Here is a 137,600-nt window from a genome sequence, read left to right as displayed (position 1 = left end):
GAGGCGTTGGATGAGGGATGTGCGATGTTGGATGTGGGACTTGAGGGACCTAGAGAGCGTGCGGGAGGGAAGGGGAAACTGCGGAGACTGTCCCGAGCAGGGGAGGGCCCTGCCAGGACACCCTGGAAGGATGCCGTGGGGCTGCAGGGGCTGGAGGAGGGTTTTGGGACAAGAAGGGACCCAAGCACGTGGCCGTCACCAGGGCGGGGGGCCTTCGGAGGCCGGGGGCATCGGCAGGGTGCGCTGGAAGTGAAGTCGCACCTGTGCGCTCACAAATGCAAACACTTCCAGGGGACAGGTGAGCGGACACCCACTTCCGGGGCCGCGCAGCCCGGCACAGGCCTGCCCTCGTGGCGGGGTGAGGTCAGGCCCCCGGGGGCTGCCACCATCTACCCTGGGCCAGCAGGGGGCCCAGGCGGCCGCAGTGTCCATCCCAGCAGCTCCTGCAGCCGTGATCCCCAGGGCCGGAGGGGACACTTGCCCTGGCTGGACTGAGTGCATTAGCAGTGCCCCCGTCTGCCCCAGCCAAGCTGGGGACCCCTCACCGGGCCTGGGAGGTGCGGAATGAACGCTAGCCTCGTGCCAGGCCCCAGCCAGGGGGAGAGCACCAGACAGAGGAATCAGTGGGCACACAGGCCCCCGGCTGACCAGCCCGCAGGGAGAATTTTGCAAGCAGAAAGGGATGGGCATTCAAGCTGAGAGCTGGAAATCCCGGGGGTCAGGAGGGAAGTGGGGGTGCAGGCACAGGCTAAGCTGGGGCCTCAGTCTCCAGGGGCAGGGCCAGGCTGCTGCCCAGCCTCCAGCCCCCTGCCCAGGGCCTGTGCCTGCACCCCACCCCGTGCTCTGCGGGACCTCAGAGGGAGGTCTCCTCAAACCCACAGGTGCCCCTGGGTGGCCCTGGGTGGGGACACAGCACCGGCCAGCTCGGGGCACAGTGGGATTGGCGGTGGGTGCTTCCGGCGTGCCCCTCTCCGAGACCCCGGCCTGTGGGGTGGTCACAGACTCAGGGAGTGCTGGGTCTGAGACACACAGAGGGGGTCCCAACTGTGAGCCCAGGCCCCACACTCTTGGGGAGCAGGGGTGACACTGGAGTGGCCGGCTGCGGTCCTCTCGGGGCTCGCCACCCTGAGGTGTGTGCACGTGGGGTCACGCGGGGGCCGGGGAATGAGGTGCCTTTCCTCCCACACTCCCTTCCACAAGCATGTCCTGGGCCCCTCCGCCCCTCCTTTTGTCCACCTTGGCGCCAGGCCTTGGGGGACAGAAAGAGAAGACGCGGGCGTCCCCACGCTCTGCCCGGGAGATCACGACCCCACCTGGAGGGTACCGCATAGTGCCAGCCCGGGGTGCCCACGAGGGAGGCCTGTGAGCAGGAGCCTGCGGGGGGAACAGAGCTGTGTGCAGCCCGGACGCCTGGCCGCGGAGGAGCAAGGCCAAAGTGGGCAGCCCAGCTCTTCAGGGCACCGGGGGCAGCCGGGCTCACTCCGTCACCAGGTACCGAGGATCCTGAACCTTGGGCTGCAGCTCTGCTGTGGGGCCTGGAAGTTGCTAATGGGAACTGGATCGAAATCGACGGGCTGCCCTGGCAGGGAGATTTGTCATCCGAGTCGGTGCTCCAGCAGGGCCGGGGGCCCGCTGCACCAGGCAGGGGCGAGCGGCCGGGTGACCGGGGGATGCCGAGGCCCCTCCAGCCCTGGAGGTTACTGTGCTCGTCCCTCTGGGGTCAGGACCCCGGCCGCCCGGCTGACTCGGTGGCTCTGGGCCTCGGCTGTCCCACAGCTGCGGTGTGCTCCTGCGAACTGCCTTTCTTGGCGAGACGGCTCAGACATGCCATGTTGAAAGCAAGTGAGTCTGGGGCACGGGAAAACATTAAAACCTCTTGTGAGATAAGTTTATTTCATTTATCAACAACATGGGGTCAGAAAAACCCAGCTGCAGGGGCACGTATTTCCACTAGGACCCGTCCCAGACTACCTTATGCAACTGCTCGCCCTCACTGCCTGGGGGCTCCGACCGCCAAAGCCCATGGCCGCTGGGCAGCTTGCCCACCCAGCCAAGGAGCGGCCCACCTGCCTTCCCGCCCCCCTCTGCCCAGGAAAGGGGGCCCAACGTGCCTCGGCCTCCACCACCTGGGGCCACCTGTTCCCAAATCTTTCTGGGCCGAGGCAGCTGGTGGCAGCGAGCCTTGTCCATGCTGAGGACGGAGCCTGCAGAGCCCTCCAAGGACCTGAGCCCCTCTAGAACATTCCCCGCCCTAAGGTGACCACAGCAATGAGCTCTGCTTCACCTGGCACCTGTGGGGCTGGCTCGAGGACGGGCGGCAGGAGCAGGCGAGCGGTGGGAGCCAGGAGGAGGGCTGTGCGTGCCCGGCATCGGGCACTCCGGCTCCGTGGCCCCTGCCCCTGGAGCCTAGTCCTCGCTGGAGTTGTCGAACTCCTCCCAGTCAGATACACTCATCACCTCGGAGGCGAAGTCCGGGTCAGCCTGGTTGCGGTCGGGGTTCCAGTCGGGCGTGCCGCGGGGCGGCGCGAGGAGCAGGGAGCGGGGCAGGGTGAGCACGCAGGCGGCCAGGCCCGAGATGGAGTTGTCCAGCTGCGGCCCTTCCTCCCAGCCGTCCTTCTCCGCGTCATAGATGTGCACGTAGCTGGTGCGGCTGCCGAGGTTGTGCGAGCGGCCGCCCAGCACATAGATCCGGCTCTCCAGCACGGCGATGCCAGGCTCACCGTGCCCGGCCGGGAGCGGGCAGACGGACGACCACTGCATGGACAGGCAGCTGTAGCAGGCCACCTGCAAACGAGGCCAGGGTGAGGCCGACCCCGCGGGGCCAGCCGCCCAGGGCTGGTGGGGCAGGACCGACGGGACGCGACAGGCCGGGCCTCACCCGGGGGAACTGGCAACGTCCCGCCCTGGGGCACCCCCGTCTGCCCCCACTGGGCACAGCCCTTCCTCAGCCATCCGGGCCCCTCGGCTGCCTGTGGGGCCTGAGGCCTGCACGGGGTGTCAGCATGCTGTCGTCTCACGTTAAAAGGGTATCGGTTCTCTCCCCACCACAAGACTCAAATGACCCAAAACGGAATCAGGAAAAAAAGTAATAAGTGGGAACAATGTTCAACCTACAAGAAATCCAAGAAACACAAAATAAAATGCCAGGGATGAACTTTCAACAGTTAATTAGCAACGAAGGGGGAAAAAATCTCTAGAAAACCCAATGCTGGTGAAAGAACGCAAAGACAAACTACTGCACAGTTGTCTGACACTCAGGAAAGCAATCTGGGGATGTGTATCGAGTCACAAAAATCCTATCTTTTTGCCTGATTAATTGTTAGGTTTTCCGTAGCAGGTTGGATTATGGACCCCAAGTTAGGTGTGTCCTTCACCTCACCCCGTGTTCCTGGGGGTGTGAACCAGCGTAAACAGGACCCCCTGAAGGTGTTGTTTCAGGTAAGCTGTGGCCATCTGCATGATGGGATCCTAATCCGGACGACTGAGGCCTTATACAGAGAAGGAACCGGAACCACAAGCTGGAGAAGGCCACGCAGGAAGAAGCCGGAAGCCAGGGGGAGCCAGAAGAGACAACGAAAGGAGGGGACATTGTCGTATGACGGGAGGCAGTGATGCAAGCAAGGAGCCCTGAGGACGGCCAGCGGCCAGCACCCGAGCATGTCGGCCTCCAGGAGAAAGCCGGCCTGCTGGTGTCCTGATTTTGTACTTATTCTGGCCTCAACACCGTGAGCTGATAAACGCTTGTTGTTTACGCCAGTCCACTGTGGGGTATCTGTCGTGGCGACCTGGCAAACTAAGACAGCAGGACAAAGGCCCCCGAGGGTGTCCGTGCTTTAACCCATGAAACCTGTGAGGGATGTGGGCAGGTGCGATTGCGGACACGGACTTGGAGGGGGGGAGACTCTCCTGGACTATCCGGGGGCCCATCTAATTCCAGAGCCCTTAAAAGTGAGAGAGAGACAGAGAGAGGCAGCAGACACGGCGGGAAACGAGGCGTGAGGGGACTCAGGCCGTGGCTGGCTCTGCAGATGGGACGGGCACGATCCAGGGACAGGAGTGGCTGTTAGGAGCTGAGAGCGGCCCTCACTGACAGCAAGGAAACGGGGTCTCGCTCCCACAACCTGCATGGGTGAGGAAACGGACTCTGCCTGAGAGGCTCCAGGAAGGGCCCTGCCGACACCCCGATTTCAGCCAGTGAGAGCCGTGTCTGACCCCCGGCCCGCTGAACCCTGAGACTGAATGTGCATTGCTTTAAGCTGCTAGTTGTTTCCACAGCATCAGACACCCTCATCGGATGCTAGGCCGGTGCCTGTCCCCACTGGGGGGCTGGGGGCCTGTTAAACCCCGAGTGCTGGCCCAGCCCAGGGTCTGCTGAGCGGGTCTGGGGTCGGGCCCAGGAACTAACACCTGTCACAAGTTACATGTGAGGCTGAAGCTGGTCACGGGAGAACCACTGTCACCTAAGGAGACAGGGGACCCAGAGAGCTCTACGAGCCAAGCGTTCCTTGTGATGTTATTTGGAGAAATAAAGTGCTAAGGTGAGAAAGGCAGGATGGGAAGATCTCCGTCCACAGTCAGACAGAACGTCCCCAAAACGTCTCCCAGGGGCTGGACTGTGGGTGCTTTCCCTCGCCCCTCTCCAGTTTTAGGGTTCTGCCACCTGGTAGTGTTAACTTTAGAATTAGTGTTCTTAATTTTAAACAAAAGCACCCACTGCTAAACAAGCAGCAAGTAACTTCTCCATCGGTGACAGCAGGAAGGGACGGGAGGCCTGCTGGGTCCCGGGGGAAGGCTGTTCTGGAAAACTCCATTTCCGAGGCTCCTGGGAGACAGAACAAGGGGGACCCGTGCTCACCTGGTGCACGTCCCTCCGGTAGCCGGCGTCGTTGTTGCTGCCGCCGATCACGTAGAGCTTGTCGAGCAGCGTGGCCATGCCGTGCCAGGCTCGTCGCACGGGCCCGTCGGCCAGGCTGTGCCACGTGTCGCTGCCTGGCTCGTAGCAGTGCGTCTCCTTCAGGTAGTCGTCCCCCCTGCGGCCGCAGGTGATGTACATCTTCCCCTGCAGCGTGGCGCCCGCGTGGGCATACACCTGGGGGCGAGAGGGCGAGAGGTGGGGCAGCCCGGGCCCGCGCCGAGGCTGGGCACAGCCGACACCTGCCTGGCACGTCGTGGATTCGGCGACTCCCCCGGGGGACCCAGGCCCCCCTTCTCTCTGGACACACTGTCCCGGCCTCTGACGCCTGACGTCGTCCCTACAGGGTTCAACTCCGAGCTTCCGCAAGGCGGAGAACCCAGGCTTTGCCTTCCCCCGTCCCTAAAGGAGACATCACATGGGGGGACTCAAAGAAAATCTGTGTCCTTTCCAGAGCCTGCCACTGGACAGGCGGCGGCCCTCGGGGAACCCGGCCCCCCACTGCTGCCGTCTCCCCCCGACACCCCGTGGCCGAACGCTCGTCCCCTGCCCAGGAAGTGGGTCTCTGCAAATAACATAATTTATTTCAAAAGTACTTTATAGTTTTCAGTATACAAGTCTTTCACCTCCTTGGTTAAATTTATTCCTAATTATTTTATTCTTTTAGATGCTATATAAATGAAATTGAACCTCGATTTTCTTTTCAGATTGTTCCTTGCTGGTGCTTGGGAATGACACTGATTTTCTGTATTGATCTTGGACCCCACCACTTTGCTGAGTCTGCGTATTAGTCTAGTAGCTTTCTCATAGATTCTCCGGGATTTTCTCCATATAGGATCCTGTCATCTGTGAATAGGGATAGTTTTACTTCTTCCTTTCCAATTGCGATGCCTTTTCTTTTTCTTGCCTGACTGCTATAGCTAGAACTTTCAGTAAGATGTCGAGTAACAGTGGGCACCCTTGCCTTATTCCCGATCTCAGGAGGGAAACTTTTACTCTTTCACCATTTGGTATGATGTTTGCCGTGGGGTTTCATGAATGTCCTTATCATGTTGATAAAGTTCCTTTCTACTCCTATTTTTCAGAGTGTTTTTATCATGAATGCATGCTGGCTTTTGTCAAATACACTTTCTGCATCAATTGAGATGATCACGTCGGTTTTTTTTCCTTCATTCGATTAATGAGGAATAATACGTTGGTTGATTTTATGTTGAACCATCTTTGCACTCCTGGAATAAATCCCACTTGGTCATGGTGTATAATGGTTTGGTTTGCCAGTCTTTGGCTGAGGATTTTGCATCTGTATCTGTAAGGGATATTGGTCTGTAATTTTCTTTTCTTGTGTCTTTATCTGGTCATGGTGTCAGTGTAATGCTGACCTCACAGAATGAGGTAGGAAGTGTCCCTCCTTTTCTCTTTTCTGGAAAATATTGAGAAGGACTGGTGTTAATTCTTATTTAAATGTTTGGTAGAATTCAGCAGTGAAGTCACCTGCTCCTGAACTTTTCTTTTGGGGAAGTTCTTGATTACTGACTAAATCTCTTTACATGTTACAGGTCTGTTAAGATTTTCTATACAGCGTGTTCTTGAGTCAGATTAGGTAATTTGTACATTTCTAGGAATTAGCCCATTTCATCAGGGTTTTTCATTTGTGGGCGTACAATTATTCATAGTACTGTCTTATAATCCTTTTTATTTCTGTAAGGTCAGTAGTAATGTCCCCACTTTCATTCCTGATTTTAGTTATTTGTGTCCTCTCTTTTTCAACTCTGCTGTTGAATCCCACTACTGAGTTTTTCATTTCGATTACTGGACTTTGCAGTGTTAAAATTTCTGCTTGGTTCCTTTTATAATTTCTCTACTTTGTTCAAGGTTTTCAATTTTCATTAGGGCTTTATATATGGATTCCTTTCAGTCACTGAACGTATTTAAACAGTGGACTTGAAGTCTTTGACTAATAGTTTCAATATACGAGCTCCTTCAGAGACGGTTTCTGACACATTCCTCTTTTCCTGTGAATGGGCCATACTTTCCCACTTCCTTGTGTGTTTTGTAATTTTTTGTTGAGAACTATACATTCTCAGTATTATGTTGTCATAACTCAGAATAGCTATTTCTCCCACTCCTTGGGATCATAGGGTTTTTTTCTTTCAATGGCTAGAGCCATCAACTCGTGCCTTTTCCAAAGTATTCTTGCTCCCATATAGGGCATGGAAAAAGAAAAAAGAGGGAATAAAAGAGGTCCTTCCTCTTTAAAGATTCTTCTGCCACTTCTGCCCGAAGGGGCTTGAAACAGTGGCTACCCTCGGCACAGGGCCCCCCAGTGATCTCAAGTAGCTCATCAAAGGCACTGGCGAGACTGCATCCACCCTTTTAGATCTTATACAAGTGAAATTGTCTAATGAATGGTATCTTTATCCCCCACCCGGGCACCAGCGAGCTGCATCGGGAATCCAGCAGCAGCCCCAGCTCCTGCTCGCCACGTGGTTGCAGGATGCAGGCCAGGACCCTATCCGGAAGGTGCAGTTCGCCAATACTCACTGCAAGTTACCAGCCTCTTCCTTCATCTCTTCCTGGATGCTGCAAATGTTCCACTAGACTCCGAGTTCCTGCCAGTTTGGTCATTCAGTTCCGGTGGAGGGGATGATCCCTGGAGTTTCCTTCACCACTGTCTTCCCACAATAGTCTCTCTCTCTCTTTTGTTTTTGGCTTCTTCCTGGTTCTCGATATGACAGGTAAATTTCAGCTGAAACTAGGACATTTACGCTATAGGATTTTCGGTGTTTGTTGGCCCTTCTGTTTGGCTTCTTGTGATCCTGCTGCAGCAGGGAGGGTGCGTGCTGCCTGTTAGTGAGGGTGGGGTAGAAGCTCAGGGCCCTCGCTCGGGTTCTGTTTTTTCTAGGGCTGCTGTAACAAAGCACCACACACGAGGTGGCTGAAGACGACAGAAATGTACTGTCTCGCAGCTCTGCAGGCCGGGCTCCCCCATGCAAGCTGTCATCAGGCCCTGCTCCGTCTGAGGCCTGCAGCAGAGGATCCTTCCTCGCCTCTTCCGGAAATCTCGGGCGGGCATTCCCGGCTGAGGTGCCAGTCCGGTCTCTGCCTCCTCCCTGATCTCTCTGTGTCTGCGTCTACGTTTCCTCTTCTCATAAGGAAACCAGTTATCCTGGATTAGGGCCCACCCTGTTAGTTTGGCCTCATCTTAACCAATCACAACCTCAAAGTCCCTATTTCCAAACGAGGTCACCGTCACAGGAGCAGGGATTAGAAACTGAACGTATTTTGGGGAACACGGTTCGCCCCTGGCAGCCTTCCTGACATCTGAGGCAGGGACTCGTCACTGCTCCGGGGTGGGGCTGGGGTCTCTCTCCCCACCAGGCTTCCACGGATCCTTCCAGGACTGGCGGGAAGTGGGGCCCCGTGTTCCTGCTCCCACGTGCCCTCTGCTAGATCCACGTGGGGGGTGGTCTCATTTCCACCAGGCAATGCTGGTAACGACCCAGCAGCCTCCTCTGACCCCACCCCAGCGAGGAGGGCGAGAGGCGCTTGGGGACTGCCATGCGGAGGCGGGAGCCCAGGCCCCCCATGTGTGGTCCCCACTATCTGGCAGAGACAGAGTCCCGCCTCCCCACCCAGCCTTCTCTGAAACTGTCCGGGAAGCGGGGAGAGGGAGCCCAGGAGGGTGGAAGTTGGGGCTCCCCATGCGGCCTTCGCTGGCGTGGGTGGTGCCCAGCGGGAGGAGAGCAGCGATCACCTAAAAGTCCTCTGTCTCGCCACGCTGCCCCTCTCTTGGTGCTCTGGCCGGAGAGAGAGGCTTTCGTGGGGCTTTTTTTTTGTCTGCACCCACGGGCGTTTCTAGCTTGCTGGCTCTTGCTCCAAGCTTGAGATACACAGAGCAAAAAAGAAACCCACAGAACACACTACCGCTTTGTTCCTTGTGTCCAGAGGTCCCTCCCCAGTCGGCCTTCTTTTGCCAACCTTTCGGCATCGGATGTTTGTTTTGCATACAACGACTGGAGTTTTCAGTTGTGCCCAGCAGAAGGAACAGGGAAAAGCACATCTACTCCATCTTCCCGGAAGCAGAGGTTGTCTGGGATTTTGCGTGAGAAGAGAAGCAGCTCCCGGGAGAGGTCTGGCTGTCTTCTGGAAGCACATGGGGCAGTGCTTGGCTTGGGGCCTAGCAGAGGCAAAGCCTGTGACGCTGGGGTCAGGGAGGTCACCTGTCAGTGACCGGTGATTGAAGACACCACGCTGGTGGGAGCCTGCAATATGGGGGTCCCTGAGAACACAGGCATGAGAATGAGACACGTGGAGGAGGCCACACGACAGGCTCTTCCCTTGATCGTTTACTCCGCTGGAGCCTGGGCTCAGAGCTGGCCATGCAGCCCTGTCCCTCCACGTCCCTGCAGATCCGCTAAGGACTTTCCGTGGTGGCCACACACCCACCTTCTCCAGGACCTGTGGAGCGCCTCTGCTTCTGGATTCTGGCAGGCTTCCCAGCCACCTCCCTGGATGTTCTCCATCAACCTCCCGCCGTCCCTGCTCCTCCGAGCTGATCACATCCACCTCCCGGATGGGACAGCAGCACACGCTGACAGTTCCCGACACCTCCGTCTCCAGCCTGGCCACTGCCCTAGGCTTCAAGCTTCTCCTGACAAACTGACATTCACCAAGTTCCAGGTGGAGCCTTTCCTTCTGCCCACGCCCGTCTGTCCTCGGCGAGTGGCCTCACCTTCCACCCAGGAGCTCACACGGGAGCCTTCCGTGAGCCATCCGTCTTTCATTCCCCAGCATCGGATCCGTCAGCACCTGCCGTCAGTCCACCTCCAAGAAGTATCCTGAGTCCACCCGGTCCCCCCGTCTTCAGAGAGCCCAGCGCCTTCTACCTAAGCCACCCAGCCACCACCTGGCTTCCGCTCTCCCTCCCCGGAACTTTCTCCTCTGCCTGTGCTCCCTTGGCTTCTCCTTTCTCTCATGGTGAACGGCAAAGCTCCTTTTCCAGCCTGCAGGTTCCTTCCTTCCTCTCTCCAGATGGCTGCTGTGCCAGTTTGGATATATTATGTCCCCCAAGAAACAGTCAGGATCTTTTAATCCAGTCCCATGGGATACTGGGATTAGGTTGTTTCCGTGGAGATGTGACCCACCCAACTGTGAGTGACACCTTCGGCTGGGGTGTGACGTCTGACTGAATGTTTCCATGAAGGTGTGGCCCTGCCCGTTTAGCTGGGTCTTGATTAGTTCACTGGAGTCTTATAAAGGCTCACAAACAGAAGGACCAGAGAAGCTGCAACTTACAGACATTTTGAAGATGCTCTTGGAAGCTGACGCTGATATTCTGGAGAAGGCCATTGTGAAGTGCAACCTGGGAGCAAGCAGACGCCAGCCCTGTGCCTTCCCAGCTAACAGAGGTTTTCCGGACGCCACTGGCCATCCTCCAGTGAAGGGACCCGATTGTTGATGCCTTACCTTGGACACTTTATGGCCTTAAGACTGCAACTGTGTAACCAAATAAACCCCCTTTATAAAAGCCCATCCATCTCTGGTGTTTTGCATTCTGGCAGCATTAGCAAACCGGAACAGCTGCCTTGCTGTCTTCCTTTGTGCCTCAGTCTACCTGACGTCTCCTCAGACAACTCACGTATCTAGATGAGTCCTGCCCAAGCCCCTCCCACGGAATTCTTTTGTTCCAGCCCCTCTTCACTTCCTGAATCACGCTTACCACAACCGCGGATTACTGACTGATTTGTCCGTGTTTCAGGATGGTCAGCGGTGCAGCAGTGCGGAGCTGCCGCATGGAGGAAGGAGGGCTGGCTGCCGGCTGCGGCGGCTGAAGGGCGAGGCTGCCCCTCCGTGGCCAAGCTGGGGAACTGCGGCTCCCCCGGGCGACGGGACAGCCACTGAAGCCCCTTCTCCGGCTCCCACCCCCACCCCGGGAGGCACCCGCCTTCACACCCTCCCCCACGACTCCCGGGATAGAACCCAGGAGCCCGTCCTTGTCCCCGTGTCTCAAGGACCCCCGATCTTTTCTATGCAGAATGCACCATTACGGGTCCCTCGCGGAAGCCGGGGGCCCAGGCACAAGGCCAGCCTCTCCTGCTGTCGGGAAGGACGGGAACCCTTGGCCTTGGGGGCAGAGATGCCAGGAGGGTGGGTGTGCTGTGCGAGTGAGGCCACCCTCGGGGAGCAAGGAGCTGGACCCATCCGCAAGACCCCAGCCCCCTAGGGTCTAAGTCTAGGTCCCTGGGGGGCTCGGAAGACAGTGAGAGACCAAGTGGAAAGGGGTTCAGAAAGGCCAAGAATCTTGGCAAGGTCCCGGAGCTGGGGTGGGCAGAGCCTGGCTCAGAGCCTGCACCCGCGCCCTGCAAGCACCAGGGGTCTCGGGGAGGCCCAGAGGAGAACCGGGGCCGCAGCAGGTGCTCCTCCGACGGCCGTGCCACTCCCAGCAGGGCCGGGACGCTGGGCGGAGAGGCTGGGGCCCGGGACGGGTGGGGCCAGCTCAGCCTCTTCTCCCCTGCTTCTTGTACCCCAAACTGTAGGCTGAGAGAGAGGCACCTCCCCAGGGCATTGCTTTCGCACGATAAGTATGATTTAAACGTCTTCAAGTTGGAATAAATCAAATAACTGTGCAAAAGGTACTTTTTTTTTTAATGCACACAAACTTCGAAAGCAACTCTGGCTTCTAGAAGGCTCCTAGGGCCATGGCCCCAGCTCTCCGGGGGCCTCTGGAGACGTCTGAGGCCACAGTGCTCAGGGGCCGTGTCCCCTGTCTAACATCTTCGGGAACAGCCCGGCTTGTCTCCTCCGTGCTAAGGGGCAGACAACGGGAGGGGTCCCGGCCACGTCTAAGCCACGGGGTTGAGCATGACGAGGCAGAAGGAGCTTTCCGAGCAGCAGGGCCCCCATCGACACGCTGCCAGTACAGGGTGTCCACGGGGAGACGCGGCTCGCTGGCTTGGCCCTGGCACCGGGGCCCCCTCAGCCTCCCCGCACCCAGGAGAGAAGGTGGCACGGGAGGGCCTCTTCCGGGGAGCCCCTTACCTCCCGCTTGAGCGGGGCCACGTAGGCCCAGGAGTTGGTGGCGGGGTCGTAGCGCTCCACAGTGCTGAGGTCGCTGTGGTAGTCGCGGCCCGCGACGGCGTAGATGCGCTCGCCCACGACGCACACACACAGGTCTGCGTGCTCCTGCTGCAGGGACCGGATCTGGAACCAGCGGTTGTGCCGTGGGTCGTACCTGGCGCAGAGACCGGGGAACCGCACGTCACCGGCCAGGCAAGGGCCCCCTGCCCCGGCCCCTTCCCCTGTGCCCCAGCCCGGACCAAATCCCAGCCCCGCTGCCCCCAGAGTCCCGACTGGATGCCCGGCCCCAGAGGGCACGGCTGGGAGCCTGGCTCCTGGGCTCCGCCCGTGACGCCTGTCCCTTCTGATGCTTTCCAGCCCACCCTCCCGTCCACCCCGGGCTGCCTGCAGCCACCTCAGTCCAAATCGTCCCGCCTCGTGGTCCCCACGGCCCTGTTCCCTTTCAGGAAGGCCCCCTACTACGGCCCCTCTTGACTGGCCCAGCGTGACAGCCTCCCCCTCGCTGGCCACCCGGCCTCGAGCTGCCCCCAACCTTCCGTCACCCGGGGTCTGATCAGGACGGGCCCTGCAGCACCGGTCAGTCCCCGCAGGACAGGCACCGGGCTGCCAGCACAGTCACCCCTCGTCACCTCCCGTGGGAGGCAAACTGCTGACCATCCTCTGTGCGCGCGGCCACCTGCCAGCCCCGCTGCTCCTCCTCACACTCCCAGCCCCCCGGTCCCCCACAAGGCCTGGCTCAAACACCACCGGCTCTCAGGACTTCCAGCAGCTCTCCCTCTCCTGTGGGCAACCCAGGGGCAGGGTCCTGGGGGATTTCGGGGACTCCCTGCTGCGGCAGGCCCGGGAGGCTGCAAGTGCCTGGCCTGGGCTGAGGGCTGAGGGGCTGCCCGGGAGAACTGGCCTCCATGTTGGCAGCACGGCCCCGGGCATGTGGAGGAGGGAGGGAGGGAGCAGGCAGGGGCTGGCCTCTGCTGGGCACGGTCTAAGTACAGGTGCCAGGCGAGCGGTCAGCTCAGCTCACTCTGCGGACATCTGTGTGACCCCCACGCCCCTCTCCACAGCCCTGCCTTGTCCTCCCGCTGAGCCACCCGCTCCCTCACTGCCCACCCCACGGTTCCCCAGCAGCCCCCTCTTCTCCCTCCCGACCCTGGGTGACCTCATCGGCCCCAGGACACTAACCATCACCACTGCTTTGTCCTGTACTTCTGACCCACGCTCCAGACGCTTCTCGGCCACCTCCACCTGGTGCTCACCGGCCCTCAACAGAGCCCTGACATCCCCCCTCGAGCCGCCTCCTCTTTCTACAAGTCACGCCACCACCCCCAGTCCCCAAAGCAGAGACCTCCCGACATCGCTCCCCAATCCGCAGGTCACCAGATCTCTCTGTACCCCTGCTGTGCCCAGGCCAGGCCTCCCCATCTCCCCCGCAGCCAGAGCCTCCTCCCCAGCCCCAAGCCCCCCGTCTTGCTCACCTGGGCCATCCCGTCACAGCCTTAGAAACCCAGATGCCTGAGGCTGGCACCCAAAACCCTTCACAGCCCAAGTGCACTCCTGCCCCCAGCCCAGTCCTGTCCTTCCTCCTGCCACAAGTCCTGGGGGCCCCTCACCCCCTCTTCCCACTCTCTCTGCCCCCCAGGCAGGTTTGAGGCCTGGACAGACAGAGACCACAGAGCTGGGTGGGGCCAGGACCACACGAGCCTGAAGCCCACCCACTCCCTGACCTACGTTGGCCATTACCCCTGGGCAAGCACCCAGGCACCAGCACGCGACACACTCCTGCTTCTGAAGCCCCCCTGCTCCACGGCCCATGGATAAGGGTGTCGGTCTCTCACAGTTAAGTGTTTTTTATTTTTCCAGAGTAGGAGCAACCACGGAGAGAACGAGTGTAACAGTTTCAACTGGCTCAGGAGGGTGAACAGTTTTCTCTGGTTTGAGACCACTGCTGTTAGTGAAGAGCTCAGTTTCATCCTCGTTCCCAAAGCAGAGGCCAGATCCCAGCCCTTCTGTTCCAGTTTGCTAATGCTGCCAGGATGCAAAACACCAGAAATGAATCGGCTTTTATAAAGAGGGTTTATTTGGTTACACAGTCACAGTCTTAAGGCCATAAGGTGTCCAAGGTAACACATCAACAATCAGGTACCTTCACTGGAGGATGGCCAATGGCGTCCAGAAAACCTGTTAGCTGGGAAGGCACGCAGCTGGTGTCTGCTCCAAGTTCTGGTTTCAAAATGGCTTTCTCCCAGGACGTTCCTCTCTAGGTGTCTGCTTGCTCCTGGGTTGCGTTCTCCAAAATGTCTCTGTAAGCTGCAGCTCCTCCAAAATGCCACTCACAGATGCACTGAGTTCCTTCTGTTTGTCGGCTTGTTTATATGGCTCCAGTGATCCAATTGATACCCACCCTGAATGAGTGGGGTAACACCTCCATGGAAATGATCCAGTCAAAGTCATCACCCACATTTGGGTGGGTCATATCTCCATGGAAACATCCAATCTAATGGTTCCAACTTAATTAACACTAATCCATCTGCCTCCACAAGACTGCATCAAAGATAATGGCATTTTGGGGGCCATAATATATCCAAACTGGCACACCTTCCGACGGGCACCGCTCGGTTTGTCTGGCCAATGGGCCAACACTGCCTGCTGACAGAGCCACCGAGGGACCACGAGGAGACGACCCACGTGCAAAGGGTCCTTGTTCACCTGTGGGAGCTCACAGAGGATGGCTTCATCGCTGTCTTCCTAGACCTCGGCACGGCGTCCGGCTCAGGGTCGATCACGCTCGGCTGCCGACAGATCCATAAACCAGCGAGTGGATTACCAGCCGGAAACCATTCATTCACTCGACACCTATTCCGACACCCAACACGGGACCCCAGAGGCAACCCCGAGAGAGAGGTCTCCGCCTTCCACTGTCAGATGGCAACAGGCTAAAAAGCACAGAGTCACAAGCGACTGCACAATATAATGACACAAAGCAGGAAGTGAAAAGACGGGTAAGGAGAGAGCGAGGCCGGCAGGGCAGTGGGGCCGCAGCGGGCAGAGCCCTCTCGAGGCGACCAGGAAAGGCCTCCTGGAAGATGGTGTTTGAGGTCCGAGGGGCAAGGGCACAGCCAAGGAGGCCCTGGCGGGGGACTGGGCAGCCCAGGCTCGGTCGGCTGGCCGGGCGGCTCCTGCCACTGCCGTCCCCACACTCATGCTCGTTTGTGCACAGCTCTCTCCTCCCCAGTGTAAGTCTGGTGCAAGGCACCATCGGCACCTTCTGCCCGAGGGAGGCGAGACCCGTGGGTGCTTGTGCTTGCTTTATTCTGGTCTCCAGCCGCCACCTTCCCAGGCTGAGTCCATCTGGGTTTTTGCTTTCAGGTGAAGAATATGAACGTGCACACAAACACACTCACATTTACCCACATATCTATTTACGCTATATGTCAGTAATTTAGAGTTGACCAAAGTTTCACTGATTTCTTATCTCCCCACTGTGTCCTGCATATCCCACATCTTTCTCTTTATTGGATTATTTTTCCACCATCAGGATGAATCCTCAAGTAAGATGTACTCTGCTAGTAAAAATAAGCTTTATTGTCATATATATACAAATATAAACAGTTTTAGTTACTTTAATCCAGATTTTGGATCATCCTATTGCAAACTCAGTGCTGAAATCTAGAGCTGGTATAGAAATTTTCTGGGGTCCTTGTTAAATTTAGTAGACGGATTTTCTTCTGTTTCCATGACATGTCCATTTAAAAATAATAGTCATGGAAATGCCTATTTTCAGGACAAAAACAAGATATTTCCACTGGGGTCAGGACACATGGTTACTCCTAGGTGAGCTGCTGACAGATTTCAGTAAAACGAGAACCGCGGGGCTGTAGCTACGGAGAAGTTTCTAAGTATAATGTGGGTGACATGGAGGGAATCAAACAAGGAAATCACGGCGAGGCAGTGGCATCTTGGAGCCTAATGCAATTTGCTCCAAGACTGAATAACTTTTCATACGCAGTCCCCATACCAGTGTTTTAAGACATAATTTGGCAAATTCCTCAAAATGGAAATCCTAATTTAACACAGTCTTGTTTTCTTACATTCTGAGGATCTGTAGGTGAAGGCTGGCAAACTACAGAAGGGAAAAGCAGAGAGAGACCCAGACTGTTAAAACATTCAAATTAGGAGTGTCATCTGGCAGTTCTGAGAGCCCACGGGCGGTCCAGGAGCCTTTCCTTCTGCAGTGACGACGGAGCCCGGGGTCAGCAGCAGGGAGGCCGGGCCCCACCCACCTGTCATGGTAGACCCTGCGGACTCACCCCTCTGCCCAGCACCCCCTCACCCCGGCAGGCCTCCCCACTGTCGGATGGCGTCTAAAGCTGTGGTTCCCGATTACACAGGCTGATAGGCACGTGCTCCGCAGCTCAGTTCCCTGCACAGCTGGGGACGTTCACAAGAGGGAGGTTTAGGCCCCCATCTCCAGGGGACCTGAGAGCAGGCGGAGGTCCCAGCTGTCACCCACGGGGAGGGCCCTGTGCAGAAGCCCCCAGAGGAGGCTGGGACACCCGGTGAGAGCTGGGTGCAGGCTCGTGGATCACTCTCCGTGGGGACGGCTGCCTGGGCCCTGCCACGGGGAAGCTGAGCACCCTAAAAGAGCAGTGTCGGGATGTGGCCGGAGGGAAGGCTGGAGCTGGTGCCGCCACACCTGCTGGGCGGCCCTCAGCCTCCTGCCCCTGGACTCTGCCCTCCTCGCGGTGAGCTGCCAAGATGTCCCCATTAAACGAAGGCAGCCAGGAAGGCAGCCACACCCTGGGCCCGGAGAGCAGAGGTGGCAGGGAGTGGCCGTCCCCACCTCGGCTGTGGTCTCCGCCCTGACCCACCCACCCCTCACCCCAGAAGACAGAATCGTGAATATGGGTTCAGTCAGCACCCAGCTCAAAGCCGAAGAAAAGCAGATGGTGGGATCGATCTCTCTTTCTCTCTCTGTCTCTGAAGCGCCACCTTTCAGCTTCCCAAATGGATAAAATCCCAAGAAGTCAACCCAGAACAGAGCGGAGGAGCCCCTGGGCATCTAATGGCAGCTGAGGCTGTGGGGCTCTGACCTCCCTTCCTTGTTCTGCCCAAAGAGAAGGGTTGTGGGGACCACAGCCTCAGGCTAAGAGCTAGAGGTGCCCATGGACCCCAGCAGTCCACGACACCCCCTCTCGAACCTCGTGCCCGACACACGCCTGACCCAGGCCCAGGGGGGGATCTGGCATGAGGCCCAGCGATGCAAGTCAGCCTCGACTGCCCCCCAGGCTGACGACTGCCCGCTCAGAGGCAGCGGCAGGATGCCACCTTCCAGCAAGGCCGGTGGGTACGAGAGATCTTGGAGGAGCCGAGACAAGACATGCAAAGCTGGAGAGAGAGCCAGACAGAAGGTGCAGCGCTCTCCAGCGCCAAGGCCCACTCCTTCCGAGGCCTGGCTGCCCCTCTTGCCAAGGACCCCCTTCTCCTTGTGCTCAGCCACTCTGAATGCTTCCTGCTTACTTACCATCCGGCCCCGCTCCCCAAGACTGGGCAGGGTGTGGTCACGGGGGAGTGGGTTTCTGAGAAGGAGAAGAGAAGGCACCACAAGCTCTCTTCTACTCCTCTCACTGCTATCCTCAGCCTGTGAATTAACCTAGACTTTATTCTGTAAAACAGGGGCACCCCTGACAAGCTGTAACAACACAAAAGGCTGATGGGGAACCACACCTTGCTGCCCGGGCTGCCTCGCCCCTGTGGGACGTGTTTCCCACCTGAACCCCGGACACCCCCAGCCTTTCGATCCATGACTCCTGCAGCCCCGTATTGGCGGCAAGTGAACGCAGTCAGGGCCTCTGCTCACCTCCAGCATCGGGACTCTGCGCGGAATCCTTGCACATTGTTGTCCCCGCCAATCAAGTACACAAAGTTGTTGAGGACCGCGATGCCCTGGTTGGACATCCGAGGCGCCAGGGAGGCGGTGAAGTGCTTCCACTCGCCCAGCACGGGGTTCAGGTACTTGGCCTGGTCGCTGAGCACGGTGGACGGCGTGGAGTGGATGCCCCCGAAGCCCACGACGCACCGGAAGTCCGAGCGCAGCTCCGTCTGGGGGCCCTGCAGGCTGGGCTGCAGGCTCTCGTTCCGGTGGTACCTGAGGGCGCCGGCCACCGTGTCCCTCAGCGGGCTGGGGCCCAGCTTGTCGTGCAGCCGCTGCAGGGCCTCGGCTTCCATCAGGGGGAAGCGCACCGTCTCGAGAAGCTTGGGGGACTCGTGCAGCGAGACCTGGTCGGCCTGCACCTGCTCCGGGGTGTAGTGGTAGAGCAGAGCGCCCTCGTACACCTCCGTCTCGCAGGAGACCTCCAGGCGGTTGCTGCTGAGGAGGGAGTAGACCTTCTCCAGGGGAAGCTGGCGGTACTTGTCAGTCCGCGAGAAGGCCACAAAGTTTTTGAGGATGTAGGTGTCCAGCTGCTCCGTCAGACGGCTCAGGTCAAACAGCTCCGCTAGTCGGTAGACGTCGAGGATGTTCTCCTCATCCACCCAGGACATGAGGAAATCACAGCAGAAATGGATGATTTCTGGGATCTGCAAGAAAGAATGACACTCACTCAGATCCAGGCTGAGGATCTGCATCTGGGGACGGGCACAGAGCTCGCCCAGCTGCTACCGGGGCCAGCCCCCAGGAGGACAGCAAAGCCCAAGCCCCCCTCAGCTGTACAGCCCTTTCTGGATCTTTCCTGTCCCCCGCTTGGTGCCAAACTTTCCCCTCTGACCTACCTGAGACAACGGGTTCAGGTCAGATGGCCTGGGCTTAAATCCTGCCTCAGAAACGACTTAGCCTGAGCCTCGGTTTCCTCATCTGAACAGGGCAGTTAAAGCAGAGAGGAACAACTCAAAAGTGCCAGCACAGGAAATACTGGGCACGTAGGAGACCTTTAACATGTGTCATCACCTTTTAGATTAAAAGTCCTGGAACTCCAGGGATGCGGAAGCAGCGGAAATGGGCACCTGTCGGATATCAGCAGGGACCTGCGACCCCCACCCTCACCCCCGGCTCTCTAGAACAGTCTGCCTCTCCAAAAAGTGCTGGAGCCAAAACCATGCCCAGCTCTTTTCTTCTGCCAGAAATCCTGCAGCTCTAGGCTCAGCCAGAGCTGCAGGCCCGGTGAGGGGGCCCTCCCTTCCTGCGGAGGGGCCTGGGACGCCCACGTGTGCAGAAGCCCCCGCAGTGCTCACAGACAGCTGCCCCCGGCACCCGACGCGGAGCAGGGCCTCCCGAGGCTCCTGGGTGGAGACACGCTGGGCTGTGGGAGGCCCAGAGGCCCCGAGGGCAGAGCGTCACTCGGAAAGAGGGGAGAAAGGGAAAACGGGGTGAACTAGGCCCCAGGGCCCCGGGGACGGTTAAAGAGCACCCCAGGAGCACATAACCCAAACACGGCGGAACGAAACGAGAGGAGGTAAAGGCTTCCACGGAAACGGCCCAGGAACACAAGCCAGATCTGCACAAGTTCTTTAGGAAAACAGGATTTTAGACTTTCTCTTAAAATGGGAGAAGCTCATTAATCAAAATTAGTTATTATACAGAGTAATGTTTGGGTGTCTGAAGCTTATTAATAAACATTAAAAATATCCTTGTTCCTAACTTAAAAGATATTTACTTCTTACCAGGTGATCTGCTAAGGGCTGAATGGAAATCTGCCAGTTATCAGGCCACCATCTGCCCTAAACCAAATGTCCCCACAGCACTTCGCCAGGTCCTAACGGTTTTTCCTTTATTATCTCCGTTCTCCCGCAGCCTCTTTGTCCTAAGATGCTACTTCTGATTTGCCTGGACCAGGGTGCTGCAGAGCAGCTTCTGGGTAGACTGTAAGAGTCAGCAGCACCCGAGGAGGCCTGGGAAGGAGCCCCCTGAAAAAGGAGCCCCAGCACGAGCCCAGGACGGCCCCCTCCTCTATGCCTTTTCCAGAGCCGAGGAGAAAGCAGCCTGGGCACGCGTGGGCAGGAGCCCCCCACGAGGCTCAAAGGAGGGTGCTCACCTCCCAGGGTCACCTGACTGGGACGGTCTTGTTGGGGTTCAGACCCAGGGCTCTGGGGACACTGTCAAGAGTGTGGACGGACCACAGGCCCTGGACAGGGGACACACAGGGGCAAGCCACAGGCAGTCACCGCGCACAGGAACAAATACAACCTGGCAAGCCGGGATACAGTCAGCCCAGTAGTCAGAAATAAATCAAAACAAAGCGGAGCTACTCAGGCGAGGCACTGGGCCCCAGGGAGCACTGGCCGAAGGCTCGGCGGCAAGTAGTGGGGTGCGAGAGAGGGAAAACCGTCTCTGGGAGGATAATCTGGGGTCAGCAGGCATGATTAGTGCCGGGGAAGAGAAGTAGGAGGCAAAGAGAGCGGCTGGGAGGTGGAATGGAGGCCTGCAGAAAGGAGATGGACATGGAGGAGAGAGCGCTGCACTTAACCTTCACGAGGATACCCTGTCACCACCGGGGTGGAGGGAATGAAGATGGGGGTGCAGGAGACATGGAGGTTTCCGCTGCACCACAACCAGAGCAGGGGCGCGGGGAGGGGCGCTCGAGCAGGGCAGCAGGGGTGAGGTGAGGTGCAGACGGACAGCCTGACTGACGTGCGCCCTCTTGGTCAGGATGTGCCGGAGGCCGCTGAACCCAGAGGTCAAGTGTTGTAAGGGCAGGGGCCATGGGGACAGACGAGGGCTCTGAACAAAGGAATGAAGGGAAGTTCTTTCCTCGTAAGGGCTCCCTCCTCAACACACGAACGTGGCAAGGCGAGCAGGGGCCAAGTCGATCCAGCAGGCACGTATCGAGGACCTCCCTCCTGCCAACCTGTGGGTCGTGGGGCCTGGGAGGCTGCTGTGGCCTCCGAGGGACCCCTGGCAGGCTGGTTTTTCTGTGACTTGAGTTTTTTCAATTGACCCAATTGCACTCTGACCTGGAAGAGGGTGAGACTAATGAACTCGATGTAGCATTTCATTTCACTTCCAAGAAATGTAGGAAGAGCTGTCTCAAGCCGTCTGACAGCTCTTATGAGCAAAGGCATCTGCAGGCCCAGCCCTGTGTGAAGGGCTAACACTCAACAGAAGCTTCTAAAATATAACTTGAACTGTCGAACCCTCAGGAAACACTCTGAGTTCTGTAGGAAAACAAACATTTAAGGTGTGGCAATGCCAGGAAACGCAGTATTGCCAGAGAGCAGGGCGCCGGGATGCTACTCGCCGGCCCTCAGACCCAGCCCTCGGTTTACGGGCAGCATCTTCTCAGTGGCAGGGGGGCCCAGACCCAGAGGAAAAGAAACCAGCAAAGATGTGACAAGAGAACGCAAAAGAGGAGCCCAAGCCCAGAGGCAGCGGGAGCAGCTCTGCTTTAGCCACGGTCCCTTGGCTGCCGGCACCCGTGCCCCCCGGCCCCCCTGCAGGCCAACGCACTGCCCGGCGGGCATCGTGGGGAGACCTCGCCTCACCTGGAGCTGGCAGGCGGCCACCAGCGTCTCCTGCACGTTGCTCAGGCTGAGCTCCAGCTCGGAGGTGTATATGAAATGCAGGATCTGGCTCATGGCGTTGTAGGACACGCCGTGAATCAGGACTTCTTCCTGCTCCATCTCCTTCAGTCCCCCAGCAAACATTCCTCTGCAAAGAGAAGCAACAGGACAGTGGAGTTCATCTGATCGGGAAGAGCCCAGGCCTCGCGAGAAGGCCCTGGCTGCAGAGCTCGGGCAGGAGGGAGCTGGCTGGGCCTAAAGGTGCAGGACGGAACAACGGCTTGCTCCACGTGCTGGGGAAGCAGCTTGCACGCCGTGACTCATCCCACACAAGGAACCCATGATTCCCGGTGGAGTGTGGGTGGCCCTGCCGGACGTCGCCCCGTCTCTTCTCTAGGTGTGCCCCAGGGAGTCACACGAGAGCCTCCCGCGGGTGGGAACCAGGCCAGCTTGCTTTCTGTGGCAGCCATCGGTCCCTGACCTGGACCACGCAGGAGCTCCAGAAATAATAAAACTCATTCCATTCAACACACATTCACTGAGCTCCTGCCCAATGCCAGGGGCCACTCCAAGTGCTGCAAGAGTGACAGTGAACTGAACAGATAAGATTCCTGCTTGTAAGGAGTTCAGTGCAAGGAGAAGAAGACAAACAGTAAAGAAAGGAGAGAAAAAACAAGATAGAGCAGATTGTGAAAATGCTAAGAAAGCCCTGGAAGGGGGCAGTCTGCTGTAGGAGGAACTGGCTGGGAGGCGGGGAGTAGAGAGCTACTGGGGGCCAGGGACCAAGCCTCAGGGTGACACCGAGAGGGGCACAAGGCCAGCCAGAGGGAGGGCACCCAGGGGAGGCGGCCAGTCCCCAAGTCCCGAGGCAAGGAAGATCTCAGCGGCAGGGAGGAAGCAAGCAGGAGGGTAAGCAGGGCTAGGAGGCAGCAGCCAGGGCCTCGGGGGCAGGACAGCGTCTGGACGGAAACCTCAGGATAACGAGGCTGTGGACGAGGTGACTGCTCAGGCCCCCGAGGCTTGTTGGCTGAGAAACGTACCGAGGCAGGAAGCTCCTAAGGGTGCCCTGGAGCCCCTGGAACCCTGGGCCCGGGATGCTGGGGCTCTAGGGAAGAGGGAAAGACGGAGAGCCCAGGAATGCGCAGGGCCACCAGGCGGTGGGAGCCCCTGGGGGACAGGGGAAGTTGGGGAGCAGCAGGCTCAGAGAGGGCAGGGGGAGCCCCGTCCTGGCCGGGCCAGTGAGCGATGCCAATCCAATCCCCAAGGGGAGACGTTCAGGGAGCGTCTGGAGTGAGAGTCCGGTGGTCAGGGGAGACCAGGGGCGGAAGCGTTAAATCTGATAGTCACCAGCATGTCAACGGCAGGGGACTTCTTTATACATTTCATTTATGTTTTCACCAGGTAATTCATACACATGGTACAAAATCTGAAACATCTGACAGTCTGTGGTGGAAGTCGCTCTCCCACCTCTGACCCCCCACTGGAATCTGCTGGTCTAATTTCCTCCAAGAAACACTCTTGGTAAACTTATTGGGGACACGTACACAGGGACTGATTTAGGGGACTGACACCTGCGTAATGTTGGATTTCCCCACCTGTGCTGGTTTGGATGTACTATGTCCCCCAAAACGCCATGTTCTTTAATGCGATCTTGTGGGGGCAGATGTCTTAGTGTTGATTAGGCTGGAATCTTCTGATTGAATGTTTCCATGGAGATGGGACTCAATCAACTGTGGGTGAAACATTTGCGTAAATTCTTTCCATGGAGGTGTGGACCCCGCCCATTCAGGGTGGGTCTTGATTTATCACTGGAGTCCTATAAAAGAGCTCACAGACAGAAGGAGCTCAGAGCAGCTGAGAGGGACATTTTGGAGACAGCCACTGAAAGCAGAGTTTTGCTGACACTTTGGAGATGTTAGCCCAGAGTTTGCTCCAGACAAGCTAAGAGAACAAAACACCCCAAGAGCAAGATTTTCAAGAAAGCACAGGGGCTGAGAGAGGAACTAGAACACAACCTGGGATCAACAGATGCCAGCCACGTGCCTTCCCAGCTAACAGAGGTTTCCCGGACGCCATTGGCCTTCCTTTTGTGAAGGTATACTCATGTTGATGCCTTAATTTTGACATTTTCATGGCCTTCAGACAGTAAATTTGTAACCAAATAAAATCCCTTTATATAAGCCAATCCATTTCTGGCATTTTGCATAACGGCAGCATTAGCAAACCGGACACCACCCAAGCACAGAGCCCCTGCTCCCCACATCCAGCCACACCAAGGCTCTCTTGAACGTCTTGCAAGACGTCTTCCCGTTGACCTGGCACACGTATGTTAAGTCAATTCCAGACGTTTTACGTTTCTGTTGCTGCTGCACATTGGGTCTTTCTTCCATTAAGTCTCCTAGCTGACGGCTGTCCTATCTCTGTAGATGACGGATTCTGCCCCCTCACGGCAGCCCCTCAGGGCACTTTCCCATGCTCTCTAGCACTTTTTTTTTTTTTAATTATGGTAACATACATAACATAAAACTTGCCATTTAACCATTTTTAAGTGTACAACTCAGTGACATCAAGTACAATGACAATGTTGTGCCACCATAAATATCCATTACCAAACTTCTTTATCACCCCAACTGAAACCCCATACCTACTAAGCAATACCGCCCCATTCTGCCCCTTCCCAGCCCACGGTAACCTCTCATCTGCCTCCATGAATTGGCCTACTCTACATACTTCACGTAAGTGAAATCATTATTTGTCCTTTTGTATCTGGCTTACTTCACTCAGCACGATGTTTTCGAGGTTCAGATACAGCATGTCTCAGAACGTCATTCCTTTGTACAGCTGAATAATATTCTGTTGTATGTATAGACCACATACATTTTGTTTATCCCGTCATCTGTGGATGGACACAGACCTGTTTCCAGTTTTTGGCAACTGGAACTAATGCTGCTATGAACTAATGCTGGTGTGCAAGCAGCTGTTCACCAATGCTTCAGTTCTTTTGGGATATGTCTGGGAATGGAATTGCTGGGACATCTGGTAATTCTATATTTAAATTTAGGAGGAACTGCCAGTTTCCCACAGTGGCTGCACCATTTTACATTCCCACCAACAGAGCACAATGGTAAGTATTTCCCCATCTATCACCAATACTTATTTTTTTTTGGTTTTTTGATAGTAGCCATCCTAGAGGGTATGAAGTGGTACCTCACTGTGGTTTTGATTTGCATTTTCCTAATGACTAATGGTGGTGAGCATCTTCTCATGTGCTCATTGGCCGTTTGTTTATCTTCTTTGGAGAAATATCTATTCAAGTCCTTTGCCCATTTTGAAATTGGGTCCTTGTCTTTTTGTTGTCAAGTTATAGGGGTTCTTTATGTATTTTGGATATTTAACCCTTACCAGATATCTTATTTCCAAATAGTTTATCCCATTCCTTAGGTCACTCTCTTGATAACGTCCTTGGATGCACAAAAGTTTTTAATTTTGATGAAGTCCCAATTTATTTATTTTTTTCTCCTGTAGCTCAGACTTTTTGTGTCCTAGCTAAGAATCCATTGCCAAATACAAGGTTCTGAATACTTCCCCCAACGTTCTCTTCCAAGAGTTTTATAGTTTTAGTGCTTATATTTAAGTTGATGATCTATTTTGAGCTAATTTTTGCATATGGTGTGAGGTGGGGCTCCACTTTCATCTTTTTGCATGTGGATGTCCAGTCATCCCAGCACCATTTGTTGAAGGGACTAATTTTTGCCTGTTGAGCGGACTTGGTGGCCTTGTCAAAAATCAATTGGCCATGATGTGGGAGTTTCTTTCTGAACTCTCAATTCTATTCCATTGGTCTCTGTGTCTGGACCACACTGTCTAAACCAGTACCACACCTTTTTGATAATTTAGCTTTGTAGTAAGTTTTGAAATTGGGGCGTGTGAGTCCTCCAACTTTGTCCTTCTTTTTCAAGAAGGCTTTGGCTACTCAGAGTTCCTTGCAATGCTATATGAATTGAAAGGTTGGCTTTTCCGTTTCTGCAAAAAAGGCTGCTGGAATTTTGAACAGGATTGCACTGACTCTGTAGATTGTTTTGTTTCGGGTAGTAATGACATTTTAACAACAGCGAGTCTTCTCATCCATGAACACAGGATGTCTTACCATTTATTTGGGCCCACTTTAATTTCTTTCCGTTTTCAGTGTATGTATCTTCTACATCCCTGGTTAAATTTTTTCCTAGCTATTTTATTTTTAGATGCTACTGTAAATGGAATTGTTCTCTTGATCTCCTTTTCAAACTGTTCAAGGTGGTGTTTAGAAATACAAACGATTTTTGTGTGTTATCTTGTTCCCTGCAACTTTGCTGAATTCATTTTATTAGCTCTCATAGCTTCCCTGTGGATTTGCTGGGATTTTCTATTTTTGGATCAGGTCATCAGCAGGTAGAGATAGTTTTGTTTTGTTTTGTTTTTTATTGTAGAGTTTAACGTATATACATAGAAGTGATAACTTTCCAACTGCTATTTAATAAGTAGTTAACAAATTTCAAAGAATGTTATGGGTTACAGTTCCTCAGTTTCAGTTACTTCCTTATTGTGAAATATATATGCAAAAAAGTAATAAATTTCAAAGTACAATTTAACAAGTAGCTATAGAGCAGATTTCAAAGAATGTTATGAGTTAGTTCCACCATTTCAGTTCTTTCCTTCTAACTATTCTAATACCCTAGCAACTAAGATAAAGACAATTATATAGAGATTCAGCATTCATAATCCTTTGTCAAATTCCGTGTTGTCTGTTCTACCCCTTCCTCCAGTTCAATCACTTTCCCGATCTTCAGGGATGTCCAGGCAGTGACCACCCTAACCTGTTCATATTGAAAAGGGGTGTCGACATTATGGGAAAAGGGGACACATCTAGTTGATGTTCTTGAAGAGACTATTGTCTCTGGGGTTTGGGACTTAGCTGGCACAGTTCTCTGGAGGATTTAAGTTTCTGAAGAATAAACTTAGTGAGTGAAACTTTATAAAAGTCTCAGATAGGGACCCGGGTATTCTCTAGGGTTTGTGGGACTACTGTTGACTTGGGCTCTTCATACTGTGGTCATTTGGCATATCTAGGTGAAGCTTGCATAGAAATAACCCCCAGGACAGACTCTCAACTCTATTTGAATTCTCTTAGCCACTGAAACCTTGTTTTGTTGCCTTTCTTTTCCCCCTTTTGGTCAAAAAGGCATTGGTAGAGATAGTTTTACTTCTTCCTTTCCAATTTGGAGGCCTTTATTTCTTTTTCTTGTCTAACTGCTCTGGCTAGAACTTCCAGGACAATGTTGAGAAACAGAGGGGAAAGCGGACACCCTTGTCTTGCTCCTGACCTTAGCGGGAAAGCTTTCAGTCCTCCACCATTGAGAAGATGTTAGCTGTGTGTGTTTCATAAATGGACTTTATCATGTGAGAAAGTTTCCTTGTACTCCTAGTTTTGGAGTGTTTTTTAAAGAAAGGGTGCTGGATTTTGTCAAATGTCTTTTATGCATCCACTGAGATGATGACACGGTTTTTTCCTTCCTTCCGTTAACGTGGTCTGTCACCTTGACTGATTTTACACTGAGGCTCCGTGGGACCCGAGCTCACTTTTTTAGCTGCTGGCTGGCTTGCCCTTCGACTCTCCAGGAGTGTGCTAGTACATGCACTGTGTGTTCCTCCCGATGCCCTAGCTGATTCCAGCCGGCTCCTCCAGAGTTTTACTGCAAGATACAGAACACCCGTGTGCTGCCTTTCACGCAAGGAGGGGAGGAAGGGCGTTTCCGTGGCTGTGGATTCAGGTCCATAATCCCTGATCCAACCACGGAGGCCAGGGGCATTTCAGAACTCAGAAGGTTTCCACTAGAAAAGCTTTCTACCTAGCCATGTATCATGCTACACCCCCATGGGGTCTGAGTTGGTACCTCACATTCAAATACCTTAATATTGACAAAGCAAGATGAATAAAAGCTTGTACTAAAGATAAAAAACAGAATTAGCCTTTTATCAGTTCAGAGTGGGTTTTGTGGTTCAATGAATGTGTCCCAAGTTTATTTTTTAAAACTTTCCATTTCAGGGCTTTTGAGGTTTCAGAGTTACAGATCAGGGACTGTGGATGAGGATTTGCAAGAAAGAAACACTGTGTGGATGAACAAGAATGTTCAAGAAACAGCTACCATGGGGCGGATGGGGTGGAAGGGTACGGGCAGACAAGGATAATACCTTTTCACCTCTTCAAAGAAAAGTTTCTTCAACTGCAGGAATGGACGATGACTTTTGTCACCTGCTATTTGCCTCCTCATCTGTTACCGGGAGCTGTAATGAAGATTCCCTCACAGGGAACTGCCCTGTCATTCCGGGAATAAACCCCACCAGGGCCCAGGTGTATTACTCTGAAGTTCTGTCCCATGCACGGCCCGACATCGTGTGCACTGTGCCAAGGTCCCACGGGGGTTTTCACACTGTCATTTACAACAGAAAGTACCTTTCTTTCTGTGAGTGGACTGTCTGTCCAGTTTTGGTATCAGTTTTTTTGTGTGTTTTTTTGGTATTTTTTAACTTTCATTAAAAAATCTGGCAACGTCCCTTCTTTTTTTGTGCTCTGGAAGAGTTTAAATGGCATTGGGTCTGTTAAGAAAAGGCAGAACTCCCCCGGGAAACACCTGGGCCTCGTGCTTTTGAAGGAATATCGTTCTCTCTCCAGGGAGTGGAGTTCTGGCAATTTATTTTCTACAAGACCATTAATTTTCTCCAAATTTTCACAATTACAGGCATCAAACTGAGCAAAGTAGATGGCATTTAAAACTAAGGGAGGAGAAACTGGCCAAGGAGAAGTTTACACAGAAAAGCAGGAGAGGACAGGCTCACGGAAGCCACGAGCAGTCCAACGGAAACCGATCACAAAAGCCGTGGACAGGGAGACTTCTGCAGGGGCGGGCCGAGTGCGGGGGCCCGAGAGCCAGAGGCCCACCGCGCTCTGCCTGGGAGCGGGGAGGGAGGACTGCGGAGGGCTCCTGGGAGGAGGCGGCCTCGGGGGCCTGGAGAGACGGTAACACTCCCCCCAGTAGGAAAGGTGGAGAAGGGCAGCACGGCCGAGAGGATACCAGAAGAGTCCAGAGCAGGGTGGGTAACAGCCATTCGGCTGCAGGACTGTGATAGAGAACACACGTGGGCACACGTGGCAGACGAGATGGGGAGAAGCAGGGAGGGAGCTCCCGGAGGGCCCTGGGGCCAGGGGACCCATGAAAGTGCAAGGCCTTGGGGCAGCAATTCCCAACCCTGGGTCACACCCTGGGGCAGCTCCACGAGGAGTCGATCGACAGATGAATGGATAAACAAAATGTGGTAAATCCACACAGTGGGCTGTTACGCAGCCGCAAAGAGGAATGCTGTTAGACACCTGCTACAACACGGATGAGCCAGAATTGAGTAACAGATCACAGGGCTGGGGAGGGGTTTGTTTCTCACGTGCATCTGGGGTTCCCTGGACAACGCTGCCACCCTCCCCGCCCTTCCCAGGGGAAGAGAAGGCAGTGGGGGTGAGGGGGTGTCAGCCATGCACAGCGACCATGCCCGAGGAGAGCACCCACCCAGAGCCCTGTGGAAAGGGGCTGGGAACTGCTTCTGGAGGCGGAAAGCCACAGATTTTTAATCAATTAGGGAAAAGAGGCATCCATGATCGTCCTTTAGCGAGAGTGGCGTGATGACAATCAGCCGGCTGAGGAGCGGCAGGAGGGGGAAAGGAGAAGGGGAGCCGTGGATGCCCGGCCGTCCTCCCAGCCCGCTGCCTGCTCTCCCGCCAGGCCCCGCACACACCATCTGGCACGCATCTCACAGCTCATTCATTAAAGGCCCGCTGAACCCCGCAGTGAACTGAGGGGACACCACTGCCGCCCCTGGAGACGCCTGTGCCAAGCCACCACCGGGGCACTTGCTCCACAAACCCCTTCTGGAGACAGATGCACTTAAACTAGGAAGAAATATGTTGCTTAATAGTTCCTAACATGAAGAAAAGGAGAACTACAAGCTGGCCCTGGAGACAAAACGAAAGAACGGAACGGGAGCAGGAATGGAGAGACCCGGGCCTGAGACCACAGGTCGCCCCTGCTGCCCAGAGGCCTGGGAGGGTGCTCACTCCTTCCGAACTCATTCCCGCCTGTGGAAACCAGGGGAGCAGCACCACCTCCTCCGGGGCCGAGCAGCACAGACCTCGGGTGTTCTGATTTGCTCTTCATGCTCATCTGACCACAGGTATCTGTGGTGACGACACGCTAAGCTGGGACGCAAGGCAGCGTCCAGGACGGACACTCCACCAGTCTTCCCAGTGGGCCAAGTGCCAGGCTGGGGTCACGCGGGTGCTCATGAGGAACCCCAGAGTGGCCGCTGACCCCGCTGGGAGGGTCAGAGGCTGGGACCCGAGGGACGAGAAGGCGTGAGCCAGAGGTGGATGGCCAGGGCAGGGGAACAAAGTGGCCTCTGCACAGCCGATGGCCAGGGGGTTTCTGAAAATCACACGTCTGTGCCTACAGGTGGATAGGGTAGCGATCACCCCACCTTGGGCTGCAGCACCCACAGGGGACCGGAGGCCCTGAGAAGTGACCAGGGCTCCTGTGGCCCTTCCAGCCAGCATTCCCAGATCACAGGGGAGCGCGACACTTGGAGGTGGAAGTGTCCTGATGTCTTTAAAAACAAGTGTGCGTCTAACGATAGGGAAAGCAAAGGGAGCAAGCAGTGAATGAGTGGTCTAGGGTGCTCACTGTGCTTTCCTTTCATCTTTCCCATAGGTGTGAAATTTTTCAAAATAAAAACATGGAGGGTGGGGAGGGTGGGGAATGGAAGGCAGAATAAAGCAGGAAAAAAAAAATCTGTTTTATACCAAGATATGGTTCTTAGAGTAGAAAACTCGCTTTATGATACAAATAAAGCCACAGATGATATCTTACGAAATGAAAAAGAAAAACAGAAGGCGCCTGAGAGACAGGGTGGCTGCACGAAAACAAAACAACCCCAAACGCCTTCTGTCACCCAGGCTTGTCAGCAGGTAGGGGGAGGAGCTCCGGGGTGAGCTGGGGTTCCGGCAGCTTCCGCCTGGCCTCCCTGCCCAGCCCAGAGCCAGCCTCAGTGGGCGCAGGTGCAGCCCAGGCACGTCATCTCCCCATGGCGGCTGGGATTATCTGTCACTTTACATACAAAAACAGGCTGGGCTCTAAAAATAAAGTTTATTATGTATTTTAAAAATCATCTCAATAGATCCAGAAAAAGCATTAAAAAAAATCAGTATTTACATTCCAGATACAAACCCTCAGCCAACTCGGAACAGAAGGGAACGCTCCTCGGAGAGAAGACAGAGTGAAGCAGGCCCGGCTGCGCGGCGCTCTCACCTGAAGTAGTCGCAGGAGGCGGCCAGCAGGATGCGGTGGGCCTCGATGTGCCTGCCCTCCACCACCAGCACCACGTCGAAGAGGATGCCACTGTCCCGCAGCGCCAGCAGCCCCCGCAGCAGGGCCTGGGAGTGCTGGGCGCTGCGGTAGGTGTTGCTGACGCAGTGTGGGGGCGTGGGCTGCAGGGGCGCCTTGCCCAGCTGGGTGAGCTCCCGGTCCTCCGCCATCCTCAGACGCCAGGGCTCGCCACGCGGCCGTCAGCTGGCAAAACAGAGGGCACCAGGCTGAGCGGGCAGCAGCACCCGCCCCCGCTCTGCTCCCAGCGCACCTGCCGCTCACCTGGGCTCTCTCCAGGGTCCCCCAGCCCCCCGAGTCCCGCCCCACTCTCCAATGGGGTCTTCTTTCTGGTGACCGCGTCCCTTCACCCCAAGATTCCATATCCCGTTTTGGGTTCTTGGGCATCCCTGTGTGACAGAAGGGGAGCTTGGGAGACCGACAGGCCTGGGTCTGGTTCCTCAGCTGCAGAAAGGGAGAAAAAATTCCCCGCACGCTGGGGTGTCGTAAAATTAGTAAAGCAATGAACACACACAGCGCCAGTGCTCCAAGTTCTCAAAAGCTCTTCCTCCCTCCCACGGAGAAGGAACAAAACTGGGTTCCCCCACACTGTGGGAATGGACACCTACAAAAGACCACAAGGCCTGTGCGGTGGTCTGGAGACCTGAAAAGCTGGGGGGGTGGGGGTTCCCAGGATCTGAGAGCCAAGCACAGGAACTTCGACTACACCTGGTGTACCTGACATCGTCTTTATTAGGTTGGAAATGCTAGGTTACCTTCTCATCACAGAGTCTGTATGTTCCAAGAATGCAAACCAATTTGAACAGGAGCCTAGGAAACCCAACCAGTAACACAAAGCAACTGCAAACACAATTTTGTGGCGGGCTGTGAAGCCACGCAGGCCTGACTGTAGAAGGCAGGCTGCTCCGGGGCCCCCGAGCGGCGGGCAGGCCCACACCACCTCCTACGAGGCCGTGAACATCTGCCTTCTCCACCTCACCCTCCAATTCTCTACTATATCTTTACCCCAAAAAAAGAAAGAAAGAAAAATGATTCTAATGTAAAACTTGCCCAAAGAAGAGGCCTCGGTCCTTACTGCCAGGCCCAGGGGCTGTCCTCCCACCCCCATCTGCGCCCGGCTTCCCCACTCCAAGACCTTCCCAAGAGCGGGTCCACATTTCCAACCGCACCTCCTCCTCTCAGTGCCCAATCCAGCCAGAAGCTCAGGCTGCACGGCTGTCCCACACCGTCCCTCTGGTTTCTGACTTCTCAAGCACAGTCTCCTCCTACCGCCACTTGGGCTCTCCACGATCTGGCTCAACCCTCCGTCAGCCCACATCCCTTCTGCCCACATCCTGCCACTAGTATTTAGACCAAAATGGACACCCATCGTCCTCTGAACGCCTCCATCTGCCCGCAGATTCTGTCTCTACAGCCCAATATCGGCCAAGGTCTAGTTCAACCACCGTCTCTCCCCATCACCAAGAACGTGAGCAGCAGGCCCCACCAATCGCAGCAGGCTTACCTGCCCAGGAGATTCCGGCTCCTGGAGGGCTGGAGTTTTATCTCACACGCATCTCTCTCTCATTCCAGGGTGAGTTGCACCACCCGCTAACCACATGACTATGGGAACTTAGCCCACGTCCCCAACCTTCAGCTTCCTCTTCTGCAGAGAAGACTGGCTGCAATCCTGGGCACCAAGTCCCCCATGTAGGGGACCCACCCTACTGGGAGCACAGCAGCCCCCGACCCTTTGAGACAGAAGGGGTGGAAGGCAGCTACCCATCGACGGGTACTGCAAGCACAAGTACACAAAACGGGGAGACTGTTTCCGTGAGCAGCAAAGTCCATTTACCGAGCACAATTTAAGGAACTAAGCCAGGCTCTGAGCGGTGTGTGAAGAAAAACGAAACCACTCCCTGCTCTAAAGGAACACGACACAGGGTGCAACAAGTTCAAGACCCCGTGTTACAGCCCCGTTTGCAAAGCATACATAGGCCACCCCAGAAATGTCTGCTTTGAAGAGAGTGATTCAAAAGAACGGTGGGCACCAGCCAAAATGAGCAAACTGGAACTCCAACTACAGTGGGCAACACAGAAAAATTTTCAGCCATGCAGAGAGAAACAGTGAGAGCCATTCTACAGCCAATTGTAGAATTAGTACGATTTTGTTCACAAAAAGTTCAAAAACACGCAAAACAATGCTCTATATTGCTTATAGATGGACGTTGTGGTATAAAATAGTATAAAAACATTTACGGGAATGATAGATGACAGATTCAGGATCATGATTACCTCCAGGAAGGATAATGGGAGTGTTTTATTTCTTAAAAAAGAAAAACAAAGGCAACTCAAAGCATTAGGATTTGATGGGGAGAGGTGGTACATTATTCTCTGTATGTTTCTGTCAGCTTGAAATATTTAATAAAATTCTCACTTATTTTTGAGTATGTGATACATTCATGTGATTCAAGTTCAAAAAGCACAGAAAAGTACACCATGAAACTTAAGTTTCTCTTTCACCTACGTCCTAACCAATCTTCTCCCAGAGACAACTACTACTCCACCTTCCTACATACCCATCCAAAAGGGGATTCACAGGCAAATCCCGTTTCACCTGGCTTTGGCACAACTTCCTATCCCTCCACAGTCCATTATAGGGATAGCGCGTTTTATTTAACCTGTCCTCTTTGGACAGACATTGGGGTTTCCTCCAGGTGTCTGCTACTGCAACCAGTTTGGCCTGGCAACTCCTGTATGCATGCTGTAACATACATGCAGATCTGAGGGAAATTACCCAGCCACAGAACTGCTGGGTCATTTCAATTTTAATGCATATTTTTTATTTTAATGGATATTGCCAAACTGCCCAGCATACAGCCTGTGCCAACTTATTCTCCAAGCAGTGCATGCAAACCTGAGTCCCCGCTGCACAACTCACCAATAGAGTTTCGATTTGATCTTTGCTCTGACTTACACGAAAAAAACGCATTTCGAGTGAAACTACATTTACGTAATTGACAGTATCTCACAAAACAGAAAACTAAGCCAAACGCAGCTCATCCCTTTGTGATTCCTTTCCAATGTTGAATTTTCTGGAATAAAGAATGCTCTTTGGAGTGGAATCAGTGGCAGGCTCCTCTCCGTATTTACTTTACAAAGAGGTGAGCTCTCCTGAGGACCTTCCCAAGGTTAAGTTCCCTCCAGCCAGACCCCAGATCTGGCCCCTTCTACACTCACTGCTGTTGAGAGCTTTAGGGGGACAATGAGTAAGCTTTAGGGTGCAAGGAGGTACGCAGTGAACAAAAAGGAACTTTCAGGGATTTATGTCTGAGAAAATCAAAAAGCGTTTAAAAAGAAAATATGCCAACTCCACAACCATATTCTGAGTTCTAAAGCGCAGCCCCAAGTCCTGGGGGGGGGACCCCAAAACGGACAGCGGTGGCTGGCAGCCTGAATGCAGGGCTACCTCGACGTGCAAGGCGGGGAGAGGGTAGTGGGGAGACGGGACCCATTTCCAGGGGGAGGCGCCGACCCGGGGGCGCTGGGCGGGGGTCTCCCCGGGGAGAGGGGTCCTGGGGGTGCGCCAGGGGGAGCGGCGGTGGCGCCCCCTGCTCGGCTCCCCCAGGATTTCAAGTCGTCAGAAGTGGCGGCCCGGGGATGTGCCCCCGACGGCGCGATCTCCGGGGACCCAGCCGGGGAAACTGAGGCTCGGCAGCCCCCAACCCCCCAATACCTCCCGCCTCGGCCTCCCGCCAGCCCCCGGCGCGCCCCGGGTGAGTGGGGGGTGTCCCGCCGGCCGCGCCCCCGCCACGTCAGGCCGCGGGCTCGCCTCAGGCCGCCGCCCCCGCGCGCCTCAGGCCCGCCGCCCGGCCCCGCGGCCCCGCGCCGCTCGCCCCCGGGCCCTCCCCCGGCGCCCCCCGCGCGCCCCCCGGGCCCGTGCCCGCGCGCCCCCGCGCCGCCGCCCCCTCCCGGCCGCTCCTCCGCCGCTCACCTGGCGCCGCGCGCAGGCCGAGTCCGCACTCGCGGGTGTTCTGTGGCGCGCCGTCACGTGGCCGCGCGCGCAGGTGCCGTGGCGGGCGGGGCGGGGCGCGCCGTCACGTGGTCGCGCGCGCAGGCGCTGTGGCGGGCGTGGGCGGGGCTGCCCGGAAGGCCCTGAGCCGCCAGCCCCCGCGCCTCCGCGAGGTCCCGCGCCGCCTCCCGCTCCGGCTCATTCATTCCTCGCTCGCTCGTTCCTGCGCCGACACTCTGCTGTTTTTCTCTCGGCCTCACGGGCCAGAGGGGCTGGATCCGCCCACACGGCATCTGTAATGGCCCCGGCCGGACGTTCCAGCGCAGGGGCTCGGGGTGGATGGGGTCGGGGTGTCCTACCCGTGGGGGGCGGGGGCTAAAGAGAAAGGGGAACGTAGAAGGGGAGGAAAATAAAGAGGAACGATGTCCCAGGGCGCCGCGGAGGGCCAGGGAGGACCCGGCAGGGAGCAGAGGGGGCTTCTGGGAAGGCTTCCTGGAGGAGGTGACCCCGGAGCTGCGTAACGGAGGAAGACTTCTGGGGAGTGGGAAAAGCGTTCCAGGACAGGGGATGGTGTGAGCGAGGCACGGAGGTGAGATCCAGCCAAGAAGAGTGGTTGGGAGGTCACCAAGATTTTCTGAGCCTGGAGGGAGGGCTGGAGGCCAGACACTAGTCCTCCGGAGGCTGGATTTGACCCTGAGACAGCAGAGGGACTAATTTGCATTTTACTTGGACCGTGGGCTGCAGAAGCTGTTCTGGAGAGCAGGGGAGAGGAGCCTGGTGGGCAGGTGGGAAGTGAGGACAGAGGTTGGGGCTGGCTGGAAACCTGCAAAGGAGGCAGGTCCCAGGGTATGGGCAAGTGATGGGTAAGGGGGGAGCCCAAGAGGGGTGGTGGGGGACAGGGAGGCCAGAGCAGGAGCTCGTTGCGGGTAGACAAGAGGGCTGCCTTGGCCCCAAGCAGGGTGAGGGGCCTCCAATGCCCAGCGGGATGAGGACATCAGCATATGTCCCACCACAGTCCAAGACGATGCACTGAGCCAGGGCAAGTATATGGGGAGGAGAAGTGGATGAAGGCAAAAGGGCACACACATCAGTGTTCCAGGGACACCCAGAGAGGGGAACAAGGGACGAATGATGAGAACCAGGTATCCAGGGAGAACCAGAAGGGAGATTCAGCAGGATCCCTGGATCTGCAACAGTGGCAGAGCTGGCCTGCAAGGACTGAGGTGTGGAAGGAGGTGAGGACGGGAAGCCAAGGAGGACAGGTGGATGCCCAGTCCGAGAGATGGGAGGAGAGCACCTTCACGGGTGGGCGGTTGGTGGGTGATGAGGGTGGGGAGGAGGGAGAAGTAGGCAGCCAGGACCAAGGCTGGGGAAAGGTTTGGACACTTCTCTGAGCTTGAGGGACCATCTCAAAATACACCCAGATCAGGTCAGTGGTTTACCACTGGAAAGTTCTAGAGGAGGGAAGTGGCCTAATGGGAGGAGGCCTCGGTAGCCGTGGTGTACAGATGTTCTGATACCCTCCCATGGATGTGTGTCTTTCCTAGGAACTCCTCCCCAAGAACCTCATCTGATCCTCCACAGCTATATCCCAGCACCTAGAACAGGGTCTGGTACTCAATAGGTGCTAAGTAAACACAAATTGAAAGCACTGGAGTAGAGAGAAATGGGAAGCAGGGAGACTTCCTAAAGGGTTGTTAGAGATGATGGAAAACTTTCTAATTCTCAACCCAGTGGAAAATATCACAGTGGAAAAGAGCAACAGACTTGCCCACAAAACAATTTGATGGCCACCAACCTAAACAAAAAGAAGACAATTGGAATTTTTGCATCAAAAATGATAGCAAATGGCCGTTTTAATATATAGAAAATTCACACAAAACATTAAGAAAAAATATTAAGATCCCAATGGTTAAATGGAAAAGGACATGAAAAATTGACATTCGAAAGAGGAAGAATAGCTTCGTAATTACTTGGAAGAATCATCACCTTCAGTGCAGTAAAAGAAAACGCAAACTACTAATTCAGTGACTATATTTGCAATGTATACAACAGACAAAAGATTGGTATCCAGGATATATAACCTCTAAAAATCGATAACAATTAGAAAGACAACCAGCAGGGAAAATGGCAAAGACTATTACTGGAAATTCACAGAAGAGGAAGTGCCCATAGATGTAAACAAAGGAAGTAGAAGTCAATCTCATTAATAATCAGGAAGTGCAAATGAGTCCCCACTTTTTGACATATCCACGTGGCAGAATGTAAAACGGGATGACGTCATGCTTTGGTTAGTGAGAACGGGGAATGTACATGCGTTGCTGATGGGAATGCAAATTGGAAGAGCCAATTTGGACAGTGTAGCGGTTTAAAAATATATCTGAAAATTTGACTCACCTCCTGTGCCAGTTTGGCTGTATTATGTCCAGCAAAATGCCAAGTTCTTTGATGCAGTCTTGGGGGCAGGCAATTGAGTGTTTCCATAGAGATGTGACTCAATGAACTGTGGGCAAGACCTTTGATTGGATAATTTCCATGGTCTTGATTGAATCACTGGAGTCCTAATAAAGTGTTCACAGACAGGAGGTGCCGCAGCCAAGAGAGACACTTTGGAGAATGCACAGGATCTGAGAGAGGAGCTGGGACACAACCTGGGATCAGCAGATGCCAGCCATGTGCCTCCCCAGCCAACAGAGGGTTTTTTTAGCTGCCACTGGCCTTCATTTGGTGAGGACATACTTGTGCTGATGCCTTAATTTGGACATTTTCATGGCCTTCAGACTATAACTTTGAAACCAAATAAATCCCCTTTATAAAAGCCAAATCCATTTCTGTTGTTTCGCATAATGGCAGCATTAGCAAACTCGGAGCACTACCCTCCAGAAGGTGAGGCTCGCTTTCCCTCCTCTTGAGTGTGGACCGGACTTAATGGCTCTCTTCTAGATGACAGGATGCGGCAGAAGTAATGGCATGTTACTTTCAAGGCCAGGTGATCACAGGTTTTGCACCTTCCCTCTTGTTCTCGGTTGTGTTGCTCATTCCGCAGAACTGGGCGGCCATGCCATGAGGACACCCAAGCAGCCCTGGGGAGAGGCAGCACATGGAGCTGAGGTCTCCCGTCAAAATCAGCGCCAGCTTGCCAGCCAAGCAGTTGAGCCATCTGCTTGGAAGCAGATCCTCTGACTCCAGAAAAATCTTCAGATGACATCATCCCTGGCCACCATCTCCCTGGAGTGTCATCGTGAGAGAGAAACTGATCCAGAGCCACCCAGCTAAATCTCTCCTGAGTTCTTGACAGAAACTGTGAAAGATAAGCATTTGTTATTGTCAATTCAAGCTACTTAGTTGTGGTATAATTTGTTATGCAGCAGCATTAGATAATTAATAGAGAGAACAATCGGCAATGGCTATTCACATTTAAATAAAATGTAAAGTACCTCTGCAAACCAGCATTTCCACTTCTGGGTATCCATATTGGAGATACATACCCAGAGGGAAGCAACGCAGCATAACAGGATATTTATTGGGGCAGATTTTTAATCGTGCAAAAGTGAACGTCCATAAACAAACTATGATGCATTAGTGCCATGGAATGACCTGCAGCTGGCGGATCTATGGACTCTGATGTAGAAATAACTCTATGAAATATAAAGTTTATATTTAAAACAAAACAAAACAAGAGCTTAGGGGAGTGAAGTCATCACAGCTTTTAGCTCACCAGAATCTCCATGGAGATGATGTTGTTATTCCAAACTGCGTGAACATGACTTGACTATTCTGGAAGATGAAGTTGCAAATTATTGCATTGTGCTTGTTATTTTTTTTTCCAGGAACTTCCTGAGAATCCATTTATCTAAACAATATCCCTTACCAAGGGGAATAATCCCATTCTCAGAACAACAGTTGGTCCAACTGGGATCCTCCAAAGACTATTTACTCTTCTGGGTTGTTTAAAAACCCTCCTCCAGCTGCGTCCATCACCCCTGAAGCTTTGCCCAAGACTCTCCTTAAAATAGGCTCCCAAACCTTATAAATATCTTGCCTTTGACCTCCCCCTTCTTTCCATTTAGTTCCATCATCCTCATCTAAAATTCCTTTTTCTTTTAAAAATACTTGTTATTTTGAAATACTTTCACACTTGCAAGGCAATTTCAAAATAATACAAACCCCATACAGAGAACTCCAATTTAACCCTATCCTCTAACCCTCCCCTAGATACCCAGACCCACAAATTTTAACATTTTGCCACATTTGCTATATGATTCTATTTATCCATCAGTCTATCAATCCATCTATCTGTCATGTCTGTCTGTCTATATATCAATCCATTTTCTGAACACTTGAGTGTAAAATAATTTCTTAATATTTCCAAATACTCAGTGATCATATTCTCAAATGTACCATACGCATCCTTCTTTATTGTTGTTTTCCCTAACGTTATTTTTAGAGCAGTTTAAGTTCTGTTGACTCTAGATGAAAACGAAGTTCTCACACTGGGGCCATTGGGATGCCCCTTAAGTCCCTTTTAATCTTTAGCTTCCCCTCTGATAAAAGAAAAACTTCTCACACCATTCAGAATCTCGCTGCTTTACTGAGCGATTCATGAACTGGACAGCGTCCATTCAGAAAGTAGAAGGGAGCTCGTGGAGAACGAATGTGGGAGCAAGTAAGGATGTGTTCTGCTTGGCTGACATTACATTTCCATTGGGGGGGTCTTACAAAGTAGGGAGCACATAGACATTGATTAGTATAGCATGCTTGTCCATTCTGATAAAGCTCTCTCTACTGGACAGAAACTAGCATCACTAGCTATTGCTTATTGGCATCCCTGTAGGATGTGTTCCCTTTCCTCAAAAAACTGCAGGTTCATTGTTTGTGTCCTCTGAAAAAGCCTTCTCAGAAAGGCGTCTTCTCCCACAAAGCCCAGTGCAGGTGGCTATTTTATTTTAGTTAGACCTCCATCCTGTACTTCTCTTCTTATTGAAGAAACTGGCTCATCTGTCTGGTAACCTGACCCTGGCCACCCTGTGAGCAGTGGTGACCACGGTCTTGTGAGGCCACCGTGTTCCCTACTGCTGGTGGGTGTGCAAAGTGCTACCTTCTTGGAAAATAAAGTAAAAACCTGTAAAAATTACATCATATATACTGTACACTTAGGGAAAAGTCTGTGCTTCATTGGAGAACTATGCATTGTCTAGAACATACTTTTCTGAGTTATCAGATTCTAAACTTTCATAGCCCTTGAGCTGTTTAACAATTCTCTAAACCGTTGTAAGAAATAGCAATGCAAAATGATTCTTGTCTATAGAGAAGGGAACCATCTCACGTGGAGAGTCTACTGACTTCCTTTCCTCACTGTGGAAGAGGCCAGTTTGTCTCCATGTGTATATTTGTTATAATATTCCTAAATACTGAAAACCTGGTGTTCCAGTTTGCTAAAGCTGCTGTTACGCAAAATACCAGAAATGGATTTGCTTTTATAAAAAGGATTTATTAGGTTACAAGTTTACAGTTCTAAGGCCATAAAAGTGTTCTAACTAAGGCATCAACAAGAGGATACCTTCACTGAAGAAAGGCTGATGGTGTCTGGAACACCTGTCAGCTGGGAAGGCACGTGGCTGGCGTCTGCTGGTCCTTTGCTCCTGGGTTCTGGTTTCAAAACGGCTTTCTCCAAAATGTCTCTGGGCTTCTGTCTCTCTTAGCTTCTGTCTCTCATCTCCTGTGCATTCTTGCTTGTTCTCCCAGGGCGTTTCTCTCTAAGCATCTGGGAGTCCTCTCTTAGCTTCTCCAGGGCAAACTCTTGGCTTCATCTCTTAGTTCAGCATCTTCAAATGTGCTTCTGTCTGTATCTCCAAGCATCTGGGTCTGTGTCAACCTGAGCTCTCTTAAGGACTGCAGTAAACTAATCAAGACCCACTTTTAATGGGCAGGGTCACACGTCCATGGAAATAATCAAATCAAAAGATCTCACCCACAGTTGGGCGGGTCACATTTCCATGGAAACAACCTAATCAAAAGATCCCACCCATAATAAATCTGACTTACAAGACTGGATTGAAAGAGCATGGCTTTTGTGGGGACATAACAGGTTCAAACCAGCACACCTGGCAAGATGTTTCCAGTTTCCTCATCAATGAGTTATCTGTAGGAGTTTTACACCTGTGTGAGACTTACTATTTTACCGGTTTTTGAGAATTATCCTTTAATATATATGATGCATGAAATTATGTAAAATGTAAGCATCGGAAAGTGTTTGTCCCTGAAACCCTGGAGGACAGGGTTCTTTTTCTGGAATCTGGGCTGAGGAAATTTCTGAACGCCAGCAGAGATCAGTGTACAAAGGTGTTAATCACCTGTTTTTTCAAACAGGAAAAAACCAGTGACCACTTAAACTTTCAAGAGGAGGGGTAGGCATGAGACATTACAATAGATCCAGAAAATGCAATCGGGTATTACTATTCAAATCATATTTTACAAGGACTGTTTGGTGACACAGGGTCAATCAATCCCTCCACCAAAACAACTATTGAACTGGCAGAAATAGTCTGAGTCAACTGTTTTGGAACTGTGGCATCACCAGCAGCATCCAGGGAAGAGCTGGGTGAAGAGGTGGCTAAACTGTGGGAAATACCAGTGAGTTCCACCCTCCCTGCAGCCGTGGGGACTGCAGGATGTGTTCCTGGCACAGCTCGCCGGTGAAAGGGTGGTCTATAAGGGACCCAGTCCTCCAGTATCGGGGCGTGTATGTGGTTGGATGGCTGATCAGATCGCCAAGGGGCCAGCACCGAGGGCAGCTGTTATTTCAATACCAGTCTGGCAAAAGCAGTGGAAGAGTCTTAAAGAGGCTTTTTTTACTTCTCATTTCTCCTTCCCTTTATGGGAGCAAAAATGGCTTGGGAGAAGTCACAAATAGATGTCTCCAGCCAGAAACAAGGGGAAAAAAAATAACTAGCAATCTCAAGAAGAGAGAGGATGACATTTCCAGAGTTATAACAAGATAATACTCAGAATGAGTTATAAAGTAAAAAATCACAGATCACCCAAGAGAAAGGAAAGTATGACCCATTCACTGAAAAAAAGAATTTTCTGGAAACATCCTGTGGCATTGCATACATTGCAACTATCAGAGACCTTCTCCTGACAAATATATTGTCTTGAATATATCCAATGACCTAAAGGAATCCATATTTTAAAAAGTAAAGAAAATTGGGAAAACATTGTCTGAACAAAATAAAGAGAAATTATAAAAAAGGAATCAAACAAATTTGATACTGCAAAATATAGTCATGGAAATGAAACAAACTAGAGAGATTCAAAAGCAGATTTGAAGAGGCAGAAGAAAGGATCGGCAAACATGAAAATAAGACAATTAAAATTATCCAATGTGAGGAAAGGAAAAAAAAAGGAATGAAGAAAAATGAACAGAGCCTAAGGGACCTGTGGGACACCATAAAATGTACCATCATACACATAATTGGAGAATATAATGGCTGAAAACTTCCCAAATCTTATGGAAGACATGAATATGCACATTCAGGAAGCTCAATGAACTCCAAGCGGGAAAGACTCAAAGGGAGCTACACCCAGACACATTCTAGCAAAGTTGTCAAAATCCGAAGACAAAGAGAGAATTTTGAAAGCAGTGAGAGAAACAACTTATCACATACAAGGGAGTCCCCAATAAGATTCATTAAAAATTACTAAAATTTTTGTCTGTTTCACAGAGTTTATTTAACAGTGGGTTTTAAGAAATCAAATTTAACAGTCTATACAGTGATCCAAAGTTCATATTTATAAGTAATCAACTTTGCATGATTTACAAGAGTTGAGGGTTTCTACTTTCTATTTTCAAGTTTTACATAAAGTGTGTGTGTGTGTGTGTGTGTGTGTGTGTGTGTGTGTGTGTGTGTGTGTGTGTAGGGGCAGGGTAAGGAGGAAGACAGCAAACAGAAGAAACCCCAGGCACATTTTGCATGTTAAAGTCATCTCACTGGAATCATTTCTTACCCTCTTCTTAAGTTTTTTCCATTGTTAATATAAAAACACTGTAAAAACTACAATTTTTAATACATCCATGTGGCAGCTGCCCCTTATAAATTGAAAAAGTCATTTTTCTCTTTACATGTACAAATTACTTTAATACTTGGAGTTTTGTGCTCAGACTTACAGAATACAAAGTTCCCTGAAGCACTAAAGTTGACTTGAAGGATGAAAAGTTGTGGTGGTTTGAAGCTGTATGTGCCCTAGAAAATCAGTTCTTAAAGCTGATCCATTCTGGTGGACATGGACCCAGTGTAAGAAGGACCTGTTGATGAGGCCACTTCAGTTAAAGTGTGGCACACTGCATTCAGGGTGTGTCTTAATCCTCTTACTGGAGTCCTTTATAAATGGAATGGAGAGAGAGTGAGAGAGAGAGAGAGAAGAAGAAGGAGGAGGAGGAGGAGGAAGGGGAGAGGGAGGGAGGGGAGAGAAAGCCACGGAAGCAAGTAGCTGAAAGCAACGAAACCTAAAAGAGAAGGGAGAGACAGCAGACGCCGCCATGTGCTGCGCCATGTGGCAAAGGAGCCCAGGATTGCCGGCAGCTGGTCTTTGGGAAGAAAGCATCATCTTGGTGATGCTTCAATTTGGACATTTTTCTCAGCCTCAAAACTGTAAGCTAATAACTTCCCATTGTTAAGCCAAACCATTTCATGAAATCTGCTTTCAGCAGCCTAGGAAACTAAAACAAAGGGGAAAGTTGTTTTTCTTTTTTGTTTTTACATTTTTAAAAGAATGAACTCCTTGCACCCAGAGGAAAAACGGTGTTTTAATGTATATTTATATACAGTTTATATATATATATATATATATATATATATATATATAAAATGTAATTTTAAAAGTATCATTAACCCCCTTTGTCCTCTTGTTTTAGAAGTATTCTTTTTTTTAAAACTCTAACATAAAGTGAGGAAAATTGGGAAAAATGTCAACCATCTGCACCAGAAACCGTGGAGACCAGGTAATAGTAGGACAGCATATTTAAAGTCCTTAAAGAAAATAACTGTCAATCAAGAATTCTATCTCCAGCAAAATTATCTTTCAAAAATGAATAAGAAATTAAGACATTTACAGATAAACAAAAGTTGAAAGGGTTCATTGCCAGAAGAACCCTTAAGCCCGATAAGAAACACTAAAGGGAGTCCTACAGGCTGAAATAAAGACTATGAGAAGCCATAAGAAGAAATAAAGAACATTAGCAAAGGTAATGACATAGCTAAAACATAAAACTCTGTGTTATTGGACTTAAAAGTTTGTAGTTCTTCTATTCACACCCCTCCCAGTGACTTAACAGGCAAATGTGTGAAAGAATATTTAAAAGTCTATGTTATTTCATTTCCTTTCACATCCCCCTTTTGGTCAAGAAGTGTAAGTGGGAGGACTTACACTCCCTGACTTTGAAGCTTATTATAAAGCCACAGTTGCCAAAACAGCATGGTACTGGCACAAAGATAGACATATAGATCAATGGAATCGAATTGAGAATTCGGAGATAGACCCTCAGATCTATGGCCGACTGATCTTTGATAAGGCCCCCAAAGTCACTGAACTGAGTCATAATGGTCTTTTCAACAAATGGGTCTGGGAGAGTTGGATATCCATATCCAAAAGAATGAAAGAGGACCCCTACCTCACCCCCTACACAAAAATTAACTCAAAACGGACAAAAGATCTCAATATAAAAGAAAGTACCATAAAACTCCTAGAAGATAATGTAGGAAAACATCTTCAAGACCTTGTATTAGGCGGCCACTTCCTAGACTTTACACCCAAAGCACAAGCAACAAAAGAAAAAATAGATAAATGGGAACTCCTCAAGCTTAGAAGTTTCTGCACCTCAAAGGAATTTCTCAAAAAGGTAAAGAGGCAGCCAACTCAATGGGAAAAAATTTTTGGAAACCATGTATCTGACAAAAGACTGATATCTTGCATATATAAAGAAATCCTACAACTCAATGACAATAGTACAGACAGCCCAATTATAAAATGGGCAAAAGATATGAAAAGACAGTTCTCTGAAGAGGAAATACAAATGGCCAAGAAACACATGAAAAAATGTTCAGCTTCACTAGCTATTAGAGAGATGCAAATTAAGACCACAATGAGATACCATCTAACACCAATTAGAGTGGCTGCCATTAAACAAACAGGAAACTACAAATGCTGGAGGGGATGTGGAGAAATTGGAGCTCTTATTCATTGTTGGTGGGACTGTATAATGGTTCAGCCACTCTGGAAGTCAGTCTGGCAGTTCCTTAGAAAACTAGATATAGAGTTACCATTCAATCCAGCGATTGCATTTCTCGGTATACACCCGGAAGGTCGGAAAGCAGTGACATGAACAGATATCTGCACACCAATGTTCATAGCAGCATTATTCACAATCGCCAAGAGATGGAAACAACCCAAATGTCCTTCAACAGATGAGTGGATAAATAAAATGTGGTATATACACACGATGGAATACTACACAGCAGTAAGAAGGAACGATCTCATGAAACATACGACAACATGGATGAACCTTGAAGACATAATGCTGAGCGAAATAAGCCAGGCACAAAAAGAGAAATATTATATGCTACCACTAATGTGAACTTTGAAAAATGTAAAACAAATGGTTTATAATGTAGAATGTAGGGGAACTAGCAATAGAGAGCAATTAAGGAAGGGGGAACAATAATCCAAGAAGAACAGATAAGCTATTTAACGTTCTGGGGATGCCCAGGAATGACTATGGTCTGTTAATTTCTGATGGATATAGTAGGAACAAGTTCACAGAAATGTTGCTGTATTAGGTAACTTTCTTGGGGTAAAGTAGGAACATGTTGGAAGTTAAGCAGTTATCTTAGGTTAGTTGTCTTTTTCTTACTCCCTTGTTATGGTCTCTTTGAAATGTTCTTTTATTGTATGTTTGTTTTCTTTTAACTTTTTTTTCATACAGTTGATTTAAAAAAGAAGGGAAAGTTAAAAAAAAAAAAAGAAAAACAAGGAAAAAAAAAGATGTAGTGCCCCCTTGAGGAGCCTGTGGAGAATGCAGGGGTATTCGCCTACCCCACCTCCATGGTTGCTAACATGACCACAGACATAGGGGACTGGTGGTTTGATGGGTTGAGCCCTCTACCATAGGTTTTACCCTTGGGAAGACGGTTGCTGCAAAGGAGAGGCTAGGCCTCCCTATAATTATGCCTAAGAGCCTCCTCCCGAATGCCTCTTTGTTGCTCAGATGTGGCCCTCTCTCTCTGGCTAAGCCAACTTGAAAGGTGAAATCACTGCCCTCCCCCCTACGTGGGATCAGAAACCCAGGGGAGTGAACCTCCCTGGCAACGTGGAATATGACTCCCGGGGAGGAATGTAGACCTGGCATCGTGGGACGGAGAACATCTTCTTGGCCAAAAGGGGGATGTGAAAGTAAATGAAATAAGCTTCAGTAGCAGAGAGATTCCAAAAGGAGCCGAGAGGTCACTCAGATGGGCACTCTTACGCACACTTTAGACAACCCTTTTTAGGTTCTAAAGAATTGGGGTAGCTGGTGGTGGATACCTGAAACTATCAAACTACAACCCAGAACCCATGAATCTTGAAGACAGTTGTATAAAAATGTAGCTTATGAGGGGTGACAATGGGATTGGGAAAGCCATAAGGACCACACTCCACTTTGTCTAGTTTATGGATGGATGAGTAGAAAAATAGTGGAAGGAAACAAACAGACAAAGGTACCCAGTGTTCTTTTTTACTTCAATTGCTCTTTTTCACTCTAATTATTATTCTTGTTATTTTTGTGTGTGTGCTAATGAAGGTGTCAGGGATTGATTTAGGTGATGAATGTACAACTATGTAATGGTACTGTGAACAATCGAAAGTGCGATTTGTTTTGTATGACTGCGTGGTATGTGAATATATCTCAATAAAATGAAGATTTAAAAAAAAAAAACACTTACGGGATGCACAAAGCCAGTGCTCAGAGGGAAATTTATTGCTTGAAATGCCTCCATTAGAAAAAGAACAAAGATCTCAAATTAATAACCTCACTTCACACCTAAGGAAACTAGAATAAGAAGAGCAAACTAAACCCAAAGTTCTTATAGGAAGGCAAAGTATAGATTAGAGCAGAGATAAATGAAATAGAGATTAGAAAAATAATAGAGAATCAACACAACCAAAAGTTGTTTTTTTTTGAAAGATCAATAAAATGACAAACCTTTAGCCAGACAAAGAAAAAGAGAGAGGATGCAAATAACCAAAATCAGGAACAAAACTGGGGACATTACTACTGACCGTACAGAAAAAGGAGGAAAAAAAAGGATTTTAAGAGGGAACTATGAACAATTATATGCTAACAAATTAGAAAACCTGGGTAAAATTGACAAATTCCTAGAAACATACAAATTACCTAATCTGACACAAGAAATAGAAAATCTCGAGACGAATAAAGAGATTGAATCAGTAATGATAAACCTCCCAACAAAGAAGTCTAGGCCCACAAGCTTCAATGCTATTCAAACATTTAAAGAATTAAAGCCAATCTTTTTCATATTCTTCCAAGCAACAGAAGAGGAGAGAACACTTCCTAAGCTCATTCTAAGGGACCAGTATTGACCTGATACCAAAGTCAAAATACCAGGATACCACAAGAAAAATACAGCCCAATATCCCTTATGAACATAGATGCAAAATCCTCAGCAAAATACTTGGAAGCCAAATCCACAGCACATTAAAAGAATTTTACAGCATAAATGAGAGGAATTTATCCCAGGAATGCAAGGGTGGTTCAACATAAGGAAATCAGTTAACCCAAAGGTTAACAAGTTAACCCTTGAATGTGATAAGTTGTTTCTCTCACTGCTTTCAAAATTCTCTCTTTGTCTTCGGATTTTGACAACTTTGCTAGAATGTGTCTGGGTGTAGCTCTCTTTGAACAAAGGGAAAAAAAAAACACATAATCATCGCAATTGATGCAGAGGGCATTTGACAAAATCCAGTTCCCCTTCTTGAGAAAAACACTCAGGAAACCAGGAAACAGAAGGAAATTTTCTCAACATAATAAGGGGCATATATGGAAAAAAACAGTTAACATTATGCTCACTAGTGAAAGACTGAAAACTTTACCCCTAAGATCAGGAACAAGATAAAGATGCCCGCTGTTACCAGTTTTCAAAACTGTACTAGAAGTGCTAGTTGGAGCAAATAGAAAAGAAAAAGAAATAACAGGTATCCAAACTGGAAAGGAAGAAGTAAGACTCACCCTATTTGCAGATGACATGATCTTATGTAAAGAAAATCCTGAAAATCCCACAACAAAGCTCCTAGAGCTAATAAGTGAATTCAGCAAAGTGGTGGGATACCAGATCAACACACAAGAATTCTTGGTGTTTCTATATACTAGTAATGAACATCTGAAGAGGAAATCAACAAAAAAATTACATTTACAATAGGAACCAAGGGAATCTAATATATAGGAATAAGATTAACCAAGGATGTAAAGGACTTGTCCTTGGAACACAACATGTTGCCGAAAGAAACGAAAGAAGACCTAAATAAATTGAAGGACATGCATGTTCATGGATTGGAAGACTAAATATTGTCAAGATGTCAGTTCTACTCAAAGTGAATTACAGATTCATCGCAATCTCTCAATCAAAATTCCAATAACTTCCTTTGCAGAAATGGAAAAGCCAGTCATCAAATTCATTTGGAAGAGTGAGAGATCCCAAATAGCCAAAATCATTTTGAATAAGAAGAACAAAATTGGAGGACTCACAGTTCCTGATTTTAAAATTTATTACAAAACTACAGTGATCAAAAACAGTATGGTACTGGCACAAGGACAGACATATAGACCAATGGAATAGAATCGAGAGTTCAGAAATAAACACTCACACCCACGGCCAGCTGATTTTTGTCGTGGGTGCTCTTTGAGTTTGCTAAAGCTGACGAAATGGGTTGGGTTTTACAGTGGGGATTTATTAACTGACATGTTTACAGTTCTGAGGCTGTGAAAATGTCCAAATCAAAGCTTCATCAGATGATATCCGGACTCCTCTATCACATGTCGAGGCACATGGCAACATCTGCTGGTCCTTCTCTCCCGGGTTTCATTGCTTTCAGCTTCTGGCTGCTCCATCTTTTCTTTCTGAGCTTCTGGGTCTTTTTCTCGGTGTCTTCTCTGGCTTTTCTCTCCCACCTTCTCTGCATCTGTCTGAATTTCATCCCTTATAAGGGACTCCAATAAGAGTTGATTAAGACCCACCCTGATGAGGTGGGTGACAATTTAAGATCCTACTCACTATGAGATCCTACTTACAATGGGTCCACATCCACAGGAAGGGATTAAGTTGAAGAACATGATCTTTTCTGGGGGTACGTACAGCTTCAAAAAGCACAGGTGCCAAGTCCACCTGTGGGGGAAAGAATAATCTCTTCAACAATCGGTACTGGAAGAACTGGATAGACATATTCAAAAGAATGACGGTGGACCCCTACCTCACGACGTATACAAAATTAATTAAAAATGGATCAAATACAAGTCTTCACCTTTCTGTATATACCCTATATTTCATAATAAGGAAAGAACTGAAACTGTGGAACTATAACCCATAACAATTTTTGAAATTACCTATTTGTGTTTGTTGAGCTTTACATCTAAAGTTAACACCTTTCTGTATATATGTTATATTTTACAATAATGGAAATAGCTGAAGTTGTGGAACTATGACCCATGATATTCTTTGAAATCTTCTAACTACTTGTTAAATCATACCTTGAAAATTATCACTGTAATGTGTATATTTTAAAGTTCACTATAAAATGCATTAAAAAGGATCAATTATAAGACTCTAAACTATTAAAATCCTAGAAGAAAACAAAGGGAAACATCTTCAGGACCCTGTGTTAGGCAATGGTTTATTAGATGTCGCACCCAAAGCACAAGCAACAAAAGAAAAAGGAGATAAATGGAACTTAATCAAAAGTAAAGCCTTTTGTGCATCAAAGGACTTTATCAGGAAAGTAAAAAGACAATCTACAGCATGGGAGTAAATATTTGGAAACCATATATTTGATAAGGGTATAATATTCAGAATATATAAAGAACTCCTACAACTCAACAACAAAAAGAGAAACAATCCAATTAAAAAGTGGGGAAAAAACTGGAATAGACAGTTCTTCAAAAACAATATACAAATAGCCAATGAACACATGAAAAGGCGTTCAAAGTCATCAGCCATCGGGGAAATGCAAATCAAAAGCACAATGAAGCGCTCGCTTCAACCGCACATATGCTAAAATTGAAACGATACAGAGATTAGTGTGGCCCCTGTGCAAGGATGACATGCAAATTCGTGAAGCGGTCCACACTTTTGTACAACATGGGTGACTGGGTTTAGTGTTAAAAAACAAAACAAAACAGAAGACTCTGAAAACGTCAGTGTTGACCTCACCTACGCTATTCAGTCTTTCACAGATACAGTTTATAGGTAAGCAACAAGCAGCAAGATGTTTGGTGGTGGATATGAAAATTGCTGCAATGTGTGCAAAAAGAAAACGACTCCATCAACTACTCCCTAACCACGTGTTTCAGAAAAAGGAAAAACATTCAGTAGAAGGTGTCAGATTGACAGATGAATGGATAAACAAAACATGATCTACCCCTACAGTGGAATATTATGCAGTCACAAAAAGAAATGAAGTGCTGGTACACATCACAACATGCAAGAACAAAATGGGGTTTTGTTCTTCTGAAAGCTGTTGGTTTCATCAGCTTTCAGACTGGGGATCTTCTGATGGGGATCTTCTGAAGATCTTCTGATGGGGATCTTCTGAAACCATCAGCTTTCAGACTGGGGACCCCAGGAGGGTCTACAGGTGTCTGCAAGTGCAGGGACATTTCCGGATCTACCTTCCCATGTCCTGCCTCTCTTCCTGGGGCCAGGGGTCGCTGTGCCTGTCACCACCTCTCTTTCCCTGGTCACCTGTCCAGACTCCAACCAGGGCCACCACCCTCATCACACCTCTGGGCTCCAAACACAGGAACAACTAGAAATAGAGCCCCAGAACAAACACAGAAGGGCGTAGCACTTAATGTTACCTCGATGACGAACTGCTGACAAGTCTCCTGAGCAAGCTCTGGGTGTCTGTCTGTCTGCCTGTCTGTGAGTCTATTTTTCTCTGGCCCCTTTGGCCTTCTCTAGAATCAGAGAGCAGGAGGGTTACTCTTTGGACCCTGTGAACCTGCTCACCTGAGTTGAAGGTGAAATCCACCTTCTTCTTCCGAAAGCCCCAGGGAGGAGTCTAATTTGCACGTGGGTTTGACAGTGAGGACTGGCTTTGCCAAGGAGGGTCTGAAGCCAATCTCCCCCCCATAAATCAATGAACAGGTCCGCAGGGCCCAAGGATCTAATAAAACACACCCGAAACCTATATACAATATACAGTATGCCAGCAAGCACACACCTTCTGTAAATACAGAAAAAGATTTTAGATGTCACCTTAAAAAAGGTGCAAGAGAGGGATAATGGCTGCACAATCTTATGAACTCAGAATATACTAAAAAACACTGAATTGGACACTTTAAAAGGGTGAATTATATGGTATGTAAATTATCTCAAATATATATATATGGTGGGGGTTGGGGATAGCACAGAGTGGACTTTCCATGCTAAACCTGGGAAAGTACTGGGCCAATCCAGACAAGTAGGTTTCTCCAGGTAAAGAGCTGTAAAAAATTGTTTTCAGGACAATGAGAACAAAAAGTTTGACGGGAGCTGTTCTGAATAGCCCTCACATCAACACAGGACCTGAAACTCTGTCCATAGGAAGGACCCCTTTGGGGAACCCACCCAGTCCCTTGGCTCCCAGCCCCCCAGCCCCACCCCAAGCTTCTGCCTGGGGCACAGAAACAAGGGGTGTACAAGGGCCTGCACCTCGGTGGGCATCAGAAGACGCGAGGCCACTCTCTCTGAGCCCCAAGTCAGCAGTTACTCACCTTGTGCTTGAGGACCACTTGAGCTAAGGGTTTTTGTCACCCGCCTGCCCTCCATCCCCAGGGGCACGGTAAAGTGTCACATAGATCCAACCAGCGAATCTTTCACCCTCCTCGAAGTATCCTCAGGGAACTTCTCTGGCCTAGTTTGTCTTCATCCAGCAAGTGTATCAGGCTTCAAGCCTCCTGGATACTCCGGGTTTTGTCCTCCTAGAAGGAGCTATGGCTGTGGACCAAAAAAGAAAGCCCATGTTTAAAAATTAATAAACATGGTTTAGTTTCCACACATCCCAATACCTACAAAATACAGCCATTGGTGAGATATGAGATACCAAGAGTCTATTGGAGAGAGGCAGTGGTGAAAGCGAAACTTTTCCATGACATTAAATATAGGATCTCACAGCTTTATCCAGCCATTTGCAAATCCCGTAGCATCCCATTCAGGAGGTAGAAGGGAGCTCCACCGAGGAGCTGGGAAAGGGATGCTCATAGAGGGCCAATGTGGAAGCAAGTGAAGCAATGGTTTGGTTGGCTGACATAAGTTTCCATTTTACATGGTGGAGGGGATCTCTTACAAAGTGGGGAGCACACACATACACACATTTAGTATGGCATGCCTGTGCATTCTGATAAGCTACTGCTTCTTGACAGAGACCAGGTGCTGCTTATCCGCAGTTCTGCAGCGTGTGTTTTCCTTTCTCCAAAAGCCCCCACACAGCTGAATTGTTTTTGTCTTCTGGAAAAGTCCTTCTGGAGAAGGGGGTCCCTCCCAGCACCGCCCGATGCAGGCAACCATTTTATTTTACTTAATGAAAGTCTACCCGGCCAGTCTTGGGCTGCAGCGTTGGAAGACAGTAGCCGTAAGGTGGGACCCACATAGTGCACTAGCACACAGTGGGCGCTCATAAATAATTGACAATCAATGTCTCCATCGCATCCGCTGTCGACAGTTTGCAGCTTCTCCCTGCGACCCGGAGGTATGCAAATCTCCGCATTGGCGAGGTCAGCACACAGTAGGGTGGCACAAAAGGCAGTCGGCCAGGAGCGAGGCACCGGGGCGCGCGGAGAAGTTCTCGCGCGGGGGCCGAGCTCGGGAACTCCATTTCCCACAGGCCCGCGCGCGCGCCTCCATTTCCCACAGGCCCCCGCGCGCGCCTCCATTCCCCACAATTCCCGCTCCACTTCCGGCGCGGCTGCGGCGCCGCTGAGGGCTGAGGGCTTGCTCGGGCCTGGCGCTGCGGTTGAGGCGGCGGCGGCCGAGCGGGGCGCGGGCGGCGGGAGCGGGGCCGCCGGCATGGACGTCTCGGGGCAGGAGACCGACTGGCGGAGCACCGCCTTCCGGCAGAAGCTGGTCAGTCAAATGTGAGTCGGGGCCGGGAGCCGGGGCGGGAGGGCGCGGCGGGCGAGGCCCGGGCCGGAGCCGCGGGAGAGCCGGGGCGCGGGGTTCCGGAGGCCCGAAGGTCCGAAGGCGGCGAGGGCCCGCCCCGGGTTCTCGGCCGGCGGCCCCCGACGTGGAGAGCTCGTGAGCGTTCCCGGGGCCGGGCGCTGCAAGCCGACGGGCCCTGGCGCATGAGTCACCGGGCTGCGCCTGCTCGGTCGTCGTCTGTGGGCTTCGGCTGCGGACGGGTCCCCCCGCTTTGAGTCACGCTGCCTGCGGAACGCGAAGGGGGCAGCCCGCGGGGGGCTCGGCGGGGTCCTGGGTGCCCTTCCGGGAAGGCGCGTTCAGGGGGAGCGGGAGGGCTCGGTGGGCACGGAGAAGCGAAGGGCGAGCCCCCGACGCGGGGCGGCAGGAAGCGGCCGTGGGTGCTGGAGGAGGGAGCGAGACTCCCGAGCCCCTGGCCGCCGACTGCTTGTTTGCGTTCAGCCGACTGTGATTGAGCTCCACCGGGGTGCGGTGCTGTCGGCAGATCTCCGGGAACGCACAGCCCGTAAGGGGACAATTGCCGCGCTGTCTTCCCGGTGCAGCAGAAGGCTCGGAGGCTGCGGGCGCTTCCCGGGAAGACGTGGCAGTGAGCTCGGGCCGGCCAAGAGCGGCCTGGTGGAGGAGGTGGTGAATACAGCGGGTCTGAGTCCCCGGGAAGCGTGCGTTCTCACTGCATGCAGAGCTTGCCTGCAGACTGAGTTCTGGGGTTTGAGGAGCCGGGAAAACAGGAAATGATGAATCAGGGAACAAGGGCAAGTCAGTTGTGGGCGTGCGTGGTATGGAGTGGGGCCTGGTTTGAGGTAGTGAAACACCAGGAGTTGGGAACACTCCCCCCCTCCCCAAGTCCCTGGATATAGATGCAGGACACAGGAAAAGCTGTGCTTCCCAGAGGCCAATCAGGAAACTGTCGTGCGAGGTTTGAGCTCTTTTGGGGCTGGGGTTGTCTTTTTTCTTCCCAGGAGTCCCAGTGCTGGATCAGAAACTGTTACATTGCTTGGTAAAATGATTGTGGAATGATCTAGTCAGGTGAGAGATGAGAAAGGCCTGCATTAGGCAGTGGGAGAAGCTGAAAGGGGAAGATTCCAGAGAGGGGAGCGCATCCACGTCCTGGATGACTAACTGGCTGGGGGAGGTGCGCATGGGGAAGGAAGGAAGCGGGGCTGAATGCCGGGAGGCCGCTCCGCGGTGGCCCTGGGCCCTGCCGTGGAGCAGCCTTGGGGTGCTGCTGCGTGTCTTGCAGAATCAGCAAGCAGAGCCTTGTTGCTGCACTCGGGAGGATGTGTAGGTTGGGAAGTTGCCTGTAGGTGAGATCAGGAAGGATGGCTCACTTCATGGTGTCACCAAGAGAAGCCCCCCAGGGCAAGGTTTCCTCTTTGGAAAAGCCGAGAATCCAGGAACGGGAAGAGTAGGTCTTTATCAAAGGAGGCAGGAGGGGATCAAAGGGCGAATGAAGAGTGTCTGGGTGTCGAGGCTGACTGGAAAATTCAAAATTCCTAATCCAGCTTCCTTTTGCTTCCAGAAGAACTGCTTTTTTTCTTGCCAGATCACTGCTTGTGTATTGGTGTCTCATTGTGGCTGTAACAAATTGCCACAGATTTGACACTTAGCAAACATGGCTTTATCGTCTGACTGTCGATGTAGGTCAGGCCCAGGTGGGCTCAGCTGGCCCTTGGCTGGAGGTCCCACGAGGCCAGAATCAATGTGCTGGCACAGGGCGTCGGCACCTTTGGGTGGCCGTGCTGCCCGCCGCAGCTGGGGCGAACGGGTGGCCTGAGGCTGCCTTCCTGACACTGGGGTATGCTCAGACCTGTCTGTTCTCCCTGGAGCTCACCTGAAAAGAACATCGCAATCCTTGGTGACTTGTTCTGTGGTGTCCACGGGGTTAAAAGAGGATTTGCATGAGGTACCTGTCGTGTCTTTAGTTCTAACTTCCTGTGGTGTTTATGCTGTTTCTAGCGTTGGCCATCTTGGGAGATGTCTGGAACCCAAGTACTTTATAGTTGAGTGAGGCAGTAAGGGAAGCACAAGAAAGAAGAACTGGGAGACTGAGATGGAGGGAAAGCATCCGGGGTCTGGTGAATCCTCCCGGAGCCCACACCCTGCCTCGGAGCACAGGCACACGGGGAGAAAGTGAGTTGGAGATGGGGCTGGTTAGCCACCATGTGGGGACGCCCTGGGCCAGCCTCCCCTAGCCCTCCACTGCTCCAGCTCGCCCTGCCCGTCCTGGACCCCGTCCCCTCCCCTCCCTCTCCGTCCTCCACCCCCAGCAGCCCAGCGTGAGAGGCTCCCACCACTGCCTGGCCGAAAGCCCATCTGAAAGCCCTTCCGTGAGTTCCCTTAGCCCTGGGAATGAAACTCTGGCTGTCCCGCCCTCCCAGCTCCTGCCCACAGCCTGGCCGCCCATCCCTGCTGCACTCCGACCCGTTGCTGCCCCTTCTCTCCTGGCTTCTTGTGCCTTTTAAGCTCCGATGCGCTTCACTCTGCCAGGGTTGCCCTTCTTTTGCTGTCTATCTTTAAACAGTCACCCACAGTGTCCTTCCCTGCCCTCCGATGTGCTGTCCTTGCAGCCCATTTTGGCTCCCTTTTTAGGACTCCAGACCTCGTGGCTCCCTGGGTGTCAGCCCTCTCGAGGCTTGCAGCCCCTCTCGCAGTGCAGTGGCCTTCTTCGCCTGAGCTTGTGGGCTCCACTTCCTCCACCTGTTGGCTGAGTGTGCTGTCTGAACTGGATCCCTCATACATATACGACAGTCCCGTCTGTGTCTCAGGGATGGTGGGAGGGCACTGGAGGGGCCTCTGTACAGTTCCTTGATGCCTCCCTGTGCCCCTGCAGGAGTGGGAGCTCAGGAGCCTGGGGTAGTGAAGACGAGACCCCATGCTGTGTTAGGGGAGTTGTTGCACTTGGGGCAGGCTGCGGGGGAGGGTAGTTAGACTTGGGGGTTCAGATGGCTCTTCATCGGGCCCCCACTCTGCCTGCAGAGACCCCAGGAGAAGCTGCCCTCAGAGCCCCCTGTGCTGGGCTTTGGGGCCCTGGGCCTTCCTCGGGGGGTTCTGATTAGTGTTGAGCATCTACAGGCTCCTGGGCACAGCATGTCTTTGTAGTGACCGGCCCCGTGCCTGACATGCGTAGGAGCACAGGAAATATGAATCAGTGAATGAATAAGAGGCCTTCAGCAACCATTTTTTTCTGGTTCTTTTTAATTTTTCTACCACCTTATCCTTGAGACGTTTATCCCTCCCGCCCCTCGGTACAGCAGATTGCTCACCTGGGTGTGCCGTGAGGTATCTATTGGGCCAAACAGAACACAGAGGGGAAGGGCAGCTCTGAGTCGGGGTTCTGGTGAAGTGCCAAGAGTAAGTTGGGGGGTGCGTAGAGGAGAGTTAGCAGCAGACAGGGCCAGCACCTCTGTAGGTGAAGCCCCAGAGGGAGACATGGTGAGATCAGCTTGGACTGGAAGGAGAGAGCAGAGTGCTTATTTAACAGAAAACAAATAAAAAAAATGAAAGAAATCAAAGAACAGACCAAAAAAAAAAAAAAAAAAAAAAACCTACAAAAAACCAGAACAGCTTCCCGGGGTGTGGGGTCTGGAGAGGCCTCCAGTGTCCCCTCCCCCTTCCCTGTGTACCCCGGTCCTCCCTTGGGTTCTGCTCTCTCCCACGGGCTCAGGTCAGCCTCTCTCCCCTTTCCTTTATCAGGACCCGCCTTACATTGCCTCGAGGATAACAGATGAGAGAGCGTTTCCCTGGGCCCGGCCGTGGTCAGTCTGGCTCCATGGTTCGTCCTGTTCAGGCCCCCTCCGGCTTTGCTCCTGGGGTGCCCTTCTGGCCCTTGTTCTCCAGCGGGAGCTGTCGGGCCCTGCTGCCCTCGTCCCAGCCAGCCTGTCCCAGGCCACCGCACCACCTGCTGATGGGTGTCTGGGTGTAGCCCGTGCCAAGAACGTCCGCTCCCTGAGGCCTGGTCCCCCTGCTTAGTGCCGCGTCCCAGGGCGTGCTCCCGATGGGCAGCTGGGGCGTGTTTGTGAGCCCCTGGCTTCAGGGTCCTGCCCAGCGTCCCTGCGCCTGCAGACCGAGGGGAGCTGCTCAGGAGCCCGGGCGTTAGCAGCAGCAGCAGCTGCCAGACAGTGAGCTTGTGCTTGTGCCAGGCCCTTGGCAGGAGCTGGCTTCACCTCTGCCCTGTCAGTAGGTGTGCTTGTTAACGCCCTTTTTTTTTCCCAAACAGTTTTACTGATATATATTCACATACCATACAGCCCATCTGAAGTGTACAATCAGTGGTCCACAGATTCATCACATAGTTGTGTATTCGTCACCACAATCAGGTTTAGGACATTTTCATTACTACACACACATACACACACATACATTTTCATTACTACACACACACACACATACACACTCACACTCAAAACATCCCCTACCCCTTATCCCCCACTATTACTGACCCTTAGCATTGGTGCGATAACATTTGTTACTGCTGATGAAAGAATATTAAACTGTTACTGCCCATAGTTTGCAGTAGGTGTATTTTTTTCCACATACCATTCTATTACCAACTCCCTGTAATAGTGACGTGCATTTGTTCTAGTTCATGAAAGAACATTTTTATATTTGTGCTATGAATCACAGTCATCACCCACCACAGGACTCAATGTTTATACAGTCTCCTGTTTTATCCTCTGGCTTTCCTTCTAGTGACATACACAACTAAACTTCCCCTTTCAACCACAGTCACACCCGTAATCCAGTGCTGTTAATTACAGTCACCATAATGTGCCACCATTGCCTCTATCCATTTCTAAACATTTGCATTCAACTTAATTAAAAATTCTGCACACATTGGGCATCAGCTCCCCGTTCTCTACCCTCATTCTATCTCCTGGTAACCTATTTTCTAGATTTTAACCTGTGAGTTTTATGTATTATAATTAGCTCACATTAGTGAGATCATACAATGTTTGTCCTTTTGCATCTGACTCTTTTCAGTCAACATAATGTCTTCAAGGTTCATCCATGTTGTTGCATGCTTCAGGACTTCCCTTACTGCCGAGTAATGATCCATTGATGTATACACCACATCTTGTTTATCCGTTCATAAACTGATGGACACTTGGGGTTTTCCATCTTTTGGCAATTGTGAGTAATGCAGCTGTGACACTGGTGTGCAAATGTCTATTTGCATCCCTGCTTTCGGTTCTTTTGAGTATATACCTAGTAGTGGGATTGCAGGTCATATGGCAGTTCTATTCTTAGCTTCCGAGGAACTGCCAAACTGTCCTCCACAGCGGCTGTACCATTTTACATTCCCACCAACAGTGTATAAGTGTTTCTATTTCCCACATCCTTTCCAACGCTTGTAGTTTTCTATTTGTTTAATAGTGGTCATTCTAGTAAATGTGAAATTACATCATATTGTGATTTTGATTTGCATTTCCCTGATAGCTAGTGATGTTGAGCATCTTTTCATATGTTTTTTAGCCATTTGTATCTCCTCATTGGAGAAATGTCTATTCGTGTCTTTTGCCCATTTTTTAATTGGGTTTTGTGCCAGTTTGAATGTATTATGTCCCCCAGAAAAAGCCATATTCTTTGATGCAATCTTGTGGGGCAGACATAATAGTGGGGATTAAGTTGGAACGTTTGGATTAGGTTGTTTGCATGGAGATGTGCCCCACCCAACTGTAGACGATAACTGATGGGATATTTCCATGGAGGCGTGGCCCCACCCATTCAGGGTGGGCCTTGATCAGTGGAGCCATATAAATGAGCTGACTCAAAGAGAAGGAACTCAGTGCAGCTGTGAGTGACGTTTTGAAGAGGAGCAAGCTTGCTAGAGAGGAACGTCCTGGGAGAACGCCATTTTGAAACCAGAACTTTGGAGCAGATGCCAGCCATGTGCCTTCCCAGCTAACAGAGGTTTTCTGGACGCCATTGGCCATCCTCCAGTGGGGGTACCCGATTACTGATGTGTTACCTTGGATACTTTATGGCCCTAAGACTGTAACTGTATAACCAAATAAACCCCCTTTATAAAAGCCAGTCCATCTCTGGTGTTTTGCATTCTGCAGCATTAGCAAACTAGAACAGGTTGTTAGTCTTTTTATGGTTGAGTTGTAGGATTTCTTTATATATTCTGTATATTCTGGATATTAAACCCTTATCAGATGTGTGGTTTCCAGATATTTTCTCCCATTGAGTAGGCTGCTTTTCACCTTTTTGATAAAGTCCTTTGATGTACAAAAGTATTCAGTTTTGAGGAGGTCCCATTTAGCTGTTTTGTTTGTTTGTTTGCTTGTTTGTTTTCCATTGCTTGTGCTTTGGGAGTCAAGTCTAAGAAACCTCTGCCTACCACAAGATCTTGAAGATGTTTCCTTACGTTTTTTCCGAGGAGTTTTATGGTCCTGTTTCTTATATTTAGGTCTTTGAGCCATTGTGAGTTAATTTTGGTATAAGGTTTGAGATAGGGCTCCTCTTTCATTCTTTTGGGTATGGATTTCCAGGTCTCCCAGCACCGTTTGTTGAAGAGACTGTTCTGTCCCAGGTGAGTGCACTTGGCTGCCTTGTCGAAAATCAGTTGACCATAAATGCATGTTTCTGTTTTTGAACTCTCAGTTTACTTCAGTTGATCAGTGTCTGTCTTTATGCCAGTACCATGCTGTTTTGACCACTGTAGCTTTGTAATGTGCTTCAAAGTCAGGAGGTGTGAGTCCTCCAACTTCGTTCTTATTTCAACATGTTTTTGGCCATTCAGAGCCCCTTGCCCTTCCAAATAAATTTGATAATTGGCTTTTCCTTTTCTTCAAAGTAGGCTGTTGGGATTTTGATTGGGATTGTGTTGAATCTGTAAATCAGTTTGGGTAGAATTGACCTCTTAACAATATTTAGTCTTCCAATCCATGAACACATAATGTCCTTTCATTTATTTAGTCTTCTTTGATTTCTTTTAGCAATGTTTTGTAGTTTTCTGAATACAGGTCCTTTACATCCTTGGTTAAATTTATTTCTAGAAATTTGATTCTTTTGATTGCCATTATAAATGGGATTTTTTTCTTGATTTCCTCCTCAGATTGCTCATTACCAGTGTATAGAAACACTACTGATCTTTGTGTGTGAATCTCGTATCGTGCTACTTTGCTGAATTCGTTTATTAGCTCTGGTAGCTCTGTGTTAGATTTTCGGGACTTTCTAAATATAGGATCATGTCATCTGCAAATAGTAGAAGTTTTACTTCTTCGTTTCCTATTTGGATGCGTTTTATTTATTTATTTATTTTCCTTAATTGCCCTGCTTAGAACTTCCAGTGCAGAGTTGAGTAAGAGCGGTGCCAGCGGGCGCCCTTGTCTTGCTCCCGGCCTTAGAGGGAAAGCTTTCAGTCTGTCGTCATTGAGTATGGATGTTAGTTGTGGGTTTTTCATATATGCCCTTTATCGTGTTGAGGAAGTTTCCTTCAATTCTGATCTTTCCAAGTGTTTTTATCAAGAAAGGATGCTGGATTTCATCAGATGCTTTTTCTGCATTTATCAATATGATCGTGTGGTTTTTCCCTTTTGACTTGTTTAAGTGGTGTATTACATCGATTGATTGCCTTGTGTTGGACAGCCCTTGCATACCTATGATAAAACCCACTTGGTCATGATGTATAATTCTTGGATTCAATTTGCAAGAACTTTATTGAGGATTTTTGCATCTATATTCATTAGAGAGATTGCACTGTAATTTTCTTTTCCTTTTTTTTTTGTAGTTATCTTTATCAGGCTTTGGTATTATTGTAACACTGACTTCATAGAATGAATTGGGTAGTGTTCCCTCCTCTTCAGTTTTTTTTTGTTTGTTTGTTTAATTGTAAGAGTGTGATCAGGATTGTTATTGATTATTCCTGGAATGATTGGTAGAATTCACTTGTGAAGCCATCTGTCCAGGGCTTTTCTTTTTGGGGAGGTTTTTGATGATTTATTCCATCTCTTTACTTGTGATTGGCTTGTTGAGGTCTTCTGTTTCTTCTGCAGACGGTGTGGATTGTTGTGTGTTCCTAGGAAGTGGTCCGTTTCATCTTTAAGTTGTCCAGTTTGTTGGCATACAGTTGTTTATAGTATCCTCTTATGATCTTTTTTATTGCTATGGGGTCGGTGGTAATGTCCTCCCCTCATTTCTGATTTTGTTTATGTGCATCTTTTCCCCCTTTTTCTTTGTCAGTCCAGCTAAGGGTTTGTCAATTTTGTTGATCCTCTCAAGAATCAACTCTTGGCTTTGTTGATTCTCGCTATTGTTTTTTTGTTCTCGATTTCATTTATTTCTGCTCTAATCTTATGTCTTTCTTTCTGTTTGCTTTGGGATTAGTTTACTGTTCTTTTTCTAGTTCCTCCAGACATGCAGTTAGGTCTGATTTTCGCTCTTTCTTCCTTGTTACTCCTCTATTTAAGGTGAGGACACCGAGGCACAGAAATCTTGCATGTTACCAGTGAATGCTTGCTGAGCCACAGCAGGGCCAGGGAAGCAGACCGCCTTTTAATGTTTGAAATAGCACCTTTGTTTTGGGGGGTGGTAGCTCAAAGTTGCTCCAAGCTGTGTGCCCTGGGAGACCCAGTCAGAGGAGCCTCCTGCTAGTGGGCATCTTTGTTTGCAATTTTAGCAGCTCTCCCTGGGTTGGTGTCTCCCAAACAGTGGCAGAAGAGCCAACCAGCAGATCCCAGATTGCTGTCGGGCCTCCTGCCAGTGCACAGCAGAGAGCCCCCAAGCCCCTCGAGCCTTCCTTTTGTGTTAGACCCCACCCACCTATCACAATGCTGCCGCACTCCGATTCCTGATCAGAAATCTTGGAGCTGTTCTTGTCATTTGCGATGATCTGGCTGTGGCTAGTCGAGGGCCTGTGTCCGGCATTCCCCAGTTGATCTTTCCTGCCACCTGTCGCAGCAGGGCCAGGGAGTACCTGGGTTTACAGCATTCCTTGGGTCAGTCGTTTCAGCTAAATACCCACGGGGTAAATTTCCTGAGGAATGCTGGTGAATTTGTAAAAACTCAAACGGAGAGTGTAAATCACAAAGCCAAGTGGGCCATGTCCCCAGCACCCAAGTTCATCAGCTCTCAGCTCTCGGTTCGCCTAGCCCCGTCCCCAACAGGGGTCTCGATTGCTCAGAATGTCCTGGTGTGGTTTCAGCCCTGGGCCTGGACCCCCGCTCCGGGGGCTGCCCGCCTCCTGCCCGGGCCCCAGCCCCTCTGAACTGCCCCTTGTCCCTTTCCTGCTGCCTCTGCCTGAAGGGTGGCCAAGCAGCCGTCCTCCTAGGGGCTAGGGCCTCCCACCCACGCCTCTGCCCCGTGCACACGCACTCCCGGTGTGCCGGGACCCGTGAACAGGCCACGCTTAGCTTGTGTGGATGCACCATGAGCATTTGGACGTCCCTTAAAGTTTTTAGAGCAGTCGAAGTTTACAGAAGAAGCAGGCAGGAAGTGCACAGTTCCCATATACTGCCCCCACTCATGGTTTTCCCTTTTATTAAACGATGAATAATATTATTACAGTTTTGTAATCAGCTGTAGTCCATAGATTACATTAGGGTTCATGCTCTTTTTTATTTTTTTATTTTTATAGAGTTATAGAGAAGTTGTAGGTTTACAGAAAAATCATGCATATGCCACCCTACTAACACCTTGCATTAGTGTGGTACATTTGTTACACTTCATAAAAGAACATTTTAATAATTGTACTATAAACTATAGTCCATCATTTACAGTAGGGTTCACTGTGTTGAACAATCCTATGTTTTTAAAATTTTTATTCTAGTTACGTACATACATCCAAAATTGCCTCTTTTAACCACATTCAAATATGTTACTAGTTGCTGTTAATTACAGTCACAACGTTGTGCTACCATCAAAAACCAACCATGACCAAAACTTTTCCATCACCCCAAACAGAAACTCTGTATTCATTGAGCAGTAATTTCCCATTCCCCCTCCCCACCCCCAGATTCTAATTTCTGGCCCTGAGATTGCATATTCTAATTATTTCATGTAAGTGGCAGCATACAATATCTGTCCTTTTGTGTCTGGCTCTTTCACTCAACATGATGTCTTCAAGGTTCATCCGTGTTGGTCCAGGCATCAGAACATCATTCCTTTTTATGACTGAATAATGTTCCACTGTGGGTTCATGCCATGTTTGTTTATCCTTTCTTTCCCTGTTGATGCACACTTGGGTTCCTTCCACATTCTGGCTTTTGTGAATAATGCTGCCTTGAACTTTGGTGTGCAAGTATCTCTTCAAGTCCCTGCTTTTCATTCTTTGGATAAATGCCCAGAAGTACGATGCCAGGTCATACGGTGATTTCATACATAACTTTCAGAAACTACCAAACTGTTTCCACAATGGCTGCACCATTTGACATTCCCACCAATAGTGTCTGGGGTTTATTATTTCTTCACATCCTCTCCAATACTTGCTATTTTCTGTATTTTTAATAGTAGGCGTTCTACTGGGTGTGAAGGATGTGTGAAGTGGTTGTTGTTGGGTTTTCAAGCAGTTTTGTTGAGAGACATGCACATACCATATGGTTCACCCGCAGTGTACAATCAGTGGCTTTTAGTACAGTCATCACCAGTCAATTTTAGAACATTGTCGTTGCTCCAGAAAGAAAAACCCCACACCCCTCAGCAGTCACCTCTCAGTCCCTCTCTCTTTCCCCAGCCGTACATAACTACTCATCTAATTCTGTCTCTGTAGATTTATTCATATTTGCATTTTGTACTAATGGAACCATACCATATATAGTACCTTGTGTTGGGTTTCTCCCACTTAGCATACTTTTTAAAAAATTATTGTAATTTTTTTAGATAAGTTGTAGGTTTACATAAAAGTCACGTAAAAAATGCAGCGTTCCCATATACCCCCTCTTGATGCTTTGTGCTGGTGTGGGACATTTGTTGCAATTGATGAAAGAGTACTAAAATTTTGCTGATAACTGTAGTCCATTGTTTGTATTAGGTGTATTTTTCCCCCATATGCCACCCTATCATTGATACCTTGTAATAGTGATGTTCATTTGTTGTAATTCATGAAAGAACATTCTTATATTTGTACTATTAGCCACAGTCATTGTCCACAACAGGATTCGCTGGGTCATAGTCCTGTGTTTTATCCTCTAGCTTTCCTTCTAGTGACACGCATGACCCTTAACTTCCCCCTTTCAACCAATTATATTGAAAGGGGAAACATCATTCAGGGCTGTTAAGAACACTTATAATGATTTGCTACCATCACCACTGTCCATTTCCAAACATTCACAGTCAGCCTATTGTGGTTTTGATTTGCATTTCCCTAATGGCTAACGATGAGTGTATTTCATGTGTTTTTTGGCCATTCGTATATCTTCATTGGAGAAATAGCTATTCAAGTTCTTTTCCTGGGCTGTTTGTATTTTGTTATTGACTTGTAGTAGTTCTGTGTGTATATTGGATATTAAACCCTTATCAGATACATGGTTTCCAAATATTTTCTCCCATTCTGTAGGTTGTCTTTTCACTTTCTTGGTAACCACAAGCCTTTTTTTTGTTAGTTAGAGCTGTTGTAGGTTTACAGAAAACCCATGCAGGAAGTACAGTTCCCACGTACGCCCCCACGTTTTCACTGTTACTGGCATGTTGCGTTAGTGTGGCACCTTGTTACGGTTGATGGGACAGTGTTATTGTAATTGAGCTGTTAACTATAGCCCACATTACATTAGGGTTCACTCTTCGTGTTGTGCAGTTCTGTCTCTTGTTCGTTTGCTTTTAACTTCTGGTGACACCATGAGTGCCTTTGGATCCGAGTCCAGCCTTGCCTGGAGGGGTGGGCTGTGGGTGCAGGTTCCTAGGCCCTGCTGTGCGCCCCACCAGGTGCCGTGGTGATGGTGGGGTCGAGCTGAAAGGGCGTTCACCCGAGTTAGGAGAGGCAGTAGCACCCACGATGATGACGCAGGGAACCCGGCACCTTCACGAGCCACTGCGACTTCTTACGGAAGGCCACTTAACATAGCCTTAAATGGCCACTTCTTTTGGCTCTTAATTCCACTTCTAGAGTTTACTGCAAGGATATAGTCAAAGCGTGTGGAAAGGCCTCTGGGGATGAGACTGCTCGTTGCCACATCATCTCAGTGGTGGGACATTTGAGACAAGCCAGCTGTAGGGACTTGGTTAGGTTTATTAAGCGGCTGCAGGTCATGGGGTCTGTTTGCTGTTGAAAAGGATGCTGCGTAGCACGTTGTGGATGCTGAGAAGAGCAGGCTGCCGAGCAGGGTGTATGGTCGGGGCCCAGTTCTGTTATGTAGATGTCTTTGGTGATCTGAGTGATGGTAATTTTCTTTGTACTTTTTTTTTTTTTAATAAAGGCAGAGTTAGCTTTTCTGTTTCCCACAGCCCCTCATCCGCCACCCAGTATCTTTTATCCCATGGATGTCCTTCTTCTCCCAGGCTGATAACGTATCCCGAGACACAGGGATTTTTGCATTTTTTTTAAATTAAATTCTTTTTTAAAAAATATATTCACATACCTTATCATTCCATGGTGTACAATCAACTTTTCTCAGTACCATCATATAGTTATGCCTTCATCACCCTGATCAATTTTTGAACATTTTCCTTACATCAGAAAGAATCAGAATAAGCATAAAAAATAAAAGTAAAAAAGAACACCCAAATCATCCCCACCCCATCCCGCCCTATTTTTCATTTAGTTTTTGTCCCCATTTTTCTACTCATCCATCCATACACTGGATAAAGGGAGTGTGGTCCACAAGCTTTTCACAATCACACTGTCACCTCTTGTAAGCTACATTGTTATACAGTCATCTTCAGGAGTCCAGACTACTGGGTTGGAGTTTGGTAGTTTCAGGTATTTACTTCTAGCTATTCCAATACATTAAAACCTAAGAGGTGTTATCTATATAGTGCATAAGAATGTCCACCAGAGTGACCTCTCGACTCCATTTGAAATCTCTCAGCCACTGAAACTTTATTTCCTTTCACATCCCCCTTTTGGTCAAGATGTTCTCAATCCCACGCTGCCGGGTCCAGATTCATCCCTGGGAGTCATATCCTACGTTGCCAGGGAGATTTACACCCCTGGGAATCAGGGGGGAAGGCAGTGAGTTCACCTGCCGAGGTGGCTCAGTTAGAGGGGGGGGGGGCACATCTGAGCAACAAAGAGGCACTCAGGGGGAGACTCTTAGGCAAAATTATAAGCCGGTTTAGCCTCTCCTTTACAGTAATGAGCTTCATAAGGACAAGTCCCATGATAGAGGGCTCAGCACCTCAAACTGCCAGTCCCCAATGTTTGTGACAACATCAGCATCAGTCCAGGTGAGGAAGCCCAACACATCTGCACCTTCCGCCAGCTCCTCAGGGGTCTCTGCAAATATGTTTTTATTCTCTGCCCACATTACTTTGGGATGTGTCACTATTTTACTCTAACCTATACTAACCTACCATATCTCACTTCCTATTCGAAGTTCCCTGTAATTGTGGTGTTTGAACAACTGGCTGTAGAGTTATACTGTTTAGAAAATATAGATCCTACACCAAATAGACATCTCTTCCCTTGGTCTCACATGGAAGTTGAAGTTTTAACACACAGTCAGTTTTGACCTTTACCCTTTGGCCCGGTTTGCCCTAGTCTTAACCAGACCTGCTTCATTCATATCACTAATTGAAGTCTGGGCTCTTTTTCAGTTTTTTGTTTTTTTTTTAAACAGTTGCTGTATGCGCTAATACTGACATTCATATCTGCCAAGCTGTAGTTCTGAGTTTCAGGTGTCACACAGATACGCAGTGTTCCAGACACCAATCAGGTTATACACCAAGGGATCAGCATTGCAGAGTTTAGAAATAGCCATTACAATTCAGAAATAGATGTGACTGCTGTAAGAGCTCACAATCTAGGGACCATTACAATAATCGTTTCCCTCTTAGGCTGTGCTCTAAGATTCAATTCTGAGTTTACACGTTGTAGTTAGTCCATATTGGTGAGACATTATGGTGTTTGCCTTGGTTTCTGGTGCACTTCACTCAACGTGCTGTCCACAGGATCCATTCACCTCGTTGCGTGTCTTACATCTTCACTCCTTCTCTTAGTTGCTCAGTATTCCATTGCATGCACACACCACAGTTCACCATTCTGTTCCTCAGTCTTGTACCCTTAGGCCACCTCCACCCACTGCAAATCATGACTACTGACTCCATAAACACCAGTGTGCAAATGTCCATTCAAGTCTCTGCTCTCAGATCTTCCAGTGACATACCCCATAAGGAGGCTGCAGGACCTTATTGCCCCACATACTTAGCTTCTTGTGGAACCACCACAGTGACCTCCAGAAAGGCTACTCCATTCTGCCTGTTCATCAACAGTAGATAGGTACATCCCTCTCTCCATGTTTTCTCCAGCACTTTTACTCCTATTTATATTTTTTCCTACAGTTTTATAGAGTTATATTCACATACCATACATTTATCCACAGTGAACAATTAGTTGTTGACGGAATCATCATAAAGTTGTACATTTATCACCACAATCAGCAGTTGAACATATTGATTACTACAAAAAAAGTGTTGTTTTTTTTTTAGCAAATAATGAAAAAGATGATAAAAAGAAAAATAACATGTCATACAATACAATATAGTAGTATAATAGTAAGGACAGAAAACACCACCACTACCAAGAATCCCATATCCTTCCCTTTTGCCCCCTCTCATACACACTTAGCTTTGGTATATTGCCTTTGTTACATTTAGTGGAAGCATATTACAATGTTACTGTTGACCATAGACTCCAGTTTGCTTAGGTTATGTTTTTTCCCAAATACCATCCCTTTTTCAACACTGCATAGTTGACATTCATTTGCTCTCCCACATGTAAAAACATTTTTATATTTGTACATTTAGTAATAGTCATTGGCCACTCCACTTTTGCCAAGTTACACAGTCCCAATCTTCATCATCTATCTTTACCTCGGGTGTAATACATTCCCCTATCCCACCTCTTTCACCTTTGCTCACAGACATCTTTGTTCAGTGTGCATACAATACTGTGCTACCTTACACAGTATTATGCTATCTGTTTCTGGATCTATACAATCAATCCTGCTGAACATTCTGTAGTCCTTCAGCATCAAATGCCCAGTCTCTATCCTCTTTCTGTGTCCTGCTATCAGCTTTTAACTTTCAAAGTTCGTTCATTAATGTTAGTTCATATTAGTGAGACCATATAGTATCTGACCTTTTGTTTCTGGCTAACTTCACTCAACATAATGTCCTCAGGGTTCATCCATGTTATTATATGTTCCATGTCTTTGTTCTGGTTTACAGCTGCATAATATTCCATCGTGTGTATGTACCACAGTTTGTTTATCCGCTCATCCTTTGATGGACATTTGGGCTGTTTCCATCTCTTGGCACTCGTGAATAATGCTGCAAGTTTTTGTATTTTTAATGATTAAGGCAATAAATATCTAAAACCACAGGTTCTGGAGGAACCGCTTGTTTTTGCTTACCTTGTACCTTTCCTCCCACTTGACCTTGGCCTCATGCCAAGCCTTGAGTTTGAGAGCAGGGTCTCTGAAGACGTCCTGTTGATGGCGGTTTTGTCCAAGGGGATGTCCACCGAGCACTTTGTGGGCGTGAAGCAGTTGTGGGCAAGAACTTTCACAAAAGACTTTGTGCTGGTTTGAGTGTATTGTTTTCCCCAAAACGCCATGTTCTTTAATGCAGTCTTGTGGGGGCAGACGTATTAATGTTGATTAGTTTGGAATCCTTTGATTGAGTGTTTCCATGGAGATGTGACTCAATCAACTGTGGGTGAGACCTTTGATTGGATAATTTCCATGGAAGTTTACCCCACCCATTCAGGGTGGGTCTTAATTGAAAAGTGTTCACAGACAGGAGGTGCTGCAGCCAAGAGAGATACTTTGAAGAATGCACAGGAGCTGGGAGTGGAGCTGGGACACAACCCGGGATCAGCAGACACCAGCCATGCGCCTTCCCAGCTAACAGAGGTTTTCTGGATGCCATTGGCCTTCCTTCGGTGAAGGTATACTTGTGTTGATACCTTAATTTGGACATTTTCTTGGCCTTCAGACTGTAAATTTGTAACCAAATAACCCCCTTTATAAAAGCTAATCCATTTGTGGTATTTTGCATAATGGCAGCATCGGCAAACTGGAACAGATTTTGGTGCCAGAAGTAAGGTGTTGCTGAGTTTGCAAATACCAAACATGTTGGAATGAATTTTTAAGTGGATAAGGGGAAGATTCTGGAAGAATTGTGAGGAGTTTGGTAGAAATATGGACTCTAAAGATACTTCTGATGAGGCCTTGAGCAGGAATGATGAATGTGTTGTTGATAACTGGAAGAAAGGCGATCCTTGTTTAAAGTGGCCAAGAATTTGTCTAAATTGTGTCCTGGTATCAGATGGAAGGCAGAATTTGAAAGCAACGAGCTGGTATACTTAGCTGAGGAGATCTCCAGACTACGTGTGGAGGATGTACCCTGCCTTCTCCTTGTAGCTTATAGTAAAATGTGACAGGACAGAAATAAGCTGAGAAATGAACTCTTGGGTACAAAGAAACCAGAAAATGACAGTTTGAAAAATTCTGGGCTTCCGAAAAGTGAGACCCCAGAAGCTACAAAGCTACAGCCCCACGTGAGGATTTAACCAAACATGGAACTAGACCACCATTTCAGTAAAGCCAGGATTGGAGATGGAGTTATCCAGAAAGGATTTGTGGAAAGTCCTATTGTCTGATGGCTTTGACACCTGTGTGCTTCATGCCAAACCAACAAGATTTTTGTGAGATCTTTATAGATGGAGACACTGCTGGTCTGGACTGGAGGAGACAGACAAGGAACAAATTGAAGGAAAAATTTCTTCAAAGGTAGAGCTGTGGAGGTTGAGGTCTGGAATCAAGAGGTCTCGGGCTGGGAGAGCGGAGCAGCCCACAGGCACAGAAAGGGTGAGTTTGCCCCGGAGGTCGAGGGCAGGCATTCGATGCTCAGGAAGAGTGCTGGCACCCCAGGGCTCAGAGAGGGTGGAGCACATTCCCAGAGGATTGGGGAGAGCCTGGCCACCACCCCACTGGAGAGGGGAGAGCCTTTGCCCCAGAGATGCAGAGTCCGGTTGGCACCCCGATGTCTGAGGAGGGTAGGGCCGAGAAGGTGGTCTCCCCAGTGTGTGGATAAGTTGGAGAGCTCAGCCCAGTGTTTGGAGAGAAAAGGGCTGGACTCTCACTCTCTCAAGCCCCAAGGATAAAACATCAGTCTGTAAATGACTCGTAGACTTTGAAATCTAATGAAGTTTGCCCTGCAGGTTTTAGGAACTGTTTTGGTCCTGTGAACTCTGTTTTCCTTTCAGTTTCTCCCTATGGCAATGGGAATGTTTGTCCTATGACTGTCCCTCCTTTGTATATTGGCAGCAGAAACCTTGTTCTAAGTTTCAGAGGTCCACAGCCAGAAGGGAATTTTGCTTTAGGACAAGACCACACATGTGACTGATTTTGATGGGATCTTGTACTTAACTGTTGTTACTGAAATGATTTAAGCTTTTTGATATTGTGATGGGATGAGTGTATTTTGTATATGGAAAGATCATGTCATTTTGGGTTCCATGGGGTGGAATGTGCCAGTTTGGATGTATCATGTCCCCTGAAACACCATGTTCTTTAATGCAATCTTTGTGGGGGCAGATGTGTTAGTGTTGGTTAGGTTGGAATCCTTTGATTGTTTCCATGGAGATGTGACTCAATCAACTGTGGGTGAGACATTTGATTGGATAATTTCCGTGGAGGTGTTATCTCACTGTGCTGGTTTGGATCTTTTATGTCCCCCCAGATGCCATGTTCTTTGATGTAGTTTTATGGGGCACATGTTTTAGTGTTGATTAGGTTGGAACCTTTGGTTTGAGTTGCTTCCATGGAGATGTGACCCACCCAGCTGTAGGTGATAACTCTGAATTGTTTCCATGGAGTTGTGGCCTCGCCCATTCAGGGTGGGTCTTGATTGTTTTACTGGAGTGTTTTAAAAAGAGCCACACAGGCCCAGACACTGCTGCAGCCAAGAGAGACATTTTGGAGACGGCCATTAAAAGTAGACTTTTGCTACTCCAGAGTTTGCCTGGAAGAAACTAAGAGAACACCCCCAGACAGATAGAGAGGAACGTGCTGGGAGAAAGCCATTTTGAAACCAGAACCCTGGAACGGACTCCAGCCATGTGCCTTCCCAGCTAACAGAGTTTTCTGGACGCCATCAGTGTTCTTCAGTGAAGGACCCTATTGTTGATGCCTTTGTTTGGACACTTTATGGCCTTAGGACTATAACTTTGCAACTAAATAAACCCCCTTTATAAAAGCCAATCCGTTTCTGGTATTTTGCTTTCTGGCAGCATTAGCAAACCGGAACAGCCATCCATTCAGGGTGGGTCTTAATTGAATCACTGGAGTCCTAATAAAGTATTCACAGACAGAAGGAGGTGCTGCAGCCAAGAAAGACACTTTGAAGAGTGCACAGGAGCTGAGAGAGGAGCTGGGACACAACCTGGGATCAGCAGACGCCAGCCACGTGCCTTCCCAGCTAACAGAGGTTTTCCGGATGCCATTGGCCTTCCTTCAGTGAAGGTACACTCGTGTTGATGCCTTCATTTGGACATGTTCATGGCCTTCAGACTGTAACTTTGTAACCAAATAACCCCCTTTATAAAAGCCAGGCCATTTCTGGTGTTTTGCATAACAGCAGCATTAGCAAAGCGGAACGCCTTGGTCTTTTACCTCCTGGTGGTTCTCTTGTTGCCCTTGGCAGTGTGGCTCTGAGCTAGCGAGCCCCTCCTGCCATCTGCGGCGCTGTCCTCCTTGTTCACCATGACGGCTGTGCGTCCGGGGAGCGCCTGGCCACGCCCGGCACCACTTCCCAGCAACCACCAGGGCCCACAGCAGAAAGCTCCCTGTGCTTTTCAGGCGAGCAGTGGTCACAGGTAGCTCCATCAGGTGAACGGGGGTTCAGAGTGGGCTTCCTCACCTGGACCCTCCAGGAGGGCCTCACCTTGGGGCGCTTCGGTGTTGGACCTGCCTTCCTAAGATGAGTCCATCCCTTCCCCCCGCCGAGCCCCTGGAAGCCCTTTGTCTTCCCACCTGCTTGGTGGTTGCCCCCAGCCAGGCCCCACTGCCCTCGCAGGCCTCTCTGGTCTCTGTGGCACTGCTCTCCCTCCTCCCGGGGCTGTCCTCCCTCTTCCTGCCTGCTGAGGGTTTGGCCATGACCTCCTCTCCCCTGAGGCCTGCAGCCACGCTGCTTCCCACGTGCTCCGAGCCCGTCGAGCCCTCACGGGGTGCATCCCGGCTTGGACTGCACAGGTGACTGGTTCTGCTGTGTTTACATTTGCCATTGTTATTGTCATTGTTATTGGCCTTGCCAAGGGGTGATCAGTTCCCAAGCGTGGGTCCTACACAGCCCGGTGCGTTGCTTGGCTCCGCACGGCACCTTGGTGCAGACGGTGCTCAGAAGCCGCGGGTGGGAAACTGGGAAGCGGTGGTGGCTCCTCGCAGCCTAGCAGGGCCTTCCCCAGCAGCGGTTCTTAAACACTGAGCCGTTTTATTTTGGAGCTTTTGAGACTGTTTCACACATAAGAGAGCAGCAGGGCTAGTGTGAAGCCCGCGAGCATTGTTTCCCCTTGGTGTCCCTGGCAGCTAATGCTGGCCCACTCCGGGCTTTGCACCCTTGCTAGGGGCTCGATGGATAGCAGCCAAGTGCCATCTTCTGGGCTCTGTTCTCCCTCAGCCCTTGGCCCCACTTCTCTTAGCCTTCGGCCTGGCAGCCAATGGGGGCGGGGACAGGTAGGGGAGAGGAGTGAGGTGCTACCTGGGGCCCAGGTGGCCGGGGAGGGACAATGAAGGGCACCCGGGCTGAGGGCCCAGGACCACAGCAGGTGCCCGTGCTGCAGGGTCACCTACCCTTTCCAGCTGGTGCGTCCCCAGGGCCTTCCTGGGTCTGCAGGCTTGGGGGACGGGGCAGCGAGGCCGTGCTTGTTGGTTAAGAGCTGACCGCCCTCCCCAGCTGCCCTCCGCTCTTGCCGTTGCAACCTCCTCCTCACTAGAGGTGACGCTGGGGGGGATGACCTGGCCGCTGCTGTGCAGTTGGAAAGCAGCGGACCCTCCCATGTGGACACCCCCCGCCGGCTGCTCTGCTCCACACTGGGCAGGACTCACGCCTATGGCCGAGCTGCGAGAGCCACTGCTGTGTGCCTGTGGGAGAGATTCAGGCGAGAGGCTGCTCCGGTCAAACCAGGGATGGGGCCGGGGCTGGGCCCAGGCTTCAGGAACGCTCCTTTAGTTCACGTGGTGTTATTTGCGTTGAGGTGTAACACGGTCCCGTAAGTGACAGGTCTTTAGTGTAAACACCGCTGCAGCCACAGCCTGGCACCCAGCAGCCTCCCTGGGCGCCAGCCGGGCAGACCCTGCACCTCCCTTGACTGCTGTGGCCGTGGAGACGGGTCACCTCTTGCACCTTTGGATCACACACAGGAGCCGTGTCTGGCTTCTTTCGTTTGACATCAGGCGGTGAAATTCACCTTCACGGGTGCAGTTACGCCGTGTGTAATTCCACCGTATGACTCTCCTATGGGTTGCTTTTCTCACCTATACTTGATGGACATTTCGGTAAGTTCCAGGTGAGTGCAGCTGCCTGGAATGTCCTGGTGGAGAGGGCGCTTACCTGGGCTTGTTCCCAGGAGAGGAGTGGCCTGCTGGGTCGGGTGGGTGCGGGCAGCTGGGGGAGATGCTGCCTGCTGTCCTCAGTGTCCGTGCCTGTTTACACTCCTGCACTTGGCGCGTCAAGGAACCTGCATTTCTAAGAAGCCCCCTTGTGATTTTGAATGCACACCCAAATTTGAGACCCACTGGGTGCAGCGACAGATTGGAATGGAAAGGACGACTTGCGTGGGCGAGGCCCTGAAAGGACCGAGGCTGTAGACTTTGGTGACCTTGTGTGTGCGTGCGTGTGTTCACGTGTGCATCCAGGCACCAGCGGGGAGCAGGCAGGAAGCAGGGGGATGCAGAGAGATGAGCGTCCTGTGGGCTGACTCTGAGGGACGGGTGCAAGGTGGTGATGGGTGGAGTTTGTGGGGGTGATGAGGCACCCAGAGACAAACTTCTGGTAGCCGGGGGAGATGTGGGAGATGCACCCGCAGGGCCACCCGCTGCCTGGGGAAGCAGGTCCGAGCTGGGTGCTCCCCGTCTCCTAGGGGCCCCGGGAGGGCTCTGAGGGGGTGGGGGCACACGGGACCCAGCCAAGCCCTGGCTCCGCTTCCTTGTGGCCAGCGCTGCAGGGCTCCGGGTGCAGCGCTTCATCGCCTCCCAGATAGCGTTGAAGAGAATTCGAAAACAGGAAGGGGTTTTCTGGCATCTCTGCCCGGGAATGGCCGTTACTGACTTTTTGACGTATTTCTTCCAGTCCTGTTTCTGTGTGCGCATAACTTTATGTGTGTATACGTGTGTGTGCAGTTTATTAGAAATATAAATACATATGCATGCTGCGTCTTCAAGTGGAATTAGGCTGCAGCTGTGTTTGTTGTGCTCCTGCTGGGCCCCGGCCGGGACCGGGCGCGGGTGAGGGCTGGCTGGGGAGCTGGGCCCTGGGCACCTGTGGCCTCGCTCTGGTTGCAGGAGGACTACATGGTCGCTGCCTTCCAGAGGCCAGGGGCAGCTCGGGGTGTGTGGGGGCTCCCCACGTGGGGGGGCACTCTGGAGAAAGCCCCGCCATCCCATGTTCTGAGATGAGCATTTCATTTTATTCTAAGTTTTTAAAATTGTGACCTTTCCAAATGCTCACAGAAATAGAGGTGATAGAAGCATGGTCTCCCAAGTACTCGGAGACTTAGCGAACATGGCCCTTGTCTTGTGTCACGTCCCAGTCCAGATCTCCAACAGACAGGGCTCCCCCTGCAAACCCCCCAGGATCCTGTGCGCTTGGCGGCGTCGTGGAGGCTCGGGTGGCAGAGCACATCCTTACTCCTGGCTTGCCCGGGAGGTGCACGGGGCGCTGGGGCCTGGGGCCTCCCCCGTGGACAGGATCCATCTCCTGGTCCCTCCAGCTTTCCCGTCCTTGGAGCCCATTCCGGAAGCCTGCGCAGTCTCCTGCATAGCTCAGGTAACAGTGGGCCTTCCTAAGGGCAGCGCCCTTTTCTTCAGGCCGCGTTCTTTCATTGATCTCGTTCATTGGGAATTGAGAAATCTTGATCAAACAACAGACTGAGGGAAATGTGAAGATAGTGTTTTAAGTTTCTTGTGTTTGCTTCAGTTTCTTGCAGGAAAAAATAAAAACCAACCGCTATGTGTAGGCGGATGGTCACATTCTGAAATACTTTAAAAATGCTTTTAAGTTTCCTTAAAAAGCTGGAGAACCGGGACATGGAAGCTGGCCAACAGAGGCAAGAAGTGGCAGTCTGTTTCGCAGAGCTTGGCACATGTGCTCCCAGCTGCCCGTGAGGCTGAGGGCCCTGTCCAGCTGTTTGCTTTGGTCACTGTTAGTGACTCAAGGAGCTGGTCGTTTCCTGCCCCGGAGCTGGGGGGCCCGAGGCGGTGGGGTGGGTGCTGCTGCCCCCTGAGCCCTGCGAAGGTGCAGAGACTCGCCGGGCAGGTGAAGCCGACCCCGCGCCCTTGGAGGGCACTCCCAGGGCAGTGGTTGGTCCAGCTGGGGGTGTGGGGGGCTGGTCAGTGCCAGGAGGCGGCTCTCCCCAGGGTGCCATCTCTCTTCCCGGTGACCCTGGAACAGCTCCCAGAACCGCGGCATGGGCGGGAGGGTTTTCAGAACAGCCGCACCCTCTGAGGAAGCCCCCAAAAGGTGAGTGAGAGCTTATAACTGTGGCTAGCGTTGGCGTGTCTCGTCGTGACAGCTTCTGTGGCACACGCTATGCATGGTGTCAGTTAACTTTTAATGACTTTTTACTCTAGCAGAGCAACGCCTGCACATCATTTTAGAAGTCAAGCATAATAAAAGACGCATAAGGAAGCATAGGGGTTCCCTGGCCCCGCATCCTCTTGGAGGTGGCTGCTCGGCTCTTGGCTGCCATGGCTGCCTGTCCCCACAAGTCTGGCTCACATGCACATGCTGCCTTCCCGACTTGATGGATTACCTGCTGGCTCTGTGGCCCCTCACCCAGCTTCTTCCCTGCTGCTTCTTCCCCATCCACTCAGGGTCCTGCCTTTAGGGTAGAGGGGATGAGTGTCTATGTGCTACGCCTCTGCAGATGATGTGCACAGCTGCGCATTAGACGGTGTGCTGTCGGTCTTGCCCTGTTTTCCTCGAAGAGTTTAATAATTGCCTTTTTGAAAATGTGCTGCGATTTCTGTGTCCTGGGTGCTGATTCCTCTTATATCCGCCAGCCGCCTCCCGTCAGTTAGCCAGCGCCCAGCTCCAGGCCTGTGGCTGGTGGGTCCGGGTTTCCCCAGCTCCCTCCCTCCAGAGCGCTCCTGGAGCAGTGTCCCGAGGCCCGGTGCTGACGGCCCATCTCGGGTCACCCTGCCTGGGAGTGCTTGTTTCCAGAGGCCCGGACCTCATCCTTTCTGGTTCGCTCCCCCATTCCCTTGGCTTCCTGAGAAAGGGCTCCCGGGAGTTCAATTTCTGGAGGCCACACCAGCTTGGATGTGTGTGAACTCTAGGTTGGGAACACTCCCCCTGAGGTGGTGAGGGTGCGCCCCCTGCTTTCTTGGGACTAGGTGCACTTCTCACCTGCGCTGGGAGCGCTTCTCAGGCCCCACCCCAAGTCCCATGGGTCTCGAGCTTCCTGGAGTAATTTCCAGGAACCAGGTTTTTTTTCCTTCAGAAAATTAAAATTATTTTTGTTTATGTATTATTAATAGCTTTGTTGAGCCATAACTTACATACCATAAACTTAAAATTATTTTAACAGAAATAAGAATCATCTGTAATCATATGCCAGATAACATGTCCAAAGCTCATGCTATGTAGAAATACCTTCTCTTTCCGTGCTCACTCTGGAGTTCTGGTGTCCGTGGTTGGCCCCCGGGCCCTCTCCTAGCTCCGTCTTTCATCTCCTGACTTGTCCTCAGTTGTACCTGTGAGTTCTCCCTGCTGAGAACCTCGTTTATGTCTAAGGATGCTGTGTGTGTGTGTGAGCTGTTGTCTTTTTCACAGCATGGTGTTCTGTTGCAGGGCTGCGGTGTCTTGGCTCTGGCACTGCTGCGTTTCTGGGACCCTAGGTTTCTCCCTGTGGTCTACTCCCCCGGGTCCTCATCTCCCCTGTGAGCGGTGCCCGGTAGCCCTGGCTGGCCACACCCTGGAGCCTGCGGGCCTGTCGACTCTGTTTCCCTGGAGGTGCCCGGCTGCAGTCCCTTGGGCCTTTCCTCCAGAGCTCCAGGGGCAGGAGGGGGTCACACTCGGGGTGGGGGGGACATTTCAGCTTCCCTGGCCCTTTTGAGGCTCTTCCTGAGAACGGCTCCCCGGCCTTCACCTGGTGCCCGGGGTGGGGGGGTGCAGGGACGCCTTCCGCCCAGGACCCCATCATTCCCCTCAGGCCCGAGCCTGGAGGGGACCCAGGGCTGGGGGGCGGCCCTCGCCCTCCTCCTCGCGGGCGCCTGCTGGGGTGCTGCTGCCTCCGTCACCACCTGGGCCCCTCCGTTCCTCCTGTCTTTGTGAGTTTGTCCTCAAGAAAAGCAAAAACCCTCTTCCTGGACTTCTCGTGGGTCTTGGGGTGGGATAACTGAGATGCACAGCTCATCCCCCCTTCTAACCTGGAGCTTTGAGTCTCAGTTAACTTTATGTAAACAATGACGTTGTTGTGGGGCATGGATTTATTTGGGTTGCGGCTGAGCCTGGCTTGGTCGAGTCCGCCACCCCCCGCACGGCCTTGTTTCCTGGATCCGGGTTCTCTTTCCAGAGGGCCCGTGTGTTTTATTCCGACTGGTCCTTTATCATCCTCTTCTCTAAATAAATTCCTGATTTTCTTAAAAAACTGACTCCTAGAGAGTAATATGTTCTAGGAAACAAACCCAAACGAGAGAGCAAAAAGGAGGTGTTTTCTGGATTGAAAAGTCTGAAACCCCGTGGACAGGACAAGAATCAGCCAAGGAGGAGTTCCATTTGGGAGGAAGTGGTCCCCTTGGCCCCCGGGGCCCCGGCCAGCGGGCTGCTTCCCTTGCTCATCGTCCACCCTCGGTCGCTGGCTGCTCTCCTGGCCGCGGGGCTATGGGGGACCCTGCTGCTGTCACCCTCTCCATGTGTGGGGCGTGGGCCCAGCCATGGGTGAGGCAGGGCAGGGCGGCCCCACTCGGTTGGTGCCCCCACCACCCGGGGCACAGCCCCCCAAACCCGCAGGCCCTCGTGCGGGGTGGGAGGGGGGCACTGTGCCAGGTGCCCCGCGGGCTTCAGCTGGGGACCCAAACCAGGCTGCTCGAGTCTCACCCCACATCAGGGCAGAGCTGGTGGGGGCTCGGAATATCGGGGACACCTCCTCCTTGCCTCTGGTAGATGGCTGGTGAAAACCTTTTTTTAATATGGCAAATTATTTTCCCCTTTATGGGGTCTTTTTTTTTAAAAAACTTTTCATCGTACGTACATATGTATGTACTTAAAAAAAGTTTTACTCACACACTGTACAATCCAGTGTGTGTACTCTCAGTGGCTCTCGGTATAATCACTGAGTTGTGCTTTCATCACCACAGTCAATATTAGAACATTTCCATTGCTCCAGAGAGAAAATCCCCATACCCCTTATAATCACCTCCCCCCCAATTATTGATACTTAGCATTGGTATGGTTCCTTTGTCACAGCTGATGGAAGAGCATTATAATATTACTGTAAACTGTAGTCCGTAGTGTGCATTGGGTGTATTTTTTTTCCCGTATGCCATCTTACTGTTAGCACCTTGTAATAGTGACAGACGTTTGTTCTAGTTCACGGAAGAACATTTTTACATTTGTACAGTTCACTACCTCCATCATCTTTCAGCAGTGTTTTGTAGTTTTCTGAATACCGGTCCTTGGTTACAATTATTCCTAGGTATTTGACCCTTTCTGATTTGGATGCCTTTTATTATTTTTTTCCTTGCCTAATTGCTCTGGCTAGAACTCCCAGTACAATCTTGAATAGCCGTGGTGACGGTGGGCGTCCTGGTCTTGTTCCGGATCTCTGAGGGCAGCTTCAGTCTCTCACCGTGGAGTGTGATGGTGGCTGTGGGCTCTCAAGTGCGCCTGTTTCGGTTTGCTGAGCTGCTCGGAGCAGATGCCATGAAATGCATGGGCTCCACCAGCGGGAATTTGTTAGCTTACAGGCTCGCAGTGTTGAGGCTGACAGAGACGTCCGAGACGAGGCATCATCAAGGCGATGCTTTCTTCCCGAAGACTGGGCTCCTCTGCCACGTGGCAGGTCACACGGCGGCATCTGCTGGTGTCTCCCTTCTCCTCCAGGCTTCCTTGCTTTCGGCTTCTTGTGTCCACAGCTTTCAGTCTGAATTTCATTTGCGTGTAAAGGACCCCAGTAAGAGGAGTAAGGCCCACCTGAATGAGGTGGGCCACACCTTAAGATCCTACCCACCGAAAGATCCTGCTTACGGTGGATCCACACCCACAGGAGATACTTTTCTGGGGTACATAGAGCTTCCTACCGCCACAATGTCCTTCATCATGTTGAGGAAGTTTCCTGAGTGTTTTTAGCAAGAAAGAATGCCGGATTTTGTCAGATGCCTTTTCTGTGTCAATAGAAGATGACCCTGTGGTGTTTTCCCTGTGTTTTGTTGATGTGGTGTATTACATTAATTGATTTTCTTACGTTGACCCTCCCTTGCATGCCTGGGATAAAACCCACTTGATCATGGGGTATAATTATTTGATGTGTTGTTGGATTCGGTTTTCAAGTATTTTGTTGAGAACTTTTGCATCTATATTCTTAAGAGAAATTGGTCTGTGATTTTCTTTTCTTGAAGTATCTTTATCTGGCTTTGGTATTAAGGTGATGTTGGCCTCACAAAATGAGTTACGTCCTGTTCCCTCTTCTTCAAATATTTTGGAAGAGTTTGAGCAGGATTGGGTCGGGGTATTAGTTCTTCCTGGAGTGACTGGTTGAGTTCCCCGTGAAGCCATCTGGTCCTGCGCTTTCCTCGGTGGGCAGGTTTTGATGACTGATTTAGTCTCTTTACTTGTGATTGGTCTGTTGAGGTTTCCTGTTTCTTTTGAGTCAGTGTAGGTTGTTTATATTTCTAGGACACTGTTCATTTTATCTAAGTTGTCTCATTTGTTGGCATACAGTTGTTCATAGTATCCTCTTATGATCTTTTTTTATTTCTATGGGGTCAGTAGTAATGTTCCCCTCTCATTTATTATTTTCTTTACTTGCATCTTCTCTCCCTTTTTCTTTGTCAGTCCAGCTAAGGGTTTGTCAATTTTGTTGATCTTTTCGAAGAACCAACTTTTGGTTTTGTTGATTCTCACTATTGATTTTTGTTTTGTTTTGTTTTCCATTTCATTTATTTCTGCTCTAATCTTTCTTTCCTTCTGCTTGTTTTGGGATTAGTTTGTTTTCCTGGTTCCTCCAGGTGTGCAGTTATGTCTTTAATTAGCTCTTTCTTCCTCCTGAATGTAGGCGGTTAAGGCCATAAATTTCTCTCTCAGTGGTGACCTTGCTGCAGCCCATAAATTTTGATATGTTGTGTTCTCCTTTTCATTCATCTCAAGATACTTGCTGGTATATCTTGCAATTTCTTCTTTGACCCACTGATTTAAGAGTGTGTTGTTTACTCTGTATTTGTGGATTTTCCAGTTCTCCAGTTATGGATTTCTGGCTTCATTCCGTTATGATCGGAGAAGGTGCTTTGTGTGATCTCAGTCTTCTTAAATTTATTGAGACCTGTTGCTACCCACCCTGTGTTCTGTCCCGGAGAATGACCCCTGAGCTCTCGAGGAGAGAGTGTGTCCTGCCGCTCGGGGTCAGGGCTGTGTGTGTGTGTGTTGGGTGTGGTTCGTTAGTCGTGTCAGTCATGTTCCCTGTTTCCTTATTGGTCCTCTGTCTGTTGATGAGAGTGGGGGACTGAGGTCTCCTACTGTTACCGTAGAGACATCTGCTACTCCCTTCGCTGTTGCCAGTGTCTGCCCCGTGTTTTGGGGCGCCCTGGCTGGGTGCCTGGGTATTATGATTGCTGTTTCTTCTTGGTGGATTGCCTGTGGGCTCTCAGTGGCAAGCTGCTGTCGTGTCACAGTCCTGTTGTCCTCTGGTCGCTTTATGATTTGTGTTCTTACATTCATTAGGTGGAGGGTCCCGGGTGCCCACAGGTGAGTGGGCTCCGCTGCAGGGTAGGGCAGGTCAGCCGGATGTGTCTCTGTGGGCTGGGGTGGGGTGGCCTCCTGGGAGCTCAGGTGATGGATCAACAGGTGCTGTGGTTCCTAAAATTAGGAACAGAAAGCCATGGAGGCAGCCCACCCACCGAGGTCGGGGAGGGGGGATGTGGAGACTGACCCTGGGCACGGCAGGGGCCCTCCTGCCTTGGACACCGTCTTCCTGGGGGGACAGGAGACTGGGCTGGGAGTGCCTGGGTGGGCCGTGTCGGGAGAGGCCCGGGAGAGGTGAGAGGGCGCTGGGGCCGAGCCCAGAGGCTTTGGAGCGTGGCGGGAAGGTCTGGAAGCCGGGAGGAGGCTGGTGAGTGCTAGTGAGTGCACCGTGGTGGAGCTGGGGAGGCTGGGAAATGGGGACCTCCAGTCGGAGGGCAGCTCTGCCGGAGGGGGTGCCCACACCCACTGCTGCTGTCTCCTGGGACAGGGGACGCAGCAGCTGCCAGGCCCAGGGGAGGCACCTGGGAGTGCAGCCCCCGTGGAGCTAGTGAGCTCCTCTCTGCTTCCTGGGTGCCACGTGCCTTGGACTCTGGATGGTGGGATCCTCGGGCCAGCCTCCCTTTGTGGGTGGGGGCCTGAAGCTTTGAGGTGGAGCCAGGGTCACCTGGTGGGTGGGCTGGGGTGGGGGCAGGCCTTACCTGCAGTGGCTCGTCTGTCGGTGACTTGCCCGGAACATGTAGCATACCCTGTGTTTGCTTTTTCCCACCCTGGTTGAGGAGACGAGGCTGGGGCCTGCTCCCTGGGAGATTGGGTCCCCGACTGGGCAGGCCCGGGGAGGAGGGCAGGAGGAGCAGGGGAGCGCAGGGCCGCCTGTTAGCCCCTCGCCTCCTCCCAGCCCTGCCTTTCAGGCCCGTTAGGGAGTGGGCACCTCTCCCGGGACCATCCGTGTGGTTCAGCAGCCAGGCCGTTCCCTGTGGCCCCTCCACTGGCCGCCACCGCCCGGGCGCTCCCCCAAGGCTGGGTTTCCCTCTGTGCCCGCCGCACCGCTCTCGGTTCTGCCCGGCGTGTCCGACCAGAAGAGCCTGATGCTAAAGCTGTCCAGTGGTTTTGTCCCGTGCCGTGACAGCCTCCACACAGTGGTGGGTGAGCAGCCTCTGCTCTCGAGGTGTTCACCGAATGCGTGTCTAAGAGTCTGGGGGCCGGCAGTTAGCACCGGAGGGGCCAAGGGCGAGGGCGTGGGTGGTGGCCCAAGGCTGGCAGACAGGTGGGGCTGGGGCTGGGGCTGGGGGTACAGTGTGTGGGTGCAGTGGTGTGCCTGGGGAGCTGGGCAGGGGTGCACCTGGGGCTCGGGAGCAGGACACAGGCTTGGGGTGGATCGCACCACTGAGAGGTGAGCTGAGGAGAGGGCTTTGGGGAATGGAAGTGGGAATCCATAGGTGCAGATGGGTGGGGGTCCGGCCAGTGCCCCCAGTGTGGACCATGGAGCACAGGTGCAGGAAGCTGGCAGGAAGATGTTTTCTTGGTGGGCGGCCTGCAGTGGTGTTCATCCCCGGACCCACTGGTGGATGAGCTGACGCCCGCGTGGTGGGCCTCCAGGGGGAAGCTCGTGGCGCCGAGGGCCCATCGTGGGGCTGCGTGCTCCCCGTCGTCATCACTCCTCTCGTTGTCTTCCCGGGGCTGTCACCCTTCCGTGAGCACCAGGCATTTCAGCGTCGCCCCTGGGCGCTGCCTTCTCTGCTCCTCCTCGGCTGTCACCCCTGCCCCACGGCTGTGCTCTCTGCTTGCGGGGTCGGTGGCCCCAGCTGAGTGATGGTTGCTGGAAGGGGCTCGTCTTCAGTAAACGGAGCTCAGGGCTCAGCCACTCGGGGGCACTCTGGGGATGGTTCTCCTTCCCAGAGGAGACTGGGGTGGCGGCTTTGGAGTGCAGCAGCTCCCACCCCTGGCGCTGGCGATCACCTTGTGGCAGGTGCGGTTCTAGTTGGGGTCCTGGCGGCAGCCTCCCCCTGCAGGGCCTGCCGGTCCTGGGGTGCGGGCGCAGGAGACCCTGCCTGAGCTCAGTGAGGTCTGCTCTGGTAGGGAGGGAGAGACACCGAGGCCCCCGGGGGAACGCACAGGGCTCCCCTCTGTGTGGGGAGGTGCAGGGTGCAAGAGGAGGCAGTGGCTAGTTCTCTCTCTGCCTTTCTATTTTGTAGAGCGTGATCTTCAGAGTAGAAACAGGAGCGGAAATGCTTTTAAAAACAGGGTTTGCAGAGCCCGAAAACGGAGTGCAGGATGGCTTGGTTGGTTCCTGCGTGGGCCGGGAGGGGCATGAGTGCTGGGCACGTGCTGTCCTCGCCGCTGGGCGCCTGGCTGGGGCGCTCTCCTGGCTCTGGGCCTCTGCCACCGACTCAGGGCCCAGGGCAGCTGGGCACCCCCAGTTCACCTGCAGCCTGTCGGGACCCACCGGTTATGACCTCCACGTGGCTGGCGCCCTCAGGCCTTGAGTTGCTCACTCTTGGTGAGAGTTGGCACCTGCTGGTCCTGACTCGCCAAGTGCATGTCTTTGTGCCTGACTGTCCATCAGCTCCAGCTGATCTGCTGAGGCACTTTCCTCACCCTGCCTCCGGGTGTCCCAGGATCCCTGCTGGGCCGGGGCTGGAACCTGTGAGTGAGCCCGGGGAACCCGTCGGCATGGCCGCTGGCAGCTTCGGGCAGCTGCCTCTGGTCTGTCTCCACTGCAGCCTCCTGCTGCCCTCCCAGCCGACCTCCAGGCTGCCCCATTGGCGAGTGCCCCCCTTGCCTGAATGGCTCCATGGCCCTTGGGCCCTGGCAGGTCTCCCTGTGTCGTGGGGTTTGCTCTTGGAGCTTGGGGAGTGGAGCAGGTGTGGATGGGGGCTGCAGGGGAGGCAGACTCCTGAAAACAGTCTGCCTGGCCCTCTGGGTGCCCGCCAGGTGACGCCTGTCTCTGCCCGCCTGCCCGTGCCACATCATGCTCCACGTCTCTCTGCGGCTCATCGACTGGCTCCCGCCCTGTCTCACATCGTCCTCCCCGTGCTCCATGTCCCTGGCCCCACTTCCCTCGTGCATCTTCCCTAGCCCATTGCTTCCCCGTCACCCTCAGGCCCAGGCTTGGAGCAGGAGCGGGGGCGGGGCTGCAGGCGTTCTTGGTGAATGAGTCGCCTTCACTTTTCCATCAGCGCAGATGTGCAGCCCTCTGGGTGCAAGTCTCCGTCCTGTGCCCTCTTTACGGATGACACACAGGATTCACAGCACCACGTGCACATCCTTCAGGGCCCTGTGGGTCCCTTGTTTGGGTTTGGTGCCGTCAGAACCTTCCAGGCAGCTGCAGGCTTTCCCTCTCGCACAGCTGTGCTGAGCCTGCTGACGTGCTCTGAGCTGCCGGGCGGCAGAGCCCCTGTTCTCTGCTCACTTGCTCACCGGCACGGGCAGCCTCGGCCTACGGGAAGGGGGGGCCTGGCCAGGCCTGGTGGCCACGAGCCTTTCTAACAGACGCTGGTGCTTGGGGTGGGCAGGGGATGGCGGTTATAGTTCAGGGCTGCTCGTTATCACTGTGGCCTTCAGGACCGTGCAGACTCCTGAGTAGGACCCTGTCGTTTGTTGTACGTGTGTGTATTGCTGGGCGAGGGTGTTCCACAGATGTTTTTCACGTACATGTGAAAGTCATTGAAGCTTCTTTGGTCCTGGGTGGAGAACCTGCCTGTCCCGTGGGGGCTCTGCCTTGGGAGGGACCAGGGGAGGATGACGTGTCGTGTGGCCCCTTCATCTGCAGGCCGGTCTGGAACCAGGGTCCCCACTGTCAGTGCAGAGCTTTAGGGGGTCCCGGCCCCTCAGGGCAGGGATGGAGCGCACTGACGAATGCTGGGACCTTGTGATGCTGTGGGCAAGCCCCTCCTGCCAGGGCTTCCTCCGGGTGCCACATGGCACCTTCCCTGCTGCTCGGCCCCTGCGGCCGCCCTTCCTCACCGTGCCGCAGACCTGCCCTCAGGTCACCTCCCAATCTCAGCCAACCGGGGTGCCTGGGAGGTGGGGGTCCCTTGGTGACGTGGCCTCCTCAGCCCAGGGGCAGCCACCCCTGCCGGTGCAAACGCCCCTCTCCTTTGTGTTTCAGCGAGGACGCCATGAGGAAAGCCGGCGTGGCCCACAGTAAATCCAGCAAGGACATGGAGAGCCACGTGTTCCTGAAGGCCAAGACCCGGGTAAGGCCTGGGGCGGGCCCCGAGGGGGGTGGGGGCACCTCGACCTGCAGCCCCCTGTCCTCACGCAGGTCTGTGTCGGGGGAGGCCTGAGGCCACACGGCAGGACCCCTCCATGGACAGGCCGGGTCCAAGGTCCGGGATCTCACGGTGCTGGGAGCTGGGTCTGTCCTCAGCCCCCCAGGGCTCAGGCTGGGAAGGGAGTGTGGCCCTGTTGTTGAGTGACGGGGATGACACTCTGGGGTGGCGGCCTGGGGGTCAGAGGTGGGTGGAGGGCGGCCTCCCACCTCCCGGCTCTGTGCACCCCCTGCTCACGTGCCCGCACCACACTGGGGCCAAGCCCGTTCTAGAAGCAGAGCAGAGGCTCCCGGCTTGGGAGAGGAGAGCTGACCTCTGGCCTCCTGCTCTGCACCCACCGGAGCCGCTCTCACCCAGCTCCCCGACCACGCGGCCCTCCACTGGCCAATTCCATCCTGAGCGCGGCCGGGCGTCGGGAACAAACGCAGCTGGGATTGTGGTCCCGGGTCACGTACTGGTTTGGACAGACCTGCGGTCGAGACGCGTGGTGTCCATTGGGAGATTTGAACACGCTCTGAGGCATGCACCTTTGGAATGGAAGGGAAGAGTTCATTGGCTGCAGAAAGCGGGCGACAGAGCAGAAAGCAGTCAGTGCGGTCTGGTCTTGGTGAGAGCACGTGTGTGTGTGTTTGTGAACACACGGTGTGCCAGGCGGTGCCGCAGGCTCTGTACCACGCAGGGGTGGGGGTGGCGTGTCATGAAATGGATGTAGGTGAAAGTTCTTTCTTTTAGACATCTTTATTGAGATGTAATTCACCTACCATGCAGTTCACCCGGTTAAATTGTACTGAGGTTTAGTGCATGCCCAGAGCTGTGCACCCATCACCACAGTCTCATTTCCCAACATTTCTTCCCCTGAAGAAACGCACCCCCGGTAGCAGCCATCCCTTCCCCAGCCTCAGGCAGACTCTGCTCGACGTTCTGTGTGGCCTGCCTGTCCCAGATCTTTCGGGTGACTGCAGGCGCCCCTAGCTTCTTTCACTTGGCACATTTCTGCGGTTCACCCCTGGCCTGAGCTGGGGCCTGTATCAGAGCTCCCCTCCTCCTTTGTGGCGGAGTAGAAGTCCCCCACGTGGGGGAGCGTGATTTGCTCATCCATCCTCGTGACTGCTTGGCTGCTGCTGCGGCCACGTGCTGCAGGCCCTGGGCCTTTGTTTCCTCCGCTCCACGTGGGTGTTTGTCGGTGTCGCCTGCTTTGCTGAGAGCAGCAGAGGGGGCCGCAGTGCTGGGGCCGCCCGAGGCCGGGAGTGCCCAGCATGGTTTCGGATGGCTCCTCCTGGAGCCTGGGGGTCAAGGGCCCAAGGGCCCAGGGAGCTGAGGACACCAGCTCTGGGCTGCCCGCTCTGGGAGTCGATGTGCTCAGTCCATTTTCAGCACGTTAGGAAAATGTTCACACAGACAGAAGCAGTAGAGGTGTCGTGTGGTCTGAGCCGAGGCCCAGCGGCCCAGTGCGGCCCTCATCCATGTTTGCTTCCCCCCGAGCCCTGGAAGCAGATCCAGAGCTCCCCACCACCGGTCCCTTCCCCGTTTCCAAATGGCGGGCGAGCTGCGGCCCCCAGGCACAGCCAGCAGCCCTCTGCTGGTGGCGCCCACAGTCCCTCTGCGGGGGTCCTCTGCGGCTCAGTGCTCTACCCTGACGGCTGGTTTATTGGAATCAGGGTCCACCCAAGGGCCCTTTCTTCCTTCAGGCCGCTCGCTGCCTGTGGAGAGCCAGGCGTGGTCCCGGGACCCTCCCCACCCCGTCTTGCCCCTGCCTCTCTTTCCCCCGTGACCTGGGGCTTGTGGGCAGGCACGCTCCCGACAAATGCGTGAGGCCACAGTGGGCAGGGAGCTCAAAGCTAGGCAGCTCTGCCTCTGTTGCAAGACTCCCTGTCTTCCTTTGCTTTCTACGTTTTAACTTTGCATTGAAGTGTGCTGTGCTGTGTGTCGGGAGCAAACACTGTATGTGCACAGCTCTGAATTTTCATAGCTCCCCACCGTCGTGTTAAACCCCCAGAGCCAGAAGCCGACCCCACAATATCCCCTTTCCGGTCGTTTCTCTCTTCCGGAAGCAGTCAGCCAACTTCTGACGCCAGAGCGGGACCTTGACGTAAGTGGGTCGTTTGTGACCTCCCCCTGGAGTCCGGCTTCTTTCGCTCAAGACTCTTATTTGTGAGGTTTATCCACATTACATGCATAGTCGTAGCTCATTTGTTCTCGCTGTTGTGTGGTATCCTGTGTGTGACCACACCATGGTTTATTTATCATTTCTCCATGGGCTCTTGGGAGGGTTCGGCATTTGGCAGTTGTGGACTCTCACTCGGATCTTGCCGCCTGCGTGTGCATTTCCGTGGACTGTGCACCTGGGAGAGACTTGCCTGCCCAGGTTCAGCCGCCACAGAGCCTTCCAGGGGGGCCTCCCAGGCGCTCTCACCAGCAGCCTGAGTGTTCTGTTGCTCTCCGTCCTCAGCAGTGCCAGGCGTGTCTGTCTCTCTCATTTTAGCCACGCTGGTGGGTGTGTGGCGTGCAGCACTGAGGTTTTACCTTGTATTTCCCTTGTGAATCATGAAGTTGAGCCTATTTTCACTGATGCTTTTTTTTTTTTTAATTGTGGTAAAGTATATAAATATAGAATTTGCCATTTTAACCACTGTCAAGTGTCCATTTAAATGGCACTAATTACCTTCACACTGTGGGCCACCATCACCACCACCCACCACCAAAGCTCTACCCTGTGCCTCCTGCTGCCACCTGTGGGAGCCACGGTTTGGCTTTCTGTTGCTATGAGTTTGCCTATTCAAGACATTTCATGTTAGTGGAATCATACAGTGTTTGTCCTTCTGTGTCTGGCTTCTTTTGCTCAGCGGCATGTTTTTAAGGTTCATCCTCTGGGCCATGGCCCATGTCGGAACCTCGTTCCAGTTCTTGGCTGCATAGTATTCCACCACGCGGGGAGACCACTGTGTGTCCGCTGTCTGCTGGTGGACACGTGGGTGCACCCCTTTTTGGCTGTCGTGAAGGACGCTGCCCTGAGCACTGGGCACACGTGTCTGCCTGCTTTCAGTTTGTTGGGGTAGATGTATCCTGTTCACTTTGCATCCAGTGGTTCTGCTGTTCAGTCAGGGATTGTAAAATGGTCATTTCCCTTAGTTCTGTCCTCTCTTACCCCCTTGCTAGGTGGAGTTTTCTGTGGAGAAGTTTGTCCCTCATCAACGAGGACGTCTTGGCTGGTGGAATCCCAGCTGCGCAGGACCCCCGGGAGGCCGTCCCTCTGTGGCTGCCTCAGCGCAGGGAGGTGCTGCCCTCGGTGCCCGTGGGGTCCCCCCGGGGCTGGGGGGCAGGTGGGGATGGGCTCCTCTTTCCAGGAGTGGCGACAGAGCGCAGGGCTGGGGGTCCGGTGTGTGTCCGTCCGTCACAGGCCACAAACGATCCCGATGCTTGGGTGACCCCATCCCTGCTCAGCGGGGTCGACCCCGTTAGTCTCTTACAGCCTGCCTGCCTTCAGGCTGGAACCAGCCCTTCCCCTAAGGAGTCCTGGTTACTTTCTAGAGAGAGGTGGTGTCTAGAGCATGCAGTGTGGGCGCTGGGCGGCTCCTTGCTTCTGGTCTTGTAGTGAACAGCCAGGAAACAATGTGCTTTCGAAATAACAACGACTCCCCTCCCCCACCCCCCAAAAAACCCACTGTAAGTTCACATTATTTCCAATTCAAATTTAGCCTTATAGGAATTTTACTTCTTTCATTTTCAACATGTATCTTTTCAGTTACTATGACTTTCTTGGTTTCTACTATCGTTAGCATAATTATTTCTTGCTTTACCCCAGAATAGTTTCAGAATAAAAGACTAATATTACAATGGGGAATGAATACAATGTGGAATGAGGTTGAAGATTTCTTTGCAGCTCTCTTTGTCCTTAAAAGGTGTCCATTCCACTAAAGGTGGATGGTTAAAAACAGAGGCCCCTCAAAAGACTTTTTTCCCTATATGATTTTGCCAACGTCTTGATTCCAGGTCACCTGTTTCTGTTGATTTTGTTTTTTTCGGTATTATCTTTTCTTCTTTTGACTTGGTTTTGTCTTTGCCATGTGCGGCAGATTCACGCGTCCCCAGGTGCGGGGCGAACAGCACGCCCGGCCCATCCCAGTACTCCCTGGAGGGAGCCCGGGGCTCCGATTCCGGTTTCGGTTCCGTTTGTCCGTCCTGCGTTTCTTGTTGCAGGCACGTGTGCTCGGCTTCCCCTCGTCGGCACGGAAGGCAGCGTGGGGCATGCACTGTGTGGGTTGGTGGCCCTGCCCCCCCTTTTCCCTCCCCGGGTCCAGCCAGCCTTCCGACTCCAAAGCCTTTTTTTTCCTTTAACGTTTCTGTTGTCCCCTCTCTGAAATGGGTGTTCCGACAGGACCCATCTCTTCAGTGCTGGGAGAATCCAGTGCACTGACGGGGTGTGCTGAGAACTGCGCCTGGCCCCTCAGGGCGCGTTATGGCGTCAGCTCATTGCCGTGGTCGCCGGCACCGTCCTCGCACGCCGCCCGGACACGCAGGCGTTGGTGGTTTCTGTTCGTTTTTTAATAGCAGTAGCTACCGTGTATTAGGCTAAGAGCTTGGCGTGGTGCTTGGTTTCCTGAGCTGCTCCAGCCAATACTGTGAAATGAGTCAGCTTAAACAGTAGGAATTTATTAGCTTCCGGTTTTGAGGCTAGGAAAATGTCCAGATCAAGACACCGTTAAAGCCCTGCTTCCTTCCTGACACCTGGCTGCTGGCGATCCTGGGCTCCGCTGCCACACGGCAGACACGTGGCGGCGGCTGCCGGCCTGTCCCATCTCTTCCGGGTTTCCTCGCTTTCACCCTCCTGCTACCGTGGCTTTCTCTCTCTCCCTCTGCACTTCATTCTCTTTGAGAGGCCCAGATACAGGAGAACTGGGCACCCCTCCACTGAGGCCGTGTCACCGAGGGCCTCCTCGCCTGGGCCACACCGCAGGGGCGGGGTCGGTCTCTGAGGGCGGCTCACCCCCGACACCACCTGCTCAGCACGGTGACCGTCACAGCCCCTGCACTTCACAGGCAGGAAGGGGTTACCCAGTCATTCTGCTACGACGTGGCACGGCTGAAACCTGCAATTTCAAGTCCCTTTTGGTGCCTGTCCACTCAGGTCCACAGTTGTTGGTGAGATGTTTACTAGGGGACAGGTCACGTATCAATTTCAAGCTCATATTTACTGATTTTTGTATTTGTAGCATTCTATTCAAAAGAGTCGTTGAAGCAGTTTTACCTCTATTTTCTCCTTTTTTACATGAAAATATCCAGGGATTTAAGAGGTCAAATTACTTCCCTCTTAGAGATGAAGGGGGCTCGAAGAGGTTAAGTGGCTGACTGAAAACACAAGTCTTGAGTTCCAGTTAGTATTTTTCAATTAAACGTTTCCTCCTAGTTAACCAAATAACAGTATTCAAGTAAATTGTCAATACACAAAAGAGCTAGGACGAATTGGGGCAGTTAGGGAAAGTGTAGCTACGTTACCCCGGGGTTGTTTGTCTGTTTAAGGGGCTGTTGTAAGGAGACAGCATATATGTCAGGATTCGCTTGTCTGAGAAGGATAAGGTTGGGAAGGAACGTACCAGAATCACAAACCTAAAAGTCACAGGCCAAGGAAGCAGTCTTTACAAAGAGGCACACATGGCTACTGAGGAAGTTGGAATAAATCTCTTCTTGAGGGTGGAATCTAGGGCGGCCACGTGGCCTCTGTGTGATGGGGTCCTGGAGGAGATGTGGTGCAGGTAGGGTGGCCACGTGGCCTCCGTGTGATGGGGTCCTGGAGGAGACAGGGTGCAGGTAGGTGGTCACGTGGCCTCCGTGTGATGGGGTCCTGGAGGAGACGGGGTGCAGGTAGGGCAGCCATGTGGCCTCTGTGTGATGGGGTCCTGGAGGAAATGGGGTGCAGGTAGGTGGTCATGTGGCCTCCGTGTGACGGGGTCCTGGAGGAGGTGGGGTGCAGGTAGGGTGGTCACGTGGTCTCCGTGTGATGGTGTCCTGGAGGAGACAGGGTGCAGGTAGGGTGGTCACGTGGCCTCCGTGTGATGGGGTCCTAGAGGAGATGGGGTGCAGGTAGGTGGTCACATGGCCTCTGTGTGATGGGGCCCTGGAGGAGACGGGGTGCAGGTAGGTGGTCATGTGGCCTCCGTGTAATGGGGTCCTGAAGGAGACAGGGTGCAGGTAGGGTGGTCATGTGGCCTCCGTGTGATGGGGCCCTGGAGGAGACGGGGTGCAGGTAGGTGGTCACGTGACCTCCGTGTGATGGGGCCCTGGAGGAGGTGGGGTGCAGGTAGGGTGGTCACGTGGCCTCCGTGTGATGGGGCCCTGGAGGAGACGGGGTGCAGGTAGGTGGTCACGTGGCCTCCGTGTGATGGGGTCCTGGAGGAGACGGGGTGCAGGTAGGTGGTCACGTGGCCTCCGTGTGATGGGGTCCTGGAGGAGACGGGGTGCAGGTAGGTGGTCACGTGGCCTCCGTGTGATGGGGTCCTGGAGGAGACGGGGTGCAGGTAGGTGGTCACGTGGCCTCCGTGTGATGGGGTCCTGGAGGAGACGGGGTGCAGGTAGGTGGTCACGTGGCCTCCGTGTGATGGGGTCCTGGAGGAGACGGGGTGCAGGTAGGTGGTCACGTGGCCTCCGTGTGATGGGGTCCTGGAGGAGACGGGGTGCAGGTAGGTGGTCACGTGGCCTCCGTGTGATGGGGTCCTGGAGGAGACGGGGTGCAGGTAGGGCAGCCATGTGGCCTCCGTGTGATGGGGTCCTGGAGGAGACGGGGTGCAGGTAGGGCAGCCATGTGGCCTCTGTGTGATGGGGTCCTGGAGGAAATGGGGTGCAGGTAGGTGGTCATGTGGCCTCCGTGTGACGGGGTCCTGGAGGAGGTGGGGTGCAGGTAGGGTGGTCACGTGGTCTCCGTGTGATGGTGTCCTGGAGGAGACAGGGTGCAGGTAGGGTGGTCACGTGGCCTCCGTGTGATGGGGTCCTAGAGGAGATGGGGTGCAGGTAGGTGGTCACGTGACCTCCGTGTGATGGGGCCCTGGAGGAGGTGGGGTGCAGGTAGGGTGGTCACGTGGCCTCCGTGTGATGGGGTCCTGGAGGAGACGGGGTGCAGGTAGGTGGTCACGTGGCCTCCGTGTGATGGGGTCCTGGAGGAGACGGGGTGCAGGTAGGTGGTCACGTGGCCTCCGTGTGATGGGGTCCTGGAGGAGACGGGGTGCAGGTAGGTGGTCACGTGGCCTCCGTGTGATGGGGTCCTGGAGGAGACGGGGTGCAGGTAGGTGGTCATGTGGCCTCTGTGTGATGGGGTCCTGGAGGAGACGGGGTGCAGGTAGGTGGTCACGTGGCCTCCGTGTGATGGGGTCCTGGAGGAGACGGGGTGCAGGTAGGTGGTCACGTGGCCTCCGTGTGATGGGGTCCTGGAGGAGACGGGGTGCAGGTAGGTGGTCACGTGGCCTCCGTGTGATGGGGTCCTGGAGGAGACGGGGTGCAGTTGGAAGCATCAGTACCATGTTCCTGAGACTGAGGCAAAGATTTAAACATTTATCCAGTAATTCAGGGTCAACCAATCCTCATTCTTTTTATATCCTGAAAGCAGGATTTCAGGGTATAGAATAAATGAATGATTCGACCATGAATGACCTTAAATGGACAGTTAGGCCTGGGAAACCGCACCTGACTTGGTCTGCTTCATGCATTTGACTCGGGGTTGATTTTGCCTCTCAGAGAACGGCCATTAAAACTTTCTTCCCCTCTCCCAAGAGCTTAAAGATAATCAAGCGTTATGTAGACATACAGAAAGTCCCATTATCAGGTAATACCTGAGAAACAGAAGTCAAAACGATGTGTGCACACTGACAGCACATGCCCTGGTACAGTGTGTACCAGGTGACACCATGGAGCTCGCACACTCTAAACTGGAGACGGGGGACAGTCGTTCGCAAGGAACGTCCTGAACTCAGACCCTCAGAGTGCCCTGGAAACCTGTATTTTTTTTTCCCACAACTTCATCCATTTCCAGTATTGATAAATATACATACAGAGAGGTGTCATCTCTCGATGTACAGCTCAACAAGCAGTTATATAGGTAATTTAAAAAATTACAGGTTACATTCCACAGTCTCACTCCCTCCCCTATTGTGCAATACAAGGTGTACACAGAAAGGCGAAGCCCTGCAAGGCACGATTCAGCGAGCCGCTGTAGAGCGAATCCCAAGGGATGCCACAGGCTACAGCGCCACCATGTCATTCCCACACCCCAGCATCCAAAAATATGTGTATAATTATATCAAGTTTCAGTGTTCATAGACCTTTGCTGAATCTTACCTCGTTTTCTGCTCTACCTCTTCCCCTCACTTAACCTCTTTCTTTCTCTTCAGGGGGGTGTAGGCAGTGAGCACCCTAACTTGTTCATATTAGAGGGGGTGTCGACAGTATGGGGAAGGGGGCCGCATCTGATTGTTGATCTTAAAGAGCCTGTTGCCTCTGGGTTTTAGGACTTGTCTGGCATACGAACACTCTGGTGGATTTAAGTTTTTGAGAGAGAAAACTTAGTACATCTTTTATAGGATCTCAGGTAGGGACCTAGGTATTTGAGGACTACTTTTGATAAGGGCATGGCGTACTGTGGCCATTTGGGATGTCTAGCTGGAGCTTGCATAAGAGAAACCTCCAGGAGAGACTCTCAACTCTATTTGGGATCTCTCAGCCACTGTGACCTCAGCTTGTTACATTTCGTTTTTCCCCCTTTTGGTCAAGTGGGCATTTTCAGTCCCTCACAGCCAGGGCCGGGCGCATTCCCAGGTGTCATGTCCCACGTCACCAGGGAGATTCATTCCCCTGGGAGCACGTCCCTCATGAGGGGGAGGTTAATGAATTTATTTGCCAAGTTGGGCTTAGAGAGAGAAAGGCCACATCTGAGCAACAAAAGAGGCTCCCTGGAGGTGCCTCTTAGGCATAATTATAGGAGGGCTCAGCCTCCCATTTACATCCCTAAGTTTCACTAGAGCAAGCCTCAAGTCGAGGGCTTCATTTATTCAGTAGTGGGTTCCTAACTTGACTTAATATATATTCTATCCCAAGATAAATGGTCAGTTTCTTACATTATCTTCGCTTATTTGTACAGTCATCAGCACTCTCAACTTGAACAATTACCATAACATAATACGCCCCAGAGCTCATATCAGCTGCTAATTATTCTTCCCTAGTATTAGTGTAGAATTGGTAAGATATTCCTATTAAATATAGTCTTTAATACGTAGTGGGTAGCTTTTCCATACCCTTCTGTTGTTGAAACCTCTGCAGCAGTGTCATACCTCATAAGCATATCATGCTAAGGCTTATTTACGTTTGTGCTGCTGCTCTGTGGGTTACATGCCTGTAAACAACCATTTATGAACATGAAACCTGTCTTTTCAACAAGAGCCCCAATGATTCTAGGTTTTGATTAAAAGTATGGTTTAGGAAAAGTAATTCTTATCGTGTATCAGATTAAATATACGATAAAATTAAGTTATAAATCATGTAATTGGCCAAAAAAATCTTTATACAAGGTATTAACAGATATCTAACTAGAATATAGTTTTTAAAATGAGACAAAATGAAATTGTGTATATAGTTGTGTTCGTAAAGATAAGTATGCTAACCAAAAGCTATACAACAGTGTGAAACATTAACGGCAAATCCTACTACAAGCAAAGATATTACTCTGAATTCATGTTTTGCTGAGCCTCAGAAACCACCAATCTTTCAGTCCTTTTCTTGTACATTACTCTGTATCCGTATTCTCTGCATCTGATTGTGTCCCTGGATTTTCCTTCATCTTCTGTGTGACGTTCTCCACAGAAACAGATCCTTGGCTGTGCTTTGGGGATTGTGTCCTCCTGGGTGTCCCCTGTTAGTTGCAGCGTGGAGAGCCCCTGTCACACGACACAGGTTGTTGATGGCGAGCGGGGAAGATGGTTGAGTTTCCGTGCTCGTGAGCCCCTTTTCCTGGGGCAGTCCTGGGAGGGTTGGGGTGCTTTGGACAGAAGGGCAATCCCATGACTAGTCCAGGATGGGGGCTGGGGAGTCACACGTCTGGGAGGGTCGGTTTGCACACCAGCGTCCTGAAGATGGAAGTGAAGGCGCAGCAGCTCCACGGCTGGTGGGTGGAAGACGGCCCAGCCCAGGGGAGCGGGGTACAGGGCGCAGCGTCAGGCTGTGTGGAGGAACCCGGGGCACCCTTGCCGCTGCCCTGCTGTGTTCCCGGAGGCCCCAGCCTTCGGGAGGAGTCGGGAAATGTGGCTAATGGTGTCCCGGGCCTGCTGCAGGTGCCAGGTGGCTGCCGTCTCCCCAGCCGCCTCCACGTCCCCAGAGCCTCCGTGCCGAGGCCGGTGGGTCAGCGTGGGCCGAGCGTGCGAGGAGCGGGCCATTGTGGGCCGGGGCGCCGGGCAGCAAGGGGCGGCTGGCTGGTGGCAGGGCCTGCTCCCTACCTCGTTTCCTGTGCCCTGGGTCCGACGGAAGTGTCTCTGCGTCCTTTGCTCCTCCTTCCCCTTGCCTGCCTCTTGGAGGTGGGGTGCCTGTCGACAAGCGGCCTCGGGTGTTGCAGGCCTGGCTGCCCCCAGGCCCCCCCCGCGCTTGGCCTTTGGCCGCCCGCCGCCTTGGCCCCCTCACCCCGCTGCCGGGAGCCGCCTGCAGCCGCACACGTCGTCCCTCCTGCCGGAAATGGATGGTGCGGGGAGCGTCCGAAGTCGGAGTGTTGGCAGAAGGTGTGCCCGCCCCTCCGCCCGTGGCCACGGCTCCTCTCCCTTCGGCCTCTCCCCCTCACTTACCCACCACTCATTTCCCAGGAGGAGAGAAAGGCGTGGGGCGCAGCTGGGAGGGAGATGAGGGGAATAAAGATTTGAAACACGTCCTTATCTTTCTAATCCATCTAAAATCACTTTGATTTGACTTCCTTTCCCCTTGTGGCTTCCCTGCAGCAGTCGTCCCTGTTTGCCCTGGCCACGGGGGGTGTGCCCAGACGGGTCGCCGTGGCGCTGCTGCAGGGCCCACACTGCACAGATGCTGTCTGTCTGTCTGCTGTCTAGCGGACACACTTCCGGACTGAAGAGGAAAGTCGTGCCAGCAGGGCAGAGAGTGAGGGCTCAGCCCATTTGGGGCCGCCTGCCGGAAGGAAGGGCATCTCGAAGGGGCGGGGCGGAGGGTGCAGCTTCTCTGAAATCAGATCTTAGCTCAGGTGCGGCGGGCTGGCAGGAGCGGTTTACAGGCCACCCAGGAATGAGTGTGGGTGCAAAGGGGACAGTCCGCGGTGCTCCGGCCACTGCAGCCTGGACAGCAAGTTCCCCCCTCCGCCCTGGAGCGTGTGGCCTGGTCGCTGCAGATGAGCACAGCCCGCGTTTGCACACAAATGAAGTGCCCACCACGAGCGGGCAACAGGCTGGACACACAGAGCGGCAGCCTGGGGATGGAAACGGTGCAAAGACGAGCGCCGCCGCCTCCACAGCCGATGAGCCGTGACCTCTCGGGGCCTGGCTGCCCCTCTGGTAGGGGTTGCCTGTGTGGCCCCGGAGTGGAAGGAGCAGCGGCCAACCTGCCTCTGCACCTTTTTGCTCCTTTGTTTCTTGCTGCCTTTTGCTGGCCGGCCCAGCTGGGCACTGCCAGCTTTCTTCTGGGGCACAGAGGCCAGAGAAGGCCACTGAGAGTGTGGCTCTCTGTGCCAGCAGCCCTGCAGGACGGGCCCCGGCGGGGGGCAGGGCCGCGTGCAGGGCGGGTCGGGGCATCACGTGGCTTCGCGGCCTCGGCTGGAGTTGAAACGCTTCCTGTTTTCATTTTCAGGATGAATACCTCTCTCTCGTGGCCAGGCTCATTATCCATTTTCGAGACATCCGTAAGTAAACATTTCCACCTGTGGGTTGTGGGGTCAGCGCTTCAGGAGAGCCGCCCGGTGGCTGCTGCGTGGGGGCGCCCTGTGGCAGCGCGTCGGACCTCTGCGGGCACGCCTGCCCTCTGGGAGGCCATCCACCTCCTCACACTGGGTGCACTGTGCATGTCCACCCGCCCAGAGCCTCAGCCTCCCCAGTGCCGATCTGGGCTTCGTGGAAACGTTTTCCTCCAGGTGCTCTAAACCGGGTGGCTCTTTTGTCTAGCCGGCCCTGTTGCTCTGACTTCGGGGCGGTTCTTGAATAAGTTATGTTTGCCCTGTAGCCGAGACTTGCCTCTCCTGCGGGTGTTACTGACCCACGGAGGCCTGGCCTCAGCGCGGGTTCCTGCCAGCTGGAAGGTGCTGAGATGGCCGGCTGAGCCCTGCGTTTGGCCACCGGCCGGGAGGAAGGCCAGGAGCTGGCCACCTCCGCCCCAGTGTCCTCCTCCAGCTCGGTGCTCCCGCCACGCTCCTGTCTGGCTTCTAGGAGGGTCAGCACTGTTTCAGCAAATGATCCACAAAAGTGACTCCCCAGTGGGGATACGTGGTTAGATAAAGTCTTGACTGCTTTTCTTTTTTTTTTTTTTTAATAGATAACAAGAAATCTCAAGCTTCCGTCAGTGGTAAGAGTTTTTCCTTTTTGAGTTAAGGTTTTTTGCAGCATTAGATTCTGGGTGGCAGAATAAGGTAGTGGGTGCTCGGGATGCTGGGTGCCACCTGCTGAGAGGAGGGGCGGACACGGTGAGTGCGCTGGTGAGCGGCCGCCGCGTGCTGTGCCTCCAGCCTCCTTCTCGAAAAGGCTGTTTTCACCCAGCAAAAAAAGCCCAAATGCTCGCACACTTACCGAGACGTTGCCTAGGACGCTGAGCTCTCTGGGAGAGCTGGAGGGTTCACTGTGCTGACCTCCAGTGGGAGCATCTGAGATGCAAGCGTTCGTCAGAAGTTGAGAAATCTTTTTTTTTTTTTTTCTTTTTTAATTTCAAGGTTTTATTAAACAAGGCGACCCCTGTTACTCTGCTGTGGTCTCGCAGACTAAGATGCGGATGTGAGGGTTTAGCAGGCCTGCCCTAGCAGACTGAGCTCCCCCGTCAGGAGGGCCGGGCCTGGCTCCGCGGGCGGGGAGCTCTGTCCCCCGTGAGCAGGCACCGGCTATGCCTCAGCCCCGGGCGGCCTCCCCGGCAGGGCCTCTGCCATCGTGCTGGGCTGGGGCGTCAGGAGCACCAGGCGGTGCTCTGGGCTCCCTGGTGGTGGCGCGCGGGGTCCTCGGTTCTCTGGGGGGTGATCTGTCTGCAGGCGGCCACTGGCCATGGGTCCCCACCCGGCTTAGGCGAGGGCGTCAGGTTCCTTGTCCCGTCACCGCACTGCTTGCGGGGGTCCCCGCTGTCTGGCGGGCTCCGTGCAGGGGCCCCGTCCCACCCCTGCTTGTTCTCGGGTGGTGGTCCCGCCGCCTCTGCTGGGGAGGAGTCCCACCTGGACGTGGCCTCACCCACCCAGCCCTGGTGTGCACACAGATTCGCTCCTCCTGGTTTCTCCGGCCGTACTTCTTTTTGCTGTGCAAAGCCCGGCAGACTTTCCGGAGCTAGGTCTTTGGATTCCCGGCATGTGCCCCTCAGCAGGAGCAGCGCCCAGTGAGGGCCGGTGCTGCCCCCTGCCCGCCGGGCCCCTGCCATCTCCACTGGGGCTGCAGGTGGGGGCGGGCCACCTCCCCTCGACACTAGGGCCCTGCCACAGAGCCAGGCCACGGACAGGCACGCCCGGCGAGCTCCCAGGGCCCCGTGGGCCTCCTGAGGAGGGCTGGGAGGGCGGGGCGGCAGGCGGGAGAGCCTCGCCCAGCCCAGTGGGCACCGTCCTGTCTCCGCAGATCCCATGAACGCCCTCCAGACCCTCACCGGCGGGCCCCCCGCGGGAGCGCCCGGCATCGGCATGGCTTCCCGGGGCCCGGGACAGCCCCTGGGCGGCATGGGTGGCCTTGGCGCCATGGGCCAGCCCATGCCCCTCTCTGGGCAGCCACCCCCCGGAACCTCTGGCATGGCCCCTCACGGCATGGCGGTTGTGTCCACGGCAACCCCACAGAGTAAGTACCTCGCTTCCGGGAGGACTCGCCGCTTGTGCATGAGGGGGTGTGTTTTATCCATTAGCTCAAGGTGACGGGGAGGAAGGTGCAGCAAGGTTCCCCATGCGCTGTCTTTCTACCTTGGTTGTGTGTGGAGAGCGGAAGCCCCAGCCTGCTCTGAGCTGCCGGAAGGGTTGAGTGACATGGATGCCCCCTTCCTCCTGGGCGGGGAGGAGGACAGGCGGGAGGTGGGGAGGTGCGTGGCCGGGCCTGCCACGCAGCAGCAGCGGTCACAGCCCGGGGGGGTGCCCCGCCGCGGAGGAGGCTGCCACGGTGCCCAGAGCCCCTGGCTCGTTCCTCGTCTCGGGAGCCGCTGCATCAGTCCTGCATTGTGGCTTGAGCCTGGGCTCCGCCGGGCTCCCCCTGCCCTGGAGGAGGCACGTGGCCCGGTCCCTCCACTCCCCACAGGGGCCCCAGTGGGCCAGGAGCCTTCGCCCTCCTCCCCAGGGCCCGCTGCAGGGCGCTCCGGGGCTTGTAAGCCCTTACCCGGAACTTGGAATGTGCTGTGCGCTGTGCAGGGTGCTTCACTGATTTTTTTTTTTTTTTTTTTAACTTTTTGTAACTTTTGGGTTTTGAGATAGCTGAAGACTCACAGAAAGTTGCAGAATAACACAGGGAGTCCCCACGTAGTCTTCACCCAGCCTCTGGTGATAACATTGCACGCAGCACGTTGTCAAAACCAGGGAGTGGACGTTGGGCAGTATCGTTACCGCAGGTGGAGACCCTGTCCGGACTTACCAGGCCCCTCCTGCACTGTACGTGCGCGGCTGTGCCCACACGTAGTTCCACGGAGCTGTCACACGGAGAAGGGTGTCACCATCACCGCAGTTAGCCTCCAGGACCGTCTGTCCCCACAGAGGAACTTGCACATCACACCTCCCCCAGCCCTAAACCTCGGCGACTGCAGCTCTGCCCTCCGTCTCTGTGGTTTGTTGCTTGTGACTGTTAGGTCCTGGGGACGTGCAACATGTGACTTTGGGAGATTGGCTTTTGTCACTCACCATCTCCCCGTAAGCCTTGGGAAGCCGCCCTTCCCTGTTGGCTGCGGAGGGTGCTCGTGGTTTTCGCGGTGTGGATGGGCCGCAGTTTGCCGACCCAGTCGTTTGGTTGTCTCTAGGTGGGGCTGGTGCACGCAGAGCTGCTGTGAACGTTTGGGTACAGGCTTTGGGTTCAGTGTGTTTTTGTAGCATGTACCCCACAGTAACCCACCGAGAGGGCAGAGTGGCCACCTCGGCCTCACTGGGGAGGCAGCCGGGCCGGGAACACAGCCAGGCCTCGTGGAGCTGGGATGGACCCAGCTGGCCGGACCCAAGCACCCTTGGGTCCCTCTCATGCCCCCCGACCAGTGTCGGCGTGTGGCTGCTCCAGCGTGAGCACCGACTCGCTCTCCACCAAGTGGTGGCCGCAGTGTCCTCATTCCCATGCTCTCCTGCTCCGGAACCTTCCTCCACCAGCAGCCAGCCCCTTCCTTCTCACATCTCCCTTCTTTTCTGCTTGTCGACCTCTTGCGTCTGACTCGGCGTGTTTCGGTGTCCTGCATCCTAAAGTCTTTGCTCAGTTCTCCCTCCCAAGCTGCGTCTTTCTCCCGGCATATAGACATGCCTGTGCCCACCCAGGGTGAGAGGAGCACCTGGCTTTTGACATTGCCTCTGTGCACTGGGTTTCTTTTTACCACACGCTCCAATTTTATGTGAAATGGCTTTAAGGTGTTTTGAGTTTAGAGGCTCATGTGATTCACCTTGTCAGGCTTTTTCTCAAAGAGACGATTTGCCAGAAGTGTGTGGTGAAGCTTCAGGCCCTGCCACGCCCGCTGCCGCCTGGCCTGGGCCCACATCCTGTTTTCAGCTGCCGGAGGACCTGGGCTACCAGCTGGCACAGCTGAAAGTTCAGGTGCATCCTCTGCTTTCGCATCCTGCTGTTCCCTCTGTTAGAGGCCCCCCTCCTTCTGACCTCCGGCCTCCCCGATCTACCTGAAATTGGCATTGTCACTCAGCGGGCACACACTGGTCCTTCCTGGCACCTTCTCCAGATGCTTCAGGTCTTAACCCAGTGCCAGCAGGAGGGCAGAGCCTGTGTCAGAGGCTTCCAGAGCCCGTCGGGGAGACCCTGGGGTGGATACACAGTGTCGAAGCTGCTTGCCGGATGGGGTTGGGGGCCAGGTTTGGAAATGAGACTGACTGTTCACGCTGTTTTTGTTCTGTAATGAGTTTTGTACCCTGTGCTTGGAAAACCCACTTTAAAAAACAATATCTGGTTCCAGCTGTTTGATAGACCGTGCTGAGGAGCCCTCCTCCTTCTGGATAGCTAGGATAGCTAGGTCCTGGCTGGGTGCAGGCGGTGGGGGAGGCTCGTTACCTGCAGTAAGAGGCGGGAGCCTGGGACTTGACTCGTCTGTCCAGCCGGGGTCTGTTCTGGGGCAGGTGGTGTCCCCCGGCTCCACCTGATTCCGGTGCAGCTTGAGGACAGTGTCCCCAGCGTAGGCCCGCGGGAATCAGACAGATTAAGGTCAAGCAGTGAGCACGTGATGAAAGATCCCCGGGCTTGAAAGGAAGCAGGGGCACTGTGGGGAGCAGAACGATAAACAAGCGTGGGCACGCTCAGGGACCACCCACAGGTGTTGTCAGGCACAGAGCAGGGCCTCGACGTGGAGAGAAACAAGGGACAGAGTCCCCGCGTGAACACACAGGTCCTCTCGGGAGTGACGCGCCAGGAGGGGCTTGTAGAAATGAGAAGTGTGATGACAGAACAGGAAGTTGTGGACAGGTAAGCAGTAGATCAGATGTGGCTGAAGGAAAGATTTGTGAGCTAGAAGCTGGTGGCTCCGTTGAAGACATTAACTGTGACATAGCACAGGACATAAATATGAAAGCGAGGGTAGGAAGTGTGGATAAAATGAGAAAACCTAAGCGACCTTGAGTCAAGGCCCCAAAAGATCCAAGTGGAGAGAGCAGAAGGAAGACGGTGTGAAGAGGTAATGTCTGGGAAAGCCCAGCTGATCCCAGGCAAGTTAAATAAAAGGTATCTGCATCTTAATCTATTATTGCAAAACTGCAGAACCCCAAAAGCCAAAAGAATGTGTTAGAAAGAGTCACTTCCTGCGAAGGAGCAGTAAGTAAGGGTCAGCAGACTTAGCTATGGAGTCAGGGAGTCGTGGAATATTGTTCAGGTGCGGAGAATGTAACTGCCAGCCCAGTTGTGGGCCAGCAGAACTCTCAAGAACTAGGGGGGAGCTAAGACAATTTTACATAAACAAAACCCAAGAGCCTTAGTTACTGTAAAGATTTCGAAAGGCTGTGTTCTTTCATTAGCTCACTGTTTCCTCCTCCCGCTTGAATTATCCTTCCAAGTTGCGAGGTGTGAAATGGAAGAAGAAACATTGGATGAATAAGAGAGTGATTATATGTGTAAATCTGAACAAGTGATTCTCACCAGGGGCGATTTTGTGCCCCAGGGGACATTTGTCCGTGTGTGGAGACATTTGGGATGTGAAGCTGTGTGTGTGTGGGGGGGTGACATAGTATCATTTTTTCTATTTCTACTTCTCTTCCCTTTTCTGCGCTGCTCTTTCTCCTTTTTGAATTTCATTTCTGTTGGATGTTTGGATGGGATACCATATGTCATTTTCCCCACCCTTATTCCATTTTTTCCTACTGGTTTGGGATTTACAAAAGTGTTTCTATCGTTTTAGCAATTATTCATTCAATTTTATCACACGTATTTAACTTAAAATACCGATAAGCTTTATACTTTAACCTCTTTCCCAAACAACATAAGGACCTTAGAACATACTCTGTTTTCACAATTAGGTTCACCAGCTTACTAATTACTCTAAAAGTAGATTTCCCAAGTGTACAGAGTCACCAAGACGCGGTCGGGACAGGTCCCCGAGATACGGGCAGTACAGGGCCCCACAGCTCAGAGTTATGTGGCCCCAGATGTCACTGGAGAGGTGGAGAGGCCTTGGCGTAAACAGAAACGACCTCTGTAAAGCGGTAATGCTCAGAGCTGGCCTCGTGCCGACTCGCCGCGTGAGAAGCACTCTTTCCGGTTTCGCCTTTGATCAGTTATTCTCCGCTGTATCCTCCCTCTCCTTACAGACGAGGAAGCGGCGGCACAGAGCAGTAAGAGTCGGGATTCGCGTGCAGGCGGTTGAGCTCAGACTAGCCATCGTTCTGTCCCGCCTCTTAACATAACGTTAACAGAACTAAGTGGGGGTCAGGAGGGCCTCTGTCAGCTGCGTCATGCGCGTGGGAAACCTACCTTTAGAGTCATTAGTAGATCAGTGAAACTGAGGAAATAGAGTGTGTTCTAAGGTCCTTGTGTTGTTTGAGAAAGAGGTTAAAATACTGATAAGCTTTATACTTTTTTTTTAAATTTATGTTTTTTATTGTTACAATCACTGTTAAAACATCTTGAAATAGTTGTGTCAGATATAGATATAGGAATTACAAGATAAAATGTGAAATTAACAAGGACAAGCAACTTCTAAAATTGTCCTTTGGATTAGAAATTAAGTCTTGAGAGCACTTAATTTTCATCTGTCATCATCACTGTTATATAGTCCTTGTAATGAATTAAATTTGATTCTGGATCAATTGCAGCCGACAACATTTCTTCCGTTTCTTTCTGAGAAAAAGGCTCACCTTCTTCAGTCGTGTACTTGATCAGCCCTTCCTTAGTGAGAAAGCCACGTTTATCTGGATCTAACACTTTCTTTCCAGTAGTATTTCAGTCATCACTGGAAGGAATCTTTCTAATCGAATGTATCCAGTGGGTTCTTCTTCTTCTACTTCTCCTTCACTAGGGCAACATCCTAAGGACCTGATAATTGTTCCAGTCTCTCTCACATCCACTGTATTATTCAATTCGTGGTCAGACACGAATTGAATAATCTCTGATTTTTTTGTGAAATCTCTGATTTTTTTGTGAAATTCTGCTACTGCTATCTCTTCACGGGAGGATGGCCAATGGTGTCTGGAAAACCTCTGATAGCTGGGAAGGCACGTGGCTGGCATCTGCTCCAGAGTTCTGGTTTCAAAATGGCTTTCTCCCAGGACGTTCCTCTCTAGCAAGCTTGCTCCTCTTCAAAACGTCACTCACAGCTGCCTAAGCTTTATACTTTAAATACATGTAATAAAATTGAACGAGTAACTACTAAAACAATAGAAAAACTTTTGTAAATCCCAAACCAGCAGGAAAAAATGGAATAAGGGTGGGGAAAATGACATATGGAATCCCATCCAAACATCCAACAAAAATGAAATTCAAAAAGGAGACAGAGCAGTGTGGAAAAGGGGAAGGCAAATAGAAATAAATTGAAAAATATAAGTAATCACAATAAATACTAATGGACTGCATTTTCCTACTAAATGACAGGGATTGTGAGATTGAATAGAAATGAAAAATAACGATACGGCTATATAATCCTTACAAGAAACACTGCTAAAATACAAGATTCAGAAAGGTTTGGAAAAAAAGGGGACCAAAGATATATTGGGCAGTTATCTCTCATTTATAGTTAAGCAGACAAAAAGAAAGTGATAAAGTTAGAGAAGATTTGAGTAAGATAACGGACAGGCTTGATTGAGGAGGTGGATAGAACAAACATCTGAAGTGGGGCCGTAAAGCCGATTACATGTATGTGCTGTCATCCAGATGTTTTCTGACTGTAAAGCAGTTGGAGTTAGAAAGATGAACAGAAAATTCTTAGATGTATGAGAATGATGAGTGTAAACAGTGACGCCACCAAGTGCTGGCGAGGATGCGGGTGCAGGTGAGAAACGGAGTGTGCCCCTCCCTGCCGACCCCATGTCTGTCCCCTGGGCACAGAATCCCGTCCATGAGCATGCATGGCCACTGTAGCTCTAGCAGCCCCAAACCCGAGCCCCCCAGATGCCCTTCTGTAGGGGTGCCCGTGCTGCGGAGCCGTCTCGAGAACCAGCTGTGGGTCCACACCAGCGTCCGGATGGGCCTCCAGAGAGCTGTGCCGTGTGAGAACGGCTGAGTCCTCGAGGCGTTGCGTGCTGTGTGCTTCCAGTCTGGACGAAGTTTTAGGAACAAGAGACACGGTAGTGATTGCTGAGGGCAGGTGGTGACCCGAGGGCCTGAGCTGTGGGTGCTGCTCAGCAGCTTAACGGTGAGCCTGCCCGGGGATGAAATCGTACAGCACGTAAAACACACCCACGCACACACGCTCGCAGCCTGTCCTGGATGTGCTCACACTGTAACCTTCTGTAAATGTTACCACTGGGGAGACCGGGCAGAGGGCACAGGTGAGCCCGTCTGTCTGTATCGTTCCGTTTGCTCATACAGTAGCTTTATGGAGGTGTCATTCACATACCGGACAGTTCCCGTATTTAAAGTGTCAGGCACTGGTCCCCACGATTGATACAGAACATTTTCATCACCCTAGAAAGAAATCCTATGGCATAAAAACTTGTACACGCATGTTCATAGCAGCCAAACAACGGAAATAACCTAAATGTCCAAATGGGCCAGCAGATTGCAGTGGGTCCACACAGCAGACTGTTATCTGGCAGTGGAAAGGAACGCGGTTCTGATGCGCACCATCATGTGGGTGAACCGGGAAGAATCATGGTGGGTTCCGTTTTCAGGAAATAACCAGAATAGGCAAAACCATAGAGACAGAAGTCGGAGGAGTGGTTGCTTAGGGCCGGTCCTCTTGTCCATCCTAAGGACCTACCTGGCCCTTCTCTCTTCTCTCTGATTATCTTAGGGTAAAATTCATGGTAGCAAGTTCCAGAATCAGCACAAATGCTGCTTCTCATTGTATCTGTCCCTGTAGTAGACAGAGCATTCAGCTTCCAGTGAGTGTAGCCTGTGGTTGGCAGCAGCCCAGGGACACCAGCCTGCCTGCACGGCAGTGGTGGCGGCAGGGCCTCTGCTGCCCGTCGCCGTGGCCAGTGTGGCCCCGTGGCAGGAGGGCACCGACTCGCGGCCGTGTGCAGCCCGGCTGCATCTCCAGCGGGTGGCCCCGTGGCGGGAGGGAGGGCGCTGACTCGCGGCCCAGCTGCAGCTCCAGCAGATGGCTCCGTGGCGGGAGGGCACCGACTCGTGGCCATCTGCAGCCTGGCGACATCTCCAGCGGGTGGCCCCGTGGTGGGAGGGAGGACGCTGACACATGGCCGTCTGCGGCTCCAGCGGGTGGCCCCGTGGCGGGAGAGGGCGGGCGCTGACTCGCGGCCCAGCTGCAGCTCCAGCGGGTGGCCCCGTGGTGGGAGGGAGGACGCTGACACATGGCCGTCTGCAGCTCCAGCGGGTGGCCCCGTGGTGGGAGGGCGGGCGCTGACTCGCGGCCGTGTGCAGCTCCAGCGGGTGGCCCCGTGGCGGGAGGGCGGGCACTGACTCGCGGCCGTGTGCAGCCCAGCTGCAGCTCCAGCAGGTGGCCCTGCAGCAGCAGCAGCAGCAGTTCCAGCAGCAGCAGCAGGTGGCGCTGCAGCAGCAGCAGCAGCAGCAGTTCCAGGCGCAGCAGAGCGCCATGCAGCAGCAGTTCCAGGCCGTGGTGCAGCAGCAGCAGCAGCAGCTCCAGCAGCAGCAGCAGCAGCAGCAGCACCTGATTAAATTGCACCATCAAAGCCAGCAGCAGGTAGCAGCCGCCCCCTTCCTCATCCCTGGGTGTCCGCAGCATCAGGGGCTTGTTAGGGGCGCGGCGGTGACGGGGGCCTCCCAGGCAGGCCCGGGGTGTCCAGCGTGGGCCGTCCCTGTGCTGGGGCTGGAGCATGGAGGCTCCCGGGCAGAGGCCTCTCATACGGGAGCCGGCCAAAGCAAGAGGTGAGAAGACCGTTCGGAGGCAGGGAGGCTTGAACTGTCCCGCAACAACGGTTTCTTTTGAGGACCCCCGCCTCCCGTTTTGTCTCCCCCAGTGTTTTGTGTCTGGCCGCAATGTTCAGGGACCCCCCACCCAGCACTTGCAGGGCAGGGGCCGTGTCGCGCCTGAAATCCTGCCAGCGAGAACGTCTCCTTTCTCTCGTGACCTGCCGTCAGAATCGAGACACGTCGAGCGCCTGTCGTCAGCGTGTGTCCAGTTGAGGGAGGGGAGCCCTGATGGGCCCTCCGGGCCGAGGCTCACACCTCCTTCCTGGGAGCCGCGCTCCTGGGCCTTGGGCCCTCTGTCCCGGAGGGTCTGCAGCACCCACCCTTCCCCTGTATCCGGAAAGCAGGCCTGGGCCACCTTTATGTGGGAGGCTCATCTCGCCAGCTGCTGTCAGGACAGAGCGAGCGTGACTGGGGAAGGCTGCAGACACCTGCAGTCACCCACGCTTTTCTTGCTTCTGAGGGTGGCTCCTATTCTTTATCAACTCTTACCCAGCCTTCTGGATGTTTCCCTCGGTCCTCCTTTTCTCCTCTCAGGCCTGGAGGTGGACCAGGGCCCGGCACACACTTAGCATGTCCCTAGAACAGCTGGCATCACCTCGGGGCCCAGAGCCTTCTGTACCTGGGCCCCTTCTCATCGAGCGGTCTGACCAGGCCGGCGTCCTGAGTGCCAGCCCAGGGAGGACCCCGTGTCCCAGAGTCCGACGGGTGGTGACTGCCTGCCACTTGCTCTGTCCCTAGATACAGCAGCAGCAGCAGCAGTTGCAGCGGATGGCACAGCTGCAGCTGCAGCAGCAGCAGCAGCAGCAGCAGCAGGCTTTGCAGGCCCAGCCGTCCCTCCAGCAGCCGATGCAGCAGCCGCAGCCTCCCCCCTCGCAGGCCCTGCCCCAGCAGCTGCAGCAGCTGCATCACCCGCAGCACCACCCGCCACCGCAGCCCCAGCAGCCACCTGGCACCCAGAACCAGCCGTCACAGCTCCCACCCCAGCCCCAGCCCCAGCCTTTGGTGTCGCAGGCCCCGGCCCTCGCTGGGCAGATGCTGTACGCCCAGCAACAGCTAAAACTCGTGAGTAGCCACGGCGCCGCCTGCCGGGCCCCTCTGGCTGTGAGAGGCACGTCCTTTTCTTCCCAGCGTGCACTGCCCCCGAGGCCAGTTCCCCAGCTGGGGCTCCGGGAGAACACGCCCCCCCCCCCCCCCGCATGGTGGCACTCCCTGCTTCCGGGGGTAGCAGCTTGCTTTCCAAGCAGCATAGCTTGAGGATTTAGGGCACTTACATTAACAGGCCACGCCTACTCCGTGCCAGCTCCGTTGGGTGTCCACGGTGGTGTGCTAATTCCTCAGAGATAGGGTCTGAGCAAAGGCCTTTTAGCCCTATACTTTCTGTATTTTCAAGGGAAAAATTCGTGTGGAATGTTGTGTTTGAGCTCTCATGCCTCTCCGTCAGTGACGCTGACACGGAAGACAGAGAGTAGAGCTACCGAGACACGGGTAGCTGGGCCAAGGGGCCACTTACACTCTTTTCCAGCTCGCTTCTTTGGTCTTCGTGGCCTTTCCTAGTTGCAGTTCGAGTGGAAAGGTGGAGGGTGAATGTGGGCGCCCAGCGGGGAGAGCTGGGGGTCTGGGGAGGTCACGCCGAGCAGATACGGCCCGGCCCCAGGCTGCTGGGCCCCGAGCCTCTGTGTCGCTGGGTTGGGGTCCCTGCTGGGGTTGTGTCTGGGGGAGAGAGCCACCCTCTAGGCTTTGGCCCAGGCCTGCCTTGCCCCTCCGGAGGCTTCTCCACCGGGGATCCGCCTTCGCCTGGCTCTTCTCCCTGCCTCTGTGCCCGGACCCGTCTCCCACTCTGCCCTGGGTTCCCTCGAGCAGCCCACGAGGTCTGGAGGACCATCGGGGTGCTGATTGTCCCGGAAGATGAGGGCTGGGAAAGCAGCTGCTCTCTGGCAGTGGCAGCCAGGGGTGCTAGGCGTGGCCGACCCCCGGGTGGGAGGCAGCCCTCTCCCCATGGAGCTGGGCAGTGGGCTGCGCGGTGCTGTTGGCGTGGGCTGGCTGGGACGTTGGTGCACCTGTGGGGCAAGAGGCGGACAGTAAAGCAGCAGCGTGAAGTCCCATCCCCGCCTCCGGAAGAGCTTCAGATGAAAGCCCCTTCAAGTGTGGGGCACCCCGTGACGCGCTCTCGTCCTCCCTGCAGGTCCGAGCCCCGATGGTGGTGCAGCAGCCGCAGGGACAGCCGCAGGGACAGCCAGGGCAGCCGCAGGGCCAGCCGCCGAGCACCGTGCAGCCACCACAGGCCGCCCAGATGGTGGCCTCTGGGGTCCAGGTAAGGGCCAGGGCATGCTCGTCCCCTTGCCCGCGGAGCTGGGGGGTCCGGGCTGGCACAGGGTGCCTCTGCCTGCCGCTGCACCCGTGAGGCAGGAGCTCAGGAGCCGCCCCGTGGTCCGTAAAGCGGCTGCTCACTCAGTCATGGTCTGGCACGTGTGACGTCCCCTCGCCTCGGCTGCCCCCCGGGGTCATGGCTGCCTGGAGGCAGAGAGGAGCTCTGTCGACACTTGGACGAGAGTTGAGCCTGGGCCTGCTCTGGCAGGCAGCACGCAGCTCGGGTCCAAAGCAGGAGCCTTGGTGCCGTCCCCGTCCCCTGCCGCTGTCGCCCCTTCCCCTCGGCCCTGGCTGTGGCCCGCCTACCCCAGGACCTGTGCACAGGCCCACCTCGCCCTGTCCTGCTAGGGGCAGGAGGCCCACCCGGCCGGGGCCTGCGCTCTGTCTGCAGGCGGCAGTGGAAGCACCGGCAGCCCTCGTTGGGGAGCCGAAGGTGGCTGGGGAGAGTCAGGCTGTTTCGGGACCCTGCCCGGTGTGGGTGGTGTCTGTGGGCCCTGCACCTGCCCACGTGCACCGCACAATCCGGGCACAGGGCTTGGCATAGGGCCTGCCCCGAGTGGTCCGGGCCAGAAGTCTTTCAGCTCTCAGCTTTCCTCTTCCGGGGCAGCTGGCTGAGGGGCCGCCCTGGGGCCTCCACTGTCGTTGGACCAGGTTGCCCAGGCCCCAGGCCCCCAGACCCCACCAGCTCAGCCGCCGTCCTGTCAGCACCCCCAGGCCTCAGGCTGAAACTGGGGAGGGGCAGCCTGCCCTGGTGCTGGGTTGGAGTCCGTCCCAGCCACTGCAGCCCTGTGCCCGGGGCCCATCCCTCACACTTCCTCTCCCCTCGGTGTCCCGGGGGCGCGTGCCCTCCACCCGGCCACCCTGCAGTGGCCGCCAGCCCCGGGAGCACTCCCTGCCACTTCACCTCCTCCCTCCCTGGCCGGCGGCTGACCCTAGTCCAGCGGAGGCGGGGGCCTGGTGTTCCGCACCCTCGCAACCGGCTGTCCTGAAGCAGAACTCCCCTGTCCTCCCAGTTTCTCGGAGTTGGGAGAGCGAATTGTCCCTAGACCCTTGGATGGGTGTTGACCGTCCAGGCCCGCTCTGCTGCCATACTTGTGGGCTTCTGGCTCTGGGAGGCGCACGCCCTGAGGCTGCACTGACGTCGCACTGCTGTTTGGAAGGACGCCAGCTGCGTGCCTCGGCGCCCCTGCCCACCCGTGGGCAGCGGCCGCTCTCACCGCACGCACGCCTCGGCCCTCGCTGCCTGCGGCACCCCCGGTCCAGCTGGTGGGAGAGGGCAGCGGGGTCTCTTCAGCACTCCTTCCGCCCCCATGGAGCGCCTGGAGGGGCCACTCGGGAGGGTGGTGGGATTCCCTGGTGGCAGGAGGTGGAGCGCGGTCCCCGGGCTCAGTCCGGTTGAGTTTGTGAGTGGGTTTGGGCCGACAAGGACCGGCCTTCAGGTCCTGGAGCGCCAGGAGACCGGGGGGCGTGTGGGGGGCCGTCTCTGCCCCGGCCGTACCCCTCAATGCCCACGTCCTGGTCGCCCCCCTGCGGGGTGCTGTGTGCCGGCAGGGGATGGGCAGCGGTGTTCCCCGAGCAGACCCGATGCCCGCGTTGCGTGAGTGCTCTTTGCTCGGACGCAGCGCTCGGCCTGTGCCTTTTGTCCTGTGGTTTGGTCTCTGTCCGGGGTCTCGTGTCGCCGTGGCTCCGTGGAGGGTGCAGCCAGCGGGCTCAGGTGCCCGAGGACGGGGTCTTTGGTCTGTGGCCTGCCTTGGGAACCAGGCTGGCCCCGTGGACAGGTCGAGGCCGCAGATGCTCAGGTGCAGACGTTTCTGAAGTGCGTGGTGACTGAAGCGTGCTGGGAAGTTGGGAGACGTGTGAGCCGGAGAAGGGCTCCAGCCCGGGAGAAACTCTCCGGTGTCCTTCCCTCCTTCCCTCGCGTGGCCAGTCGTTCTGCATGTGGAATTTGCCGTGCAGCTTTTTGCACGTTGGCGTTCCAGAAGTGGGGTGTTCGCAGGCAATTGAAAACCTGGTGACAAATGTTTTAAATAGCCGTGTCACTGTTGTTCTTGGGACTTCAGGTTACCCCGGTTTTTTGCCATCTCACATGGTGTTAGGATAAGTATCTTGATGCCTGGTGGTGCTTCTGGACTGTTCCTGCGGCTCCCAGAAGTGCATTCCTGGGCCCTGCGATTCTTACCAGCATCTTGAGCAGGAGCTGCAGGGTGCAGAGTAGGGCATCCCCAGAACAGGCGTTTCCACACTCGTCCTCGGGACTCGGTGGCGCGTACAGCAGTTGGCGCGGGCCCTGGCAGCTGCCGAGGGCAGGACGCAGTGGCAGGCGGAGGCTCTGTGAGGGGAACGCTGGGTTTGGGTGCCCGAGCGGACAGCCCCTCTGCACTTCATCCTTGGAAGCTTGGCAGCTGCCCTGGGTGGCCGTGGGGTGGCCTGGTGTCCCGGGGAGACCCTCAGCCCGGGGCGTGGACACGGCTCGGGTAGCTGAGCACGGCCACACCCTGCAGGGGGAGACTGGGAGCCCACCTGGGCCCCAGCAGGAGATCACGGCTTCATCTGCGATCCCACACGGAAGAAAGCCAGCCAGGAACATGTCCCCTTCCAACAGTCCCCGTGCTCCTGCCCTTCCAAGCTTTTCTTTTAGTGTCATGGTTTTGGCTGAACGGAAATTAGTTACGATTCACAAGGGACGGAGAATTGCCACCAAAGGCAGGCTCCCGTTGTGGGCGTCCGAGTGCCGCAGTGGTGGCAGGGGCCCCCCTTCCTGGTTGATCCGTGTTGGGAAGTGGGAGAGGCAGCCTCCCTGGGGAGCCGGGTGCTCGCCCACTGCCCCAGCCCGTCCAGCCCCGTACACGTCCCTGGTGCGTTTTCAAAAAAAGTGAGCCTGCCCTGGCCGATTTCTCAGTGATGAGAACACCAGTGATTAGCAAGTTGCATGTAAGTTTTTGTTCGTATTTCTTTTTTCTTTCCCTTCCTGGGAGAATAGTTTGCACTTCTCTAGGCCTCTCTTCTTCTCACCTCAAGTGCTTGGAGGACTGAGCCTCTTGCCCCCAGGCCTTGCTCCTCCCGTTGAGCCGCAGCCTTTCTCACGGGGCCTCCTCTAGCGCAGCATCCGCTCCGTACGCTTCCTGTCTCCAGTCCCCCCGGTTACCGTCGGCGCCTGATGATGGGGTGCGGGGCGGTGGGTAGGGGGGCTCCTGAGGACCCCGAGGATGCCTGGGGCTCTCCTCCCTTCACCCTCCAGCCCTCGCGACGCTCTGGGCGGTGTCTGCTGGTGCTTGTGGCACCTCTTCGCACCTGCTGCCCGGGCCTCCAAGGGGGCCTGAGGGCACACCCCTGCCCTGTGTCTGTCCCCGGCTGCGCACTGCAGGGACCGTGCCGCGGTGCAGCCACAGCCTCCGGGACTGGACATTCCACTCTTCTCTTTGGGAGTGTGGCCGTGTTGCTCGGCTTTGGCTCGGCTTCACCTCAGCGTTCTGAGCAGGTGCTGGCCCTGCGCCCCAGGGCTGGGTGACGGCTCCCCCCCACCCTGCAGCCCAGGGACTGCGTGGGGCCCTGCGCCTGCCCCAGCACCTGTGCACTTCAGGAAGATGGGCCGATGGGGGAGGAGCTCCTGGACCTCGGGCTCCCCGGGTGTTGAGGACGAGTCTGACCTGTCTCTTGGAGGGGAGCTCCCATGTCAAGGAAGTAGCCCTCCAGGCAGGACCCTGCTGCTCCTTCCCACCCGACCCCTTTCAGTTCTGAAGGAAGTGTTTCCTCAGTCGACGCCAGAACCAGCAGCTCCAGGGGCCGGGGGACGAAGGGGTGGGGCGGCTGGGACCCGAGAGTGTCTCTGAGGCTCGTGCGGCTGGGAAGGGACAGTGTCGGGGGCTTCCCTGGGATGGTCTTTGGGTTTAGCGGGGGTGCTGTTTCCTCCAGGGAGTGCTGCTGGCAGGGGAGGGAGCACGGCCGACAGAAGGTTCTGGTCCTTCCCTGCCATGGTGGAGCCTGCGGCGAGCAGCCCTCCTCCCTGCCCAGCGCCTCCCCTGCTGCCTTCTCTGTTGCAGTGACCTTGTCTTGTCCTCTGTCCCCAAAGATGATCACCACGGCCATGGCCCAAGGCGGGATGCAAGTCCGAGCCCGGTTCCCGCCCAGCACCGCTGCACCTGCCGTCCCGTCGAGCTCCGTCCCTGCGGGCACACAGCCCCCGGCTCAGGTACTCACCCGCAGGCTGGGCTCCCCTCCCCGAGCGCGCAGCCGGGGCGTCGCTTTCAGGTTAACGTTGTGGGTAGTTCCTATTTTCCATTTTCTGCAGAAATACTTTCTGTAAAACCTTAGTGTGTGGGAGCGTCAGGTGCTGTCATTTCCACGGTCAGGTGAAACGAGCTGCACATCTCCTCACTCCTCTGTGCCACCAGTCGTCCACGGCTGTTCACAGTTAACGCCTGTTGCAAGGAAATTTAAAATCCAGCTCCCCGTGGCAGCAGCCGCCTCGCGGTGCGCAGAAGCACTCGGGGGTGCTCGTGGCGCTCGTACCGGACAGCACGTCACGGGATGTTGTCGTGGCAGGAAGCCCCTCTGGCCAGTGCGCTCCAGGGTTTCGAATGAGCTTCACTGCCCTCGTGCACACATGTGCACACGCTGTGTGTGCTGCTGTCTCTGCGTGTTACGCCCTTCCCGGGATGTGAATCCGTGTTTCTTCCCTGTTGCAGACACTGGATTATTCCGTGGTGCATTCACTTGTTTAAGAAGTAGTTATTCCGTGTGTCTGTGTGCCACACACTTCTGTGATTTTGAGAACAAAACGGTGATAAGATTCCCTAGTCTGACGAGCTTTCCATTGGAGCAGGTTTGCTGTGAAAACCTTAGATTTTGCCTAAAGGACTTTGAAAATTGGTTTCCTCTACGGAGGCCTCCACCTGTGCTCTCAGCAGAAAGTGGGCCCTGCCTGCCAGCCCAGCCCCGTGCCGAGGGGCACATGGAGGGGAACCGGGGGGCCGCCAGGGGCCTGGCCAGGCCCGTGCTCCTCACGTGACATGCAGAGTGGGACGTGGTTGCAGAATGAACGACGTGGGCCTCCCCGCAGGGGGCACTGAGCTCTTGGCGCACACACGCATGTGTATACACACACACATGCACACCCAGGTGTGTGGAGGGGCCAGTGACACAGTTGGCCATGGCTGGGACTTTGTCGGGCTGTGGGAGGGGAAAGGTGCTGGAATACGCTGGTTAGAAGGCCTCGGGGGGAGCTCTCGGGGGTTGCTGAGGATGGGGCACCCTGTTCCCAGTTCCGTGTCCATGGGGCCCTTGCGTGTCCCCCTGCTTGCCCCGTTTGGGCTCCCGGCCCTGGCCAGTCCCCCGGCTCAGGGTCCTCTGGGGTGGTGGGGCGTGTCGGGGGGGTTGGTTTAGTCCCAGCATGCAGGACTGATGTGTGTGAACCAGCGAGAGTCCACGACACTTCTGGGCAGGGGGCTGCACCATGCCTTGGCTGGGTGCCGGGTGTGGGTCTCGGGTTCCCTGGGAGCCCACGGGGGGTGGGATGCAGGCGTCAAGGCCCCAGGGTCCACCCGCAGCCCAGCCCGGATTGTGTGATGGCGCTGGTTCTACAGGCCTCACTGTCCGTAGTAAGAAAAAATAAGGTGGAGCCAAAATAAAGTTAGCGCCTGAAGTAAAGGCTGTGGAAGGCTGTGTTTCGTCTGTGCCCTGCAGCGTGGGGGCGAGTGATGGGGGCCTGCTGGGCGTGTGGCCACCTGCACACAGAGGGTTCCAGGGTCCCGCCATGGTTGCGGGGGCGTGTGGAGGACACGCGGCAGTGTTGGCTCCCTGTCCCGGCAGTGAGCTGACCCCGGGGATGCCAGGAGGAGGGTGCAGGGGCAGTGCTGCTCGGGCAGGGCCGTGCGTGTGTGTGGAGGCCGGGGCACCTCAGGAGGGGCACGGGGCGGTGGAGGGAGCGCCTGGGTGTCGCCCTGCCCTGTACCCTCAGGCCGGGCCGGTGCCCTTCCCTGTGGGCGTCCACCGGGACTGTGCGGGGTCTTCCTAAAGGGAGGTGCTCGCTGCCCGGCCCTCCGTGGGGTGTGCTGGCGCTCGCACTGCCTGCGATGACACGCGGGGCCCGGGAGGACGGGAGCCTCGGGCCAGCTCTCCTGCGGCTCCTTCGCACCCCCACCGTGTTCCCGTGTTGCTTCCCTCGTGGCGGGGGTGACCCTCGTGGCGGGGAGGCGGCTCCTCACAGGCCCTGGAAGCAGGACAGGCTGTCGGCCCGTCCACACCTACCTGCCACCTAGGGACCGCTGACGTGAGCCACTTTTATAACTTCAGGAGAGCGTCTGTGCGGGGCTGGGGGTGCACACCCACATGTGGCCTCGGAAGCACTGGCGGCGGGGGCCTGGTGTCCTGCCTCGCCGTCGCGGTTCTGGGGTTTAGAGGGCGGGTTCCTCTCCGCCGGGCCCCGGCTCCGCACCCTCCACCCAGTCTCTCGCACCCAGGCCGGCCGGAGAGCTCCCCGGCGCATTGGCCTTGTCGGGGGAGCAGCAGCTTGGGGCAGGGGCTGCAGGGGCTCCCGAGCCGGCCTCCAGGAGGGGCCCCGTGAAGGCAGGACACCACCCTGCACTCAGCACCTCCAGCCTCCCCTGGGTGGGGGCCTGAGGGGCTGCTCACCCGCCTGGTGGCAGGATCCCCCACACTGGGTGGACCCCAGGGCCCCTGCCTGTCTGGCCTCCCGAGCACCCTCACCACGGGGGCTGGCGGGCCCTGCTCGGGAGCCAGCCCCAATTCCAACGTGGAGGCGTCTGTCGGAATCCATTTGAGCTGCTTGTTCAAGGTGTAGCACGGGAACTCGTAAACCACGTCCTCCCACCCGACGAGGGGCCACGTTAGACCTGTGGGTTCACTGTGGGTCCTGCTCTCCCCGTGGGCACCCTCGAACCCACCTGCACAGAAGCACGGGGATGGCAGGCAGCGTCCTGTGCACCGGACCCCAGCTCGGGGTGCTGGTCCCCCCGAAGCAGCCTCCCCCAGATTCCATGCGGCAACCCCGGGGCCAGCCCCAGGGCTCCTTCCTGACCCCGACTCCGGGAGCCAGGTGAGCAGCAGCCTGTCTAGAGGATTCTCTCGGTGGCCCCAGCATGGAGGCAGAGGCGGGCGCGGGGTCCTGGCGTCCACAGTGCCCGCGGGGGCAGGTCCGGCCCTCCCAGGTCCCTTGTGGCCTTGCTGAGCATGTCCCAGGAGAGGCTGCTCGCCGAGGGCCGGGGCCATGCGGGGACTGACGCTCCTGTCCCAGGCTCCGGGCAGCACTGGGTCCTGTCTGGGGGTCCCTGAGAGGATTCCGGCGGGAACGAGGGCAGAGCCCGATCTCGAGGCCAGTCTCTGACTCCAGGGCTCTCGTCTCCCCAGACTGGGGCTTGTCCGTCCTCTGAAGGCGTCTCCAGCCACCCTGCTGGCAGTGAGCCCCGCAGGTGTGGGCACGGGGCAGGCACCCTCCCCAGGCCCCCGCCCGGCCCAGCCTTCCTGCCGCACCTCATGGGCCGAAACAAGGGGTGTTCTTTCTGCGCTTTCCGGGCTCACCTCTGCAGGGACGTGGGGGCAGCAGGGGCAGCTGGGGAGGAGCGTGTTGCAGGAGTTGTGCTGTGGGGTGGGGGTGCACGTGTGTGCGCAGGTGCACACGTCCTCCATGGGGCAGGCGAGCGCAGGGTCTGAGACAGCAGTGGTTTGAGGTGCGTGTGGGGAGGAAGGGCCCGTGACCGAGACCAGCACGTGGGGGCGTGAGGGGCCGCGAGGGGGGCACCGGGGCCGCCGCGAGGGACTGAGCCACCCTCCGCCCCAGGTCAGCCAGAGCGGCCTCACACTGCTGTCCTCGCCGTCGCCGGGGCAGCAGGCGCAGACCCCGCAGTCGATGCCGCCGCCCCCGCAGCGTCCCCCGCAGCCCGGGCCAGCCCAGCTCGCAGCCCGGCTCCAACGTCAGGTAGGCCCGGGCGGCGCCCACTCGGGGTGGTGGCCCGGCCCCCGGCTCACCCCTGGCCACGCTCCCCGCAGCTCCGGCCCGGCCCCCTCGCCCGGCAGCTTCCTGCCCAGCCCCTCGCCGCAGCCCTCCCAGAGCCCCGTCACGGCGCGCACCCCACAGAACTTCAGCGTCCCGTCCCCGGGGCCTCTCAACACGCCAGGTGAGTCGGCCTGGGCCCCGGCCGCGGGGTGTGGGGCGCGGGGGGCCTCTCCACGGGCAGGTGCCCGCGTTCACGGGCCGCTCCCTGCAGTGAACCCCAGCGCGGGTCCTGAGCCCGGCGGGCCCCCAGCCAGGCCGAGGAGCAGCAGTACCTGGACAAGCTGAAGCAGCTGTCCAAGTACATCGAGCCGCTGCGCCGCATGATCAACAAGATCGACAAGAACGAAGGTGGGCGCGGGGCCGGGGCCGGGGATGGGGGTGCCGCGGGCGCCAGGGCCTGAGGCCTAGCACCCTCCTCTGCCCCAGACAGGAAAAAGGACCTGAGCAAGATGAAGAGCCTCCTGGACATCCTGACGGACCCCTCCAAGCGGTGAGCGCCCCCAGCCCTGCCCGGGGGATGCGGCACGCTGGTGACAGCCGGGGAGGGCGATGGGGGCACCTGGCTTCAGGGAGGGGCCTCGCCGGGGCCCCCGGGGGCGTGTCTGCTCGGGCTTCACCTTCGCCAGGGCCCACACTGCAGCCACATGCGCGTGCAGACACACACACACTCACCCCCTAACAGCTGTCCCTCGTCCCCACTGCACACACACGCACACCCTAACGGCTGTCCCTCGTCCCCACTGCACACACACACACACACGCGCACACACACACACACTCACCCCCTAACAGCTGTCCCTCGTCCCCACTGCACTCACACACACACACACACACACACACCCTAACAGCTGTCCATTCTGCCCACTGCACTCACACACACAACGCGCACACACACACCCTAACGGCTGTCTCTCGTCCCCACTGCACTCACACACACACACACACACACACACACACCCTAACGTCTGTCCATTCTCCCCACTGCACTCACACACACGCACGCACACACACACCCTAACAGCTGTCCCTCGTCCCCACTGCACTCACACACACACACACACCCCCTAACGGCTGTCCCTCATCCCCACTGCACTCACACACACACACACACACACACCCTAACGGCTGTCCCTCGTCCCCACTGCACTCACACACACACACAAACGGCTGTCCCTCGTCCCCACTGCACTCACACACACGCACGCACACACACACCCTAACGGCTGTCCCTCGTCCCCACTCCACTCACACACACACACACACCCCCTAACGGCTGTCCCTCGTCCCCACTGCACTCACACACACACACACACACCCCCTAATGGCTGTCCCTCGTCCCCACTCCACTCACACACACACACACACACACACACACTAACGGCTGTCCCTCGTCCCCACTGCACTCACACACACACACACCCCCTAACGGCTGTCCCTCGTCCCCACTGCACTCACACACACACACACACACTAACGGCTGTCCCTCGTCCCCACTCCACTCACACACACACACACACACACACCCCCTAACAGCTGTCCCTCGTCCCCACTGCACTCACACACACACACACCCCCTAACGGCTGTCCCTCGTCCCCACTGCACTCACACACACACACACCCCCTAACGGCTGTCCCTCGTCCCCACTGCACTCACACACACCCCCTAACGGCTGTCCCTCGTCCCCACTGCACTCACACACACACACACACACACACCCTAACGGCTGTCCTTCGTCCCCACTGCACTCACACACACACACACACACCCCCTAACGGCTGTCCCTCGTCCCCACTCCACTCACACACACACACACCCCCTAACGGCTGTCCCTCGTCCCCACTGCACACACACACACACACACACACACACACACACAAACGGCTGTCCCTCGTCCCCACTGCACACACACACACACACACACACACACACACTAACGGCTGTCCTTCGTCCCCACTGCACTCACACACACACACACACACACCCCCTAACGGCTGTCCCTCGTCCCCACTGCACACACACACACACACACACACACACACACACACCCCCTAACGGCTGTCCCTCGTCCCCACTCCACTCACACACACACACACACACACACCCTAACGGCTGTCCTTCGTCCCCACTGCACGCACACACACATACACGCACACACACACACACACACACCCTAACGGCTGACCCTCGTCCACATCACCAGCCATGTTGTGGCTGTCAGGGCCGGGCCGTTGAGCTGTGCTCCCTGGCTCCTGACGGGCCTCGGTCTGACCTCGGACCTCAGCTCTGCCCCTGCCTTGCCTGTGACCCTGGGCAAACACCCGAGCTTGTCACCCTGTCTGCAGAGCCGGCTGTGCCTGCGTGTGTCACCACGCGTTCTCCCGTGCCCCAGCTGGTCCCCTTCTCAGGAGCAGGGCGAGGGTCCCACTTGCACAGACGCTGCCACAGTGTGCTCCTGGGCCACTTCTCTCTCCCTGCCTTCACTCAGGCTGTGCTCCCCTTCTCCCTTCTAGAAGGCTCCCCGTTCTGCTCACGGGGCAGAATGCTGATCACACTGAACAGGGGCTGTCCGAGCTGGAGAGAGTCCAGGCCCTCTCGGGCTGAGCCGTGGGCTGCGGGGAAGGGAGGCAGCTCCAGAGCAGACGAGTTCCGGCGTTGGCGGCCGCCTGCCCGGCGCTGTGGGTCTGCCGACGGCCCGTCCCCAGGCTGAGCCCCTGTGAGGGCTCCCGGTGGCCTGCAGCGGTTCCGTGCTTCCCCCAAGCCTCCAGCCCTGAGGCCACCAATGTTGCCTCTTCTTCCCCTGCAGGTGTCCCCTGAAAACCCTGCAGAAGTGTGAGATTGCCCTGGAGAAGCTCAAGAATGACATGGCAGTGGTGAGTGCGGCCCTGGTGGTCCTCGGGAGGCCTGCAGGGGTGCACTCTGCCCGCGGGGTCTTCTTTCAGGGCAGCCCTGGTGGGGATGGGGTGGGAGCACAGACGTGGAAGTCTGGGGCTTCGTGCCGCTGCGGCCACATCTGCCTGGGGGAGAGCTTGGGGGTCTGGGGCGCGCGCTCGGGAGTGGGTGTGGCCACAAGCTGACCCCCTCTCCCGCCCTCAGCCCACGCCACCCCCACCCCCAGTGCCGCCCACCAAGCAGCAGCACCTGTTCCAGCCCCTCCTGGACGCCGTCCTGGCCAACATCCGCTCGCCTGTCTTCAACCACTCCCTGTACCGCACCTTCGTGCCGGCCATGACCGCCATCCACGGCCCCCCCATCACGTACGCGGCCGGGGGCTTGGTGGGGGCTCGGCCGGGGCGGGGGGGGGCCCGGTGCTCACCCGCCACCCCCCCAGGGCCCCGGCGGTCTGCACCCGGAAGCGCAAGCTGGACGAGGACGAGCGGCAGAGCATCCCCAGCGTGCTGCAGGGGGAGGTGGCCAGGCTGGACCCCAAGTTCCTGGTGAACCTGGACCCCTCGCGCTGCAGCAACAACGGCACCGTGCACCTTATCTGCAAGCTGGGTGAGCGCCCTGCCCGCCACCCGGGCCATGAGCCCACGCTCACACTCATGCTCGAGTGGGACATAGGGGCTGGGTGGACCCTGCGGCCCTCCCCCGGCCTGCGCTCGCCTGTCTGAGGTCCTGAGGAAGGTGGCAGTGGGAACTGGGGCGCCGGGGCAGCCCTGGGCCTTGCGGGGTTTCTCGCTGAATTCCCCGGGGCCACAGGTTGTGGGGCAGGGCCTGAGCCGGGGTCCAGGGCAGCCTCCTGTGTTGCAGATGACAAGGACCTGCCCAGCGTGCCGCCCCTGGAGCTCAGCGTGCCCGCCGACTACCCCGCCCAGAGCCCCCTGTGGATCGACCGGCAGTGGCAGTACGGTGTGTGGGCAAGGGGCCCAGCACCTGCCGGGAGAGAGGAGTCCTGTGCCCTGAGTGTCCCACAGAGCCCCCTCCCCTGCCTGGCAGTTCGCAGGCAGCAGCTTGTGGGCGGCGGGGGCAGCCGGGGCCAGCCTGCAGGCACAGAGAGATCTGGATGCAGGAGCCGGGGGCAGTGGGGTCAGGGTGGGGACCTGAGGGTGTCGTGGAGGGAAGCCCTGGGCTCCGGGGCCCGAGCAGGGCCTGAGTCGCTGGGCAGAGGGGAGAGGTTGGGCGGGCCAGCCGGGGGGCGCGTGGTGACGGCCCTCTGCTCTCCGTTGCAGACGCCAACCCCTTCCTGCGGTCGGTGCACCAGTGCATGACCTCGCGGCTGCTGCAGCTGCCCGACAAGCACTCGGTCACGGCCCTGCTCAACACCTGGGCGCAGAGCATCCAGCAGGCCTGCCTGTCGGCCGCGTAGCCACAGTGCACACCTCATCGCGGACACTTCTAGTGGGTTCTCTGGAGGACCCGGGGTTAGGTTAGCTTTCCTGCTTTTATCTTCTGCCTTGGGACCCGCGGGACGTTCTCCCGCGCTGCACAGCACTCAGACAGGCGGCTCGTGGGCCGGCCGAGCTGGGAGGGGGCACCGGCCCCTTGGAGGAGATTCTCCACGCGCCCACCCCGCAGGGCGCCAGACACTAACGCCGCCTGCTGGGAGACCGTCACGCACACGCGGCCGTCTCTGACCCCAGTGCTGAGTCCGGGCGACTCCCCCGGGAACGGGGCCACGTTGCAGGGAGTGCTGGGGTCGGGGTGGGGGGCCTCCGCCTGGGAGGAGCGGCGTGGCCTGGGGGGCTGGGTGTGCCGCCCGCCAGTGGGAGGTGCCCTCACCGCCGTGCAGGACCAAGTGACCACGGGGCTGCCCACCACTGCCTGCTCCAGGACAACCGGGTCCGAGCCTCGGGCCACAGCACCGCCCGCTCTGCCACTGCTGCAGAGAGTGAAGCTCCCAGCAGATGGGCAGCCCCCTCCCCATCCCCACCTTTTGTATGTGCACCGCACGTCACCTGTGGTTCTTATAATAAACACCTCATTCCTGGCTCGGTCCTGTTTGTCACTGCGCTCCCTCCTCCTCTTCCTGTCCCGGCAGGGCTGGGCCCTTGGTTTGGCTCACCCTGGCGAGCCTCCTTCGGGGTCTGGCCACCCACCAGCATTCCAGGCAGCAGCCATGCTGAGGAGGGGGAGCTGCCCACCCCACAGGGCACGGTGGCTGCCGGGCAGGAAAAGGAGGGCTCGTGGTAAGAGGGGCAGCGTGGCGACGGGGGCCGTGGCATCCCGGGAGGGTGGATCTGGTGCCTGGCCCAGCGGGGTGGCGCATAGCAGTGTTTACCAAGTCTCAGGCAGCACAGAGAGGTGCCCAGGCTGGGCCGGGGGAGGCCCAGTGACGCGCTGAAAGCACCCAGGGCAGCCGGGTCCAGACTGAGGCCCCGAGGTGGGGACAGGATAACTGGGGAACTGATGCCCGGTTGGCGTGGGGTTTGGAGAAACAAAGTTTATTTTCAGTCTTTAACGGGTAGGGTGATGCTTACTTTATAATATAGTTTTGTGTAAATGCAAGACAGCAAAATTTGAGCAAGAAAATTGAGAACTTCTGAATTGTGAGATCAAGGGTTTTACCGCAAGTTGTGGTGGTCCCACTCGAGCCTGCCTTAGCAGGGCTGGGGTCCTCCGGAAGGCTCTGTGGGGTCCTGGCCTGGAGCTCACAGCACAGGCCGGTGCAGCCGCCGGCTCTGCACCGCCTGCAGCCTCTTCTGCCGCTCGGCAAAGCTGCTCTTGAGGGTCTGCTTGAGCGCGGGCAGGATGGCACGGTCCGCCACGGGCACGGGGCTCAGTAGCAGGCTGCGGGGCAGGGGTGGCACCGTGGGCGTCTGCAGCAGCCCCAGCCCGGCCTCTCCCCGCAGGCCCCAGGACTCACCATTTCCTGGCCGGGCTCTTGGCAGGGACCTTGGGGAGCTGCGTGGCCTCCTGGTCCCTGGAGGAGGAGGAGCCGTGAGCCCAGGGCCTGGGCCTCCCAGCCACGTGGGGTGGGCGCCACCAGGCACTTACTTGGGAGAACCGGGCCCTGGCTCCTCGGGGGCGGCCCTGGGCCTGTGGTTCCCTTCCAGGAGGGACTTGAGGTGCTGCAGCTGGAAGGCGAGGAGATGAGGTGTGGGGGGGCCTGGGGGCCCCGGGTCCGCCCCCACCGCCCGGCCGCTCACCTCCTGGGCCTGCAGCAGGTTGGCGTTCCACAGCTGGCGGATGACCACCTCGCACTGCTGCAGCGTGGCGGGCTTGCGCAGCTGCAGGAGCAGGCTCGAGGCCAGGGGCACCCCTGCTGCCTGCCTGCCGGTTACCGGGACGGGCCCCGCCTGGGAGGGCTCCGCTTCTCTGGAAGTCATCATAGCAGCCTCGAGCCACCTCCCTCCCGGGGCAGCACCCACCCGGCCCGGGGCCATGCGAGGCAGAGGGTCCCAGCCCCGGGGCTCCAGGCCCAGTGGGGGGCACCTCAGGCCAGCTGAGATCTGAGCTTGTCCCCTCCCCTCGAGGGCCACCGGGGGTCAAAAGTGGTGCAGGGAGTGGCACTACGTCCCAAGCCTGCGTGCACGTAGTGGGGCAGGTTGCCGGGGAGCGGAGACTGTGTGCAGGGGACAGGAAGCTGGCCTGCTAGCTGCACTGCCCTGGGACGACAGGGTCCACTTTTAAAATGCAAGCGCCCAGGCTGGCTCCTGCTGGTGCCCCAGGCAGCCACCCTGGGTGTTGCTGGAGCCAGGCTGGGGCAGGGAAAGCAGAGCGTGGCAACTATTGGAGGGAAGCAGGGGCCCAGGCCCCCAGACAACCCCACGCTGCGTCCTGCTCTGGTTCTCAGCATCCCTGCTCATCGCTCTCTTGCTCAAGAGCGAGCTAACTTGTAGGCCAGATGACTTTCTGCGCTGGGCCCGGGGAGCGGGGGGCCCAGCCCTGGGTGCCTTACTTAGCCCGCGCCTGTGCCCCGGGGCCTCCGTCCGTCTTGCTGCAGTGAAGTGGGGCAAGGCTTGGATGCTCGTCCAGGTCTGTTTTCTGGGGGATGTCGGCTTTTGAGTCCTGCTTCTTGAAGGAGCCGGGCTGGGGCCTGGCCTTGCCGTGAGAGTTGGCTGCAGGGCAGACCCCGACGGACGGTCACTGCAGTGGCTGGCAGCTGCCGCCCACGCCGCCCCACACCAGCTGTGTGCACCCAGGGCTCTCTGCGCCCAGCCTGTTTCTCCTCTGATGGAGGGCTGCTGGCGGAATGGGTGAGGGTCTGAGAGCGAAGCCCCTGGGGCGGCTTCTAAAACCAGAGGTGTCCAGCGGGCACCGAGCCGCAGCCCTGCCAGCGTGCCCACCCCGCCGTGGCCCAAGCAGAGATGCGGCCCCTCCTCCTGTGTGGGGCAGCCCCTGCAAGCTGTGCCCTGGCCCTGGAAGCAGCACCCCATTTGGGGCAAAATGCAACTGAACAAGAGGCCTGGGGTCTCAGCCCCCTGGTTTCCTCTCAGCCGGTGACCTTCACCTGCCTGGGCTCTCCGTGCAGGGGCAGAGCCACTGCTGCTGCTGAGCGGGCCGAGCCCCCCTCCTGGGCAGAGCCTCCCACCTGCCTCCTGCGTGCTTGGTGCGGGGACAGCCCGTGCTGGCGGCCCTGCCTCCTGGCCTCCCTCTCCCTGAGCCCCCCGGCCCAGCCCAGGCTTTGGGCTCTGCTCAGCCCACCACAGCACCCATCTGGGGACCCCTGCCCCGGAGCACTCAGCACAGGGGAACACGTACCTGAGACCGTCGAATTCGAGACCGACTTGTTGGAGTGGATGCTGGAGGTGGACACGCTGCCTGGTCGGAGGGAAGGCCACGTGAGCCCCAAGCAGGGGCAGCCGCTCAGTGCGGCCCCCCACCCAGCCACGTGCCTGGGGCAGAAGAGGCCGGACCATCCCTGCTGGCGGGCAAGCCCACCGGGTCCCCACAGCCCTGGCCCCAGAGGTAACGGGGAGAGGGAGCCCACAAACAGAGCCTGGGCGGGGAGGGGCTGGCCGGGGGCCGGGCACACCATGTTCCTTTCTGCCCTGGACGAGTCTTGCTCCCGCCTATCATCAAACGGGTGCTGTAGGATGGTGGGGAGGGGCTGCCTCTCGCCCCTGGGGAGCCCACCAGGCTGGGGGGACGGGAGCGGAGTGGGGGGCTGCTGCACCGGCCTCAGGCACCCTGAGAGCAGCCCCTGCCACGCTGGCCTGTAGTCACCCGGCCGTGGCTGGGCCCACGGTGTCTTCCCCCAGGGAGGGCCGGGCCTCACCTTTCTTCTGTGGCCCCTGGTGCATGATGAGCTTGTAGTGGAGATCTGGGAGCAAGCACAGGCCGCCTCGTCGGGGTGGGAAGCCACAGCTGCTTCGAGAGCCGCCCGGCTCACTTCCCGTGGCCCCGGCTGCCCTCTGCCCCCCACCCTCCCTGCTCAGCCCCGGGGGTCCTCGCTCACAACCCTGTCCCTGGGGCTCCTGCCTGGGCACCACTGGCCAGAAAGAGGATCTCTGGGCAGTTCCTGGAAGCAGACCCCGGCGGCCATGCGGCCATGCCTGTAGGCTGCCAGGTGGGGCCCGGGGCTCCAGGGACCCCGGGGAGAGTCGGGGTGATCTGGCGAGGAAGGGGTGGCCCACGCTCAGGGCCTGGGGTGGTCACGTCCAGCCTGGGCGTCAGGGGCTGGGCCTGAGGCCTGAAGCGCGTCTCAGGAAGGCCGAGTGGGCCCGGACAGAAAGACGCCCCGCGATGGAGGGCTCGGCCCGGCAGGCGGAGGGGCAGCGCCAGGGGGCGAGCAGCCCGGGCAGGGGGACGGGCCCACCCCGGGTCTGGGCGTTGGTCCGCGCGTGTCCCGGGGCCGTGCCCTCCGCACGTCGGTGTGTGTCCGACGGAAGCTGTGTGTGCTGTGTGAAGCCGGCCCCCGCGCGCCCCGCCCCGGCGCCCACCCCTGTTCTCCCGCTTCAGCTGCTCCGTCTCCGCGTGGAGCTTGCCCAGCGTCTCCGCGTGCTGCTGCTGCAGGAAGCGCAGGCTCTTCTCCAGCTCCAGGACGCGCTTCTGCGCCGCGCCCAGCCCGGGGGGCGCGCCGGGGGCCGGGGGCCCGGGGGGCGGGCGCGGGCGCGGGCGGGAGCCGCTGCGGGAGCCCGGGGGCCCCGAGCTGTGCGGCCGCAGCCCGGGCGCCGCCGCCGCGCTCATGTCGCCGCCGCTCGCTGGCCCCGCGTCCCCATGGAAACGCCGAGCCCGGGGCGGGGCTAAGGAACGGGGCGGGGCAGAGGGCGGGGGCGGGGCCGGAGGTGGGCGGGGCCTGAGCAGCCGGGGCGGGGTAGAGGGCGGGCAGGGTAGCAGGTGGGCGGGGCCTGGGCGGCCGTGGCGGGGTAGAAGGTGGGCGGGGCCTGAGCAGCCGGGGCGGGGGCAGCAGGCGGGGGGGCATGAGCGGCCGGGGCGGGGTGGAAGATGGGCGGGGCCTGAGCGGCCGGGGCGGGGTAGAAGGTGGGCGGGGCCGGGCGGCCTAGGGGCGGGGTAGAAGGTGGGCGGGGCCGGGCGGCCTAGGGGCGGGGTAGAAGGTGGGCGGGGCCTGAGCAGCCGGGCGGGGTAGAAGGTGGGCGGGGCCGGGGCGGGGTAGAAGGTGGGCGGGGCCTTGCTGGGGTGCCGCGGAGCAAGCCCTCAGGCATCCTGACGAGAGAACCACCGGCCTTTGCAGTAGGTTGTTACGCTTAATTATTTTACCGGCATTTCAATAGTTCATTTTTTCAATAGCTGCTACGGTTCACACGTTCAGAAATCAAAAGGTTAGAGTTTCCACTTCCAATAATTGCACAACCTCCCACAGTGAAGCTTTGGAGAAAATGTGCAAAACACCCGTCTGAAGGCACAGGAGAGCCGACGAGCAGGCAGGACTGGCGGGGAGGCAGCTCCCCTTCCTCCAGTCCCCGAGACCCCAGACCGGGAGCCCCAGCTGAGGGCTCCGCCGGGGGAAACGGCGGGGAACGCAGAGGCTCCGGCTCTGCCGTCAGCTCTCCCGGCGAGAACTTGGCCGAGTGTGGCCTGCGCGTGTGTGGACGAGATTCCAAGGGTCCCAAAGGGCGGCAGCAGCAGGGAGGGAGGTGGCAGAGCCGGGGAGAGTCACCTGCTGCCAGCCCCAGGGGAGACAGTTTGGAGGCTGAAAGTTAGAGGGTCCTGCCCGCGTGTTAGGGTGGGAGGGTGCGTCCTAGGACCGAAAGCAGCCTCAGTTCATCGCCACCATCACAAAGCCTCAGCCCTAGAGCCACAAGTTCACGGAGGTTTTCCAGGAATTTAAGTGCCTACCGCGCAAAACTCAACACTGAGTCTAAAGAGGATGACAACAAAATCCAGAGCCTCCGCTAATCATATACAATAGCACTAGACATGCAAAGAAACAGACAACTGTGATGTATAGCCAAGAGAAGAAACAATTCTAGGTAGTGGAATTAAGAGAAAAGGAGTTACAGTAAATATGTTAAAGAATCTCCAAAAAATATATATGGATGTTGTGCCAGTTTGGATGTATTATATCCTCCAAAACGCCATTATCTTTAAGGCAGTCTTGTGGGTGCAGATATACTAGTATTGATTAGGTTGGAAACGTTTGATTGTTTCCATGGAGATGTGACCCACCCAACTGTGAGTGACACTTTTGATTAGCATGTGACCTCTTGATTGAACGTTTCCATGGAAGCATGGCCCTACCCATTGAGGGTGGGTCTTGATTTAATCACTGGAGCCCTATAAAAAGCTCACAAACAGAAGGACCTCAGAGCAGCTGAGAGTGACGTTTTGGAGATGGCCATTGAATAAAGACTTTTGCTAACACTTTTGCTCTGGAGAAGCTAAGAGAGGATAAAATGCCCCAAGAGCAATGCGGTCGCGGTTGCTACTTCTAGGGGGAGAGGCGGCCGGTAGCCGAGCCCTCAGCTCTCGGGGCTGCTCAAGGGGTACCGGCGGCGGGGGCTCTTTCCCGGAGGCGAGGGCGAGGCGGAGGACGTGGCCAGGGTCCTCGGCGGGAGGCGTGCAAGGAGGGCGGCGATAGGGACAAGACACTCTTCATCCAGTAGGAGTATGCGCCAAAGAGATTTATTCAGGGGTGATTACAGGTTATATAGGCTGGTAAGAAGGGCAGGGCTGGAAAGGAGGTGAAGCAGCCTTAAATGGCAATATTGAAGGGATAGGGGCTAGGATTGGTTCTGAGAGAACGCCGGAACCGTTGCAGCGGGGCGGGGGTTGTTCTGGCCACGGGCATGCGCGCTGGCGGTGGCAGAAGTGGCCTTGGCACCAGGGAGTGAGTGGGTAAGATAAGGAAGTAGGGAAAGGGCAGTTGGGAGAAAGGCGGTTTCCTCCGGCAAGCCTCCCCTGCCAGTGACATTTTGGGTGAGGAAAAGGGAGCTGCCTTGACCTCGCTCCTCAGGCTCGGGGGGGCTGCAGAGGGCACTCACGCCCGTACCTACTACCCTCCCCAGGGGGTGATCAGGTCCCCTGGCCCAGGCCTGGCAAGCCGAGGTACAAGCTCAGACACCCGCAATTCCCCTTTCTTTTCTAATTAGAGGAAGAGGCTTTACCGGAGAGGCCCACTACGGGTGAGGGAAAGGGGAGGTTAGGGAAGGGAAAAAGGGGTTGACGGTGGCCCAGCGAGGCTGGAGCTCAGTGTTGGTGTGGTGCCCGGGCGCTTGACAATGGCTTCGCTGCAGCGGGCTGGGTGAAGGTGAGGGGTTTAAAGTTCAGGGGTTCAGAGAAGCTGGAACTCGAGGCGAGAACGATGTTCAGGTAATTGAGAAGGGTCTCGCGGTTGGCGAGTCGACCGGTGGCGTTGAGGTCGCGGGGGGTTGGCTGTTATCTTGGAGTGGGGGGCGTCAGAGGTGGCGAGTCGCTGATACTGGATTTGCACGAACGAGGAAAAAATGGCATCCGTTTGTTTTCTTACAAGCTGGACAATTTTGCGGATGAGGCAGGGTCCTAAGATGAGAGCTAGAATAATTATTAATAGGGGGCCAAGAAAAGGAAGGATGTATGGGAGGATGGGAGTGAAAAAACTGGACCAATAACTGGTGGCTTCACGATCTCTTTTACGTTTCTCTAGTCCCTCTCGGACTCTTTTCAGGCTGTCCTCGACGAGACCTGTGGAATTGGCATAAACACAGCACTCTTCTCCTAGGGCGGCGCAGAGGCCTCCTTCTTTGAGGAGGAGAAGGTCAAGACCTCGGCGGTTTTGGAGCACTACTTCAGAGAGGGAATTGACAGAATTTTTTAGATGGTGAATAGCGTTTTGTAAGTGATGAATGTCTTCGTCAACAGCCGCCCTGAGGTGCGTTAGGGCGGAGTCTTGACTGGCTAGTGCAGCGATTCCGGTGCCAGCGCCGGCAAGACCTAGGAGGGAGGCAATTGTAAGGACGGTGATGGGCTCTCGCTTTTGCAGTGGGGCAGGAGCCGCAGTTTTTTCCAGACGGAGGAAGAAGTCTTCTTCGCTGTGGTATAAGACCCTAGGGATAAGGACAATTAGGAGGCAAGTTTCTTTATATTCATTGATGACATTCGTGCTGAGACAGGGGGTAAGTCCTGTAGAGGAGCAGAGCCATTGGGAGGAGTTATGAGGAATGAGAAATTTTGCCGAGCTGCTGGGAGATGAATAGCTGGCACAGGCAGTGAGGTCGGGAGAGTTCCTGGAGCGAGGGCGGACGCACTTTCCCGTATAGGAGACTGAATGAAAGGTTAGGGAGACGGCAGAGGTATTCCAATTGCATTCCAAGGGGCTGTTTTCTGTGCTTTCTGAAAAGGAGAGGTTGGAGGCAACGGGCTCGTATAGAGAGGAAGAGGTAGAGAGGCAGAGCCAGCAGGATGAGGTAAAATTGGGGTTGGAGGAGTTTACTGAGGCAAAGGCGGCTTGGATGAGGCTGAGGAGGGGAGAGGAATAACGAGAAGGGGGCAGAGGAAGCTGGGGTGGTAGGGTTGGCGATGCGTTGTTTGCAGCTGAGGTGCGGCCTCTAGATGCGCTGCTTGTACTTGAAGTGCGGCTGGAGGGCTGTGGAAAAAGGGGGTTAATGACTTTGTTGGGACCTATGCCAGAGGGTGTTTTTAAAGCAGTATTTTGGTATGGTTGGTTTACAGCTTCCTTTTTTATAAGAATAAGTGATTCTCGGTTGGCTCCTTTCTCATAGATTCTGAAGCCTCAAGTTTGACCGAGTAACCAGGAGGGATTAGTGGGAAGCTGCACTGTAAGTTTAAGATGTGTGCAGGATCCCTTACTTTCTTGGCCGAGCCAGTTAACAGTAGGGAGTTTGCACCCTGTAGGGGCCCACTTTAGGGTAAGGTAATGATCAGGAACAGGAGGCTTCCAATTAGTGGTTAGTGTTTTATACCCCCAGTATGCACAGTAGTACTCGTTGGGGGAATTACAGTACGATTTTCCAGGATTTGAGGATGGGCACGTGTAATATTGGGCCTGGGGATCACTTACCTTTTGAGCGCAGGTTTCTTCGACTCTGGAGACAAAGGTGGTGAAAGGCTTACTCGGCTCCTGGAAGAGCTTGGTGAATTTATTAGGCTGACAGGCAGAGCAATTGGCAAACGCTTGTAAGGCGATTCCCCAAAGGATAGGCCACAAGGTGGCAGGTGCATTAATATAAGCAGACGCATTTAGAAATGCTCCAGTGCCCAAATAGGCTTCAGGGGGATGATAGACTCCAAGGGCTGCGTCTTGCTCACTTTGCTGAGCTGCTTCTGCCTGGAAGTGAGCACGCCAGTCAACAAACTGACCGGGGTTAAGAATGGAACGGGCAAGCGAGGCCCAGTCTTGGGGGATGCAATAGTCCATGCCGAGATCCTGCAGTATTTGGGAAGCGTATGGGCTACCTAACCCGTCCTCCTTGACGGCCCTGCGAAGCTGCTTAATAATATCTGGGTCAATGGGATACCAGTCATACGGTTTCTGTGGGGTGGGGGCAAGGTTAAGAGGAAAGCAGCGAAAAGCACGAGAGAAAGGAGGACACGCTTGCAGAGGACTTGGCGCGGGAGTGGGGGTAGGGGGAGCGTTGCCCCAAGGGTTGCCTTGAGGTGTAGAAGGCAGCCAGGGGTTGTTAGCCGGTGGGGTGGAAGGAGCGGCGGCAGCTGCCGGTAGCGGCTCTGAGGGGGAGCTCGCCGGAGGGGGAGACGGGAGTGGGAGGCCCCAAGCGTCGCAAGATGGCGGCGCGGTGGGCGTGGCTAAGACACAAGATGGTGGATCAGCCCCGCCCTGTGAAAGGGCGGGGTCTAAGGCATAAGATGGCGGACTAACTCCGCCCTGTGAAAGGGCTGGGTAAAGCGTATGTGGTTTCCGGCCCAGCTTAGGGCTGATGTCATTGCTGGAGCATTTCCTCCCCTCGATGGAAGAAGAAGGAGGAAGTTCGCCATCTTGGCGTGGCGCAGTGTTATTTTGCTTTTTGGGAGTCACCTCGAGCGCGTTGTTAATCTGCTCGACTAAGGACTCCGTGTCTGAGTCATGATTTGAATTAGTATCGCTATCTGAATCTGTTGGCTGGGTTGATAGGGCCTCCTTGGATTTAACGAGGCCTCGATCAGGGGGGAGGGAGCCTTGAAGGCAGGAGCGGATGGTTATCAAGGTGGGGAGCAAGCCGGGAGGGAAGCGCTTGCTCTCATGTTCCATGGCATTAGTGACTCGATCAATAAGACGGTCATAAGTAACAGGGTCCCAAAGATGACAAGTGGTGAGCCATGGGTTAAAAGGCAGCAGGAGGTCCCAGTACACCTGCAGCTGCCGGACAGACACTTTACAGCGATGCGTGTCTAGGAGACCGGCCAGAGCACGAACTTGAGGTGCCTGACATGTAGATATACGACTGCCCATAGCTGAGGGGGGAGGAGGGGGGGTTGCTCCCGAGCCGGGCTGGCCGGCTGGCAGGGAGGAGGAGGAGGAGTTGTTTACCGAGCAGAGAGAATGAGATAAGCTGTGGCTGCAAGGCCGAAGGAGACGGCGAGAGCAGAAAGCAGTGCCCTTTGGCAACGAGAGCAGTCAGGGGGGGCGGTTGCAAAAAGGCACACGGCACCAAATGAGGAAATAAAAATACAAAGAACTACAGCAAAGTAATGGAGGGGAAGAGGGAGAGCGTTAGGAGGAACGGGGGTCATAGAAGTGCGCATACAAGAGGACGAAGAGAGCGTGGGGGAAGGGAGGAGTTCCTACTGGATGAAGAGAGCGTGGGGGAAGGAATGAGCGGCTTCGGAGCAGGGAACCTCCCACGGCTCCAGAAGCGGCGAAGGAGAGGCGGCCCTACCTTGCAGGCGAGGAAACGGGAAGCTGGAGAGGCGTCCGGGCGAGCGATCGACCCGCTGAACTGTTGTGTGGAGACGTTCCTCACACGGGGCACCAGTTGCGGTCGCGGTTGCTACTTCTAGGGGGAGAGGCGGCCGGTAGCCGAGCCCTCAGCTCTCGGGGCTGCTCAAGGGGTACCGGCGGCGGGGGCTCTTTCCCGGAGGCGAGGGCGAGGCGGAGGACGTGGCCAGGGTCCTCGGCGGGAGGCGTGCAAGGAGGGCGGCGATAGGGACAAGACACTCTTCATCCAGTAGGAGTATGCGCCAAAGAGATTTATTCAGGGGTGATTACAGGTTATATAGGCTGGTAAGAAGGGCAGGGCTGGAAAGGAGGTGAAGCAGCCTTAAATGGCAATATTGAAGGGATAGGGGCTAGGATTGGTTCTGAGAGAACGCCGGAACCGTTGCAGCGGGGCGGGGGTTGTTCTGGCCACGGGCATGCGCGCTGGCGGTGGCAGAAGTGGCCTTGGCACCAGGGAGTGAGTGGGTAAGATAAGGAAGTAGGGAAAGGGCAGTTGGGAGAAAGGCGGTTTCCTCCGGCAAGCCTCCCCTGCCAGTGACATTTTGGGTGAGGAAAAGGGAGCTGCCTTGACCTCGCTCCTCAGGCTCGGGGGGGCTGCAGAGGGCACTCACGCCCGTACCTACTACCCTCCCCAGGGGGTGATCAGGTCCCCTGGCCCAGGCCTGGCAAGCCGAGGTACAAGCTCAGACACCCGCAGAGCAACATTCTGAAGAAAGCACAGGAGCTGAGAGAGGAACTGGAAAACAACTGGGGATCAGCAGACACCAGCCACGTGCCTTCCCAGCTAACAGAGGTTTTCCAGACGCCATTGGCCTTCCTTCGGGGAAGGTATACTCGTGTTGATGCCTTACCTTGGACACTTTCTGGCTTTCAGACTATAACTGTAACCAAATAAACCCCCTTTATAAGAGCCAGTCATTTCTGGTATATTGTTCGCATAACAGCAGCATTAGCAAACCTGAGCAGATGTGGTGGTTGGAACCATGGAGAACTTCAGAAGGGATTTGGCAACTGTAAAAAGCAAACTGATTGGAAATCGTAGAACTCAAAAACATCTGGGTCTGTAAATGCATCAGACGGGACTAACAGCAGACTGTTACAACGGGGAAAGGGTCAGTAGGAACTGCAAACTGAAGCACAGAAGGGAAAAAACATGAAAAGCAATTAACAGAGACCCAGTGTCCAGTGGACAGTATTAAATGGTTTAAAACAGAGGTAAATGGAGTCTCAGGAAGACAAGAAAGAAGGAACAGGGCAGAAAAAATGTACCTAAGGAGCGGATGGGGGGAAGATGGCAGAGTGGCACGCTCCAGCAGCTTCCCTCCACGGAAACAACTACTGGACTGCAGACACGCAGCCATGTCAAGACACTGGAGTCAGAAGAACCCTTGAATCAGCCGGGGAAGAACTGGATGGAGGTTGGTAAATTACAATTTAGCCAAAGTAACCACTAAAAAAATAACTAAAAAATAAACAGAAAAGTAAAGAAGAGGAATCAAAATGGCTTAGTACAAAAAAACATCAACTAAATGCAATAACAGACAGTATGGAGGACTTGAGGAACAAAAAACTGAGAAGTCAACTAGAAAACAAAATAGCTCAATGGCAGAAGTAAATCCTTTATCAGTGATCACATTAAAAACAAACTGACATCACTTTTTTGGATATATGTTATATTTCACAATCAAAAATGTAAAAAAAAAAAACTGACTAAACTTGCCTATTAAAAGGCAGAGATTGGAAGATTAGATTAGAAAGACTCCATCAATATGCTCTCTGCAAGAGACTCATTTTAGATATAAGGTGTTCTAGTTTGCTGATGCTGCCATTAAGCAAAACACCAGAGATGGATTGGCTTTTATGAAAGGGGGTTTATCTGATTACACAGTTACAGTCTTAAGGCCATAAAGTGTCCAAGGTAACACATCAGCAATCGGGTACCTTCACTGGAGGATGGCCAATGGCGTCCGGAAAATCTCTGTTAACTGGGAAGGCATGTGGCCGACATCTGCTTTCAAAGGCCATCTCCAAAATATCTCTGTAAGCTGAAGCTCCTCTCTGGGTTCCAGCACATTCTTGGCTGTAGCAAGCTCGCTCCTTCTGTCTGAGTTATACAGTGCTCCAGTAAACTAATCAAGGCCCACGCTGAATGGGCAGGGCCAGACCTCCATGGAAATTATCTCATCAGAGTTATCACCTACAGTTGGGTGGGGCACATCCCCATGGAAACACTCGAAGAATTACAATCTAATCAACACTGATCTGTCAGCCCACACAAGATTACATAAAAAATAATGGCATTTTGGGGGACTTAATACATTCAAACCAGCACATAAGGAAACAGAGTTTCAAAGGAAAAGGATGGAAAAAGATACTCCACACAACGAGTAAACAAAAGACAGCAGGAGTGGATACAATATCATCAGACAAAACAGACTTTAAATCACAAATGATAACACGATGCTAAGAAAGGCATTATGTATCGATGAAAGGTACAACCCAGCAAGAGAAGGTAACAATTATAAATATATATGGACCTGACAGAGCCCCAAAATATATGAAGCAAACATGGACAGATTGAGAGAGAGATGGAAAGTTCTACAATAAAAGTTGTAGACTTTAATAGACAATTTTTGATAATGGGTAGAACATTTAGACAGAAGACCAATAAAAAAACAGAGGACTTGAACAGTTAGACCCAACAGATGTATATCAAACACTTCACCACCAACAACAGGATACACATTCTTTTCAAGTGCACGTGGATCATTCTCCAGGAAAGACCATATGTTAGGCCACAGATCAAGTGCTAATAAATTTAAAAGATTGAAATCCTTCTGGGGATCTTCTCTGATCACAGTGGAATCAATACCAGAAAGAAAACTGGAAATTTTGCAAATAAATGAAGGAAAACTGGAAAATTTGCAAATAAATGAAAATTTGCAAATTAATCAACCAATGAATCAATGAAGAAATCACAAGGGAAATTAGAAAATACTTAGAGTAAAGAAAACAAAAATACAGCATACCAAAATCTATGGGCTGTAAGGAAGGCAATGCTCAGAGAGAAATTTATAGCTGTAAATGCCTATTAAAAAAGAAAAAAAATCTCATATCAATAGCCTAACTTCATACCTTGAGGAACTAGTAAAAGAAGAGCAAACTAAACCCAAAGTGAACGGAAGTAAGGAAATAATAAAGATTAGAGCAGAGATCAATGCAAAGGAGAAAAAAAAAAGATAACAGATGAAACCAAAAGTTGGTATTTTGAAAATATATTTAAAAAAATGGCAAACATTTACCTAGATTGACCAAGAGAAAAGGAGGGAGGACACAAATAACTAAAATCAGAAAGAAAAGTGGAAACATTACTACCAAAACCTTAGAGAAATAGAGGATTCTAAGATATTACCATGAACAATTGTAAGCCAACAAATTAGATAACCTAGATGAAATGGACAAATTCCTAGAAACATACAAATTTATTAAACTGACTCGAGGAAATAGAAAATTTCAGCAAACCTATATAGCATGAGTTTGAATCAGTAATCTAAATCTCTAGACAGATAAAATCCAGTCCCGAGTGGCTTCCCTGATGAGTTCTGCTGAACGTTTAGGAAAGAAGGAACAACAATCCTTCTAAAACAGTTCTGAAAAACAGAAAAGGAGGAGATATTTTCTTACTCATTCTAGGAGACCAGCATTACCCTGATACCAAATCCAGACGAAGTATAAATTACAAGTAAATTAAAATCACAAGTAAAGAGACTGAATCAGTCATCAAAACCTGCCCACCGAGGAAAGCGCAGGACCAGATGGCTTCACGGGGAACTCAACCAGTCACTCCAGGAAGAACTAATACCCCGACCCAATCCTGCTCAAACTCTTCCAAAATATTTGAAGAAGAGGGAACAGGACGTAACTCATTTTGTGAGGCCAACATCACCTTAATACCAAAGCCAGATAAAGATACTTCAAGAAAAGAAAATCACAGACCAATTTCTCTTAAGAATATAGATGCAAAAGTTCTCAACAAAATACTTGAAAACCGAATCCAACAACACATCAAATAATTATACCCCATGATCAAGTGGGTTTTATCCCAGGCATGCAAGGGAGGGTCAACGTAAGAAAATCAATTAATGTAATACACCACATCAACAAAACACAGGGAAAACAGCACAGGGTCATCTTCAATTGACACAGAAAAGGCATCTGACAAAATCCGGCATTCTTTCTTGCTAA

General features: G+C 54.1%; 4 protein-coding genes, 1 non-coding gene and 1 pseudogene across 6 annotated transcripts; 3 read left to right on the top strand and 3 right to left on the bottom strand.

Moving 5' to 3' along the window:
• Positions 1–1,861: 1,861 nt before the first annotated feature.
• On the bottom strand, positions 1,862–34,662 carry KLHL22 (kelch like family member 22). 2 transcript variants are annotated; one of them, XM_037823560.1, is made up of 7 exons: positions 32,444–34,662; positions 30,865–31,125; positions 21,461–21,626; positions 17,844–18,562; positions 11,951–12,143; positions 4,856–5,089; positions 1,862–2,784 (listed from the first exon to the last, which is right to left on the bottom strand). In XM_037823560.1, the coding sequence occupies exons 2-7, from the start codon at positions 31,089–31,091 to the stop codon at positions 2,407–2,409; spliced, it is 1,917 nt and encodes a 638-aa protein (XP_037679488.1). In that variant the 5' UTR covers positions 31,092–31,125; positions 32,444–34,662; the 3' UTR covers positions 1,862–2,406. The 2 variants fall into 2 exon arrangements, with proteins under 2 accessions (XP_037679488.1, XP_037679489.1); XM_037823561.1 differs by lacking the exon at positions 32,444–34,662 and adding an exon at positions 32,109–32,420.
• A 15,563-nt stretch (positions 34,663–50,225) lies between these two features.
• Positions 50,226–50,327, top strand: LOC119524945. Its single transcript, XR_005214901.1, has one exon. It is a non-coding gene; the product is annotated as a U6 spliceosomal RNA (small nuclear RNA).
• A 2,914-nt stretch (positions 50,328–53,241) lies between these two features.
• On the top strand, positions 53,242–123,071 carry MED15 (mediator complex subunit 15). Its single transcript, XM_037823449.1, is given in 20 exon segments — positions 53,242–53,309; positions 85,754–85,841; positions 97,731–97,782; positions 98,409–98,438; positions 99,677–99,889; positions 107,311–107,534; positions 108,503–108,826; positions 109,947–110,075; positions 114,201–114,320; positions 117,927–118,025; positions 118,027–118,064; positions 118,136–118,263; positions 118,354–118,385; positions 118,388–118,490; positions 118,569–118,632; positions 120,948–121,014; positions 121,238–121,398; positions 121,473–121,639; positions 121,895–121,993; positions 122,314–123,071. Coding segments are annotated over 20 exon segments (2,343 nt in total). The 3' UTR covers positions 122,451–123,071.
• On the top strand, positions 85,875–92,858 carry LOC119524814. The gene is made up of 3 exons (XM_037823451.1): positions 85,875–86,523; positions 87,913–88,005; positions 89,073–92,858. The coding sequence occupies exons 1-3, from the start codon at positions 85,954–85,956 to the stop codon at positions 89,373–89,375; spliced, it is 966 nt and encodes a 321-aa protein (XP_037679379.1). The 5' UTR covers positions 85,875–85,953; the 3' UTR covers positions 89,376–92,858.
• LOC119524825 lies at positions 104,438–104,892 on the bottom strand (annotated as a pseudogene).
• Positions 123,072–123,605: 534 nt separating the features above from the next.
• Positions 123,606–127,213, bottom strand: CCDC74B (coiled-coil domain containing 74B). The gene is made up of 8 exons (XM_037823452.1): positions 126,967–127,213; positions 126,303–126,347; positions 125,786–125,845; positions 124,983–125,142; positions 124,231–124,399; positions 124,079–124,158; positions 123,948–124,004; positions 123,606–123,871 (listed from the first exon to the last, which is right to left on the bottom strand). Exons 1-8 carry the CDS (start codon positions 127,211–127,213, stop codon positions 123,733–123,735), a joined length of 957 nt encoding a protein of 318 aa, XP_037679380.1. The 3' UTR covers positions 123,606–123,732.
• Positions 127,214–137,600: the final 10,387 nt, after the last annotated feature.

This window comes from Choloepus didactylus (assembly GCF_015220235.1).
Source record: "Choloepus didactylus isolate mChoDid1 chromosome 23 unlocalized genomic scaffold, mChoDid1.pri SUPER_23_unloc1, whole genome shotgun sequence".
Lineage (NCBI taxonomy): Eukaryota > Metazoa > Chordata > Mammalia > Pilosa > Megalonychidae > Choloepus > Choloepus didactylus.
Note: the sequence above shows the minus strand (reverse complement) of the source record. Positions and strands in the feature narration are given on the sequence as shown.

What these genes read in the sequence shown, in the direction of transcription:
- KLHL22 (XM_037823560.1), bottom strand. Translation starts at nt 31,091, where the DNA reads ATGGCGGAGGACCGGGAGCTCACCCAGCTGGGCAAGGCGCCCCTGCAG. An exon ending in TGGCCGCCTGCCAGCTCCAG is followed by an intron (nt 18,563 to 21,460) that starts GTGAGGCGAGGT and finishes TCTTTCTTGCAG; the next exon opens with ATCCCAGAAATCATCCATTT. An exon ending in TGGCCCCGCTCAAGCGGGAG is followed by an intron (nt 5,090 to 11,950) that starts GTAAGGGGCTCC and finishes TCTCGCCCCCAG; the next exon opens with GTGTATGCCCACGCGGGCGC.
- LOC119524814 (XM_037823451.1), top strand. Translation starts at nt 85,954, where the DNA reads ATGGACAGGCCGGGTCCAAGGTCCGGGATCTCACGGTGCTGGGAGCTG. An exon ending in GTCAGTGCGGTCTGGTCTTG is followed by an intron (nt 86,524 to 87,912) that starts GTGAGAGCACGT and finishes TTAAACCCCCAG; the next exon opens with AGCCAGAAGCCGACCCCACA. An exon ending in CGCCAGAGCGGGACCTTGAC is followed by an intron (nt 88,006 to 89,072) that starts GTAAGTGGGTCG and finishes CCCCCTTGCTAG; the next exon opens with GTGGAGTTTTCTGTGGAGAA.
- CCDC74B (XM_037823452.1), bottom strand. Translation starts at nt 127,213, where the DNA reads ATGAGCGCGGCGGCGGCGCCCGGGCTGCGGCCGCACAGCTCGGGGCCC. An exon ending in CTCGAATTCGACGGTCTCAG is followed by an intron (nt 125,143 to 125,785) that starts GTACGTGTTCCC and finishes TCTGCCCTGCAG; the next exon opens with CCAACTCTCACGGCAAGGCC. An exon ending in GGGGCACAGGCGCGGGCTAA is followed by an intron (nt 124,400 to 124,982) that starts GTAAGGCACCCA and finishes GATGACTTCCAG; the next exon opens with AGAAGCGGAGCCCTCCCAGG.